The sequence below is a fragment of the Mus caroli genome, unplaced genomic scaffold, assembly GCF_978045245.1.
Source record: "Mus caroli unplaced genomic scaffold, Mus_caroli_1 scaffold_17, whole genome shotgun sequence".
Taxonomy (NCBI): Eukaryota; Metazoa; Chordata; class Mammalia; order Rodentia; family Muridae; genus Mus; species Mus caroli.
This window is the reverse complement of record NW_028227272.1, coordinates 52,155,257-52,299,435: the sequence shown is the minus strand read 5'-3', so window position 1 is coordinate 52,299,435 and position 144,179 is coordinate 52,155,257. Positions and strand designations below refer to the sequence as shown.

General features: G+C 37.7%; 1 protein-coding gene across 1 annotated transcript; it reads left to right on the top strand.

Moving 5' to 3' along the window:
- Positions 1-60,551: 60,551 nt before the first annotated feature.
- Zpld1 (zona pellucida like domain containing 1) lies at positions 60,552-101,513 on the top strand. The gene is made up of 10 exons (XM_021185355.2): positions 60,552-60,657; positions 77,505-77,725; positions 80,669-80,850; positions 82,697-82,769; positions 88,069-88,166; positions 89,588-89,668; positions 94,176-94,347; positions 95,524-95,632; positions 100,905-100,934; positions 101,326-101,513. The coding sequence occupies exons 1-10, from the start codon at positions 60,552-60,554 to the stop codon at positions 101,499-101,501; spliced, it is 1,248 nt and encodes a 415-aa protein (XP_021041014.1). The 3' UTR covers positions 101,502-101,513.
- The last annotated feature ends 42,666 nt before the right edge of the window (positions 101,514-144,179 follow it).

Below are 144,179 nucleotides of genomic sequence, written 5' to 3'. Positions count from 1 at the left end.
TAGCTACCCTGGGTTTTTTTGTTTTTCCATTTGAGTTTGAGAATTGCTCTGTCAAGGTCTGTAAAAAATTGTGTAGGAATTTTGATGGGAATTGCATTGAACCTATAGATTATTTTTGGTAAGATGGTTATTTTCAGTATGTTAATCCTATGGATGGGAGATCTTTCCATCTCCTGATATCTTCTTCAATTTCTTTCTTCAGATATTTGAAGTTCTTATCATATAGGTCTTTTGCTTGTTTGGTTAGAGTTACACTAAGATATTTTATATTGTTAGTGGTTATTGTGAAGGATGTTGTCTCCCTAATTTCTTTTTTTTTAAAATTTTTTATTAGATATTTTCTTCATTTATATTTTAAATGCTATCCCAAACGTCCCCTATACCCTTGCTTACCCTGCTCCTCTACCCACTCACTCCCACTTCTTGGCCCTGGCGTTCCCCTGTACTGGGGCATATAACGTTTGCAAGACCAAGAGGCCTCTCTTCTCAATGATGACTAATTAGGCCATCTTCTGCTACATATGCATCTAGAGACATGAGCTCTGGGGGACTGGTTAGTTCATATTGTTGTTACACCTATAGGGTTGCCTTCCACTCCTTGGGTACTTTCTCTAGCTCCTCCATTGGGGGACCTGTGTTCCATTCTATAGATGACTATGAGCATCCACTTCTGTATTTGCCAGGCATTGGCATGGCCTCACAAGAGACAGATATATCAGGGTCTTTTCAGCAAAATCTTGCTGGCATATGCAATAGTGTCTGTGTTTGGTGGTTGTATATGGGATGGACCCCTGGGTGGGGCAATCTCTGAATGGTCCATCCTTTTGTCTTAGATCCAAACTTTGTCTTTGTAACTCCTTCCATGGGTATTTTGTTCCCTATTCTAGGGAAGAATGAAGTATCCATGTGTTGGTCTTCCTTATTCTTGATTTTCTGGTGTTTTTCAAATTGTATCTTGCTTCCCTAATTTCTATCTCAGCCCATTTATTATTTGTATAAAGGAGGGCTATTGATTTTCTGAGTTAATTTTGTATTTACCTACTTTGCTGTAGGTATTTTCAGCTGAGGAGTTCTCTTGCAGAACTTTTGGGTTTGCTTATGTATACTGTCATATCATCTATGAATAGCAATACTTTAGCTTCTTATTTTTCAATTAATATCCTTTTGATCTCCTTATGTTGTCTTATTGCTCTAGCTAGATGATAGATATTTTACTGATCATTTTTCTTCAGGAAACTTTAATTATTCCTGAAACATTTTGTACTTTTAAAAAATTTTAATCTTTGGCATATCAGTGCTTTACATTATCCGTATCTACTCTTCTGTGACTATATCAGTAAGTGATCAATTAGACCTCTTTAATTACACAGTGTTATATTCTCTGCCTCTTTTGTATTTTATTTTGTTTTTGTGTCCCTTTCCACTAATATTTTAAATGATTTAGTCCAAAACTGTTTTTTTTTTTAAACTTTCTATTTCTGGTACTATTTCTCTTCAACTGATATCATTAATATTATAATAGGGTAAGATTCTATCTCACTCATACTCTTCCTCTTTCTGCTCTCTAAGTATACAATTGCCATTATTTTAACCTTCTCATTTACTCTCTGTGTATATTTCTTCTAGAATAATATTTTTTAATATTCATATATATTATACTTCAGTTGTCCCTAGAAAATTTAATCTTACTGTGCTGATTATCCATACTTCAAATTAAAGCAACAAAATAATGGATGATACATTTAAAAAGTACAAATAAGCAGCTTGAAAGTTTATTTTTAAAGAAATTGAGAGTAGTGGGCATCAAGATAGAAGTACATTAGATGCCAGTGTGAGATCGCCATGATGGAGCGTGTCATGTTGTTCAATTAACAGATGATATTAAAGCCATGGAAGAGTATTCAGTTAAGACTAGGGTGTGTGGGGCTGGTGATCTGCAGATGAAGGTTGGGTTATACATTCCAAAACAGACTTAGGGAAGAGAAATGAGTCCTAGGGTTCTAGAGCATGCTAGGTGAATGCAATTCATAGTGCTTAGTATATCTATCTATCTATCTCTATTTCTATCTCTTTCTCTCTCTCTCTTTCTTTATCTATATCTATATTTTTAAAACAGCGATAAAACAGAATATGAGGGTTCTCAACACATTAAATGATATTTGAAGAAATGCTAATACCTCGATTATTTCTCTAGATGTTGTTATACATGTACTTAATTACATCACATTGTAGCCTACAGTAGGCATAATTATTACTTGACAATTAAAAATAAGATAAATAGGAACTAGAAAGGTGGTTCTGTAGGGAATGTGCTTGCTATTTGATCATGAGGACTGGAATTGGGTTCCTGAGCTTCCATTTCAAAATCCAATCATGGTCAGACCTGTGACCTTAATGCTGGGGAATCAGTGACAGGCAAATTTCTATTGCTTGCAGGCCTGCCAACCTAGCCTAACCAATGAACTCCAGACCAATCTCAGATAAGGTGGTCAGTACCTGATGAAAGACATTAGAAGCTCTTACCTAATCTTCCTGTATTAATATAGATCTTTCTCTCTTGGGATTTAGAACTCCAGCTTCCCCCTATATGTTTTCCACTGTACTTTTTTGTTGTTGTTGCTTCTTTTCCAGGTCCCATCACATCTGTTCATCTCTCTCTTTCATTATTTGTGTGGGCACAAGTTACACACGCAAATACCCAGTTGGCTCAAGCAGGAAATTAAGGATGAGTATGTCTGTAATGCTAGCATCTTGGAAGTAGAGAAAAGAGCATCAGCAGTTTAAGGTCATTGTCAAATGCTTAATGAGCTGAAGGGCAGCCTGAGGTATGTAAGATAATATCCTGTTTTTTTGTTTTTGTTTTGTTTTTTTTTTTTTTAAGGAAAGTAAAAATTGAGCTAGCACCCTCATAATGGAGAGGATAAGTTTCAGTTGTTATGAGTTATTCTTTTGTCAGTAATTTAGTGAAATTTCTTTGAGGCAAAGATGATCAACATATATAGTTAACCTGTCATTTTAACCTAGAGGTCTTCTTAGTATGAAAAGTACAAGAGAGTTAAATTTAGTCCTATTACTTACATTGGTCTCTTTGAAAATCTTAAATGAACACAGGCTTTAAATTAAACCATGTACTCTCTATTCACAAGTAACCTCATGTTACACCACAATTTAAATATTGCATTCCCCATCTTTTAAAAGAAGTTCTACTGCAGGATCCCTGAATCATCCAGAAGGCAGTCATTCTGCCTTTGTTTTATAGTACCATGAAAGCATACTTCATGTTTCATCTCATTTGGACACTAGATATAAATTTTAAGGCCGAATATTGAGACATAACTCAGAGGAAGTGGTGCTGTGTGGTTCTAGGTTAATGTGATTCATTTATGTAGCTTTCTGGTCTATAACTTCATTCAGGTGTGGGACTGAGTTATAATATATGACCCAAGGATCAGATGTTAGAGTATTCTCATATGGTCACTTTTAATATCGTTTTCCTTGCCAGCCAGTTAGATAATGCAGCAGAGTGTTAATGATTATAATCTCAGATAAGATCCTCAATGTGGTGGTCATTTTCTGATGCTGACTGATGGCATAGTGACTGAGAAGTCTTTTCTGTGAATAAATGATGACAGATGATAGTATACTGGGCATTGAAGAAAGGTCAAGCTATTTTAGGCTATGGAAAGGCACTGATGTTATGGTTTGGTCATCAGGCCAACAGGAATATTTAACTTGTCATGCTCTCCTTGTGATATTGGGAAGTTTATCAGATATGGCCTGATGGAGACTGGGAACTTACGGCTCTGACATTTAAGTGTAGCTTTTCCCAACTATTGGTATAAATATATATATATCACCCATAAGGCCATGTGCTCTTTATACAACAATAATTTTAAGCCTGAGCAAGTAGCCACCCCAAAACAACATGGTTTTACTTATGGTAAGCAACTTCAAAGCATTCAACCACATTTTTCCCCACATTAATTTCCATCCCTAAATAGCTTCTCATATTTGAAAGTTTGTTAGTATAATCATGTTATCAATGGTTATCTAAAACCATCATATACTCACCCCATATCTATACTCACAGTCTGTTGAGAAATGTGGGTTTTAAAATCACCAACAACATATGCTAAGATTTTTAGAGCAAAGAGTAGATTTTTAAGGTTGAAGGTTTTCATTTAAAAATTGAATATAATGCAGATGCCTCTGGGAAGGCTATCAGCTTCTGCATTCAGGAGGAAAAGAACCAATCAGCTCAGAAGACAGGAAATGCATGGTTAGCTGTAGGCTTATCTTTTTCCAAACCCCCTTTAATAAGCATTTTTAAATGCTTCAACCTCCCTTATAGCCCACTGACCAAAGTTAGGAGAGGAAGATGGCTAATAGAACAAGGGACAATGGACCTATTTAGAAGTAATTCTTTGGGGTGATCCCAATCTTTGTTGTTAGCAGTTTGGTCCATTAGCAAAACACCAAACATGAATTAGCAGCAACAGTTTGATCAAGAAGAAACAGCAAGGTTCCACCAATCAGTATAAGTTCACCAAAATGTCAAGAAGCAGCCAGAACACCACCAGAAGTTCTCGAGTGATTTTCTTTCTATAAAGTCATGACAAGCAAAGACCAGCATCGTCCGATATCTGTTGGGTTATCCTTCTACCCTTTCCAAACATCATGTGTCCTCTCAAGTGTCTACTCCAGCAAAACATCACATGCCCTTTCACCAGGCAGCTTCCAGAGAAATACATGCATCTGTTCTCAGCAAAACAATCACTCCCATGTCTACTTCAGTAAAACATCCTTGCATAAGACAATTTCAAGAAAAACATCATATGATACAACTGAGTCTCCAACAAAACCAGAAATTCTCACTTCAATTAACTACCCTGTGTTTTCATGATGAATTCAGACTTCTACACACTTGATAAGGTTGTGCTGTTTGAAGGGATATCAGGGATAGGTAGCCCACCAGAGCTTGTTTCCTTTCCACACACTGCTTAACTGACTACGCATAGCCACATTTCTCAATCAGTAGCCCGAATACAACTGATTATTGAAATATTACAGTCTGAAACATTTGAAAGGTACGTTTAGGCTCCTGAAATGGGAAAGCATCTCTATAGTAAGCTACCCACCCCCAATTTAGGAAGGAAGTTCTTTCCCTTTTGAAGAGAAAGATACATGTAATACACGCTTTTCCTTTGACACACTGATAGGTATTCACTTCCTTAGCTCATTTTAGACAGGCTGTTGAGCTCAAATTTTATGAGGTATGTGTGTGTGTGTATAAGTATCTATTTGTATGTTTCTGTCTGTCTGTCTGTCTGTCTGTCTGTCTGTCTGTCTGTATAAGTATCTATTTGTATGTTTCTGTCTGTCTGTATGTCTGTCTGTATGCTGGAGTTTGTGTCTCTGTGTGTATGTATTTGAGCTTCTCTCTCTCTCTCTCTCTCTCTCTCTCTCTCTCTCTCTCTCTCTCTTTGTGAGAGTATGTGAGTAAGAAGATTATGGAGTTATTTTCAAATTTTAAATCATATGACTATGCACATTGCAGAAAGTTTTATAAAGTATGTCAAAGGATTCTTTTTTTTGATTTTTAATATTTTTATTACATATTTTCCTCAATTACATTTCCAATGCTATCCCAAAAGTCCCCCATAGCGCCCCCCACTTCCCTACCCACCCATTCCCATTCTTTTGGCCCTGGCATTCCCCTATATTGGGGCATATAAAGTTTGCAAGTCCAATGGGCCTCTCTTTCCATTGATGGCCGACTAGGCCATCTTTCGATACATATGCAGCTAGAGACAAGAGCTCCGGGGTTCTGGTTAGTACATCCAAAGGATTCTTTAAGACTAGACTACATGGGTTTATTTTAATTGCTGATCCATGTTAAAACCTTTTTCACTCCAAAAGCTATATCCAAACAACCATAATAATGTCATCTCCCTTCTACTCCCCACTGTGACTCTTCTACTGAGATGTGATGTGGAATGGCTATGTTCCTTTTCTTGGTATCTGATACGGATTATCATATGTAGCAGAGGATGGCCCAATTGATCATCAATGGGAGGAGAGGCCCTTGGTCCTGTGAAGGCTCTATGCCCCAGTGTAGGGGAATGCCAGGACCAGGAAGTAGGAGTGGATGGGTTGGTGAGCAGGGAGGCAGGGGGAGGGGATAGGTGTTTATCAGAGGGAAAAATATGAAAGGGGATAACTGGTAATAAGAACACATGCTCCACTATGTTCATAGCAGCCTTATTTATAATAGCCAGAGCCTGGAAAGAACCCAGATGTCCCTCAACAAAAGAATGGATACAGAAAATGTGGTACATTTACACAATGGAGTACTACTCAGCTATTAAAAACAATGAATTTATGAAATTCTTGGACAAATGGATGTATCTGGAGGATATCATCCTTAGTGAGGTAACCCAATCACAAAAGAAGTCATTAGCTATGCGCTCACTGATAAGTGGATATTAGCCCAGAGACATAGAATGCCCAAGATACAATTTGCAAAACACAAGAAAATCAAGAAGAGGGAAGACCAACTAGTAGATAGTTCATTCCTCCTTAGAAAAGGGAACAAAATACCCATGAAAGAAGTTACAGAGACAAAGTTTGGAGCTAAGACGAAAGGATGAACTATCCAGAGACTATCCCAACCAGGGATCCATCCCATAATCAGCCACCAAACCCAGACATTATTGTACAAGCCAGCAAAATTTTGCTGAAGGGACCCTGGTATAGCTGTTATGTATGATACTATGCCAGTACCTGGATGCTCACAGTCATCTATAAGATGGAACACAGGGCCCCTAGTGGAGAAGCTAGAGGAAGCACCCAAGGAGCTGAAGGGTGGAACCCTATAAGTGGAACAACAATATGAACTAACCAGTACCCCCAGAGCTCATGTCTCTAGCTGTATATGTAGCAGAAGATGGCCTAGTTGGTCATCACTGGGAAGAGAGGCCCCTTGGTCTTGCAAACTTTATATGCCCCAGTACAGTGGAATGCCAGGGCCAAGATGTGGGAGTGGGTTGGTAGAGGAGCAGGGCGGGGGGAGGGTATAGGGAACTTTCGGGATAGCATTTGAAATGTAAATAAAGAAAATATCCAATAAAAAAGGATCATCACTATAGCAGACTGATGTGATATAGGACTTGAGGCTTGTATAAAATGTGCTGAGGCTTCTGCTCTGGCAGCTCATCCTCCAAACATGGTAGTGTTCTAAAGAACATGCTGAGAGGAACGTGGAGCACACAGCAAAAGTGTGGGGCGTGAGCACCAGCTGGTGCTTTGTTAACAGCCCTGGGAGTGAGCCATCTGGACAGGCTGCTTTTGAGTCCCAGCTGAACCACCCCAGCTCATTGCTGTATGAGCTAACAATGGGCTGTTACACAGATTTGTGAGCAAAATGCATGTTTGCTTTTGTCTTTTAACTTCTAGAGAGCTTTGTCAGGTTTCAAAGGTTAACAGTGTTAGGGGGTCAGATTTAAGCTAATAGGGATTTAAATTTGATAGTGTCTTCCTTTCCTGTCAGTGGAGTAGGAAAACTATGGTCTGCCGGATAAGTCAGTCCATCATAAGCCTTGCTTTCTAGGGCTCAGAGATCAACATGGATATTTGTCTTGTTGCGGTTGTTTTGTTTTGCTTGTGAGAAGGGGTGTCATGGATGCCAGGGTGGCCTTAGACTTGCTATCGAGTTGGGAAGGCTCTCGGGCTTCAGGTTTCCCTGTTTCTGCATCCTGATTCCTGCAGCAAGTTTGTCCAGCTTGGCTATTTTCTACTACACTGGCGATCGAACCAAGGCCTCAGAGCATGTTAGGTAACCACTCTAAACATTTGAGTTACATACTAGGTACTGAGACATTAATTTTCTAACGAATTATTGAAAAGCAAAATGTAAACAAGCAACGGAGACTTTTATTGACCTTTTCACGGGTAGAGTTAATAGGTAAACTATGGGTAAAGGATGCTGCTTTCTGCTCTAAAGTGATGCTTTCTACAAACCCACCTTCTCTTAGGTACTTCATAGGAATTTAGAGTTTTGCACTAGAAGAAAAGTTGAATGACAATGAGAACTCTTAGAAACATATTATGATAGACAATTTTCTGAAAACATCTCTTTGAAGTCTGGAAATATAAATGATGCATTCACTTTCTTCAAATTGCATATATCTGGTACATTGATACTATCTTATCTAAGGCTAAGATAACATGGACTTAAGGAAAATTTTCTATTATGTACTATGATTGTGCATTGCAGCTTAAGGTTTCTGGCTGCTTTTTTATTTTACTCTGTCATCTATCTATCTATCTATCTATCTATCTATCTATCTATCTATCTATCTATGTATCTGTCTATCATCTATCTACAATCCATTGGTCTAATGGGGGCAGACTCTGCATGTCAATGGAGGTCAGAGATAGCTTGCGTGTCAGTTGTCACTTTCTGCCATATGGATTCTGGGGATCAAAATCAGTTTATCATTTTGACTGTAGGTACCCTGCCAACCAAGCCATCTAGCCAGTCCAAGAAAGTAGAGTTTCCTAAGCTTGGAACAGTACTAGAGAATGTGAAAATGGCATGAAAAAGTTTAACACCCTTTTCCTCAGGTGAGTGAACTGATTAAATTGTAAGACCCTATGCTAAACTCAAGGACCAGGCCAGAAGTGTATTTGAAAGTGGTCCTTCTCCATGACTTTACTGTGCCATAAAAACACAACAAACAGCCCTTTGAAAATCCAAGGTCTCAAGATTTTTCTTCCAGCAAGCATCTCGTTTCATCTTATCTGTACTGTCTTCAGTTTCAGAGTCAGCAATCACTAATATCTAAACTTCACCAGTGTAATAAAAAACAAACACTGAAACATTGTGCCGGGCACTGACAGGCATTTGGATGGTTGACTCCGGATTATTATTCTGCACTGAACCAGCAGTTGAGAGTAGAGTTGTCAAGGCGAGCAGGAGAGGGGGAGTCAGTGGAGAGAGCCATTTAGCTGTGCCTGTTACATCTATTTTGTGGATTTGTGTGTCTGACTGAGTGTGGATAGGAAGTGCCTGTGTGTGAAGGTGTACACACTTGTGTATGAGGGTGCTCACGCATGCCTGTGCTGTGTGTGCTTGTGTGTGAAATTCTGAGTCCGTCCTTGTGTGCTGTTTCTCAGGGGCTGTCCACTTTGTTCTTTTGAGAGAAGGTTCTTTACTGGCCTAGACTTTGGCAAGTAAGATAGGCTAACTGGCCATCAGTCCTCAGGGATCTGTGTGTAGCGTTTCTTCTTTCTCAGCATTGGGATTACAACCATCTTCAGATGCCTCACTTTTTAAAAGCTGGTTATAGGGATGAAATATAGGTCTTCCTGTTAGTGATGTAAGAACTGTACAAGCTGAGTTATTTCACTGTTGCTCTTTTTTTAACTTTTGATAAAATCACACATAATTAAAATATGTAGACTTTTGGTTCTATAAAAATTTTAATTAGACATATCTTTCCCACTTAGTCTATTATCCATTTGGCAACAATGAAAATCATAAATATCAAAGAAAAGAAATAACTTTCATAATCAGTGTGCCTTGCAGTACTGTTCTTTTCTGAGGTTTTTTTAAAGAGCAAACAGCATGGTGTAGACTTTGTAAGGCTACATTTAAGTCCTTGATAGGTTGGAAATTGCTGTGGAGCTTAAATTTTTGAAATAGGTTTTCAGCACCAGGTAGAATTGATGTAATGACTTAAAGAAGGAAAACATGTAACAACCTTTCAAAGAGTCAACATAATTGTTACAAATTGAAAAACCTTTTAGAACTCCCATCCATTCTGTAAGAACTGTGTTGTTTTCCATTATGTTTTTATAGAGCTTCTGTAGTGTTGGTGCATAACAATGTATGTCTGCAGAAACTACTTATGGAAGTTAGAGGTAGAAAAGACCTGTGAGGGCATCTACTTCATCTACAGACCATCAATAATAGATGCAAGGCAGGACAATAATGTAACATTAAGGTTACACATTCAAACACAGAAGACAGGAAATGAGAAAAAAATCCCAGATCTCACAATAATATCAAGCACTCATGGTGCACAGATAAAATATATTTATAGCTAATTGTACTGTTAAGTGTTGTACTTCAGAATGAAGTGCATAAAATATAAACGAGCTATGATTCCCTTGAAACACTTCCATTTCCTGGCTATTTTGTTTAAATTGGTAACATTAAAAATTTCATTGACATAGGTTTTTATTTTTTTATTTCTTCCCTAAAATACCTTGTCTTGATCACTGATGTTATTAACAGTGTCAGAGACTTCCCTTGGCTTCTGTATAGCTTTCTGGAGAAGTTATTTCAAGACAGGACTGGTAAGATTGGCTTGAATCACAGCCTGATCATCAGGCTGTAATCACCTTGGTCTCTGAGCATGGCTTGCTGATATGATTCCACTCTTTCATTGAAACACAGTGCTATCTTCTTTAAATGGTCTTTATGTTGCTAAATTTTACAAAGTAGAAATTGAAAGGGTAGATGGTATAGTGATATGACCACATCAGATAAATTTTTATTTGAAAAAGATTGCAGAGGGGGCAGATTCTTCCTTTAAAATACTGCTTTTAGTAAGTGCAGTAAGAAAGACAGGAATTGAGAGATACAAAAGAGAAGGGGTTCCCAGAGCAGGCCTGAAAGCTTTCCCAAATAAAAAGCCTTGGTTTCCTTTCTGCCAAACTGTGAATGGTGGATGACAAGACAGCTTAGCCAATTAGAACTGACAGTACCTTAGTACATCAAGGTTCTGCCCTGTGAACCTAGTCCCAGGCAAACCAATCAGGTTGGCTCTCATTTGCACAGTAGGAGTTGCTAAACAAAAACTTGCTAACAGTCAATTCTGCTGATACCTTCACTTTGATTGTGTTATTTTTAGTCACTAAATTTGGGATGATCTATTAAAATAGTAATGGGGAAGAATGACACACCTGTACACAAAACCAACAATGTCATGTTATTTTGTTTGTCTAGGTGACACCACCTATTGTAAGATACAGATATAGTTTTATAAGGCAATCTCTTTTACAAAATACAAAAATTTGTTTCAGAAGTTAACAACGGTTTATGCTAAAGCAAGTCTATATGCCCATCTCATTCAAAAATGTATTCAAACCAGGAGCCTGCTTCCTTAACAGTCAAAGTCCAGTGTTTCTTCAGATATTCTTTAGAGTATCTGCAATTAGAGTTGAATCTTGGCATTCTTTTCATAATATATGCTCATGACTTCCTTCCAGGTAGATATTGCTAATTGTGTTGTTTGTATTTCCTACTTGTTAATTCATAGCTCCATTCTTCTCTTAATTGAATTACATGTTGCTGGAAGTTTAATAGCTTCTCTTGAAAACCTAGTAGAGGCATTTGTCAGGCAGCTGTTGGAGCCTGGTGGCAGTCTTTCATGATGCCTGAATCAGCTAGGCTATGCTTCACTACCTTTAAAAGTCTGATGATTTATGGGGAAACATTGGCGATGTCTTCTGCTGCTAATTGTATTATCTGGACATGGCAGTCTTGGGTATATGCAGTCTCCCTCATAAGCCTCAGTGTAATGTGTTTTGGAAACATTTAAGTGACAATTAGAGATCCATATTTCAGAGTAAATTAAATTGTATGTGATGCTACCAATGCAAAGAACTCAAATGAGCTAGAGAACAGACACATTTTATGCAGAATAATTCTATATCCATGGGACCAAAACAATAACAACAAAACCCCAAAACAGGATAAAACTGGACTGTGTCTTATTCCTCTGCTTGTCAGATTAAAAGACAGCTTTGTATTAATGAAAAGAAATAATTGATTTTTGAGAGAAAAAAACTGTGAAAAGATTTATCATTGATGTGAAGAGAATATAATAACAATGAGGATAAAAGCTGATACAGCACAGTTCGGTTGAGAACACAGAGACTGGGAAAAGGCAATAAATGCCTCCAGGACTAGAGCAGTGTAGTAAGTGGGAGATTCAGAGTTGATGGTGTTGATTGAAGCATGTATTTCTCACTACTTCAATCCTCCATGCTTCCCACCACTGAATTCCCTCCATGCTTCCCACCACTGCATCTCCTCCATGCTTCCCACCACTGAATTCCCTCCATGCTTCCCATCACTGCATCCCCTCCATGCTTCCCACCACTGCATCTCCTCCATGCTTCCTACCACCGCATCTCCTCCATGCTTCCCACCACTGCATCCCCTCCATGCTTCCCACCACTGAATTCCCTCCATGCTTCCCACCACTGAATTCCCTCCATGCTTCCCACCACTGCATCACCTCCATGCTTCCCACCACTGCATCACCTCCATGCTTCCCACAACTGCATCACCTCCATGCTTCCCACCACTGCATCACATCCATGAGTCATACTCAACTTTTTACGGTCTGTTAAGTTTTTATGGTCACTGTTTTAGCAGCCTCTAATTCTATGCCTGCTAAGTTTTTTGAGCACAGCAGGTAAAAGAATGAGCTCCAAGTCACCACTGATTATTGCTGAGTATAATACTTCCAAGTAAAAACATTTACTTGCCCTATAATGGGGTAAAGTGAGTGATGATTGCTCTTTAGAAATGTTTCTTGTGCTGTTGCCTTAATGCAAACAGATCACATTCACAGTCAGGAAGGATGTGTTTATTTGAATACACCCACATGAATTTTATACACACATACACGTGCAGATTCAGCAGCAGCAGCATTTAATGCCATTTAAAAAACAGCTTTGATTTTTTTTTTAAAAAGTTGAAGATTAGTAAAAATAAATCTCAAAGAGAGAGAAAAAAAGGAATGTGAGGGAATCACTATTTTCTCTATTCTCTGACCTTTGGTATATTATTTAGCTAGTGGGTTTCAGTGAGCTTTAATATTTGAAAAAGGTCATGTGAATTGCTGGATTCACGTATTGTATTTGAATAATGTAAGCAGCAGAAGTCTAGAGAATTAGTCTGCTTAGACTAGGAAGAGTGATTTGCAGCTCGGCCTCATTTCTTCCTTTGATTTGTTGTTTGACCTGAGGTGAGCCCTCTCCTCCGTGCTTGTCAATGGTGATAATGAGATCTTTTCTTTCACAATCTAATATAGATACTGTGAAGAACACAATAATCTTCAAGCTGGCCTTTCCCCTTCATACACATCTGCTTAAAATTGTTTTTAGTGCTATAGATTGAACTCAAGGTTTCCTGTAGGTTGAGGGGTCTCGTGCTGAAATACTTCCAAAGATATGTCTTCCTGAAACACAGCTTTAAACTCCTGTCTTCCTGTGTAAAACTCCCTAAATCTTCCTTGTGAAAGTCATTGGTGACTCTTCAATATGCTGGACACTGTCCCGTGAATTTTTAATATCAACGGTTAATATTCATTCCACTGTATGCCTAGATACTAGCAACCACAAGCTCTTAATTATGGCAAAACTATAATACTTAAAAACAAAAATGTGAATGTCTGGTCTTTATTTTTTGGTGTTTCTCTCTCCTTTTTTGCTGTCATACACAAACACACATGTGCAGGCATGCACACGCACACGCACACACACACTTCAATTTAGAACATGATATTTATACTTACTCTATATTCTCTGAGGAATACATGACAGGACATTTAAACTAGAACAGCCAGCATTTTATCTCAGAATGTTTTTCCCAAATAATTTACTTAGCCACATTAAAAGGTATTTGTTTTCTTTTATGTATATGGGAGCTTTACCTGCATGCATGTCTGTGCAACATGTATCTCTGGTCCCTGTAGAAGCCAGAAGAGGGCATCAGATGCCCTGTAGATTGTGTAATCAGTGGTTGTGAGCCATGATGTTATGCTGGGAATTAAACCGGCGTCCTCTGTAAGAGCAACACTCTTAGCCATTGAGCCAGCTCTCTACCTTTGACATTCATTTTAATTTATGTTCTTATCTTATTTAATCCCTTTTCATATATAATATATTTTGATTATGTTTTTTTCTTCTTCCAGCTCCTCCAAGCCCTGTCATCTTTGCAGTTACCATTTTAAATCTATTTCTTGGCTTGCTACAATAACCATTGTTCTCGAATCCCTGGTCCATTGGTACTCCTCTGCAGTTTCTTGTTCCCTAAGTATGACTTAAAGTAGAAGTTGCCACATCTATTTACAATACTGTTCTTGATCTCATTATCTTTAGGATACAATGGTAAGCTCTACCATGACATTTAGATATAATAGGTCCTGTACCCAGTTTTCCATTCCTTTTGTTTGTTTTTTGGTAGGGTTCACGTTGTAGTATGGGCTGACTCTCCTCTTGTCTTAACCTCCTGATTTCTGGGATTACAGGTGTGAACTCAACACTCAACTGTTCCTAGTTCCCATTCTCCCATCCTAGCTCCTCATTCATTTACCTCAGTCATTGGTGGCCTTTTGTTCCTTTAGTGCACACAATGTGGAATATGTGCTGCTGTTTTCATTCAGCACTTTCTACCACGAGCTCTTCATATTTATGGCCACTTCCTAGCATTTATGTACCAGATGTTAGTGTGCTAGCTACAGAACAGTATATAATAGACTTACATTATTCATTTATTTTTTTTCATGTCTGGTGGGTATTTATCATGTAGGTGTGCTAGAATCCAGTTAATATGTCTTCTGCAAGTAGGCATTTACTACTCGCTCATCCTCCTGCAATTGCAAAGACAAAAAACAAACCAAACAAAGAGCAAACAACTTGCAACATAAACGACTGCACACATATTAATGTGCTTAAGGTTAGTTGCATATAGTAGTGACTTCTTGAACTGAAATTATCAGACCAAGGAACATGGAACTTCTTATTTTCTCTATATATTGTTAAGCCACAGAGCTGAGTGTTTTATTGATCAATTTTGTTATTCAACAGTTCCATCCATATGTATAAAGTATTCTGGTTACCCTTTCTTCCCCACTATAGGGAGCAACAATTTGGAGAATAATTTGCTAAGAGATTTTTTTTTTTAGAGTCTTTGCTAAGGTATCCACAATATGTTGTTTTATGGAGGTTAGCAATCCTTGAGAAGTGGTTGCCATAAATGGCTATCCTTGATGCTTCTTCTCAGCAGGTGTCAGATAGGAAATGTTATTCTGAACATAGCCTCTCACATTTCCTGTTGCAAATAAAGGATGAACCATAAGCTTAGCAGAAATGGAATAAAACAACATTTGACTCCTCCACACACTGGAGTGCCTCAGCTGTGTTTTTGCTAGCATGGAAGGATTATAGAGCATTACCCTTTGCCCTGTCCATGCTCAGGTGTGTCAGCTCCCAGCTCAGTCTTTCTAGAAGTTTCTCCTGGATATACACCACAAAAGCTGATCTTTCCATTTCTCTCTCTCTCTCTCTCTCTCTCTCTCTCTCTCTCTCTCTCTCTCTCTCTCTCTCTCTCTCTCTCTTTTTAAAGTTCCTGGCTGTAATTCTTATTTGGTCCTTAAAATATGATATGTCTTTATCATTTGTCATATACCTCTATCATGTGTCTGATTGCCCTCACTTGATCGTGTGGGTGAAAGGAAGCTATTTCCCACTCTTTCTCTCATTTCTTAACCTAACCCAACAACTCAGAGATTAATTAATGCAAACAGTAAAACTTGTCATGGTACTGAGTTTCCATTTCAGTTGAGAGGATTTGGATATCTTGTTGATCTTCAAACTGTTCTTTTTTACCTACAATATTCTGGCATGGAGGTAGTGACCCAGAGTAGAGACTGACATCTCTTGTGGACAATTTCTATCCCATATGAATTTCATACGCCTATGAGCCTGTGACCTTGGTTTCCTTGGATGTTTTCTAAACAACTGAACTCAAGACTAAATATTTTTTGGGCAAATTTTTCATTAGTATCCACTGCTAAGCTGACTCTAAGAAGAAAACAAACTATAGCCCCTCAAGGAAAAAATATAAAAAAATTGCCAGTAAGAGAAAATTGAGGTTATATGTCCAGTCTCTTTGGCATCTCAGCTACAGTGTTCTTCCTCTGTAATGAGCTTATATATATATATATATATATATATATATATATATATATATATATATATATTTCCTAGCAGTTTTTATAGATGTTTTCAAATCCTGCATAGCAACATTTGACAGGCCTGCACAATTATGTGAAGGAGGCTTTTATTCTGATGTCTTCTGAATGTTTTGTATATTATAGGCATGTAATTCATTTGACTGACGGGTTATCTTCACAAGGCATCTGAGAAGGCTCCATGCACTTTTTGTTTCTGCGTCTGGGATCAGAGCATTGAATGTGTCTAACTGTCTTAGAAGTGGGACATTAGAAACCTAAGTATCATGAGAAATGACAGGAGAAAAATCCAGCTGATTTTGCTCAAATCTTAAATTAGATTTGGCCTTTGATGCCAATAATTGCTGCCTTCTATTTTTGCTATGAAAAGAGAAATATCATGTAGAGTGCTTAACACAGACTTGGCCTTGCTATGTTGTTGTTATGAGTGGTTAGGGTTATTTGAATTCTCAAGCTGTTTCTGCTTAATATTTGGCACAGGATATGTGGTAAGAAGAGATGAAAAGTGAAGGGGAGATTAAAAACAAGCATTAAGCTAATTTAGGCTTCACAACCTTTTTGTTTTTGTCTCATTTTAGGTTTGAAAGTTTAGACTTTTCAAAAGCAATTCTTTCCAGAGTCAAATGTAACAAACTGAAGTCACATTACTCTCTTAAAATGGTTGCATGTAAAGACATCTTTTTCCAGAGATCTGATTGGTTCTCTGAACTGCCCTTAAGCTAGTATCTTATTTTAGAAGTAATATGTTATAATATATGATCATACATATATCATACATATATACATAAATAAGTAAATACACATATTATACATATTAAGAATACATAAACATATATTCTTCAAATTTCAATATGCTGGTGGGAGTACAAGCTTGTACAGCCACTTTGGAAATCAATTTGGCATTTTCTCAGAAAACTGGGAATAGTTCTACCTCAAGACCCAGCTATATCACTCCTGGGAACATATCCAAAAGATGCTCCACTATACCACAGGGACATTTACTCAATTATGCTCATAGGAGCTTTAATCATAATAGCTAGAAATTAGAAACAACATAGATGTCCCTCAACTGGAGGATGGATACAGAAAATATGGTTCATTTACACAATGGACTACTATTCAGCTATTAAAAACAAGGACATCATGGTTTTTTTCAGGAAAATGGATATAACTTGAAAATATCATCCTGAGAGGGGTAATCCAGAACTGAGAGTACATGCATGGTATGAAATTACTTAGAGGTAGATATTAACCATAAAATACAGAATAACCATGCTATACTCAAACAGACCCAAAGAAGCTAAGCAAAAAGGAGGGACCAAGAGAAGATGCTTGAATCTCACTTTGAAGGGGGAATAAAATAGTCATAGGAGGCAGATGGAGGGAGGAAACTGGGTGAGAGAAGGGATGGGGAGGAGAATGGGGGAGTTCAGGACCAGGTATAGGGAGAGACAGGGAAGAAAGTCACATGGCCCATGAAAGTGAATGGATATCTGCAGTAGATGGGAGTTGGGGTGGGGTACATCTGGCAGAGGTGCCAGAGACCTGGTATAGGGGAGGTTCCCATGAATATATGTGGGTGGCCTTAGCTGAGAGTCAGAGCATTGGGGTTAAAAAACCTGAAGAGTCCACCTGCTGTTGTCAGGAAGGAAGACCAGTGGAGTGACAGAGACACACACCCATCCACAAAAACTTTCAATTCCAAATTTATCCTGCTTACAAGGAATGATGAAGAGTGATGGGGGATAGAGCAGACATTGAAGGAATGGCCAACTTGAGACCTATCCCATGGGCAAACACCAATCTCTGACACTATTAGTGACACTCTCATATGCTTGCAGATAGGAGTGTAGCATGGCTGTCTTCTGAGATGTTCCATCCAGCAGCCGACTCAGACATATGCAGAGACCCACAGCCAAACATTGAATGGAGCCTGGAGACTCTGATGGAAAAGTTGGGGGAGGGATTGAGGGCCCTCAATGGGATACGAACTCCACGGGAAAACCAACAGAGTCAACTAATCTGGACCCTTGGGGGCTCTCAGAGACTAAACCACCAACTAAATAGCATACAAGGGCTGGACCTAGGCTCCCCCACCCCCACACATATGCAGGTCAGTCTTCATGTGGGTCCTGAACAACTGGAGCTGGAGTTATCCCTAATGCCTGTCTGTGGAATCTGTTCCCCTAATTTGGCTGTTTTGTCTGGCCTCAGTGGGTGAAGAGGGACTAGCCTTGAAGAGACTTGATGTGATAGTATGAAGAGATACCCAGGGGTGGGGAGGGGCCCTCTACTCTCTCAAGAGAAGAAGGGGGGAGGAATTGTAGACTATAGGAGTGGGGAGCGACTGTAGGAGAGGGGAACAGAAGAGTAGGCAGATATCAGGATGTAAAGTGAACTTAAAAAAACACCCTCAATATACCATTACATTTATTGACTTTTAATCAGTGCCTTTTAAATAGGCCTAAGTACAAAGTCTTTGATGATACTCCTGTCTTGCAAGCATTTATTACCTCTTAAAATATTCTTATTTTCTATTTGTCTACTAGAAAGTTCTTCTGATCCTTTATTTCTTTCATTCACAGATTCATGAGATATTTATTGAACACTAACACTCTGTCATGCAATATGAAACATTCCTCCTTATAAAACAATTTCATCTTGGAATTGGATGTGTGTTGGAAGTGAGTATTTAATGCTCTGCAGGCATTCTTAGAGAGACTAAAGGGTTGACACACTAGTATTTTAGCTGGGGTATTTGCAAAACTAAATGGAGTATTCTTAATCTAGGAGTCATGAAAATAGTAGATTATACCTGCCGCAGATCCTCTGGGCCCCTTTGTCTGCGTGGAACTGGTCTCTAGTCGCGGGTGGGCAAAGCGTTGGATGGAATGATAGAGAAATGCACACAGGAGAGGTTGTGTAGAATCTGAATGTAATTTTTCAAATTGAGCATCAAACTTTTTATACAGAAGAAAATAGGGAAGTTGGGTGACACACCAGCAAGGTACAAAGAGGTTACTGGATTCTTACACAAAACAGAGGAATACAAATACAGAAGGTCTGACAGGAACCATCTGGGATAGAATTCATTGTTAACTACTGGGATCAAAAAGAGCTCCACCTAAGATCCACTTAATCTTAGAAGCCAGGGTCAAGGGATTTGTGCCCTTGCCATAGTTCATATTTTAGTCTACTGTATAGTTCACCTTCCCCCTAGGCCATTATAAATACGTGTATATGGGTGTAACTCAGCTATCTATAGTTCTAAGTATCTACTCTGGTTCCTCCTTAGGTCTCAAACTTCCTTCTTCCTAGATGATGGTAAATTCCTGTGTAGGGCAGTGACTTAGTTTTTATTCAAAGTGATAGTGTAATACCAGAGGCAATTCTGAATGTCACTGAATAGGCAACATTCTTACTGAATTCATAGCTCATGGTCTGCTCAAGGACTTTCTAGGATGTTGGAACACTGGTGAAGGCTTAGCTATGTCAGAATTCAATCTTAAAAGACACTTATAATAAGATAATACTAAAAGAGAGCACGTGGATCCATACACCAGAATAACACAGGAATAGAATATGAGTATATGGGTTAAAGAGAATGCCAGATTCCAGGAGCGAGTTTCCGTGAAACTCTCTGCCTCGTGAGTGGCTTCCAGGCATCACCCTGTCAAGCTGACTCAACCCGAATGCGTGGCATATACCAATGTTAAGTCAGTAATGATGTGGACCACATTGCCCTTCTTTAGTTAGTGTGAGGTAAAGAAAACTTACTCTATGCAGAGCTATTTGGTTTTATTGCCTTTTTTTGAGGGGCTTACATAATATTTGATGATGGAGAGGACATCTTTAATTATTCTCTATGCAAATAAAGATTCAGAGGTTAAACAATGTCAGTCCATTCCTTCAGGTAGGGCTATATGAATGAAATGTTTTCAGTCTGGACTGATGAATGTCAAAGATATGAGTAGATTTTAATGAATCTTACCGTAATCAGCACTATGACTATGGGATGATCTTACCACCCAAACAATTGGCCTTTAGAAAACCTTTTATTATGAGAAACTTAAGAAACATATAACATGTAAATAAAATAGTATAATTAACTATCTACGTGCCTATCATCCAGCTTATAAAATGATAAAGATTCTAACATTATTATTCCAGCTTTGAATCTACCAACTCCCTCCCCTAATTTATTGTTGATGTTTACATTTCTATTTTGAGATATAATTTACCAGAAGATGCAAATCCTAACTGTATAATTTTGATAGATTTCAACAGCAACTCTACAATGATATGTAGTGGAATTTGTATGGCTGTGGAGAGCATGTATTCTGTAAGTACCCACTTAGGAGAAAGGGCAGAACTCCTCTTACTGCTTAGGTTACTGGGTCTCAAATATGGACTCAAAAGGGCATCATGTGGATGAGCCTTTGGTTTCAAGCTACTAGCAAAGATTTTTTTATTTCATTTTTTATTAGGTATTTTTTTCATTTACATTTCTAATAATATCCCAAAAGTCCCCCCATAACCTGCCCTCCACTACCGCACCCCCCACTCCCACTTCTTGGCCCTGGTGTTCCCCTGTACTGAGGCATATAAAATTTGCAAGACCAATGGGCCTCTCTTTCCAATGATGGCCGACTAGGCCATTTTCTGATACATATGCAGCTAGAAAAAGGAGCTCTAGGGGGGTACTGGTTAGTTCATATTGTTGTTCCACCTATAGGGTTGCAGACACCTTTAGCTCCTTGGGTACTTTCCCTAGCTCCTCCATTGGGGGCCCTGTGATCCATCCAATAGCTGACTGTGAGCATCTACTTCTGTGTTTGCTAGGCCCCGGCATAGCCTTAGAAGAGACAGCTATATCTGGGTCCTTTCAGCAAAATCTTGCTAGTGTATACAATGGTGTCATCATTTGGAGGCTGATTATGGGATGGATCCCTGGATATGGCAGCCTCTAGATGGTCCATCCTTTTGTCTCAGCTCCAAACTTTGTCTCTGTAACTCCTTCCATGGGTGTTTTGTTTCCAATTCTAAGAAGGGGCAAAGTGTCCACACTTTGGTCTTCGTTCTTCTTCAGTTTCATGTGTTTTGCAAATTGTATCTTGTATCTTGGGTATTCCAAGTTTTTAGGCTAATATCCCCATATCAGTGAGTACATATCATGTGAGTTCTTTTGTGATTGGGTTACCTCACTGAGGATGATGCCCTCCAGGTCCATCCATTTGCCTAGGAATTTCATAGATTCATTCTTTTAAATAGCTGAGTAGTACTCCATTGTGTAAATGTACCACATTTTCTGTATCCATTCCTCTGTTGAGGGACATCTGGGTTCTTTCCAGCTTCTGGCTATTATAAATAAGGCTGCTATAAACATAGTGGAGCATGTGTCCTTCTTACCAGTTGGAACATCTTCTGGATATATGCCTGGGAAAGGTATTGCTGGATCCTCCGGTAGTACTATGTCCAATTTTCTGAGGAACCATCAGACAGATTTCCAGAGTGGTTGTACAACCTTGCAATCCCAACGACAATGGAGGAGTGTTCCTCTTTCTCCACATCCTCGCCAGCATCTGCTGTCACCTGAATTTTTGATCTTAGCCATTCTCACTGGTGTGAGGTGGAATCTCAGGGTTGCTTTGATTTGCATTTCCCTGATGATTAAGGATGCTGAACATTATTTCAGGTGCTTCTGTGCCATTCGGTATTCCTCAGGTGAGAATTCTTTGTTTAGCTCTGAGTGCCACATTTTAATGCGGTTATTTGATTTTCTGGGGTCTAGCTTCTTGTGCTCTTTGTATATATTGGATATTAGTCCCCTATCTGATTGAGGATAGGTAAAGTTCCTTTCCCAATATGTTGGTGGCCTTTGGGTCTTATTGATGGTGTCTTTTGCCTTACAGAAGCTTTGCAATTTTACGAGGTCCCATTTGTCTATTCTCGATCTTACAGCACAAGCCATTGCTGTACTATTCAGGAATTTTTCTTCTGTGCCTATATCTTCCAGGCTTTTCCCTACTTTCTCCTGTATAAATTTCAGTGTCTCTGGTTTTATGTGGAGTTCCTTAATCCACTTAGATTTGACCTTAGTACAAGGAAATAGGAATGGATCAATTCTCATTCTTCTACATGGTAACTGCCAGTTGTGCCAGCACCATTTGTTGAAAATGCTGTCTTTTTTTCCACTGGATGGTTTTAGTTCCCTTGTCAAAGATCAAGTGACCATAGGTGTCTGGGTTCATTTCTGGGTCTTCAATTTGATTCCATTGGTCTACTTTTCTGTCGCAATACCAGTACCATGCAGTTTTTATCACAATTGCTCTGTAGTACAGCTTTAGGTCAGACATGGTGATTCCCCCAGAGGTTCTTTTATCATGAGAAGAGTTGTTGTTATTCTAGGTTTTTTGTTATTTTAGATGAATTTACAGATTGCCCTTTCTAATTCAATGAAGAATTGAGTTGGAATTTTGATGGGGATTGCATTGAATCTGTAGAGTGCTTTTGGCAAGATAGCCATTTTTAATATATTGATCCTGCCCATCCATGAGCATGGGAGATCTTTCCATCTTCTGAGATCTTCTTTAATTTCTTTCTTCAGAGACTTGAAGTTCTTATCCTACAGATCTTTCACTTCCTTAGTTAGAGTCACGCCAAGGTATTTTATATTATTTGTGACTATTTTGAAGGGTGTTGTTTCCCTAATTTCTTTCTCAGCCTGTTTATCCTTTGTGTAGAGAAAGGCCATTGACTTGTTTGAGTCAATTTTATATCGAGCTACTTCACTGAAGCTGTTTATTAGGTTTAGAAGTTCTCTGGTGGAATTTTTAGGGTCACTTATATATACTATCATATCATCTGCAAAAAGTGATATTTTGACTTCTTCCTTTCCAATTTGTATCCCCTTGATCTTTTATTGTTGTTGGATTGTTCTGGCTAGGACTTCAAATACTATGTTGAATAGGTATGGAGAAAGTGGGCATAGTATAGTGTCCTGAGTTCGTGCCTTGCCAGCAAGAACACACTCGGACAAGCGGATTCTTCTGCAGCAAAGCATTATTGCTTCATTAGGAGGAAGACCCTGAACACTTGAAAATGGTGCTGCTTATATACACCTTGGAGTGGCATGTCAGCACCTGATTGGTTGCTTGCCCATCACCTCATTGCTACTCCCCGGGATGGGCAGTGACTTGGCACGAATTCACTCTTGCACCTGCGCACATTGCTTGTTTACCAGTTAGGCAAAGTGGAAGCCAGCTCCATCTTGTAATGGAGATTGCTCACGGCTCTCCACAGTATAGTCCGTGATTTTAATGGGATTGCTTCCAGCTTCTCACCATTTATTTTGATGTTGGCTTCTGGTTTGCTGTAGATTGCTTTTTATCATGTTTAGGTATGGGTCTTGAAATCCTGATCTTTCTAAGACTTTTTTCATGAATGGGTGTTGGATTTTGTCAACTGCTTTCTCCGCATCTAATGAGATGGTCATGTGGTTTTTGTCTTTGAGTTTGTTTATATAATGGATTACGTTGATGGATTTCTGTATATTAAACCATCCCTGCATCCCTGGCATAAAACCTACTTGGTCAGGATGGATGATTGCTTTAATGTGTTCTTGGATTCGGTTAGCGAGAATTTTATTGAGTATTTTTGCATCGATATTCATAAGGGAAATTGGTCTGAAGTTCTCTATCTTTGTTGGATCTTTCTGTAGTTTAGTTATCATCTTAATTGTGGCTTCATAGAATGAGTTGGGTAGAGTTCCCTCTACTTCTATTTTGTGGAATAGTTTGTGCAGAACTGGAATTAGATCTTTGAAGGTCTGGTAGAACTCTGCACTAAACCCATCTGGTCCTGGGCTTTTTTTTTGGCTGGGAGACTATTAATGACTGCTTCTATTTCTTTAGGGGATATGGGACTGTTTAGATCATTAACTTGATCCTGATTTGTCGGGAGGAATTTCTTTTCTGGTCCAGTCTATTTGGAGTTCTGTAGGCTTTTTGTATGTTCATGGGCATGTCTTTCTTTAGGTTTGGGAAATTTTCTTCTATAATTTTGTTGGAGATATTTGCTCACCTTTTAAGTTGAAAATCTTCATTCTCATCTACTCCTATTATCTGTAGGTTTGTCTTCTCATTGTATCCTGGATTTCCCTAATGTTTTGAGTTAGGATATTTTTGCATTTTCCATTTTCTTTGATTGTTGTGCTGATGTTCTCTATGGAATCTTCTGCACCTGAGATTTTCTCTTCCATCTCTTGTATTCTGTTGCTGATCCTTGCATCTAAGGTTCCATATTTCTTTCCCAGGGTTTCTATCTCCAGCATTGCCTCACTTTGGGTTTTCTTTATTGTGTCTACTTCCCTTTTTAGGTCTTGAATGGTTTTATTCAGTTCCATCACCTGTTTGGTCATGTTTTCCTGCAATTCTTTAAGAGATTTCTGTGCTTCCTCTTTAAGGTCTTCTACCTGTTTAGCAGTGTTCTCCTGTATTTCTTTAAGTGAGTTATTAAAGTCCTTCTTGATGTCCTCTACCATCATCATGAGATATGCTTTTAAATCTGGGTCTAGCTTTTCGGTTGTGTTGGGGTGCCCAGGACTAGGTGGGGTGGGAGTGCTGCGTTCTGATGATGGTGAGTGGTCTTGATTTCTGTTAGTAGGATTCTTACATTTGCCTTTTGCCATCTGGTAATCTCTGGAGTTAGTTGTTACAGTTGTCTCTGTTCAGAGATTGTTCCTCTTGTGATTCTGTTAGCCTCTATCAGACGACATGGGAGACTAGCTCTCTCCTGAGTTTCAGTGGTCAGAGAACTCTCTGCTGGCAAGCTCTCCTCTTGCAGGGAAGGTGCACAGATATCTGGTGTTTGGACCTGCCTCCTGGTAGATGATGAAGGCCTGAAACAGAGCCTGTCCCAGAAGCTGTGTTGCCTTGGACTGTCCCAGAAGCTGTTAGCTTCTGTAGTCCACACTCTCACCTGTGCAGACTAGTTTTGGGGGGATCCGAGAATCAAGATGAATTCCCCTGGTGCTCAGGCAAAGCCCTCCTGAGTGGGGCGGACACCTCTTCTCTGGCAGAGAAGGTGCCCAGATGTCTGGAGCCTGAAATGGGGTCTGCCTCAGAAAATGTCCTCTAGGGACCTTCAGGATGTCCACTGACTCTGTGCCCAAGGTGACCCGGTGCTGGCGCCGACCGGAAAGGATTTGTTACCCTGGTCAGTCCAGTTTTCTGCTTCCCTAATGCTGTCTCAGTTTCTGGGTGATTGGATCAGAACAGAAGTTGTGTTCCACTCACTGGTGGTCCTAAGATCGCGTGGAGAGTCCTCTAGGGAACTTGGGTGTGTCTGCTGACTCGGCACCCAAGGTGACCTGGTGCTGGAGCTGCCTGGAATGGCAGCAAAGATTTTAATATTCATCCCAGCTATAGCTTCTGTGAAAACTTTTCTGGTGAATGTTTCTTCAACGTATTTAAAAAAGAGACATAATTCATTATGGGTTGGAAGAGAGGGAAGAGGAGGAATATAAAATTCCTTGCCAACCCTCAGCATCTTTCCTTTGTTGAAAACCTGTCTCAAATGAAATGAAATCCTGTAATGTCAGGATTTTCCCTAAGTGAGGAAACATGCTTATCATGTGATTTCAAGTAATTCAGTTTTGAGCTTTAATTTAGGGTCTTATTAATATTATTATCTTCTTATAACTTCCTTATGATAATCATGTGGCTATCTATCTAGTTGCCCTGTTGCATATTTGGAGGTATTGTTGAAGATACTTTGGTGGGGTGATGGTTGGATTCCTTGGAAGAATCTCTGAGGCATATTGTCAGCTGTGAGCGGCAGACAGAATGTCTTTCCTATGTGTCCTTATGTTGGTTTTCCTTAGCCTAAGTAGTTCCTAATACAGATTACTACCGAGTCACAAGACCTTAACTCACAAGATTTCTTTCCAGGGATGGCATGGGAAATTACAAACCAGCACACACATATAAAAAATGAAGCTAAAGCTCTTTACTGTTGCCAGTATATTATTACTTATTCATAGTCAGTGGTAATTTGTGAGGATGATCATTATAATTCTGCAGGAAATGGTCTGCCTTCCTGTGTTGCTCTTGAATAATCAAAATCCTGAGCTTTGGTAAGGGTGCTCCTCATTTACAAGGTTAATTCCTCCAATAACAGCATCTATACCCTCACATACAATTCACAGCTGAGAATTTATTGCACAGGCCAGAAACTCATTGGCTATGCAGTGTAAATAACCTTATCAAGAATGCAGAGAGAGGATCTGCGTTACTGTTCTGTTGGGTCAGAAGGGTAAACACAACAGGAAAATGAGGCTTTTGCCACTAAGTACTCCAACTGATTTATTTTACTGTGCCTTTTTCATTTTGAGCCTTATCCCCTGCAAATGTTTGGATATTCTGCCCTCACCTATGTATTTGTTTAGCAATTTTTAAGTTCTAGCGGGTGTGGGAACTGTCCCAGAGGATAATTATAATAGCTGTGGCTGTGGCTGTGTGTGAACCTGCTAAAACTGAGATGAACACTTCAGGTGAGAGTGAATTGAGACTGAATCTGCTTTGCATTTGTGTGTTTGTTTAGTTTCAATACTGGATGAGATGAAGAATGTCTCCCTAACAGTATAAAGAAAAATCAGTTGATCTAGGTGGAAGCTGTGGGAGTTGGTCAGAGCCAGGTTTGGGCAGGTTATTCTAACTCTTCAGCAGAATTCCATGGTTGGTATTTTCTATTTAACTTTACATGGATCAGAAGAAGAAAGTTGTGTGCAAATACTTAGTTCCCCATTGGTCATGCACTACCTTTTTTAATTAACATGGTCAGATGTGCTGGGCACAGAGCACATCCCCAGAGATTGGCCTTTAAGAATGAACTTCATGATTACATGCAAATAATGAAGCCAGGTAGCCACCTCTGGCTTTCTGTCCCAGAAATCAATTCTGTTCTCGACTTGAGGCCACTGACCTTTTTGTATGCCATCTGCAAGCCTGGCCTTTTCTGTCCAAAGAGGGACTTGCCCCACCACCTATCCTTTGGCACTCTCTACTCCATGTCACCATTTTTCCCCCAGAGAACCTTAACTGTCATACAAGGGAATTCATAGCAAGTTGGAACCCAAATATTATAAAATATGTATTTGCCGGTTAACTTCAAAAAAGTACACATTCAACCTTTAGATTCTATGGAGTTTCTCTCTCTCTTCCTCAATTCCTTCCTCTCCACCCCCCCTGTGTGTGTGCTTGTGTGTGTGTGTATGTATGTATGTGTGCTTGTGTATGATATCCTGTGTATACACATGTGTTTTGGGGGCCATTACGCTATGCGTGTGAGTATGGAGGTCAGAGATTGACATCAGGCACATTTCTTAATTGTTTTCCACCACACTTATTGAGTGAGGGCATCTCAGTAAACCTAGTTCACACTAGTTTTGCTAGAAGGGCTGTCTAGCAAGCCTGTAGGGTGTGCCTATCCTCCCTTCATGCCACACCTCTTCGCCTCAATACTGGGATTATAGACGTACCACTGGGCCATGCTTTGACATGGGTTCTGCACATCCAAACTCAAGTCTTTATGTTTCCACAATGAGCACTTTACCCAATGAGCCATCTCCTTAGGACCAATTTCATGAACTTTGAGTCTGTAGTCTAAATTGACAAATGGCTGATAATCCTGATAGAAATCAGTGCATATCTTTTCTTTTCTCCTATCTTTTTATTATTTATTTATTTTTTTAAATAGATATTCAGTTTATTTACATTTCAAATGTTACCCCCTTTCCTGGTTTCCCCTCTGAATACCTCCTATCCCCTCCCCATCTCCCTGCTCACCAACCTACCCACACCTGCCTCCTGGCCCTGGCATTGCCCTATACTGGGGCATAGAACCTTTACAAGACCAAGGTATTCTCCTCCCATTGATGACCAACTAGGCCATTCTCTGCTATATATGCAGCTAGAGACATGAGTCCCACCATGTGATTTCTTTGATTAGTGGTTTAGTCCCAGGGAGCTCTGGGGGGTACTGATTAGTTCATATTGTTCTTCCTCCTATGAGGCTGCAAACCCCTTCAGTTCCGTGGGTTCCTTCTCTAGCTCCTTCACTGGGGACCCTGTGCTCCGTCAAATGGATGGCTGTGAGCATCCACTTCTATATTTGCCAGACACTGGCAAAGTCTCTCAGGAGACAGCTTTATTAGGCTCCTGTCAGCAAAATGGAAGACCCAGCAATACCACTCCTGGGCATTTACCCAGAAGATGCTCCAGCTTGTAATAAGGACACATGCACCACTATGTTCATAGCAGCCTCATTTATAATAGCCAAGAGCTGTAAAGAACCCAGATGTCCCTCAACAGAGGAATGGATACAGAAAATGCAGTACATTTACACAATGGAGTACTACATAGCTATTAAAAACAATGAATTTATATGAAATTCTTGACAAATGGATGGATCTAGAGGATATCATCCTGAGTGAGCTAACCCAATCACAAAAGAACACACATGATATGCATTCACTGATACGTGGATATTAGCCCAGAAACTCATAATACCTAAGATACAATTTACAAAACACATGAAACTCAAGAAGAAGGAAGACTAAAGTGTGGATACTTCGATCCTTCTTAGAAGGGGGAACAAAATACCCGTGGAAGGAGTTACAGAGCCAAAGTGTGGATCAGAGACTGAAGGAATGGTCATCCAGAGACTGCCCCACCTGGGGATCCTTCCCATATACAACCACCAAACTCAGACACTATTGCAGAGTCCATTTTTTTTTTCAAATAAGAGATATTTGTTTGGGAAGTTTAATGATTTTTAAGAAAACTCAGTTTTTCTGTTTTTAGCTGACCTTTAGAAACAAATGCTCATAGACTATTTTGTGCTCTTTCTTTCGTGAATTTACCAACAGAGAAGGCTAGAGGACCTTACATGTTAAGTAGGGCAACCTGTTCTGCCAAGTGTGGTAGAGATACACCATAATTCCCCATTCTTTATTTAGTGTGCAAGTATAACATGCGATTCTCCATCTTCATTCTTTTTTCACTTATTTTTTATGGTCCAGGTTTTGGACTTCTGAATATATGGGTGTACATTTTGGCCTTACTGGGACTGTGATGTATCTTATCTCTGTCATATTTATATTCCACTCTTTCGTATAAGCCTCATTCCACACTGTGTTTCTTCAGCAGCAATGTATCTCTGCATAACCTTTAGAATGGGCACTTATTTAAACCCAAGTAGGTTGGTTTTGGTTACTTTACATTTAGAAGTTCATCTATATTGTTTACTTTACCCTTAAATTCCATGAAATTGAGATATTTTAATAATGTAACCTTTAAAACTGTTATTTTCACTCATTCTTACATGTAAATGATTTTCATATCATCAACATTATTGAAAATACCATTTAAATGTCATACATTTACCTAATCTATTTATTTAATCTATCTGTTCTCTAACTCATGACCACAATTCAGTAGATATCTTAGTGGGATCTTTAGGAGTACATTTATCAATCATTCAATTATTCAGTGTTTCTTTTATTTATATAATGGGGTGAGACGTTTTGCATCTATGTTCATAGGGAAATTAGTCTGTAATTTTTCTTTTTTTGTTGGCTCCTTATATGGTTTGAGTGTCAGGGTAACTGCCATGTCATTAAAGAAATAGCATAATGTTTCTTCTCTATTTCATTGAATAATTTGAGGAGTATTGGCATTAAGTCTTCTTTGAAAGTCTGTTATATTTTTGTGCTAAAGTGATCTGGGCCCTGGGCTCCTTTGTTGAGAGACTTTTAATTACTGCTTCTATTTCACAAGGGGCTATAGGGCTGTTTAAATTGCTTATCTGATCTCCATTTAACTTTGGCAAGTGGTATGTATTGAGAAAATTATCATTTAGTTTAGATTTTTTATGGGAGTTAAAATATTATTCTAATACTTGTGTTAAACATTAGTTTTGATTTTATTATTTTTAATTAGATATTTTCTTTATTTACATTTCAAATGTTTTCCCCTTTCCTGTTTTCCCCTCTGAAACTCCCCTATTCTGTCCCCCTCCCCCTGCTCACCAACCCACCCAATCCCACTTCCTGGCCCTGACTTTTCCTTATATTGGGACACAGAACCTTCACAAGACCAAGGGCTTCTTTTCTCATTGATGATCAACTAGGCCATCCTCAGCTACATATGAAGCCAGAGCCATGAGTCCAACCATGTGTTTTCTTTGGTTGGTGGTTTAGTCCTAGGGAGCTCTGGGGGTACTAGTTAATTCATATTTTTGTTCCTCCTATGGGGCTGCAAACCCCTTCAGCTCCTTGGGTACTTTCTCTAGTTTCTTCATTAGGGACCCTATGCTCCATTCAATGGACAGCTGTGAGCATCCACTTCTGTATTTGTCAGGTACTGGCAGAGCCTCTCAGGAGACAGCTCTGTCAGGATCCTGTCAGCAAGCTCTTGTTGGCCTCCACAATAGTGTCTGGGTTTGGTGGTTGTATATGGGATGGATCCCCAGGTGGGGCAGTCTCTGGATGGTCATTCCTTCAGTCTCTGCTCCACAATTTGTCTCTGTAACTCCTTCCATGGGTATTTTGTTCTCCCTTCTAAGAAGGATTTGAAGTATCCACACTTTAGTCTTCCTTCTTCTTTCTTGAGTTTCATGTGTTTTGCAAATTGTATCTTAGGTATTCCGAGCTTCTGGGCTAATATCCACTTATCAGTGAGTGCATATCATATGTGTTCTTTTATGATTGGGTTACCTCAGTAAGGATGATACCCTCCAGATCCATCCATTTGTCTAAGAATTTCATAAATTCATTGTTTTTAATAGCTGTTTAGTACTCCATTGTGTAAATGTACCACATTTTCTGTATCCATTCTTCTGGACATCTGGGTTGTTTTCAGCTTCTGGCGATTATACATAAGGCTGCTATGAACATAGTTGAGCATGTGTTCTTATTACAAGTTGTCGCATCTTCTGGGTATATGCCCAGGAGTGGTATTTCTGGATCTTCTAGTAATACTGTGTCCAAATTTCTGAGGAACCACGAAACTGATTTCCAGAGTGATTGTACCAGCTTGCAATCCCACCAGCAATGGAGGCGTTTTCCTCTTTCTCCACATTCTTGCCAGCAACTGCTCTCACCTGAGGTTTTTATCTTAGTCATTCTGACTGGTGTGAGATGGAATCTCAGGGTTGTTCTGATTTGCATTTCCCTGATGACTAAGGATATTGAACATTTTTTTAGGTGCTTCTCAGCCATTTGGTATTCCTCAGTTGAGAATTCTTTGTATAGCTCTGTACCATTTTTTAAAATAGGATTATTTGGTTCTCTGGAGTCTAACTTCTTGAGTTCTTTGTATATATTGGGTATTAGCCTTCTATCAGATTTAGGATTGGTAAAGATATTTTCCTTATTTTAGATTTTACAATTTTGAGGACAAGTTTTAAACTTATTTTCTTAGGTTCCTCTGGATTAATTCATAGCTCCATTCTTCTCTTAATTGAATTACATGTTGCTGGAAGTTTAATAGCTTCTCTTGAAAACCTATAGAGGCATTTGCCAGGCAGCTGTTGGAGCCTGGTATCTGTCTTTCATGATGCCTGAATCAGTTATGCTATGCTTGACTACATTTAAAAGTCTGAAGATTTATTGTGAAACATTGGGGATGTCTTCTGCTGCTAATTGCATTATCTGGGCATGGCAGTCTTGGGTATATGCAGTCTCCCTCATAAGCCTCATGTAATGTGTTTTGGAAAAATTTAAGTGACAATTAGAGATCCATATTTCAGAGTAAATTAAATTGCATGTGATGCTACCAGTGCAAAGAACTCAAATGAGCTAGATAACAGACACATTTTATGCAGAATAGTTCTATATCCAAGGTATCATTGAGTAGAGTGTTGTTCAGTTTCCACGTGAATGTTGGCTTTCTATTATTTATGCTGTTATTGAAGATCAGCCTTAGTCCGTGGTGATCTAATAGGATGCATGGGGAAATTTCAATATTTTTGTATCTGTTGAGGCCTGTTTTGTCACTGATTATATGGTCAATTTTGGAGAAGGTGCCATGAGGTGCTGACAAGAAGGTATATTCTTTTGTTTTAGAATAAAATGTTCTGTAGATATCTGTTAAATCCATTTGGTTCATAACTTCTGTTAGTTTCACTGTTTAGTTGCTCTGTTTAGTTTCTGTTTCCAGGATCTGTCCATTGGTGAGAGTAGGGTGTTCAAGTCTCCCACTATTATTGTGTGCGGTAATATGTGTGGTTTGAGTTTTACTGAAGTTTCTTTAATGAATGTGGATGCCCTTGCGTTTGGAGCATAGCTGTTCAGAATTGAGAGTTCATCTTGGTAGGTTTTATGTTTGATAAGTATGAAGTGCCCCTCCTTGTCTTTTTGGGTAACTTTGGGTTGAAAGTCAATTTTATTAGATATTAGAATGGCTACTCCAGCTTGTTTCTTGGGACCATTTGCTTCGAAAATTGTTTTTGAGACTTTTACTCTGAGGTAGTGTCTGTCTTTGTCCCTGAGGTGGGCTTCCTGTTTGCAGCAAAATGTTGAGTCCTGTTTATGTAGCCAGTCTGTTAGTTTATGTCTTTTATTGAGGAATTGAGTCCATTGATTTTAAGAGATATTAAGGAAAAGCAATTGTTGCTTTCTGTTATCGTTGTTGTTAGAGTTGGGATTCTGTTCTTTTGGCTATCTTTTTTAAAGTTTGTTGAAGGATTACTTTCTTGCTTTTTCTAGGGTATAGTTTCCCTCCTTGTGTTGGAGTTTTCCATTTATTATCCTTTGAAGGGCTGGATTCATGGAAAGATATTTGAATTTAGTTTTTTCATGAAATACTTTGGTTTCTCCATCTCTGGTAATTGAGAGTTTTGCTGGGTATAGTAGCCTGGGATGACATTTGTGTTCTCTTAGTGTGTGTATAACATCTTCTGAATTTGATAATCTCTGATGAGAATCTGGTGTAATTCTAATAGGTCTGCCTTTATATCTTACTTGACCCTTTTCCCCTACTGCTTGTAATATTCTATCTTTATCTAGTGCATCTGTTGTCCTGATTATTATATGTCGGGAGGAATTTCTTTTCTGGTACAGTCTATTTGCAGTTCTGTAGGCTTCTAGTATGTTCCCGGGCATCTCTTTTATTAGATTAGGGAAGTTTTCTTCCATAATTTTGTTGAAGATATTTACTGGCCCTTTAAGTTGAAAATCTTCATTCTCATCTACTTCTATTATCTGTAGGTTTGGTCTTCTCATTGTGTCCTGTATTTCCTGGATGTTTTGATTTAGCATCTTTTTGCATTTTGCATTTTCTTTGATTCTTGGGTTTATGGTTTTTATGGATTCTTCTACACCTGAGATTCTCTCTTCCATCTCTTGTAGTCTGTTTGTGATGCTCACATCTATGTGTCCTGATTTCTTTTCCAGGATTTCTATCTCAAGAATTGTCTCCCTTTGGGTTTTCTTTATTGTTTCTACTTCCATTTTTAGATCTTTGATGGTTTTGTTCAATTCCTTCTCCTGTTTGGTTGTGTTTTCCTGTAATTCTTTAAGGTATTTTTGTGTTTTCTCTTTAAGGACTTCTACCTGTTTAGCAGTGTTTTCCTGTATTTCTTTCAGTGAGATATTAATGTCCTTCTTAAAATCCTCTACCAGCATCATGAGATATGATTTTAAATCGGAATCTTTCTTTTTGGGTATGTTGGAATATCCAGGACTCTCTGTGGTGGGGGTACTGGGTTCTGATGCTGCTGAGTGGTCTTGGTTTCTGTTAGTAAGACTCTTATGTTTGTCTTTTGCCATCTGGTAATCTCTGGTTTTAGATAGTCTACCTGTGTCTGACTGGAGCTTGTTCCTACTGTGTATCTGTTAGCCTCTGTCAGCACTCCTGGTAGACCAGCTCTCTCCTGAGTCCTGAGGGTCTGAGAACTTCCCATAGTCCTGCTCTCCTCTGGCTGGGGAGGTGCACAGAGGACTGAGAATAAGCTCTGCCTCCTGGCTGAGGATGATGGCCCGAAGGGACCCTGTCCAAGAAGCTCTGTTGCTTCTGAGGCCCGTGTGCTCTCCTGCATGGACTGGCCTCCGAGAGACCCTGGATAGAAAATGGTGATCTTACCTGAGTCCTGGGGTAAGAGCCCCATTTATTTTCTAATGTAACACTTAGTGGTATGAATTTGCCTCTTGGAACTGCCTCCATTGTGTCTGATGGGTTTGGGTATGTTCTATGTGTATTTTCATCTCATTATTAAAAGTTTTTATTTTCTTTACTAATTTCTGTCCTCATTTCTGACTCAACTTTTAGTGAACTGCTCAGTTTCTATGAATTTGTATGTATTCCATTGTTTTGGCTGTTGTTGATATTCAGCTTTAATCCATGGTGGTCAGAGAGCATGCAGGGCGGGCCTGCCTGCCTGCCTGCCTGCCTGCCTGCCTGCTGCCTGCCTGCCTGCCTGCCTGCCTGCCTGCTGCCTGACTTTCTTTCTTTCTTTCTTTCTTTCTTTCTTTCTTTCTTTCTTTCTTTCTTTCTTTCTTTCTTTCTTTCTCTCTCTCTCTCTCTCTCTCTCTCTCTCTCTCTCTCTCTTTCTTGTTTTTGTTTTTTCATTTTTTTTAAAAATTTTATCTCTTGAGAATTTGTATCTGAGTATGTGGTCAGTTTTGGAGAAAGTTCTATGAGTTGTTGAGAAGAAGGTAAATTCTTTTGTGTTTGGGTGAAACGTTCTATAAATATCTGCCATGTCCAATTAGTTTATAATCTCAGCTTCAGCAACTCTTTGTTTAATTTTTGCCTGGATGATCTGCCTATTCCTAAGTGTGGCATACTGAAGTCTCCCCTATCAATGTGTGAGGGTTAATTGTGATTTATGCTGTAGTTGTGTTGCTTTTATAAACTTGGATACTCTTGTGCTTTGCTCATGGATGTTAAGAATTGTAATATCTTCTTAGTGGATTTTCCCTTGATGACAAGTACGTATTTTCCTTCCCAATATCTTCTGATTAGTTTTTGTTTGAAGTGTGTTTTGTCAGATATTTAAAATTTAGCTACATCAGATTGCTTATTTGCTCCATTAGCTTAGAATTTCTTTTTCCATCCTTTTATCTTGACTTTTTCTTTATCTTGTTAAAGTGTGTTTTTCGGATGCAGCAGAAAGATGGATCCTGTTTTCTCATCCATTCTATCAGTCTGTGTATTTTTACTGGGGAATTATGACCGACCATTGATATTGAGAGATATCAATGACCAATGATTGTTGATTCATATTATTTTGCTGTTGTGTGTGTGTGTGTGTGTTTCCCATCTTGGAATTGTTCTGGCCTAAATTATTATTATTTGTGTTTTCTTGGGTGTTGTTAACTTCTTTAGGTTGAAGATTTTCTCCCAGTGTTTTCTGTAATTTGTATTTGTAGATAGAAATTTTAAATTTAGTGTTATCATAGAATATCTTATTTCCACATTTCCTGGATGTTGAGTGACTTTTGTTTAGAGTTAGCATTTTCTTTGACTAAGGTATATGTTTTCTTTGTTGTGTTTGCAATGTCTGTGATCCTCTTTCTTTCTCTTGTGTTCTGTTGGTGACACTTGCTCTGAGGGTCCAACTTTAGACCTAGTTTTTATTTCTAGATTTCTCTCAGTTTGGGTTGCTTTATTGGTATTTCCTCTTTCAAGTTTTGAATGTCTACCCCAACTCATTTTTTTCTTCTATTGTTTGTATTTTCATAGATATTTTAAAGGAATTCATTAATTTCTTCTTTAAGAATCTCTAACACTTGATGCCCTGTCTTTCTACTGGATGTGGATCTTACAAGTTCCCTCTCCCCACAGTAGGGCATTCATCTAAGGTTCCTCTCTTTGAGTCCTGAGAGTCTCTCACCTCTGAGGTCTCTGGTATATTCTAGAGAGCCCCCCCCCATCTACTGAATTTGTCTATTTCCATTCTTTCTGTTGGCCCTCAGAACTTCAGTCCTGTTTCTCTCTGGCCCCATCCCACAGTCAAAAACTCTAATTCAGGATTGTTCTTGTCTGAAAGAAGTACAGGGTCAAAAATGGAGAAGAGCCTGAGGAAAAGGAGATCTAGTGACAGGACCAAAGTGGGATCCAGCTCAGGGAGAGGTTCCCAGGCCTGACACTATTACTGATGCTGTGGTGTGCTTACAAATAGGTGCCTATCATGACAGCCTTCCAAAAGGTCCAAAAAGCAGCCGAAAGAATCAGATGCATATATTTACACCCAACCAATGGACAGAAGCTGGGGATACCTGTGGTTGAATTAGGGAAAAGCTGGAAGAAGCTGAGGAGGAGGGTATCCCTATAGGAAGATCAGCAATCTTAACAAACCTGGACCCCTGGGATCTCTAAGATACTGAGCCACCATCCAGGCAACATACACTAGCTGGTACAAGGTCCCTAACACATATACAGCAGAAGATTGCCAGGTCTGGACTCAGTCAGAGAAGATGCACCTAACCCTCGAGAGACTTGGGGCCCTGGGAGTCAGGAGTTCTGGTGGGGTGGAGATGGGGTAGGGGGACATCCTCTTGGAGATGGAGGGAGGAGGTTTGGGATGTGGAACAGTTGGAGGGTGGACCAGGAGGGGGATGAAGTCTGGACTGTAAAACAGATTAAAGTATAAAAAAATAGAAAGAAGATCAAAAGGGATCTGTAACATATTCATAAACACCATTTTAAGGTCTTTGCCTCATGCTTTACTATGTTGCAATGCTCAAGGCTTACTTTAGTAGGGCTTCTGGGCTGTAGTAGAGACTTGTCCTGATTGTCCTTGATTATGATTTTTATCCTGGAGTGTAGGCAAGAAACTGGGAAAATTATAATTCTAGGTGTTGATATCTACTCTTTGTTGGGTGGGTGTTCTGTTTCTTGGTTTCTGTTGCTTTCTCTGGATCTTGGGATGGTGTGGTGGCTGTGTGTTACTTGGTAGAAAGCTCTTCAGGGATCCTGCTAGATGTGATCACTGTGGGCTCCCAGTAGGTGTGTTTCTGGGGATCAGACTTGGGAATTGCATTTGAAGGGGGAAGGAAAGAGAAGGTGAAGCTCTGTAGTTTTCCTATATGCTTTCCTGATCAAGTGATAGTTTATATTTTTTACTTAGATAATTATTTAATTGTTTAGTGTGGAGCTGAGCATCTGTGTTTGGGCAAATGCATGCATTGATTCACCTTTGGTTTTTCTTCTATGTAGCATTATTAAATATCCTATAACCATAATTTTACATTTCTCATCAAAACTGGAAATGTGTAATTTCACCAAAAACATCATTTTTCCAAGAAATTGAAGAGATTCTAAAAAACATGCATATGTCTTTAAGAGATTTCTAGCTACTCCTATCATCTATCTAGTAAAACCCCAGGCAAGTTACATCACTTGCTTTCTTTCTAAAGCCCTTAGGATGCTGATGGCACAAGTGAAATGGCCTTTCAGCAACCCAACCCTGGAATTCAGAAATGGTGAAGTCAAGAAGCCACTTAAAGTTTAATTCCCTCTTTATTAAGAATTCTTTTGAGAAAACAAAATTGCTTCTTGGCACCTAAAAGCATGAGAGAAATCTGTTGACTGGAAATTGGCCCAGGGACTTTAGCCCTGAATAGATTCTTTGTCCATTAAAGGGTCTCTGTGAATGTCCTGTTCAAAAAGAAGGACTGGGATGGGAAGACTGGACATATAAGGCCCAACAGATTACCATCATATTTTAAATATAATAAAATTAAATTTCCACAATACTTATCAGACTATGTAGAAACCAATGTATTGTCATAATAATTGTTTATATAAATCTAAAAATCCCATTCACAATGTAATTTTCAAAGGATTCCTGAGATATCTACATGCTTTCAAAGCCTTCTTTTAAAGCTCTTTCCATCTCTGTTTATAAACATCATAAGCAAAACAAATGCTTTGAGTTCCAAACAACAAAGTATAAAAATTGTTTAATATGGACAAAGTAACTCTTTGCCAAAAAGTTGGGAGCTAGAGGCAAATAGCATTGAATGTGTTCAAAGCTGTGGGTATCTAGAAGAAAGCTTTTGCACGTCAAAATTAGCAGATGGTCTTATTCCCTTTGGAGTTCACAGGCTCAACTGAATTCCTGACCTGGAATTACTTATTCAAAGAGGTTGGCCTCTTCTAATGGTTTAAGTTGCTGTGTAACAGTAAACTGTGTCATTCCATTTGAGTGTTGAAATTTGTCTAGTATGATTCAAAATTTATTTATGCTTGGACAATGCAGTTAATCATATTCACATTTGACTATTGCCCAAAAGTCAATTCTTTTTTTTTTTTTTTTTTTTTTTTTTTTTTTTTTTTTGGTTTTTCGAGACAGGGTTTCTCTGTATAGCCCTGGCTGTCCTGGAACTCACTTTGTAGACCAGGCTGGCCTCGAACTCAGAAATCCGCCTGCCTCTGCCTCCCGAGTGCTGGGATTAAAGGCGTGCGCCACCACGCCCGGCTCCAAAAGTCAATTCTTACGCACATTTAACTTTTAAAACTGGGACTTGTGAAACAAGTATGAATTTACGCTCTGCCCTTGAGCTGAAGCAAAGCAGACAGGGAATTTATGGAAGACTATACAAGGATTCCAAAGATTTTTCAGCTCGAATAATGACTTGGCTCAAATAAAATAATTCCTCCACTTTGGGCACAGAAAATTGAAAATTAGAAATTGTCTTTAAATTATAGGCGAGAAGGTAGTAATAGCATTTATAAAAATAGCTTGCTCTAAAAGTATAGTTATGAAGACTGATCCAATAGGATATAACTACTGTACACTCAATCTGTCTATTATCTGTATTTTACCACTATCATCTACCAAGAGAATTAAAAGGAAAACAGCTGATTCAACTGTGAAGAACAGAAAATTCAAAGCCAAGAACACTAACCCTGTTATCTAGCCAAATTAACACTTAAAATTAAGCATCACACTTGTTTTATAAGTCATCTTAGAGAGACAATAAGTTTTAGTAGAGACACCTTCTGACTCTGAACTCTACGTTTATTATATCGTCAGTAGTAGTGAGATGATACTGGAGAGAATTTGAGCTTACCATAAGAAGGACTGTTGAAGGACTTAAGATTATGAAGAAGGAGCAATTTGGACACAAGGCAATGAGTGTATTTGTTGATTTATACAGTATGTCACACTATCCCATGTATATGGAGAGAGAGAGAGAGAGAGAGAGAGAGAGAGAGAGAGAGAGAGAGAGAGAGAGAGAGAGAGAGAGAGAGAGAGAGTGATGCTCAGGGGAGACTGACCTAACTAGATAGGGTATACTGTTATGAAAATGTGCTTTCAAGGCAATCCTATGACTTTAAAGTCTAAAGCATTGAAGACAATGTAAATGAGTATTATTTAGCTAACAAGCTGTAATATAGTGCTCAGAGTAGAAACATGTATGACTTTTGCTAAAGTAAGAGCAAAATTATCTGTCCTTCTGTGCTTATTACCTTTAGATTTTAGCACGAGTAAACAGATAACTGAATAAATAAACCCTGAGTAAATGAACAGAATACTCTTGTTATGGAGTGCACTATAAGCTATAAAATTGAAATGAAAATACAGGTTGGCATTGTTTTTTCACTTTTTTTTAACAGTAAAATTTCTGAGTGTGTTTATTTGTAGGCTTGGATAGTAATCAGACAGATCTTATGATATTCATAGACTCTCACTTTAAGTAAATCAATTTGAAAAAATAATAATTTGTTGTTCTAAGGTACATATTATGCATTTAATTGCTTTATTACAACTTAAAGATATATAATAGCTTATCTTTGTTAAAATCTTCATAAAACAAGTGTGTTCTAAGAAAGACCTTTTATAGATAATTGTCTCTATGAAATATTTTAAATAAATGCCTATTCTAAAAAATTATGTAGTGTTTTTCATATATGAATACACACACACACACACACACACACACACACACACACACACACACACAGACCTAAGCACATTATTCTCATTGCTATAAACTTGACCACATGGAAGTAAGCTAAAAGGAAGAGAAGAAATTGAAAAGATGACAGAGATAATTGAATAACTTTATTCTATTCATGAAAAATGCTTGAGATTCTTTCCCACTTACTTTGCATGTTCATCTATACATTCTGTAGGTCAATACTTTGTAATCTGGAAGCTCTACGCTGATTAATTTTGCTCTTTATCTTTTATCCTCTGTTCTGTTAATAGTTTCATTTTAATATTCTTCTAGAAGTATAAAATGTAGCTATAATATTATGACCAACCCATTAGACAACTGATACCAAACATTTCCTATTTTGACTTATTTTCCCTTCAAATTGTCACATATTTTACATGATTCAATGCAATACATGAAAGTTTGATGTTGGACCAATGGATATTCAGATTAATGAATGTATAAATGACACCAAAGTTCCAGTTTTCAGCTCAAGAGAGCACCATTATTAGCTAATGGGGTAGTACTCTTCTAAAAGAACATAGACTTTAGCAACAAATTATTCTGGATTTTTTTTCCTGGTGAGATAGTGACATGGTCTTGCCAGACTTTAGAAAATAGAAATTCAAAAGCTTACTCCAGGCTAACTATGTACAGATGACTAAACTTCATGAGGTAGGAGTATAAAACCTGATGGGTTTGAATATAAGGTTTGATCAGCTTTTTCTTGGGTAATTGGATTTCTGGAAATTTTGGGTAACACACTCTTTCATAAATCCTTGTGCAGGTGTGTAGCTACGGCAGCCCTCAGGCAAGCTTTCCTTCATTAGGGAAACTCTGTATTCTCCACTGGGGCATGTTTCCTACTCCCCTTGAGATGGATCCATATCTCGGTTAACTGGGAAGCTCACATTGAAAATGTACATTACCTTCCAGCCCTTATAATACTTGATGACTCCTCTTCTAAGGAAGAAATCACACCCAGTTTGACTCTAGGGTTCAGGATAAATGTCCACACTTCCCCCACAAGTACTAAAATATGATAAGATTATGATTTTAGCTTAGAAGTTGCTTAGAACCCTTGGTTTAAAAGGCACATTGTTGCCTTATTATGACAAAAGAAATATGATTAGAACATTTTTCCTAACATAATCTAGTTTGTGGCTTTCAACAAAGAGTCACTGGAAATACAAACCACAATTCCAGCACTTTTATTGGCAAATAGGGCAATATTGGCGAGTGGATACAGTAATTGCTTTATAATAGCCATCAGCACTTCAATTTACAATTATTTTAAGTCTAATGGTTTAGATCAGGCATTTCCAGAAATAAGTATGCTGAAGTAATCCAAGAAACAAGGAAATGCCTTGCAAATATAAGGGTGATTTAAAAGCTTTCTTAAAATTATTCAATATCAGTTACCTAATAAAGCTAGTTCCTGGAATTGACCATGTGTAAATACTCAACTGCCAAGAAATAATAGTACTGAAAATACTGAAGCCACCACAGACTCTTCATAGAAAGTGTCTAGCATATAGCAAGTTATACATGCAAGGGTAGTGTCTAAAAATACCCTAAAGAGCAAACAGTAGCTGAAGTGTTATGCCAAAAAAAAAAAAAGAGAAACAATACATCGGTCTTTCCACTGCTGCTTTAAAGTTATGAACTCAACAGTTTTTAAGTAACACTTTATTCTTTTGAAATACAATAAATACAGTATGATTACAGTTTTATATCTGCTTCTTAACTAATTTACAGATTTGCACTTTTATGCTGATCTAGATGGAGAGAGCAGTTTGAGATGGGTGCATGTGTGTGCTGAGAACTTGGGAGGATAGCTGCAAGTTCTGAGGCTGGCTTGGATGACGAAGTGAGATTCTGTTTCAAAGACACAAATATAGGCTAACATATTCTTTTAGATTTCTTAATTTAGAAGTAATTTTTAGATTGTTTATTGAGCTGAAAAATCATTTGTTCTTGTGCATGAAATATATTTAGACACAGTTTCAACTGTAGCTAAATGTGTTTTTATAATTTATCTATAATGCATAGGCTAAACTCCTCTGAGACAGAGCTAAGTCAGGAGTTCATATGTTATAACAAACTTTGTGAGCATCTGCGAAACCCATGAGAAGTGCCATTTCTGAACTCTGCATATAATAAGAACACTATTAGGTTATGCTCATAGGATATCCATATACTAAGTGAAGATTAAAAAATAAAAAGACCTGGGCCTGAGTGGGTTGGTTGTAGGTGTAGGGTCTTTGATGATCATGGCAATTAATGGAAGGGAGAAAGAGGAAAAAAGGAAATGGTGGAGGATACATTGAATGTAAAACTATACTATTATGAAAAATGTCCTTATGTAACACAGTACAATGAAATAATAATAATACAATAAAATTTTAAAAATATACTTTATGGCTGTTGGACTGGATATTTTATCCTAGATGAAAACTAAAGTGTGTGTGTTTGTAAGTTGCTGCATGTGATTGAGTTTGGGCCCATTTTAGAGCACAAAGGAATTCTGAACATGATCCTGAAAATTTTATTGCACAAAGATATCAAGCTACAAGTTGGTTACTTTTCTTTGTTATACAGTGGCTGTTAATTGTAGAGCTTAAATATATCCCAATTCTTTATGCTGAAAAGACACTTATTCTAAATGAACAAAGGACACAAATCTCTTCTAAGTATGCCCTCACAATTCCAATATACATAACCAGTTTACTCTCATGGACTGTGCCATGGAGTGAGGGCTTTGCACTCTCTTTTTCTAGCTGAAGTAACTTACTCATTGAAGGTGTAGCCAAATGGCCTTTAAAGAATGGTAGGGATGAGCCTGTTAATTGAGGAGTCTTGCTAACCAGAGTGTCTTCTTGCTTTAAATTCAACCTTTTTTTAAGAACTGGTATGCACTGACACCTTCTGATTATAAATCATTCAGTCCTTTTCTGGACAGGTTAACTGCTCAACTTTCTGCTTCTAGGGCTATCAGATGCTGATGATTATTAGATATGAGTAAAATTATCCTCTGCTAGAAGCATATGCCTATTATCAGAAAGCACAATTACTCAGTCATTTAGCCCAAAAATTTAGCCTGTAAGACATTTCTTTCATTAGGGGCTTAGAGTTTACATGTGCCTAGCCTTTTCTTCTCTTAGAGTTTTGAGAGATAAGTGACATTGTTGTGAACCACAGTTTCAAAGGAAAAAGGTAATAAATAATGTCAGCTACTGTATCTGATCTGTTTTATCTTTTCCTTGCTGAAAGCCTCTAATGGAATTATTGTCTTTTTAGCCAACCAACTTACATAGTATGTGGGTAGTGGTATTCAATATTTATGAAATGCTTGTTTCTCACAGGACTAAAGCAACCGATTCTCATGCTAGAGATGAGGGAATTTATCAATTGCTACTTGAACCTGTTGCATTTTCATCTTAAGACTTAAAACTGTGGCGGTCATGGCTGGTGTATGTTCAAAGTAAAGCCTGAAACATCTCTGGTAACATCTGACTCAAAGGCCTTACTGTACACACAGATGTGCCCGAGCTTTCCAAAATGAACAAAGATGCTTCTCCTGTCAGTATGATCACAACGACACTAGGGTTGCTGTTAGTTTTTCTATGGTTTTAATAAATTACAAAATTTCAAAGAAGCTTATGTATTTGGTATTTGTTTTCCATTGCTAAAATCCAGGTCTTGGTATATGTTAGGAAAGCTCTCTACCACCGAGATATATGTTCAGCCCTTTAAGGAAGTTTACATTAATAGAATTTGAAAAATCAATAGATTTCTATACCTCTTGTTGACTCATGTAGAAGAATATTAAGCTTGCTTAGAGATTTGACACCCCTTTGTAAAACAGAGCCTGAATTTGCTTGGTGTGGCAAATAGCAAATTCTCAACGTTAAATAAGATGTAGAAGGCATTGTGAGTAGCCCTGGGATATTATTTTTCATTGGTTACATTAGATTTAAAATCACTTACTGTTTAGGAAAAGCATTTGATTTTGAGGATTGGCTAGAAATCTTAAAGAGACCGAACTTTTGAGTTTCAATCCCATTTCACAATAGCCATAGGCAACTTGACTATAACATGGAGGTAACTGAGTACTTAAAGGTTGTTAATGTTCTCTGAGTCAATTGTATAAAATGAAGTGTTATTCAGGTATAGGCTGGTAGCATTACTGGCTGAACATTGTGCCTTTGAAGGAGAGGCATTATTAAGTATAAATGAAATGCTATAAATCAACACAACGGGCTTCCCCCTCCTATACAGTTATCCCCAAGAATAACAGCACACAAAGTAAGGCTTTGCTGTGGCTTCTTTGAAGTGCCTTGAAAGGCATCCCCAAGGCATGAGTCCCAGCTTCCCACTTCTCTTTCCAATGAGAAGTCATAGGAGCTATTTGAATGGAATGCTTATTTGACTTCTAGCTGGGTGCAAGGCTCCCAAGGCTTGTGGGAGTAGGAGTTGTTTAGAAGCCCCTAAACAAAAGCAGAGATTATACAGATGCTTGTGTATCTGTCTTCTTCTTCACAATTGGGTCCTGTTTAATTTGTTTGCATTGACATTCTTTTAGTCATTATTCCCTGTATCAAACCAGCTTTCACAATGATACTCCATATCCCATTTTCATCACTACATGAAATGTAGCATTGAAAGGGCCAGGCATCTTTCATGAAGCACAACAGGACATTGACAGTTGAGCAGATTAGTTCCTGATTCAATCCTAGGGCTTCTTATTCTATGATTTTTTTTTTCTTCTAGACCTGCAGGCTTTCCCTCATGAAGCTGACCAAGGCTCTCTTCACACATACCACACAAGACTCCTGTACAGTGTAAAATGGAAGATCAAAAGCAGGTATAGGAAAATAGGAGCATGCAAGTGAGGTGAGGACTGAAAGACGCTCAGGTTTCATGTTGGTGATGATTAGCCTTGCAAAATCTCAGATCCGTGGAAGCATTTTTTTGCTTGTCTAAAAACCCTGCTTTTTCTTTTTTTTTGAAAGGACTTTTCATAATGAGCAACTCTTCTCTCATTTGAAGGTTGGAATCTTTTCTGAAAAAGTTTGGTAGGCATTTGAACACTGTCACATGCAGTGAACGAGGCACATGGAGGACAGCTGACTCTACAGAACCAGGGACTTGGGTAAGTGCCCAGCGCTGAAGCCACTCAGAGTGGCTGCTAAGGCTGCCCTTGAGTAAGCATGGAAGACTCGTTTTAATTTAATTATATTTTCGTAACTCTCACAAGACAACCATTAGTAAAACCCTAGACAGTGTTTTTGGTTCTGGAGATATGTAAACGTATTTGCCTGGGAAACGTAAAAATTGTTCTGCATGTCAGAAAATTAGATTTTTGAGGACTGTAAACCTTTGTGATTATTTTTCTGAGATTTAAAGAAAAGACCAACTCTTTGAACAGCTTTTTAAAGCTTGAGGTCCTAAGTTGTGTAGGGTTTCCATACCATCATCTTTTTGGTATAAGCTCAAGTCTCTGTTCACTCCCAGACTGACATAGCCCAGACACAATCTGGTAGTGAAAGCAAACAGACAATTTATATTGCTGATTTCTAATCAAGGCTCCATTGCACCAGAGAAGCTGGCTGGATATGGGTGGCAACATCTCTAGTTACAAAGATGATATGATAATTGAAAATAATTGTAGCTTGATTTTTCTCTAGCGGAAAATAATTTTAAGTCTCAGCTTGATCTTGTTAAGTATTGACCTGGAATCTCATATGACCTGTGGGAACTCATCCATGACTGATGGACTACCATTGATTTCCATTTCTTAGGAGTTCTCTTCCTTTCCCAGGGTTCTTTCCATTTTCCACTTGCCAAAACTAGTTACTTTCTTGGTTTAAAGTGGAGGTCTTAATTCTTAGGTCCTCGTATTTGAGATGATCATCCTTTTAGTTCTTTGTTTCTCTTGATTAGTTTCATGTAATTTACTCTACAGGTTAAAGCAAAAACAATTCTTAATTACAATGAACACAAAGGCATCAAATATATTTAAACTTCTAGGATTTTCCTTCATATATACAGGAAAATCTGGCCTAATTTTCTTTCCCATCCCTGGTCTTTCCTAGTTCAACATAATTCAAAATTCTTACATGAGTCACAGTATGTAGTTACAAATTTTTTATCCCCCAAGCAATTTTTATTTACAGTGATAATACTTAGCAAAACATAAAAATTTGAAAATACACTATATGTAATTTTGTTTTAGAATTTTTTTTCAAGAAGCATCCTTAATATATAGCCATCATTCTTAATAGTTGCCTAGTACTGTAACAAAAGCAGGTTAGATATTCCAGTAAATTATACCCTTGAAGACATTTGAAGCTTAGTATTTTCCTTTCGAAAGATGCCTTATAATACACAAATAATAATAACTGAATTTCAACACTAGAAATTTGTATTTTAAAGGGAAATTTTGATCAGGTGAATCAAGGGAAGATGTTTGGACTATAATCTATTATGTTCTGGTATCAAACCTTAAATTTCCAAAGATTCTCATGTTTCTGTAACACTTTCAATGGTCTGGGCAACATTAGGATCATTAGAATAGATTGATAATACCTTCTGTTGTCTAAAAACCTATAAAAAGCAAGTAGTACTTGCTTGCAAGAAACTCCCATTGTTGACTAATTTACCAGATTTATGCATTGTCTTTCTGGATTTAAGCTGAGAAGTAAACTAGCTCAAAACTATAAATTGGGGTTGATTTGTTTGTGGTGTTTTGTTTTTACTGCAAAAATGGTTGAGCTGGGAAGTAGATATTGTAACCTTGCCAAGATGCAGCAAAAGAAAGCCTTAAGCTGAAGTTTTACCAACTTAGGGTGATTCTTCATTGTTATTAGCTGTCTAAGGTGATCTCAAGTGGGAAATTATATAGCATGGCAACTTCCATTTCTTCAGTGACGAGGAACAGAGGTACCTTAGTCAGTATCTCATCAACTCTGTCAGCTCAAGACTACTCTTCCAAATGCTGAAGGCAAATTAAGCCGAGGCTAATGACCAGTGGCCTTCACCAAGCCTCACAAAAATTAATAGCAAAGAAATAGAAATATATTTATTGAATTAAATTTTCTTAGAAATATATTGTATCCTAAAGTCTAGATTTAAAACTTATGTGTACAGAGTCATCTACTCATTGTTTTTTATCATCTCAGTCAAGTCCAACATATTAAAGCCAGATAGGAAATGTTTCATAGTTTGTAAATATCTGTCTCTACTACCCTTATTGGTCACTATAACTCAAAGATAACCATAGAAACCAGTGTATGCAAATAAGCTGTGTTCCAGTAACAGTGTATTATAAACACAATGCATTTGAATTTTATGATTTTTATGTAGCTTTATATTTTTAAATGAAATGTTATTGTTTTACTTCTTTTAAACATTTAAAACTCTGGAAATTACTCAGGTCACAGATCTTATAAAATGTAGGTTATGGGCAAAATTTGGTCACAGTTGAGTGAGTCTTTGGTTTAAAAATTAATTGTCTAGAACTTACAAATGATATACTAATATGATGAATTGCAAAATATAAAATTATGCAGGGATGTCTTTAAAATGTTTTAAAAAAATGACACTTAAAAATGGAACCTAATAAGAGAACCCCAAAACTGCCAAGCCCCAAGGACATCTACGCTGAAACTAGATTTCTGGGATCAGTTAGTGATTTCTGTCACCATGTGTGTAAAATGTTACCCAGACTCTAATATCTAAGAGACATTTTTATTTTTACTTTCTCTAAATGAGAGCTGAGAAAAGATGCAAAAAAAAAAAAAAAATCACTGGCTTTATTGTTTCCAAAGTTAAGAGTCTATAGAGTAAGGCGGACGTGAAGCTTTTGCTGGCGTTACCCTCATTAAATGTAAAATTGCTTCATTCAACAGAGAAGAATGATTGCCACTTGGTATTTTATTTTAGGATGTAAGTTTGTTAAATGTACTTATTTTAGACATATCCAGTCATATCCCCACCCGTGTCTCAGCTAAGCACTTTATCATTGTGCCACAGGACAGAAATATTTATGTTTCAGGAACTGCACTTTCATGCTAAATCATCTTTCATTAGATAGAAAATATTAAGTTGTTCAAAACAAATCATGGCCAACTTTTCTATTTCAAATGTAAGTTATAGAAAATTACACATGGTAAGTTATAACAATTTTGTAACTTTAGGTAGTGTATTCTTTGATGGATTTTTAAATTATTTATTGAATTTATTTATATTTAAAACTCATGTGTATTTGTGCTCATAGATTTAAATTCTGACATACAGAAAAAACTCTAAACGGAAATTTATTTTGAATAAACTTTAAAATTGCAGTGCAATTATATGTTTCTATTTTCTAAAATCCTTGGATTTTCAAGTCCACCAAAATAAATGACATCATTATTAAAAGCAAGAAAGACTTAGTAAGAAATTGTGGTATTTATATTTAGGGTTCTTTCAGCTAATAAATATTGATATTATTTATGAGGCACAGAAAATACTAGCTGAAGAAATTTTTTAAGTGAATCAATTAATCAAGTACAGACCCTAAATATACTAGTTGAGTATTTTTTAAAAATGAGGTTAATTTATCAACTAAATTTGAGTAGTTTTAATTCATGAGTTTTACATAGACATAATTTTAAATCAATTTGCACACCACAAATCCTATTTCTCTTTCCTTTTTTGTATTAAAGACATATTATCTCAATATAAATCACTTCTAGTTATTGGTGAGATGATTGGGTTTTAATTTGATTAATGTTTAGATGAAATTGAAAATTTTAATTCCATTAGTCATGGAATAACTAAACACTAAAGTACTGTCTTGACAAGGACTAAGTGTTGATTCATTCAATTTTTCACATTTTCTTTGATTAAAAGATAATCATTCATTAACAAACAGTTTTTGAGAGTCTGTAGCTGATCTTGCCCTCTGCTAGATTCTAACTCACAAAGATGAAAGCATGTTTTCATTCTTAAGTAACTTACAGATTTATTAGAAGTGAAAACAAAGGTCAGCACACAAGGGTGACTTTTGTCAGGAGGAGATGGTTGGTAATGAATGACTGGAGAGCTTTTGAGGGTTAAAGCTTGAGTAGGGGAGTGAACCTAGCAGACTATGGCTTAAAGCCAAGGTCTCTGTTTAACATACCGCAGCAAAGAAACGCCAATAACACCGACTTCAGGAGATTGTGAGCCCAGTGCGGCACAGTTTCAGGGCTACTATTATACAACGGGACACAAGCTTCTCCAGGAACACAGAGAAAAACACGATCGGCTTTAGAATGAGAGGGGGATGCACTAGTGGAGAAATGTCTCGAAAGAAGTATTAGCTGTAAAAAAGACTCTTGAAAAGCAGAATAGAAGGAGAGATTCATGTGGAGTGAGCTGGTAGTATCTGTTTTCCTGACTTCAGACAGAGGAACCAAAATGAGCTAGGATAAAGATATGCAAAATAACTTCTTATCTTGGGCAGCTGTAAGAATCTTTGAGTAGACGGATAGGTGGAGGGAAACAGAAATCTGGATTTGCTCAAGTAAGAACTGATTTATTTAGCCATATCACAGAGTCACAGAATTGGAGCTTTTTTTCTGAACAATGTCAGAAAGACAGATGTCAGTGACAAACTTGACATCATCAGGCAGAGGACAATAGACTTTATGAGCCTTAGGGATCTGAAGGAAACAAAATCATTTAGTATTTATGTTGGAAAGAATCCCCGGGTGAAAATTCTCTATACTGTTCCGTTATAAATATCATTTTGATTCAACAGCTTTTACTTTTTGTCAGAAGTATACCAAAGATGTGAAAATTGATTCCTAGTATTTTCATTGGTGCGTTTGCTGCTGATTGGTTGATTCCGGCAGGCAAGAGCTGCAGAGTTGAGGTGATAGAGAACACTGTCCTTCCTTCCTTCCTTCCTTCCTTCCTTCCTTCCTTCCTTCCTTCCTTCCTTCCTTCCTTCCTTCCTTCCTTCCTTCCTTCCTTCCTTCCTTTCTTTCTTTCTTTCTTTCTTTCTTTCTTTCTTTCTTTCTTTCTTTCTTTCTTTCTTTCTTTCTTTCTTTCTTTCTTTCTTTCTATTAGATATTTTCTTCATTTACATTTCAAATGCTATCCTGAAGGTCCCCTATACCCTCCCCCCTGCCCTGCTCCCCTACCCACCCATTCCCACTTCTTGGCCCTAGCGTTCCTCTGTACTGGGGTTCAGAGTCTAACTATGTGGGTAAAAATAAAGCTTATTTACCAACAAAACAAAACAGAAAACTGGTTAACACAGTCTGCTCTTTCAGAGGACCTGGGTTCTGTGGGGCAGTGGCACTGTGCCAGGAAACTTGATCAGGTTGAGTAAGTTCAGAAACATCGGTCCTCATCTGAGGACGGTAGGAGTTTCCTTGCTCCCTACCAGATTCTTGGCCTGGAACACATGACCACAGTCCCCACATAGGGATGTGACCAATGGTCATGTAGCTCAGAACAGAGTTCGACATGCTAAGGAGGTATCTAGATGGGCCCCAAGGGTTTAGCCAATGAGCTCCCCTTCCTGGCCATTCCTTCTTGCAAAAGGAATTTAATCTCTGGTCCACCCTGGGGAAGTTGTATGCACCCGTTTTCCACAACGAACAATCAATAAACAGTTTGGAACCAAAAACTGTCTCTTTCATCAAGAACTGCCTTGGGGAGCATGGAGGAAGCCTTTGTATATAGAGTCATGATGGCTGAGTCTCCCACAGAAGGCCTCTCCTTGTTCTTTGACAATCGAGGATGAGCTAAGCTGGAGTTTGCCCTCCCTCTGGTCCTGGTGTTTTCTTAGTAGGACCGAGGCCCCCCACCATTCCCAACTCCTCCATGTGGTTTCCAGCGGTGTGTTTCTCACTCAGACTGAAGCCCACATCTTAAGCTGTGTTTTCCCATCCGGTGAGCATTGTATTGGTACTTCCTGCACATCCAGCGCCTGACGCAGGGTAAATGCAGTCTAGTGTTCCATGTAGTGTTCTTCGGCTCAGCAGAGTTCCTTCCCACACCCCAGAGGCAAGGCTGAACCGGAACCATAGGGTTCAATTTCCAGAACCGACATGGTGGTTAATGGCCATCTATAAATCCAGTTCCTGGGAACCCAATGCCTTCTTTTCATCTCTATGAGCACTCATGCACTATACATATGCATAATGCAGGAAAAATGTTAATGTACATAAAAATAAAAAGAAATCTAAAAAACCCTCAAATAATTCAAAATAGAGAAAGAGAATCTCGATTCTAGAGAAACCTATTCCTCTATTTCAGTGGTTCTCAACCCTGAAAGCTTGCTAGGACCACTGAGAGAGAGATACAGAAAACTTTATTTCTTAAAATTATTCTTGAATTTAAAAAAATGTATGTTTGTGTGTGTGTATGTGTGTGTGTGCACGTATACATGCGTGCATGCCTGTGTATGTAACATGCACATTTAGAGGCCACAGGAACATGTCCAGTTTGTTCATGTATCATCTTTTTGCTTATTTTTAAAATTAGTTTATTATTTAACAATTTCTTACATTTATAAAATACATTCTGAATACATTCATCCCTCCATCTTGTTTTACCCTTTTCTCTCTCCCCCTTATTTTTGATAATGAATGAATCTGAAGTTCATCATTTGGGTTCGACTGGTCATTGAGTTTCTGGATTTTGCCTGTCTCTGAACCCCTAGTCCTGGGATTAAAGCCATAAGCATCCATGCCTTGTTGTATAGGGGGTCAGGAGATTTGAACTCAGGTCCTCTTGCTTTCACAGGAAGTGCTCTTACTCACCAAGTCGTCTCTCCAGGCTCTCTCTCTCTCTCTCTCTCTCTCTCTCTCTCTCTCTCTCTCTCTCACACACACACACACACACACACAGAATAAATGTAATGAAAACGTTAAATTGCAGGGGCTCTGAGTCCAACACTTAAGCACAGTGGATCTCAGTTTCTTTCCTGCTCACCATTTCATCACACGTATGTTTCAGTGCTGCTCATCATTTCATCCCATGTATGTTATGGTGCTGCTCGCAAACAACTAAATTCGGAATTTTAGAAGTACTTTGGTAACTGATTCTTACTTCTCATCATTCAGATTGTTCATAGAAAACCTGCATTAGTCATTTGCCATCAATTGATATGACTAACAGGTCAAGGTGGTTTGTTTGGCCCCCTGGCAATATTCAAAGGGAGGTCACAAAATGTATTATCTCCCCTGAAACAACAAGTAATATAAGAACCCAGGAACAATAATGAGCACAGGACTAAATATGCATTTTAGGCAAAATAAAATATGAGTACAAATTACCAGTGGCCTATTTTATTTTGTGAATATTGTTTCCTGAAGCCATTCAAGAAAAAAAAAAAAAACACCAAAATCGTCATAGGAGACATTAAATAAATATATGCAGCCAATGGCAACACACTTTCTTATATAATTTAAACTTTACAATTATATTATATTATGTTATATTGTTTTGTTATGTTATGCTATATTATATTAATGAGAGGACTAATGCATTCTTTAGCACTATGGAGTGCCTTTCTTAGGATGAAAACATGAAGATAGAATCTTCTGTGTGTAGCATCTACATCAACTTTCAGGGTAGGAGGAAGCAGGGCACCAGAGCCTTCGGATATAGTGAAGTCTGAGTTTGTGTAATGGGCATAGGTGGTTTCTTTCTGCAGCTGCTAAAGCCTCCTAGGTTTATAGTCTCCTTTTAGATTGAGAGCATTCTGTAGCAATCATATGTCATACTTGAGGTAATGGACATAAGTTAATCGTGTAACTCTGCCAAACCACACTGATAATTAGTACAGAAGAGAGGAAGAATCCAAACCCAATGTTAGGTTTTATACAATTTTTCTTTTGTAATTGTGACATATATATCACATTCCTGGAAATAGATAATGTACCACGAAATACCATTTTGGAAGCTAGGAGAAAGCTATTAGATGCCTAGACTACATTTTATGATAGTGAGACTTTTTTTTTTTAAAGAAGGAATCTTTCATTGCACCTAAGTTATGTACTCTAAGTTGATATCTGGAGTTAACACATAATGGTGAAACTAAAATATTTTCCTTTTGATCTCAAACTTCCTAAGAGCATAAACAAATACTGTGTACATTAATGCCTGTCACACCATACTGGCATTTATTCTCAACAATCAACCACAATTACCACAAACTACATAAATAGTCTTTCTATTATTCTAGTTACTGGGTTCATTACTATGTAAATATGGACACAATTCAAGCTGATTCACTTTCCTTGCATTTAATTTCAATGTAACTCTCACATACAATAACATCTAGTGTAAAATTTTAATAGTATTTTTACTAATGTGTGTGTGTGTGCACGTGCATGAATGTGTATATGCACATGAGAATGCACACACATATGTATGTGCTACCAGTTGGTATGGGGATGTCAGAGGACAAATTTTTAAAAATTGTGTTTTCTTATACCATGCTGGTCTTGGGATCAAACTCAGGTTGTCAGGTTTGGAGGCAAGTGCCTTTGCCTGGTCAGTCATCTTGCCAGAACAATATTCGTGTTATGTGAGACACACATTGATATATTGGAAAATACATCCCAAGAATTTAAGGATTAATAGTCAACAAAATATATAAATCCCCAAATTATCCTTCCAGATCTTAAGGTTCAATTTTACTTCTAGAATTTTACAGTCATTGATAAGCATTAATTTTCAAAGTGAGCATTTTCAGTCTTGATCTGACTCTCAGCTGTTTCCTTCAATATAAGAGTGGATTCCTTAAGTCAGCCCTTCCTAAGGTTCCCAGCTAAACTACATTATTCCATCAGACTTCCCTGAAGGATCTTCTATGCTTCTTTTCCAGCATAATAAAACATATTTGCAAGCGTCTTTTCACACATGTGATTATTAATATGATAGTGACCCACTCTTAAGTCTATAAACTCTGTGAATGTAAGCACCATGCCTACTTTGCTCACCACTGCGCCTAAGGAACTCTGGGTGTTAAACTTAAATAAAAATACTTGATAATTACTTGTAATAGGAAAAGAGTGAACGAATTGGCATAAAAATTTAAAATGGTGAAAACTTCTTATAAAGTCTTGTTCACCAAGACAAGGATACTTTACGTCAAAATGCTTGCTGACAGGAGCCTGATAGAGCTGTCTCCTGAGAGGCTCTGTCAGAGTTTGACCAATACAGTTGCAGATTCTTGCAGCCAACCATCAGACTGAGCACAGGGACCACAATGGAGGAGTTAGTGGAAGGACTGAAGGAGCTGAATGGGTTTGCAACCCCATAAGAAGAACAACAATATCTACCAATCAGACCCTCCAGAACTCCCAAGGACTAAACCACCAACCAAAGAGTACACACAGAGGGACCGAAGGCTACAGCTGCATATGAAGCAGAGGATGGCCTTATCTGGCATCAATGGAGGGGAGGCCCTTGGTCCTGTGAAGGCTTGATGCCCTAGCATAGGGGAATGCCAGGGCACTGAGGTGGGAAAGGGTGGGTGGGTGGGGGAGAACCCTCATTCAAGCAGGGGAAAGGGGTATGGAATAGGGGTTTGTGGAGTGGAAACTGAGAAGGGGGATAACATTTGAAATGTAAATAAATAAAATAACCAATAAAAATATATATGCATAACTGTATTAACTAAGGCATGCAGTTATATTTCAATCATTTCAAACCATTGGCATTAATATATTTTTTATTATCGAGAAATTAGTTATAGGCAGCTGGAACAACTCATCATAGTATCCTTGTTGTATCCTTGCTGACCCTTTGTTGTATCCTCCAATAAATATTTTGTAGATCATCTCTATTAAGAAAGAAATATTTTCATTCTGTAATAGTCATACTAATAGTCAATTTTCTGATTAGAGGGAAGTGATTCTTTATGCTAATAAATGCAAATTATCATTTTATTATTAATTGGTTATGATTATATTCCACGTAAGATGAGAAACGTCAGTATACTAGCATGGCTTCAAAGCTCATTCAGAATGATAAAATATACAAATATATTACAAAAGAACTTGATGAATTATAAAGGAAAAAAAAAGCTTTTAAAGTGATTTAATCCAATCTGTCAATTCGCTTACTCCCCTCAAACTAAGGTACAGAATAAATGTTCTAAGCCAGATACTGTGCATTAGTTAATCCCTGGATGACTCGAGGAAACCCTGAACAGATAGACAAATGAAGGAGATTGCAGAAAGAAATAAGTGATCACTCCCACTGTGCCAGGTAATACTGGCAGAGGTTTTTTCTCATAGGAGCAGCCTTTAGCTTTCATATTTCCTTGTGGCGTATACATCAGCAGATGCAGATCCATAACATTTTGCAATGTGCTCTTGATGGCAACACAGGTTTCCCTTTTTATCTGAGGTGTGATTCAGAGACTACATGGTGAGTTTTATTCTTTGTTTAGCAAGACAAGGACACTTTATGTTAAAGAATATATATGTGCCTAATAACGGATGTTTCAGCTGAAGGTTTTATATTTTCATTTTCCGTTTCATGTATATGTTGCCTCTAGTGTCCAAGCATAATAGAAATAAACAATATAGAGCTTGAGTCTAGACACTCTGTCAAAACCATCTTTCTTTATTAAAAAATTATGGTCTCCAGTACTCCAGCACTTTAAAAACCATGATTTTGGAGTGTGGGCCAAGGCATTCTTTTTTTTTTTTTTTTCCTTAGTGGGAAGACTGCAGCAGCAGGATTCATAACTCAATGAGACAGTAGCTTCCCTGGAAAGCATCAGTGCTTCTTTGCCTAGGTCCTAATGCTTTCTTCTGAGAAGGAAATGGACCTTCATTCCTTTACCTTCAACTTTGGCATAGGTTGAAATACACACATTTATCTCATATCTTTCCCTGGAAACTTTGGTTTCCAGCGGTTTCAAAGCTGCTTCAACTGTTTAAGATGCTCCCCGTGGGGGAGGCCATCATATATGTTGCAGAAACTTTGGAATGTGTCTCTGCCAGCCAGACACTGCATACCTGTTGGGAAGCTAGAGTGAAGAAGTAGGGCAGGAGAGATGTACTGGACATCAGTGATGCTGAAGAATAAACTGCAGAATCTTGTGAATCATGTATGTGTGTGTGTGTGGAGCGTGTGTGAGTTTGTGTGTGTATATGTTTGTGTATGCATGTATGTGTGTGCATTAGTGTGTGTCTCTGTGTGTGTGTGCATTTCAAACTCTCATATTCAGCTTAGTGAAAAAGCTCCAAATTTGGACGGATTATTCATTTGAGGAAATTGTATGAAGTCCATACAATTTAGAAAGCATGGGCTTTAAATAAGCTATTGTACCCATTTGTCTTTGCAAAAGTTATTTCTTACGTACAGAGAAATTTATTTCCAGGCATGTTCAATCCCTTCACCACCCTATGCCCAGTTGCTGGGGCTCAGGGGAGGTGGTGGTGGTTCCCCCTCCCCCACAGGTCTCAGGGGTGTTGGTGGTGGTACAGACTCCTCCCATGTTATAGGGGTGATGATACTTAATATTTCTAGGCACTACTTAGTATTCGCATTTTCATGCCAAAAAAAAGGTGATACAGCTTTTTAAGATGTCTGAGAATAATTTATGCACTAAAAAGTTTTCTTTCTTTTTAATTTGGGTATACTTAGATAGAAAAAAAAAGAAGTATTAGTTAGATAGAAGAGCCGACTGTTTGTAAATTAGAGCTGTTCTTATGGACCAATGTTATGTCTCTGACGGCATCACATTCTCTTTCAGCACTGTCCCCACCTCCTCATTGCTTGCTCTTCATCTATTGTTAACCCCATAGCATTTATCACATACATATTGTATATTGTACTTATAGATTGTTTTTTATTTCTTTTACTAAAATATAAGTCCTATGCAAGCTTTTTCCTCTTGCTGTCTCATGCTTCTCTTATAGTGCTGGTTACATGAAAACAGCCAATAATTATTTGATAAATTGATAAAAGAAAAATACGACACTGATTAAGGGTACTTTGTGAGTACTGCATTCTCATTTGGTTTGGTGCTATGTGCATCGTGTTTTGGATTAGTATGTCACAAAATGACTGTGGTAGCTTCTAGAGTCTGAGAATAAATCCCACTACAAGCTGGATGTTTTGCCCTGAGCTGGTTTCATAACAATTCAAATTCTTTATTTTCTTTCCCCCAAGAATAAAGAGAATAAATTGCACATTTGGTTAAACCAAATGTATGTATGAAGTGCTTAAAACATTCTGGTATACAGTCAGCCCTTATAATCCATTTGTGCTTTCATTAAGTCAATTTGCAAAAAGAATAATATTCTTCATGCTATCACTGAGTAAATGAAATAGAGTTATGGAAATTATGTAGATATTAAGAAATGTTTTTCCTCAATCATCAGATTCATTTTGCTCAGGGCATATATAAGCATACATTATTAATATAATTTAATTTTTGTACAGTAGCAGGACATTAATTATATTTATTGAACAAACCCAAATGAAGTCAAACTGTAGTGCAAACATTGCAAAGGTCAAGCTGAATTCTGAATTGTCGACTGCCATTTCCTAAGTCTGTGACCCTGTGTAACTCAATTAAAGTCTTGTGCATGGGGAAAGCCAAGTCTCTGCTACTTGCTGAATATTAAGCACAACTCTGTTTACAACATACCAAGTTGAAAGAAAAATAAGTTTTAAACTATGATAATATAATGTGTTTATGTAAAATGTTCTGTAAAATGGTGTTTATGAAAGAATTGTATTGATGTATACAAAGTTAAATGAGAAGCATTTTTTTTTAATTTTTCATTTCAAATTTAATCCTAAGTAAGAAAATTAGAAAACATACCTACGAAGAACTTTCTATTTTGAAAGAAAATTTGTGTATTGATATGTGGGAAAACAATTCATTCAACATAAGGCTTCCTTTGTGTTGTTAATACCTATTAGTACAGTGTCAGAAATGTCAGGGCGCTTTTGTTAAGTTGACTTTTACAAGTTCTTTCTCTTTTCCTTCGTCTTGTTTTGGAAACAAAGTTTTATTATGTAGCCAGCCTTGAATTCATGATGATTTTGCCTCTTTAGTGTCCCGATTTCTAGGATTATACATGTACAGTACCACAGGTTTTAGCTATTATGACTAAAGCAGTGTGTGGTGACCCTGAACTGTGATCTCAAAGCTTTCTGTGTGTTCAGAATCTAGAGATAATAAGCTCTTAAGATTAGCATCTTGGTTTTGAAATGACAAATCTGACAAATGGCTAAGAAGAACCTGAATCCATATTTGCTAACATAAAAAGTAAGTGTGTTTTCTCTTAGAGTAAGCTGCCTCTACTGCTGCCTCCTTGGTCTCTTTTGGGCAATCTCAGATTTGATGTGTAGTTGAAAGGCAAACATTTTACTACTGTCCTTGGTAGACTGGTCCAATTAGCTGGAGTATTCATCCACTTTTGAAAACACAGACTGTCTCATATTATATTTTTTTCCATAGTGAGAAAAGGGAGCGTCCCTCAAAAAGCACATATCTGTTTTCAAACTTGTATCAGTAGGACAAAATTTACTAATCCGCAGAAGGGAAGACCTGTTAAATATTACAAACTCTGAAAATGCAAAGGAAACAGCCAATGATTCTGAAGAGAAATGAGAATGACACCTGACTTACTCAGTTAACTGTTGAGACTCACATAGCTCATGCAGCAGGCTTGCTATCAGAAAACACTGCAAACAGAACTGTGAGAATGGAATCGCATTTTCTTCACTAGTTTTTATGTCAACTAAACTCCTCAATATTCTGTTTCCCTCTTTTGTACGTAAAGTAATGATCACAACCTCATCTACTCATTAAAGGAAGATAAATGAGAAGGTACAGGTGGAAATCTGCCCCACCCATGTGTAGAGTGCATACTTGGGAGGTTGGGTTTTGCTTCTGCAAATAAAAATAATCTAACCAGATAAAATTTCTGGCTATGGACCGATCAGCCACACCACTTTTGTAAGGGGTGAAGTGAGGTGGAAAAAATAGTGTAGACTTAAGAGTTTCCAGTATTTGAGGGGCTTAATAGGGTCCATAGTAGTATGGGTGTGGCAATACAGCATTCCATCCAGTCTGCCCTGCTTCTTTTTCCTAGCCATCTTCCAGAGCCTACAAAAGAAGTGCTTGTTCTGTTCTATTTTAAGTGTCTTGAGGACCTAGACTGTGGTAATGTATATGTGGCCAGCAAAACCCAGGGTGTGGGGCAGCTATTCCTGTGAGTCCTTTGTTTATAGCGAATAACAAGGAATTAGAAGACTTGTTCTCAGAGACGTCATGAGGAGGCATTGTGACTGAGATGTGGTAACACCAGAGGAAGGATGCTTCTGTTGAGTTATTTGTTCAGTCTATTTTTGAGAGTAAAATCATACCTTCCTTTCCCACATCCTCACCAAACTGACTCTGTTCACCATAAACTTTTTCTTCTAAAACGATGTTTCAAAAGAGAGGCGGTTTCCTTCCTTTTATTGAAGACTTTGTAAATCATACAAGGCAGATCTTTAAAGGCAGTTCAAACATCGTTTTTACCCCCCCAAAGCCCAAGCTTTTAAAATGCACTTGATTGAGTAAACATTTATGCTTTCATTTTTTTGTGTGCCTTTTATGTGTAGTCACAAACCACTAACTGAAATGATGTTTTTTTTTTCCCTCCCTCGGCTCCCCCCACCTTTTCAGTGTACAAACTATACTGTGGGAATAAATTGAACATTTCTGGAAGCCATTTTAACTTCATCAGGCCAATAAAAGCTCATCCAAGAAAACATTATTGAACATTCAGTCAATGCCCATTTATTTTTCAAACCCACATTGGCATCTTACAGAACAACTTCCTTTACTTTATCCCAGGAATTCAGTGTTTTTGTGCAAAGCTATTAGTCTTCATATCCCATTAAGAAACAGGCATTTATTGGAACATCTACAGTGTTACTCAGGCGCATACAGCTTTCCTAGTTTTTTGCTTGATTTCTCTGTTTCCCAAGAAAGTATTCCACAAACCATTGATTCTTGAGACAATGTCACAGTCTAGAACTGCTTTGTGGAAAGAAAACAAAAACTTCTGATGTTATTTGGTCATTGATAATATTCTCGGAATAGTACACTGAATGCTTGAATATACTAGACCGTTTGTGCACTGATATCAGACATGAACTGCTGCCTCTAAATTTGCTCATTTATTTAGCTGCACGGTGTGAACTGGATAGATACTGGGTTGAGTTCATCCTATTTACAACACTTTTTTTTCTTTTTCATGCTTCATATGGTTTAGAAACAGTTCTTCTAGTACAAAGACATAACATTTTTTTTTTTTTACCATTATCAAACCAAGGTCAAGGAAATGAAATAATCTGGTATAAAAAGAAATCTGTTCTCACATTCTGTGATTACTTTTTATGGACCCCAGGCTTTGACTGTCTAGCCATACATTGCTTATCTGACAAAAGGCGAAATCTGCTTCAGTCTTTTCAGCAAGAAAGGATGATGCTGGTGATGTGTACATGCTCGTTATCCTTCCTTAGGTTTTGCCATGGAACGAATATGGTTGCTGTTCCTTCTAGCGATTAGAGTGATTCCAGGGTCTGCTCAGTTCAACAGTTACAACTGTGATGCCAACCTCCACAGCAGATTTCCTGGTGAGTCTGACCTTCATCTACTGTCTAATTACTTCTGGAAAGAACAGTTATATGTGAATAGTCAATCATCTAAATACATATAGAAAATGAGGTCTGTCCCTTTATATTGTAGATATTAGCAAATGGAAGATGAGATGAAGACACATTTTTTATGGAATTTTAATTTATATTCCTAGTAACATACAGAATTGTCAGCAAAGTTAATAATATCATAATAACTGTCCACAAATGTAAAAAAATATTGGCCAGTGGGCAATCAATTTTGAGTCTAATTGCCTTCAAAATATTTACCTAATCGATGACTTTTTTAGCTTGATTATTTCAGACTTTTAAAACTGATTTACATGAGCATATATTTATGTGGGAGTCATACTTAATGAAATAACCATGAAATATTGTGTGATACTTCTAAAATACTGCACAGGTCAACTTTTGAAAGAATTTCACAAAAACCTATCAATATAGCAGTTGGGAAATTTTGCCATATTAGTGGGTAAATCTTACAGGTCAGTAAAGCAACACATAATAAGGATGTAATCTATATCTAATGTAAGTATCATGATGCATTTGCTAGGGTTGCACCATCTGCAATCCATATTTAAAAAGTTAAGATCAGAGAATCAGAAAATGGTTTTTCAAGTCCGTCATGTGAACTTCAAGATTCTGCCTTCTTCATCCTTGCCAAACTCCCATTTTTTGGAAGATATGAGAGCAATAAACTGGAATAGAGCAGTCAGTGGATGGTTTCATTTGTTGAAGTGATAGTTTTGCATCAGAATCAAGCCTGGAGTGTGGCCAAATGGTTTCATAAACTCAGATCTATTGTCTGGGCTCTTCTTCTCTGAGGCAAAATCATTGTGGCAGATGCTCAAAGGTGAACCTGAAGCGTGTGTGAAGGTGAAGCTTTAATAGCATTGAGTGTCACAAAGGAATTCTCTTTAAAAATTGTCTTTAGAGTGGGTAACTTCAAGCATACCCATAAGTACGATTATTTAAAAAATACACACCCTCAAATTGGTCATACAGATTGATTTACTATGCACATTTTTAATTTTTGGTCCATCTCTCCTTTCCACTCCTATTTCTGAACTATTTAAAAGTAAATTTACTTTTTTCTGCTTTGGTATGCATATCTAATAGAAATAACTTTAAAAATCATCAAACTTTATGCACATAACTAACACACTTATTAATTCCTTGATATGCTTTAATACCCAGCCAAGTTGCCTCTAATTTGGTCATTTGTTCTAACTATAGAATCTATAGGATCCTGACACTCTGATTTCCACTGAGTATAAGTCAGAGGTGCTGTCAACATGCTCTTCTTGCATATCCTGAGAACTAATTAAAGCTGTACTTTTGAGTAAATTATGTTCAGTTGTTTTGTCAAGAATGTTCTCTGTAATATTATGTAAGGGAAATGTTCTTACTTTATTTTGTAGGCAGAAAAGAGACACTGAATCCTTTTTAACATGTTTTTTGACAGGTGTTATATGGTCTGTTTTGTTTCATGAAGACATGTTTGAAAAAGAGTGAAGTTAGAAAAGACTATGGGCAGAGAGAAAGATTATGAAGCTCCTGGCAGTTGGGGTAATAGAAGGAGATATCTTTGTTAAGAGAAATGTTTGTGTTGGACTCAGTGGAGCATGGGATTGATTTGATTTGGGAGAGAAAGGGAAGGCTGGACAGTGTTTTGCCTGCAAGCAACTGGTGTTGATGCTGTTAACTAATGTGGAAAATAAAAAAAAAAAACACTGTGTGATTTAAAAGGAAAGTTGGGATCTGGAAATAATGGGTTAGGGAACTTTCTGGAGAATGGAAAGTGGTATTGTCTTTCTCCTAGCAGGAAGTTCAGACCCAGGTCTGAGTGAGGGCTGTCACAAGTGAAGGCAGCTCTATCAGAACTGAATCTCTGCTTCGAGTGTGAACAGGAAATGGGGCGAGCATAAATATGGCTTGTAAAAAAAAAGGCTACTGTTAAGATTATAGATTATCTTTACGATGAAGGAAAAACAAGAGTAGCCTAAGACAGAAATAGAAGAAAGTGTTTTTGGATGCTGAGCCCTGAGCTTTCACAGTGAAAAATCCTCAGAGACCGGAAATATGAAGAAGGAAATCGCTAACGTAATGGAGAAAGAATATAGAATGTTATAGGCAAGGGTGCAACGCTGTGAGTGTAAGAACTGCTTTTATTTGTTTATTTAGGAGAGAAGGAAAAAAATAAAGACACAAACCGAGAAGGGCAGAGGTACTGATTGTTTTCCCCAAATCAGGCCTTGAGAGGTAGCCTTTGTGAGACCTGAGAGACCTCAGGGCTTGGGAGGGTAATTTGGACATGCCTACCTGGGTAGGTAAGGGAGCTGGCTCACTTCTTCAATAGATTGTTCAGCAGAGACAATCTGGATGATGTAATTCTGTGTGCCTCCTCCTCTCCCTCCTCCTCCTTCTCCTCCCGCTCCTCCTCCTCCTCCTCCTCCTCCTCCTCATTTCTTCTTCCATGCTTATATATTTTCTCTTTTAATTTTTTTTATAAAGTAATTTTCATACATTGTATTCTGATCATGGTTGTCTCCCACCCCGCAACTCCTCTCAGATCCTTCCCACAGTCCCACTCGCTCAACGCCACACCCTTTCTTTTCCTCTAAGTGGCATAAAACATGTTGATTGGCCATAAAATAATTAGGACACCAAGAGATTTTATTTATTCTGTGCTATAAAATGAAGAACTAAGTTAAAACATTCATCTATGATGGTTAATAACAAAACTCGTTTGAGTAGATGTGGAATCCATTACCTCACTCGAAGTACTAAAATCTGTATTTACACAAGACAAATGAATCTAATGTAGGTTTATGATTAATAACTGACTGTGAGATTTTGCTTTCTTCCAGAGTCCATTATTCCATTAAAAAGGACAATCATTCCATTAAAAAGGATTGAGAAACTGTTACTGAAAACAGAATCTCCTGGTCTAAAACTCCCGCATGCCTCTATCGTAAAGAAGAAAACACTAATCTCAGCATGTCATGTGTACCATGTCGAAGGCATGCAGAGTGCAAAGACTAAAGGATTTCTGCACTTTTAACCTAGCCAAGTAACAGCCATAGCATATGTTTTTAGGACAAACAACTGCCGTTTGCGTAAGACTGTGACAGTGCTGCTAGTAATGTATCCTAACTTTACCTGGTCATGCTAACAAGGTCATGGGTGACAGATACCAGAGATTTCCAAATGTACATACTTTTTTTTTTTTTGAAAATTTGTATTAGATATTTTCTTTATTCACATTTCAATGTTATCTCCTTACCCAGTCTCCCCTGTGCCCCCTCGGAACCCTCTATCCCATCCCCCTTCCCTGCTTCTATGAGGGTGTTCCACCCACTCCTGCTTCCCCATCCTGGCATTCCCCTACACTGGGGCATTGAGCCTTCACAGGAACAAGGGCCTCTCCTCCCATTGATGTCTGACCTCTATACAGTCACCCACATACACCTATTGTTAAAACTGAAAATTTGTATTAAAGGAAAAAAAACCCTCCTAAAACCCAAATAAAGCAGAAGTCTCAGGAGAGGCTTTAGGTTTTACGAGTATTACTTCATATTCTTTCTTGGTTTGCAGGTTGTTTGCAAAAAGAACAGAGTGAGCAAATAAAGCCTAAAAGTTAATTGCTCATTGCCCTTTGGCTTTAGTTTCTGAATCAGAGCTTTTCTTGGGGTCATTAGGAGTTCCAGGATCTACTCCAATCCTCAGCACTGTGATGGAATGGCAATGAGTCTGGCAAGAGAGAGAGGACCATCTAAATGCAAAGCAATGTTAATAACGATGGGAATTATCATCTTGCCCTATCTGACCTCTGGTGTTTCAGGACACTGGTGTTATTTTCTCTAATTTCCATGGCATTTATTCTTGGGTGGAGATAACCACCATGGTCCTAACTTGTTTAAATTTAAAGAAATACCACCTAATTTTAAAAGTAGTGATTGCTTTGCTGCCCTTGCTAGTGACAAGGAGCAGACTTATGAGCCACCAAGAGATGCTACTTGCACACTACTCGGACTAAACTCATAGATTACTTTCAGAGACTAAAGGCTATTCTTGGACAGGCTAAGCCTACAGACAGATGAAAGCACTGTCCTTTGAGATTGAGGGATACCTTTTAGAACCAGCCTTTGATTTAGAAGGGAGGAGAGGAGAAAGGTTAGACAAAATGTATAGCCTGTGAGGAAGTTTTTAATGATAAAAGTACAACCAAAGAGACCACTGGGGACTAGAACACTTACGTTCTGAAACTGTCATAGTGTAAAACTAAACTCTGGGCAAGTTGATGTTTTATAACTTTTGATTTGACATTTTATTAAAATAGCACTAATAATAATAACATGTTTCATTTTTTTTTTTTGTTTTTTGGTTTTTGAGACAGGGTTTCTCTGTGTAGCCCTGGCTGTCCTGGCACTCACTCTGTAGACCAGGCTGGCCTCGAACTCAGAAATCCGCCTGCCTCTGCCTCCCGAGTGCTGGGATTAAAGGCATACGCCACCATGCCCGGCTGTTTCATATATTATTAAGTATATCTCTTTTTTATTTCTCACAACAAACAAGTAAAGTCATTTTTAAATGTCATTTTGTAATAGAAAAACAGAATTATATTTTGTCTATATTTGTCAGGGTTCACTAGAGTTACAGAAATTATGGAATGTGTCTATATATTAAGGGAATTTATTGTAACGATTTACAGTCTGTGGTCCAACTAACCCAACAATGCACAGCTGTGAATGGGAAGTCCAAAATCTAGTAGTTACTCAGTCCCATGAGGCTAGTTGTCTCACCTGGTCTTCTCTATACGATGGAATCCTGAAACAGTAGCTTCTAACAGATGTGCTGGTAAGTAAGTGCAAGCAGGCCAAGAAGTCTTCCTTTTTCCAATGTCCTTATATCGGCCTCCAGCAGATAGTGTGTCTCAGATTTAAGGTGTGTACCATGACACCTGGATTGAAACTTATTTTGTCCTAGAGATTTACTTGCCTAAGTCTCCTGGGATTAAAAGCATCTTTATCTTGCCTGGGCCTAAGCTTTTCTTTGCTACTATGCCTCAAGATCTCCATGCTAAGTTCCAGGACAGAAGCCTGTGTCTTCCAACCTCAAGATCTAGATCACAGGAATGTTCTCCAATTCTGGATTGTAGTTCATTCCAGATGTAGTCAAGTTGACAACCAGGAATGGCCATACTTCAGGTTAACAGTCAACAGTGATATAAAAGCTAGCACTCTTTCTATCATATGTTCAAGCACCTGGCCTCCAATGACCTTTGGATAGCAAGATCAAAAGATGATGTCAGGAGGAAGAATCACATATAAAATATTGCTTTATTAAAGAAGAAAAATGTCGGGCATGGTGGCACACACCTTTAATCCCAACACTCGGGAGTCAGAGGCAGGTGGGTTTCTGAGTTCGAGGCCAGCCTGGTGTACAGAGTGAGTTCCAGGACAGGGAGAGCTACACAGAGAAACCCTGTCTCGAAAATAAATAAATAAATAAATAAATAAAATAAAAAAGCTACATAGTGAGTATATTTGTTTAACCTTTTCAAGATTTGGTTGATACTGAAACATTTTTCTTGTAATATCTATCAAATATTTCAACAAACCTGAGTGTCCTGCAGTAAATAAAATGAAGAATCACTCGTTCAGTTAGTATTGAGTTCATTTTGTGTTTGGCTTTGCTTAGTTGTTGTGTTGTTCCATTTTTGAGGATCAGGGAGTAGAATAATGATTTCAGGGACTGTGGCTTGTTCTCTGTGAAGATAAAGAAAGCCAATTCTCCTGTCTTCCTACTTGGGGCAGCATTTTGGTCTCTTGTTTTTCAAGAGGATGCTTGCTTCCTGCTTTGTACCTGTGATCATAATTATTAAACCGATGAGGCTGAAGAACTGGGCCAGGCATTGAATACCAGTCACAGTCTTATTAATTGACAGTGATATAGCATCGTGGAGGAGTTAGCAATTAGTCAGCAAGAGCAGCAACTGAATAATTCAGGGTCCACTCCTCTTTAATAGCAAGCTTATTTACTACATGAGAATTGCATTTCCATTGTAAAAGTAAAACTTGTATCACCCTCTCCTTTTTTTTTTCCTTCCTTAAAACATTTATCAGACTCCTCTGGTTACAAAGTACAGCAGCCAATGTGATTATAAGTCTTCAAGTTTGCCTCAGACGCCACATGAATATCTGAAAGCCCAGAAAACAGCAGCTTGTATTTGCTAACGAGAAACAGATGTTGCCATGAAAAAATAAGGTGGCGAGAAACCTGTTCAATATAGAGAGGAAACTTGAATCCCTAATCCACTTTAAATTCTTCATCAGCTGCTGGTATTTTGCGTAGATGAAATATCAATACCCCTTAAGGACTTCTTGCTGTTTTAGTACCAAAGCCTCATTCTTGTATTAAAAACTTTGTGAAAGGAAATATAACTTTCAAAAGGAGTTAAAGAAACACACTGTGATGGTTTGTATATCCTTGGATCAGGGAGTGGCACCATCTGAAGATTTGGCCGCGTTGGAATAGGTATGACCTGGTTGGAATGGGTGTGTCACTGTGGGTGTGGGTATAAGATCCTCACCCTAGTTGCCTGGAAGTCAGTCTTCCACTAGCAGCCTTTGGATGAAGACATAGAACTCTCAGCTCCTCCTGTGCCATGCCTGCCTGGATACTGCCATGCTCCCACCTTGATGATAATGGACAGAACCTCTGAACCTGTAAGCCAGCCCCAATTAAATGTTGTTTTTTATAAGACTTGCCTTGGTCATGGTGTCTGTTCACAGCAGTAAAACCCTAACTAAGACAGAAGTTGGTACCAGAAGTTGGTACTGGGAGTGGGGTATTGCTGTGATAGGCCTGACCATGCTTTTATTTGAAAGAATGTGGATTTTGGGACTTTGGATTTGGAAAGCAGTGGAATGCTTTAAATGGGGCGTAATGGGTCATCCTAGTAGGAATATAGAAGACTTTGTTGCTGGGAATGATTTGAACTGTGTTGACCTGGCCCAAGAGATTTCAAAGGAGAAGAATTTCAGAATGTGGCATAAAGACTGGTTTTGTGGTATTTTGGTGAAGAATGTGGCTACTTTTTGCTCTTGTCTGAAAAGTTTACCTGAGGCTAAGGTCAAGAGACTTAGATTAATTGCATTAGTTGCATTGACAAAAGAAGTTTCAAAAAAGCCCAGCAGAGACTTTGTTCTCTGGTTAAGTCTTATGAAGAGAAGTATGAACAAGCATAGCAAGCTTAGAAAGGAAAAATATAAAATATATGGTTTGAGTATTAAAGGAGTACCAGGAAGTGAAATGGAGCAAAATCTCGTGTTCTAGGAGATAACAGATTAAGGGAGTGGGACCTCGGGGCAAGATTCTACCCAGCTTAATTAGATCCAGGCATGGTGGTACACACCTTTAATCCCATGAGACAGGCATGCTGATCTCTACATTCAAGGTCAATCTACAGAGCAAGAATCAGGATAGCCAAGCTTAGGCAGTGAAGGATTTAGAAAACATAAAGCTAGTGATAATGTGATAGTACAAGGGAATCATGTTCTAGTTCCTGTAAGCAGCAGAACTCGACAGCTTCAGCCATGTGGCTCTGGCTCTAGAGTTAAGAATGGGAGGAACCACTGGGAAAATTGATGCTGGTTAGCTGGAGCTAAGGAATTAGCAGTGATTAAGAAGAGACCAGCATTACTGAGGTGAAATCTTCTGGAAATTGTTTTCTGGGAGCACAAAGAAGCTGTGTTCCAGAGATACCCAAGGTTGTTCTTCATACTGCGGCTGGACTTGGTAATGTGTAAGAGTCACTCAGGTGGTACTGCTTGTGAAGGAATGAAGGGATCATGGAGAGAAGCTGAGGCTTAGCATTGTGAGAGGCCAGGGAAGGCCATTGGAGAAGTTGAAGCCTCAGCTGTAGTTGATGGCCCAGGACTGAAGGGGTCATGCAAAGAATTTGAGGCTTGGCACCCTGAAGAGAGCCTATGAGAGGCTTTTGGTGAAGCCTAGTTGGAGTGGAACACCCCAGTGTATTGGAGATGTCAGTACCATGGGATGATCACCAAGAACAGCAGCCGTAGTGGAGTGGATCATCCTGAGCATAGAGTGCTACAGAGCACAGAGAAGGAAAAGTGATGCCAGCCCTTAGGAGGAGTCCAAAAGATCAAGTGGAATCCCAGACACTGAAACAAGAAGCTGTAACATTGAAATTGCCTGGGAGACTCAAAGATGTTAAAGATGCCAGAGCCATGGGATACATGCTGAGGAAAGCTGCTAACAGGAAGTTGAACCAGCCCAGGAGAAAGCAGTTTGTTGCAGTCAAAAAAACATGAACAAGGAGTGGAGATCTGAAGACCGCTTTGACATCAGCCATGGAGATGCAGTTTGGAGTTTGCCCAGCTGGTTTCCTGCCTTGCTTTGGGGATTACAGTTAATTAAGTTGAATGAATCTCAGAAGAGACCTTGAACTTTGGACTTTAAACATTGTTGCAACCGCTATAGACTATGAGGACTTTGAAAGTTGGACTAAATGCATTTTGCATTATGCTATGTTTAAGTATGGCCCCCATAGACTCATGTTTTTGAACAAGTCTATGGGGACTAGGGAGTAGAATGTGATGGTTTGTATATCCTTGGATCAGGGAGTGGCACCATCTGAAGATTTGGCCGCGTTGGAATAGGTATGACCTGGTTGGAATGGGTGTGTCACTGTGGGTGTGGGTATAAGATCCTCACCCTAGTTGCCTGGAAGTCAGTCTTCCACTAGCAGCCTTTGGATGAAGACATAGAACTCTCAGCTCCTCCTGTGCCATGCCTGCCTGGATACTGCCATGCTCCCACCTTGATGATAATGGACAGAACCTCTGAACCTGTAAGCCAGCCCCAATTAAATGTTGTTTTTTATAAGACTTGCCTTGGTCATGGTGTCTGTTCACAGCAGTAAAACCCTAACTAAGACACACACACATCTGTTCTCTAGGTAATGACAAGGAGCTGGGATTTGTAAGCTAGGGATAGTATGAAAACCTACCACTTTTATTTTAGAATAGAAGAAACAGAAACACTATATAAATTATTGTTAAAACCTATGATGATGGCACAAGTTAGTATTGTAATATTTATTGCAGTCCAGGTCAGTAATTTCCAGGTGAGATTTTCTATAAGATGTTAATGAGCTCTTCTTTGTGCTGAAAGCATTCCTTCTTCTTCAGTCAACTGGCTTTCATTTATGCTGTCAACTTTGCAGCAGTAATTTTTTTAGCACATGCATATCAGCCTGTGAATATATATGTGATTGTGTTCACATGATCCTTGCATCTGAAGTATATAGCACCCCTATTTGCTTGCAGTTGACTATCCACTTGTGGCACATCTCTAACCCTTCCAGAGTTCCCTGTGGGCAGGGAGTTTTAATGAGTTTCCTTGATACTTCTCCTCAATCCCTCGACCACAATGTACTGTCTTTGCTAAAAGCATCACTTTTGGAAACACCACTCCACTAGGCACAACTGTGTTTTAAGGCAGGATATTTTGCTATACTTTGTATATTTGGTATAAAGATGAGAAAGGGAGACTGGCCCTTTTTTAAGTTCTGTCACGTGGGTTGTTACTGCTGTTAGATTTCATTCAGATGCAAAACGAGATATATCATTGGACTAAGAAAAAATTATGTACGCATGTGCACACACACGTGTAGTATCTGTGTAGATACTCACAGACACACACACAGACACACACAGATACACACACTTCCTCTTACTGCTTTTATATTTGGACCTTCCCTCTTGTACACTTGTGCATCCTACCAATACATGTTCGGTGGGCATCCTTAGTTTTCCCAGATGAAATCATCCTAAGAGCTTCTGCCCAGTGAAAATAATTAGCCGTATCTTAGCAACTGAATTGACTGAGAGACTCCACATGAGCATCTCCGGGAGCCTGAGAGAGATGTGAGAGGTGCAGGCATCTCTTACACCCACGTGAAGCAGTGCCTGCATTTTAATGAGTTTCCTTGATAATTCACTTTTTTTCCATAAAGTGCAAGAGGTGACACTTAGAGAGCTCATGATGGTCTTGCTGGCTTTATGTATGGACGCCATCATGAGAGAGCCATCTCATTCCACAACTTGGCTGTGTGACACTTGCTGCTATTAGTGATGACAGGCTTCAGCAAATACGTAAATGGGAAGAGAAAATGATATTAAAACTATTAGAAGGAGGGAAAGTTAACAAGTTATCAAGACTAACTTAAATAAATAAATAAATAATACATACACAAATATCAAAGCCCCCTAATTTTCATACTGTTTAACTTGTTCAGTTTGATGTCAGATAATAGCTACTAATAAGGTAAGTGATGTTCACTGTAAACTCTGAAGACAGAGATATTCTCAAGTAGTTGGCAAAGACAGAAATGTGATACAGGCAGTCAAGGTGGATCTAACGGATGCCATATATTTTTTTTGTGAAACGTAGAACCTATATGAAATAGTTGGAAACTGTTGTTAGATTATTTCTCTTTTTGACTTGAATGTTCTCCTGAGTAACAGTATAGCCCACTGTTAATAAAGAAAGCATTTTCTCTGATAATAACTGTACCCTTCTTTTTTACTAACTAAATGAGGGTTATTTGTGAAAGAAATACAGCAAATATATAAGTAAATAGTTGCTAGTATTTCTAGGCATGCTGAGAAAAACTAGAACCTTTGATAAGTTTATAATATAATGGAAAAAGAAAATATCCACTCACATATAATATAAAAGTGATTTTATAAACCCATCCTTAAAACATTATGGAACAGGGCACATAAGAATCAGAGAAACTAGGTAGTATACCAAAGGACAACATTGATGCTGCTTTGTCTGTTGTTAGATTATTTCTCTTTTTGACTTGAATGTTCTTCTGAGTAACAGTATAGCTTACTGTTAATAAAGAAAGCAGTTTATAGTCCAGTTAGCACTTTTGTTCTTTCCCATCTGATAATAACTGTACTCTTCTTTTTGACTACCTATTTTCTGTTTTGTCTTGAGTATCCCATACAGACCCTAGCCTCCCAAGAACTAGTTCTATCCTCTTTAACTTCCCCTTAATCTGTTACCTCCCAGAATAATTCACTCATCAATGAAGCTATCACCCCCACTTTAAAAAAAAAGCCCAATTGTCATTGACACCCACAGCTCTTTATTCCCTCACCTAATCAATTTCTTCTATACCCCAGACAGTCTCTTTCCAAACACGTCAACTGGACAAAGACCAGTGGACAATGATGTTCAGAGTGCTTCCATGTCACCAGGCCATGTTGTAAGTGACTCTTTCCCCCTCCCCCATTTTCTTCTTTATTCAACCACAATCCACAAGCTTCTTCAAATATTGGAGCACCATCACCCTGATCCCTAATAAGTACAAGACAGATGTACTTTTGAACCTTTTATTGACACAAGGTAGCATTCAGTTTGGACACAATAAAGTTCAATAGCCTCTGGTCTAGAACAAAAGAGATGGTGCTGATTTTTAGGATCAACTCTAGGGTATTCTACAACTGAAAACATAGTAAAGACTCACTTCTAGAACGTCTCTTGAGATGTTTATTTGAACCACTGCTCTGCGGTAATCAGTACATACTTGCAGTCATATTTCAAGATATTGTTATCATAGTATCAGAAGATACAAGCATATAGATGGTGTGATTAATTCCACTGATCCATGTTCTTATAATTGAATAATATAGTTTGAGAACATTAAGCTTTCTGAATGGCACTAAAAGGTGGTGTAGTTCTCCAAGCTAAAAAATGATTAAAGTGAGCTGAGAAGGAGTCAGGCTGTCACAGGCTAAGAATTTACGGCTTCGATTGTGATTGTATGCTGCTGGATTAACACAAAATGACTATGGAATTGTTGAGAGAAAGAACACAGGCAGCTCTACTAATTCAATATATAAATGATGTCCTACAAACATGTGGCTAGGAAGTGGGGTCTGGAGACAAAAGTGCAATTACATTTTCAGGGAATGGTATTGTTTCAGGGAATGGTATTTTACTCATGGGAAAGAGGTTGTATTATATCTTTATTTATGTATATAGACTGAGCTCCATCATGTCTTTAAAGTTATTAAATTTATTCATATGGTAAGTATACTCTATGAACTCCCAATCAGGATACATGTATATGTACACACACACACACAGATATATATATATATATATATATATATATATATATATATATATATATATACACACACACACACACATATATATATTCATACTTTTACATTTATACATTTACACTTTTCAGGACTTCAACAAGTCTGTTTCAGGCTAAGGCTTGGCCACAATGATAGGTGAAAAGTATATGCAACATTTTTTTAACCAGTGTTATTTATTAATATATTTCAATATTTTAATGAGAAGTTTAGCTTGTCAGAGATCTCAATGAAAAACATTGGCCTGTTGTACACAGACTATGTAAGCAGGTCTGTGGCTGAAATGCACTCAGCTTATTTAAACAGATTAGAAGTCATCTCCTAGGGACAGTCCCTGTTTTGCGCTTGTCATTAACTCACAATCATTGGGTTAATACTCAAGTATCATGCCAGTCACTGGCAGTCAAAGCTTCCAAGTTTAGTTATTGAAAACAAATATTATTTACTAGCTGGGGATATCTTTCCTTTGATAGCAACTATCCTTTGGCAACTTAAAGTATCTTTTTCCCCTGTCTCAAAGCTTCCCAAAGGTAGAGTTGAGCTGAATAGATGTCTTTAGTATCTACAACTAGAATAAATTAAAAAAAAAAAAAAAAGAAAAGAAAAAAGAAAAAAAATGTGTTTCTCTGAGGGACAGTGAAAAAGTCTTTAGAAAACAGAGAGAGAATGGATTTCAACAGATCTCCTTTTTTTCCTCTGTAAAAGTCCTTTAATTTGTCACCATATCTTCAAGTGGGATCAGCTTGTAGAGAATTCAGCTCCACTGCAGGGTTACAAGACTTTGGCAGTAAAGCAGAAAATGGAAACAAGCTTAAGTTGTTACTTCTGGGCACAGAAACCATTTCCATCTGCTAAGGTGGATTCTAAGCAGCAATTAATCCTCTCAAACAGAGGTGCTGAAGTTGAAGTCTCTGGCTGGCTTAAGTCAAGGAAAGGAAACCTGCCTCTTTGGACATGTATATCAATGTGCAGTTCTTTTTAGTGTCTCTAGCTGCATATGTGTCAGAAGATGGCCTAGTCAGCCATCAGTGGAAAGAGAGGCCCATTGGTCTTGCAAACTTTATATGTCCCAGTACAGGGGAACGCCACGGCCAAGAAATGGGAGTGGGGGTAGGGGAGTGGGAGGGGAGGGTATGGGGGACTTTTGGGGTAGCATTGGAAATGTAAATGAAGAAAATACCTAATTAAAATTAAAAAAAAGAAAAAAAGTAATAAGAACAATTCTAAGAGAATAAATAATTGCATGTTAACAAACAAGACCAGTTAAATAAAATAAAATCTTAATACAAAAAAAATAATATATAAAATAACGTAACCATACCTGTACATTGAGCATAAATCAAACTCAGAACTCATGAATAGTTAAATATTTGACTTACCTTTTAGGTAGACATTTTGTTGTAGTAAAGAGATGGACCATTTTATATGTAAATGTTGCCCAGATCTTAATTGTGCTTGCCATATGGCCTCATTTCCTGATATTTGTTTTGCTTTCTATTTTATAATCATGATGAAAATGGAACTGCCCACATTCCAAACACTCAGAATTTATTTCTTTACTCACACAATCTCTCTGGCTTTATACATGTTTCATTCTTTTATTTTACATGACTACTAAGCTCAATGCTATCTTCTCCAGGAAGCTATTCTTAGTGAGCTCATATAGGTTACTTTGTCTTTCTTTGTCACCCCTCACCCACCCTGTCCAATATTTCTGTGAATCATATTACTGTGCCTGCTTTCCTGAATAAATTGATATAAACTGGACTACTGCTTTTAAAATGCTCAACGCAGTCTATTGCTCCAGTGTGTCATACAATTAATTAAATACTCTCTGGAGTGCCTTAGTGAATATAATAGGTTTGGTACCTTCTGGGACATACAGTTTATTGAACAAATATTTAATGCTGTATGACAGCAAAAGCTAAAGTGGCATATTTCGTATTTGTGATCAGGGAAATCTTTGAGAAAAGAAATATATTTGAGGTCTGAAAGGTGAGTCATGGCTACTCAGGTAAAGTGTGGGTATGAGAAGAGGCAGTACCCCTTGTTGAGTATTAAAGCGTATCTGATGAGATGGGCCAGTCTTAAGGATGCTCTTTGAAATCTTGACATTTTTGACCTGGGATACATTTGTACAACTCCCTGTTAGATCACTCGTTATAACTCCTTCAAACATTCTTTATGCTCTTGTGACAGAAACCTTCTGTCCCAGGAGGTAAACACATTGTGGCATCTATCAATCAGTCTAATCCTTTAAAACAAATGGACACCATTTTGTTTAATGAATGTGGTGAGCAGGCATGGTACAAGAGGAGAATGCAGAGTGAGGCGGGTAAAAGAAGACAGAGAATCTTGCAGATCTACTTGCTGTATGAACCTGGGCCTAAATGAAAGAACTAACATTTTACGTTGTAAATAAGAAGTCTTGAAAAACAACAACAATAACAACAACAACAACAACAACAACAAAACCAAGAAAAGAGAGAGAGGAAGAAAGAAAGAAAGAAAGAAAGAAAGAAAGAAAGAAAGAAAGAAAGACAGACAAACAAACAAAAAGTTGATATAGTTGAATTAATAGTGCACCAAATGAAGAGGGGCAAAGTAGCTTATAGATACTCAATAAATACTTGATAAATATTCAAAAAATGAAATATTTTATTCTAAGGAAGAGGAACATTTAAAAATTATGGTTGCATTTAAATGGTTAATGTTGTTTTAGCCCTATTCTCTAGTTTAAGTGTATTTATTATCTTCTATGGTGGCAAAGCATATCTTCATTAATTTTAGTTTTCCATCCATGAATGGATTATTAGGATTTTGTCATACACCTAGCCCTTTCTTTTGCCCACAAAAAGTTTTTTGGTTATTCCACATAATTGAAATGAATTTGAAATTATTATCAAATATGCAAACTTCCATATTGACTTATTTACTTTTGCAAAACATAGTTTATTTTACTAGTAAAAAAAAGTATAGAGAATCATATTTCCAAAAATATCTACTACTGACATTGTTAAGATTGTGTTACTTAAGCAAATTCTTTGCTGAATATCTTGAATGAGATTGCATAATTCTTAGATGAACATTCTTTATCACATCTCAAAACTATTTTATTTGGTTTAGTTTTGTTTTCTTTTTAAATGATCAATGTAATTTATCCAAGTGGTACAGTCAGCTTTGTCTGTCTCCCCATTTTGTAAATTTGATGCCTGGTTTGACTCTTCATCTTACTAAGAGTCCAATATTAAAAGTGGTGAATGCATGGTACTCATACCCTAGTGCGAATATAGCAAAGGACCCAGAAAATGATTGAAAACAATGGACACACACTGCCCCACAAGGTAAATTAAAGCTATTGGTAATTGTCCCGCAGTTCTGAAGGCCAGAGACTCAACATCAGAGTGCGTTCCTTTCAAGAGTCTGCAAAGCAATCTTTCATGTTTCTCTGTAGCTTGATGATGGTGTTCAGACAGTCTGTGTGCACCATGGCTTCCAGACCCATCATTCCACTCTTCATCATTCCACTCTCTGCCATCAGCTCATGTTCTTCCTCCATCCTCTAACTGCATCTGCCCATCTTCAGCTGGAGCTCACTTTACCCAGTGACCTCATCGTCACTCAACTAATTAAATTTGTAGCAATCCCATTTTCTAATAAAGTCTGGAGCATGAGAGGTTGGAACTTTGCTATATTGTTTCCTGGGATGGGACACAACCCAGCAAAAGTAAAATCTGCTGCTAGGAATTGCTTATCCGTTGAACTCTCCTTTTTCTATGCACTTTCTTTATTATTTGTAGAAAAACTGCTAGAGATATGAAAACTCTCTCTCTCTTTGTGTGTGTGTGTGTGTGTATGTGTGTGTGTATGTATGCACGTGGGCATGTACATGTGTGTGTGTGAAAGTTTATGCATATTCTCATGTCTAGAATGTTTCCTGATAAATCACAGAGGCACGAAGAACCATGCAAATTATATTTTGCCTCTCTATGCCCAACTAATGCATGCAATATCACTGGCACCTTTCTCTTAAAGCAAGTTATGCATTTTGTACACAGTATCAGCACACTGTATTTTGTTTCCTTTTTCTAATATTATTTACTGTACATTAAGTAAAATGAGGTTATTCCAGGTGGCTTTTGTTTCCATGTCCTGGATAGGATGAGACACCAAACGTGCTGAATAATTTGGTGGAGGGCAAGGTTTTAACTTCTCCCTTTCTCTTGTGAAAACACATGGTTTGTACCACTTCACTCTAGACAGGAAATCTGAATAATTCAGCTATTCTGGTTCTAAATTTTCTCAGTAACCTGATTTCAGCACTCAGTTCTTCTGTCATTCAGCAGGGGAAAGCTGGCATGCGTATCCCTCGAACAGCAGGCTCAAGGAAACAGAGGTGACACAAAATGTGTCAAAAAAAACCCTGTTCCATACTAAATCAATGACTACTACCCTTAATAACATGCACACTGGATAATGACTAGAAATGAGTTACACAAAGGAGATGATAAATAAAGGAGCAAACACTTAAGTCATTCACCTGCTCTCTACTGTGCTTTTATGACTTACTTCAGCTTTTATGTGTTTTTTTTTTTTTTTTTTTTTTTGCTTCAGCGGAAAGAGACATCAGTGTCTACTGTGGAGTGCAGGCCATTACGATGAAGATTAATTTTTGCACGGTCCTTTTCTCGGGATATTCAGAAACAGATCTGGCACTGAATGGAAGACATGGGGATTCCCACTGCAGGGGCTTCATCAATAACAACACCTTTCCAGCAGTGGTCATTTTCATCATTAATCTCAGCACCTTGGAGGGTTGTGGAAACAATTTAGTGGTAAGATTTCTATGAAATCCTGTGCTATACCTGAGGTCATAAATAAACAAGCTCCCGTTTCATGAAATAATCAGGAGCCCAATCTATCTTCAGGAAACAAAATTCCAATAAAGCCAAACAAATCATTTTCCTTTGCCTGTTTAAAGGTTGAACTCCCAAATATACAATTCTGTCTTCTGATAATGGTTCTGTTGATAGGAGCTGGGCTGGAGAGATGCATGTGCTCTGCTATGGTCCTCTAAGCAGTGTTCTGTTAGATTGACATTGATGGACATCTCTAACAACGAGCCATATTCTTCATGCTTCTATGGGTACCTCAGATCATAAGAATGTTTTTGTTCCTTTGCTGTGATCTAGATCTTATCACCGCATTCAGTAAGAAAGATTGAAGATAGAATGGGAAACCTGAACTCGTTTTTCATGTTTACCCTTGACTGGTAGCCATCACTATTCTGTAAAAGAAAGCTGTATCTTGTGGGAAGTTCTTCATGGTGTAGGACTGTCCATTGCATTTAAAAAAGTGCTTATTCTATCCAGTTTTAACCATAGTATTCTGAAAGTGTCCCTTTCCAGTTATTTTGACAACCAAAGCAGTGCTTTGAACATTTTTACTCTGACTGAAAATTCATAATTAATATCATTCACCATTTTATGAGTTCACTCACCAAAAATAGGAGTATAGAAAAAATTGACACTCAAGTGAATAAAATTAATTGAAATTAAAAATATCTGGTGGAAGCATTAATTATGTTACATTTTACCTAGTACTATGTTTTATTGAGCTTGCTCAAATATCATCTTATCAATAAATCTTAATGAAAGTGGTATAATACACACAATTGCTTAATGCATTAAATGAAGAAAAAATTGGCTTTCAGTCTTTAAAAAAATTATTTCTAGGGATGAAAAAGAAAGGCTTGATTATTCTCTGGGCATGGTTAATAAGATTTGGTGGAGGCCAGAAGAAAGGAAAGAGATTTATTTGAATCTCCTTTATCTTATCCCAAAGGGCAGTTAGAATATTGTGCCCATGACCATTTCTAAGCCTGCAGACTGTGTATTGTTTACTCTTTTTATTAAAAACGTTTATTCATCTCTCTGAGTTGTGTTCACAGAGGTTATGAAGCAGGCTTAAGGGAGAAGGTGGTTAGCTGATTATTGTATGTTTTGTTTTCTAGTGGTGAGAGCTCAGGTAGAGACCGGCAGAATCTCCATTTCTCCCATCATATTTCAAAGCCTCACTTTCATAGATTGAAGCCACTGTTGCCTTATTTGATAGACTATAACTATGAAGGAAAGACAGGGGAAATACTATTCTGCACATGTGTGCTTTTCACATTTAGAAAGCTGGTGAATTGGGGTTGGGGATTTAGCTCAATGGTAGAGCGATTGCTTGGCAAGCAAAAGGCCCTGAGTTTGGTCCTCAGTTCCCAGCTCTGGGGAAGCAGGGCAAATCTGGTGGACTTAAAAAGTGTTGAAGGAAGGGAAGACTTTCTTAATTTTTGTATTTTACTTTGGATGTCACTAGCTTTGGAGCCTCCTTGGAGGACATTCTTACATGAGAAAAAGTAAAGAGTTTACTGTCTCACTGGGTTAGTTTTAAAATAAATGTTCTCTTCCTACTTATTTTTGCCTCATACACAAGCTAGATATTTGCCTTAGCCCTACCCATATACCGTTAGGCTCCTGCATAGACTTTATTCTATCATTGAATATCTAATATTACTTATCTCATAAATATCTCCTCAGAGAATTCATGGAATGCTGTGTGATATTTGGCATGGTGAGAGAGCAACTGTGTCCCTCCTAAGTTTCATGAAAATCATAAACATAATTTCTATGATGATTGGGCTTCAATTTTAGTAGGATTTATGAATACAAGGAAAGCTTAGAGTATAGGAAAACGTAAGTGTAACATTCCCAAGAATTCCTGGGAGTTCATGGTCTCCTTGAAATTTGTCTGAGAATGGGAATTCCATGATCCTCCAAAGAAAACCACTGGAAAGTCTAATCCGTAGTAAATTTAGCACTTGTGCTTATTTGTTCAAAATTATGTGTAAGACGCATGACATGGTGCTGTATTGAAGACACAAATGTAAGACCTAAGTGGGTCCGGTCCACCTGGCATTCTGAGGATGGCAACCATGTGCTACAGAGAATTAACACATGTGAGTAAGTTGGAGGCTTTCTGGGGAAGGTGCAGTGTTATAAACGGGTAACAGGTACTGATGAGATGAAAAGTAGAGAACTGGCTGAAGCAAACTCAAAGGCCAGAACAAGGTGAGCTCTGGTGCAGGAGTATTGTATCCAGTGTGGAAGTCTAAATCGGCTGGTGAGATGCTTCAGCAGATGGAGACTGGAGATCTGCATTTTAGTGAAAGAACCACAGAAAGGTTGAAGGAAAGATCCAGCTACACAACGTTGTCCCCTGAACCCCACATGTGTGTCAAAGCCTTCATGCCACATGCACATGATAACAGCAGCAACAGCCCTAGCAACAGCAACAGCCCTAGCAACAGCAACAGCCCTAGCAACAGCAACAACCATAGCAACAGCAACAACAACAATAGTAACAATGAAATAGTCTGGAGCTACAAAACTAATGTACCAAACAGAGTAAAAACAAATCTTTTACGTTACCAAACACATTGGAATTTATCAATGAGGCTTTTTAAAGATTTTCAACTTCTGTATATATTATTTTTCCTTTCTTCTGAAATAAATAGGAGTAAAGTGTCTTTGGCATACCTAAAGTTCCATTGAGTTTAAAAGACATATTGTCACTTATACATTTTATAAGATATGTATAATTTCAAACCTATAGGAGGTTACAACTAAACAAAAAATGAGAAATGGTTTGTCATAATGTGTTATTTGCATAAAAATGTATATATTTGCATATACAAACACTTAATCATTGAACTTGATCTGCTGTTCTAATAGGTGTCCACAGTTCCTGGTGTTGGTGCTTCTGGAAATGCTACCGCAGTACAGATAGGAAATATTTCCGGATATATTGATACTCCAGACCCGCCAACAGTTATCAGCTATCTTCCTGGGCTTCTTTACAAATTTAGTTGTAGTTATCCATTGGAATACCTGGTTAATAACACCCAACTTGCTTCGTGAGTTAATGTTTATTCTTTTTATTCCTCATATTGCCTTTCTGCTTATTTCTTATTTTTGATGGACTTGTAGTCAGACTAAAATAATGTAGTGGAGCACAACATTGACTCAACTATTTATCATTTCTATCATCAATTTATCATCTATCTATTATCTTTCTATCTATCTATCTATCTATCTATCTATCTATCTATCTATCTATCTATCTATCATTGATCCATCTATTATCTATCATTGATCCATCTATCTATCTATCTATCTATCTATCTATCTATCTATCTATCTATCTATCTATCTATCTTCTATCTATCTATCTATCTATCATCTATCTATCTATCTATCTATCATCTATCTATCATTGATCCATCTATTATCTATCTATCATCTATCTATCTTCTATCTATCTATCTATCTATCTATCTATCTATCTATCTATCTATCTATCTATCTATCTATCATCTGTTACCTATCTCTCTGTCTTCCATCAGTCAATATATCTATACCTATTTACCATTGTCTATCTTCTTTCTATCAAATAATCTATATTATCTCTCTATCATCTATCTATCCTCTGCCTGACTTTATCTATCTATTTATCTATCTATCTATCTATCTATCTATCTATCTATCTATCTATCTATAATCTATATTCTATTTATCAACCAACGAACCAACCACCCAACCAATCATTCTATATCTATCATCTATGTATCATCATATATCATATCATATATCATATCATATCTATCTATCTATCTATCTATCTATCTATCTATCTATCTATCTATCATCAATGATCTATCTATATATTTATGATCTATCTATTTAGCATTGTTCTTAACTCTTTTGCACAAAAGCTATAGGTGCTTATGAGGTTCTGAAGTGTTGTAGTGTCTCCAATGCATAAGGCACCTGATCACTGTACTGCTGGGTCCTGCTTGACCCAACAGTCACCTTCCCTGTTGGGTTCTCTAGCTCCAGACTCTGAATTCCTATGAGTATTTGGAGAAGGGAGAAGAACAGCATGACACAGGACCAAGGAATTCTAGACAAAGACTGAAGCTATGGAATATATCCTTGTCCTTGTTTATCATTATCAAAAATACACACATGAAATGCATCATGTCCACAATAATCACCTAAATTGGTCAACCATTTTTGACAAAATGGAATAACTGAATAAAAGTTTTTCCATTTTGACGTTTTGTATTATAAGGTCCTAGTTATTGTTTAAGCTTAGTACATGAGCATACTTTTATTTTCTTAAGGTTAAAAGTAGAGATGTTTTTCATAGCACATTGATGGTATCTACCTCAGTCAAAGGCAGAGCTTAAGTGTGGAAAGGCCCCAAGGATAAAGATGTAGGAAGAACCATTCTTCATTCCATCCTCACCTGGCATGTCTAAGGAATCTCTTCACTTAATTAATCAATGCTTATTAAACCTCAATTATTTACCATATACTGTTTGTTCTAGTATGAACCAAGGTGAGCAAAATGTCTGACTTCATAGAACTTGTAAAATTGATGAAATTCCATTTGCCTCAAATTTGAGTTCTTAAGAAATTAGTTTTCCTGCGAAAAATCCTTATATATGAAATGGCAAATAAAAAGATGATTTTATCAATAAAAGGGATTATAAATGACAGTCTGTCTTCATTTGATTTCCCTTGCTTTTTTCATAACTTGCCACATTGGTGATTTAAACACTATACCTATTGCAAACCTAGTTAAAAGTATGTCAAGTTAACTCAAGAGTTTATTGTCTAAAATCTAACATCTCGGTATAAATAAAACTTTTAATTTAAAATCTCATTCGTGTTTTCCCTCTTGGAAATCGGTTTTAGGTCCTCAGCTGCTATTTCTGTGAGAGAGAACAATGGGACATTTGTCAGTACTTTGAACTTGCTCCTTTATAACGTAAGTTGATGGGTGAAAGACGTTATTTTCCCTTTCTCTGTTGCGAGGAGTCATTTATGTGAATGGCATTTCTATAAAAACCTACTGAAAGTCACATTATCCCTGCTGCAGTTTGGTAACATTTATCCATCTTGTTTTCATTTTCATATATCTTAGTTATAAAGGTGTGCTGCAAGCTCCATTAAATTTTCTAAAAGTTGATAAATGATTGAAATTTCCTACCATAAATGTGATTCTGTAATAGTTATACCAAGAATTCATCTTTCATCTTCTCTCTCTCTCTCTCTCTCTCTCTCTGAGTGTGTGTGTGTGTGTGTGTGTGTTCCTAATCAGGGTTAAGATTTGGGAAAGTACTGTGCTTGTGAGACAAGGATACACACAGTTCAAATGATACATCTCTCGAAGACATCATTGGTGATGAATGTGTTAATATTTTGAACATGGGTTCTGGCTGGTGACAGTTCTGTCACATCTGAAATAATTTGTACTGATGACATAGCATTGTCTAAACTTTTGTCATGTAAATATCGAGAGTGGCAGCAACACGTGAAAAATACATGGGTTTCTATTTATAAGTGTAACATTAATCCCCCAAATGATATTTTCATGTTGATTAAAATTTTTATTCATACATTTTAAATGCCTAATTTAAATATCAATTTTTCAATCTATCAACCAACATTTTTGTAAATTATGAATCTGATTTTTGCATTATTATTCATGTCATCATGGCACCGAGTTATAATTCATGCAACTGATTTAAAAGTCAGCGCTTTATCCGTTGAATATAATGAGCTATAAATATTGTAGTAGGACATTTTGCAAAGGCATTTAAAAAAATCTTGTTTATAAGTTTTGTAGTTTGACACCACAGAGTTCTAAACAACACATTAAAATATGTGGCACTAAAGATTGCCTTTCTGTCATTTGTAAACTTTTTTCCTGAAAATTAACTTGGTTCTATATATTTAGCAACTACATACAGACTTTTTATTCAGAAGATAACCATATATTTATAATTTTTGTGTTCAATAGTTAGGAAAGTATCCTTAAATTGGAGAATTATTTCTGTTGAGTTCTGTATGTACATTCTTTGAAGAAGAATTGAGGTTGACCATGTTAGAGTCATCAAATCTAACTGAATGAGAGATGAAGATTTTCATTATTAACAGAGTGAAAAAATACATCCGTATGAGCCAGGCATGGTGGTGCAAACCTTTAATCCCCGCACAGGGAGGCAGAGGCAGAAGCAGGCAGATCTCTGTGAGTTTGAGGCCAGCTTTGTAAAGCGAGTCCAGGTCAGCCAGGGAGAAACCCTGTCTTGGAAAATCAACCAATCAACAAATCCATCAACCAAAATCCATATACCACTCAATGGTATCTTTATTTTCTGTGAAATTAAACTATTTTTTCCACTGGAAGGGCATAAAAATCAAACATTTGAGAGAGGACAACCTTCATGTTAAACTATCTTTATTACTAGAAATAATGTGACAGTCCCATGGCCCAGGCATATTCTTACAGAGTTTTTATTGATGCCAAATAAAAGCTTATAACTTAATAATCTTCATATTTCATTTCTATAGAGAAGGTATTCATTTTTATAATACTGTAATTGAAAAAGGGTCAAAAGTTGAATTTTCATCACCAATTGTCACTAAAATATTAATAATTGAATTAAAATAAAAATTAAAATGTAAAAATTCCTTACCAATTACATTTTAAATTTTAATAATTTCTAAAAAATAGTTTTTTATGTGTCTCTGTGTATGGTGTATGCATGTATATTTGTGATGCATATGTGTGTGTAGAAGTTAATATGGAAACCCTAAGTTATTGGCAATTATCAATAGTCTTGCCCCATATTTTTTTTCCTGCTTTATTTACTAAGTCACGAACTTTCAGTTAAACTCAGAGCTTGTCAATAGGGCTAGTCTGGTTAGCTAGCTTGTTCAAGGAATCCCTTGTCTGTGCTTCCTGAATGCTAAAGTTACAGTTATGATACCATGTTTATCTGACATTTATGTGTCTTTGGAGGGTATGAATCCTGTTCGTCATGCTGTGCAGTAAGACACTGAAGCAGTGATCCTTCTTCATAGAAAAGGTTTTAAGTTTTCTTTAAAGTTAACAGATTTACGATTTTTAAAGCAAAATTTAGTTTTATAGACAATTTGATTAAAAAAAATAGAACATTCCAACACATCTCTACACCCCTGTAAACATTTCATCTCTTATTATATCTTTTACTAGTATTGTTTATTAGTCAAAAAATGAACTAGTGTAGAGACATTTCTATAAGCTAAGGGTGATCGTTATGTTTAATTTGCCTGTCTTATTGTATCCTTTATGTCTTGAAAATCATAGGACATGCATCATTAATTGTGCTCATGTGTAAATATCATTGTCCCAAACTAGTCGAACGTCATATTATTTTGCTATATAACAAGACATTAAAAATTAGCAATTTATATTAGAAAAGTAAATGTTGGAATCCTCTCATTAATTAATTCCAAGCCACATTTTTATTCATTTGGGATAATACTATTTAGTCACTCAAATGTAATTGTATTGTAGTATTTAAATTTTTTTTGTTTTGTTTTTTTTTTTGTTTTGTTTTTTTTTTTTGTTTTTCAAGACAGGGTTTCTCTGTGTAGCCCCTGGCTGTCCTGGCACTCACTTTGTAGACCAGGCTGGCCTTGAACTCAGAAATCTGCCTGCCTCTAGCTCTGGAATGCTGGGATTAAAGGCGTGTGCCACCAAGCCCCGCTTAGTATTTAAATTTTAATGTCATTTACAATCATTAGGAGTCATACTTCCTCTAGAGAAGTATATATATCCATTTTTCATGCCTAACTCTAAACTCTTTTCTCTGCTTTGATGTTAGTACAGAAACAGTTGCATACTGTCTGGATACAGCTTTCTTCCTTCTGTCATGTTTATGTATAATAGGACATAGTCTATGTGCTTGAGAAAGTTATATTTATTAAAAAGGTAACTTTTATTGAAGATGAAGTTTCTATGCATTAGATTTATTTTAACTGGAATTGTGGCCTTCTCTTTGTGTAATAAGAAAGTAACTGTTTATCCCGGTAAAATAGAAAGCAAGATGCCTTTTATATTTAAATTGTACCTAACTGTTAGTGTTTGATGAGTGGCTGAATAAATAGGGGCATGTAAACAGTGATGAGAAAAATCTGATGACTCATGAGCAAACCACAAAGGGGTTGTATGTCATTTGCAAATGTTTTATGATCTTACTTATTGTGAAGAAAGTCAGCATTCTTGGGGATAACATTAATGTAAACATAAGACGCAAGAGCAAGATGGATAATGGATTGAAATATCCTTGAAGATGTTGGAAAAGAAATCCAGAAACATTATGAATAAATATACCATCTTTCTGTTGTGGATATAGAAGCCATTACTATTTATTACATAAGTGTAGACAATAATTAGCAGCACAGAGGCTTGCATTTCCCCAAATGTGTCATGCAGTCTCTCATGTATCTGTCTGTCTCAAAAATGGAATGTTCCCTCATGGATGCAATTCTTTTTTTTTTTTTTTTTTGATTAGATTTTTTTCTTTATTTACATTTCAAATGTTATACCGCTTCCTAGTTTTCCCTCTAAAAATCCCCTATCCCCTCCTCTCTCCCCCTGCTCACCAACCCACCCATTTCCATTGCTGGTCCTGGCATTCCCCTATACTGGGGCATAGAACCTTCACAGGACCAATGGCCTCTCCTCCCATTGATGACCTACTAGGCCATCCTCTGCTACATATATAGCTAGAGCCACATGTTCCACCATGTGCTTTCTTTGATTGGTGGTATAGCTCCAAGGAGCTCTGGGGGTTACTGGTTAGTTCATATTGATGTCCCTATGGGGCTTCAGTCCCCTTCAGCTCCCTGGGTATTTCTCTGGCTCCTTCATTGTGGACCTTGTGCTCCATCCAATGGATGCTTGTGAACATCTACTTCTGTATTTGCCAGGCACTGGCAGAGCCTTGCAGGAGACAGCTATATCAGGCTCCTGTCAGCAGGCTCTTGTTGGCATCTGCCTAGTGACTGGGTTTGGTGGTTGTTTATGGGGTAGATCCCCGGATCCAATTCTTTTAAATGTCATATATCCAAACTCTACTGTTTTAATTTTAAAAATTCTAAATATGCTGCTTTTTCCCAACCAGATAAAAGGGATATGCTCCATATCCTTTGGTGACTATAATTTCACAGTGAATGGCAAAAATAATTTTGCTGTAAAACAGCAAATATTTTGCATTATTAATTTTAGGGAAACTAATTTTTTTAAGTTAAATGATTTAACTACGATTTTGAGGAATTTTTCCTTTGACATTTTATATTTTTCTTTATTTCTCTTTATTATCACCTTATAGATACAACTTTTTTTATTAGATATTTTCTTTATTTACATTTCAAATGTAAATCAGTAACCCCCCAGAGCTCCTTGGAACTAAACCACCAATCAAAGAAAACACATGTTGGGACATGTGGCTCTAGCTGTATATGTAGATGAGGAAAGGAGGTACAATAAATACAATGTTTGAATTTCTACTTGGTACTTTACTGTAATGTAAGGGGGCTGATAGGTATAATTTATTTAGAATTATTCTAAAATTTTTAAGGAAAAGGAAATTTTGTACAAGTCTTTTATCACAGAAACTTTGACAACTCAGAAATTATGTTGGTCTCGCCTCTGTCTTTGTCTCTGTCTGTCTCTGTCTCTGTCTGTCTGTCTCTTTCGATCTCAATCCCTCTCTGTCTCTCTCTTCTTCCCTGCTCTGGCTTTAAGTTAAATTTTGATAATTTTGGGTTATCAGGTGAGAAGTGATTCTAGATAAATGAATGATTTCACAAAGTGAGCACCTGGCACTCCAACAGTGAAAAGCTTCAATTGAAGCATATTTAATTAAAGAAAACTTAAATCAGAGACTAATAAAAGTAAATGGAGTCCTAATTTAAATCAACACAATATTGGGAGTTGAATACTAAACAAACTAATACTATTAACTATTTAATATAATTTACATGTAGTAAATATTAACCATCATATGTGATTCAATCATGCAAACAAGACGATGCATGCACCAAAATCAACTTTTTGTATTCATCTTCATTTGGAGAATTTTTGCCAACATGAGGGTGAAATAAATCCCTTCGGAGTCAATTATGTAAATATATACTGATTTGAACAATCTTTGTTTCTTTAACAGTTTTAAGTATTAAAGTTTCTATTGATAGAAAGGTAATGACATGTGGATTATTTATTATTTCATCATTAGGATTCAACCTACAGGGAGCAATTAATTATCCCGAGTATAGGATTACCCTTGAAAACCAAAGTGTTTGCAGCTGTGCAAGCTACTAATCTGGATGGCAGGTAATTGTGCACCCTTACCTTGATTAGCTAAATTACTGAGCTTTCCCCAGTCATAATGTTAGCTTCTGAAGTCTTGCTTGAAATATATGGTCATTGCCACACCATTAAGTCATACTAATAAAAATAAACAAGAAATGATAAGGGATAAGGGAATGCTACTCATTTTGTGTCATTAGTTGTGAAATAGCAAGGCTTTCCATAAACAAACAGGAGTAGTGACTGAAAGAGGCCATGTGGAAATCTTCTGGGAAGCCAGAATGTCCTATATTTCTTCATCAGAAAGATAGCTAATTCAATGTCATTTGATATACCTGTGATTTTTTTTTTATTGGCTCTGAGGGTGTTTTTAAAATTCATAAAATAACTGTCATAGTAAGAATCTGTACTAAAATTATGTAAAACAGTTTTTAGAAAGAATCCTGAAAGTAAATAAATAAATTAATTAATTAAAAATAAATAAAACCCAACGTTTGTATTTTTGATTCTGCCTAGAACATCCACTTCAACTTTCTAGGGGGAATCAAAAAAACCTCAAAAACATCCTCAGAAGTGAAAAGGATTATAACATGACATTGTTTAAATTAATAACAAAACCAAAGCAAACAAAAAAAAATAAACCCACAAAAACAAAACAAAACAAAAAAAACCCAACCCCTCTATGAGAACTTAAATGCTGAAAATTTTAATTCAGCCCTTTAAAACTATGTAACTATAAAACTATGGGGTGTAGATTATGTTTTAAATTTGAGACTCCCTAGGAGATTTGTATACTGTAGAAGTGGGGTGTGACTTCACATTCTCCCTGTCCCTCTAACCATGGATTATGCAGCATGCAACTGTTTAAAATCATTTTACCAACCGTAGGAATTTCTTTTCATATTATTCACATTCATTTCCTGTGGTAATGCAATGCAGTGGGATGATGAAAGTCATAAATCTTACTCTAATATAACCCTATAGAAGAAAGCTACATATCCTCATGGCTTCTACTAACCAAATGCTATCAGGAAATCCCACTCCTATCCCCATTGAGTCAATTCATATACCAAACACATTATCTATGCCATGATGATTATATTTTTATGGTATTAGAGTAACTTCCTTAAACAGTATGATTCATACTGAAACGTATCTGGGTAGCAATGTAATTCACTCTGCAGTTTTGTTTCTTCAGCCTTTGACCATCCACCTGTCTTATCTCCTGCTTTTTGTGACATTCATCTCCATTCCACTTGACAATTGTTGCAGAATTCTAAATACATAGTTTTTAGAGAAATTTTTAATAAACAAGAAACTTTTGTAAATAGCAAGTAGTGAAAATATAATCCAAATGTTAAGAACTGGATTATGACTTCCTTTGGATCGATTGCCAACACTGTAGGAGGACTCTGACACCAGATCATGTTTGTTTCTCTCTGCAGATGGAATGTTTTAATGGATTATTGCTACACAACCCCGTCTGGGAATCCAAATGATGATACTCGGTATGATCTCTTCCTTAGGTAAGTGTCTAAGTCTTGCTCTGAAACAAAAGACCTCATTATAGAAAATTAAAATTTAATATACAGGTCAGACAAACCATTTATAGAGCCCTTTAAACTTTAAAAGTTCAAGTTTACAATTTGAACTTTTCAACTGCATACAAAAGTTAAAACCAGTTTGCAACACAAAGTATTGATAAGTCTATTGTAGAAGGAGAAGTATAACAAGTTTCATCTACTAACAATGTTTTCTTCATGTTTAGGAAATACAGGATATTCCCCAGCCTTATATGTACTGAAGACAGTAAGGTTATTGCTCTCAATAAAAGAGAGCAACGGGATGGTATTGTTTATTGGCAGCTATACTATATTATCATATGTCAAAAGGACAGTAAAACTAAAGTAATGGTTAGAAAATTTAGATTCAAAAGCACTTTTGTTCATTTATCAGTATTTAATATGAAAGTATAATATAGCCTGCTACTCTTTTTTTTTTTTTTACCAGAGCCAATAACTTCAACTTGGTTCCCCAATAGACAGTGATAGAGTGAATGCAATCTATGTCTAAGGATAGGAGACATTGATCATAAAGCCATTCAATCATTCCAGCTCCCTTTCAGCATTTTTATCTGACAGCAGAACAGACTTGAGAGATAAGCAATGTCTTCTAATCACACTTGTAAAGTGCACTTGGCTCAGATCATTGCAGTTATTGACACATGATGGGTGAAGCATAATGGGAAACCAAAGAATGTGCTTTATTGGCTAATCAAGGTTAAGATGGTGCTCAGAGGATAAGGCCGAAGGATCACTTTTAATGTATTAGATTGCTGGAAACATTCATCTCAGCTAGGTTTTGGAGAGAGAGAAAAAAAAGTCAGTGTATATGAACAGGCTTAAAGGAGTTCATGTTGTTTGATTTGACCCTTCCAAATGTAAACGTGTATTTTTCAGTATTTGTGATTTTGTAGTCTATTAGTTTTAGTAAAACCATAAAGCACAGGAGTAAACTGTATACACAGCAATAAAAAATTGTAGCAGTGAATGGCAGAGAACCAATTAGTCAATGAGTTCACATAGGTGCAGCTATCATGTGGTGAGTTGGTAAATGGAAATTATTTTATAATTTTGCCCTTTCATCCTCTTGATACTTTCATTCCTGAAAATTAGAAATGTAAGAATATTAAGAAGTAAAGCTTAAGAATCGACATACATAACTTTGTATATAGTGAGACGCACTTATATAAAAAGTCACTATAAGCCACAAGGTTCACTGTGGGTATTTTTAAGTGGAAAGATTATGTATCATTTTGGTTTGACATTTGTTTACCAACATTTCTATAATCATCACAAATGAATCATATTAAATGTGATCATGAAACCTATGGGATAAATATGGTATAGGGTAACAACTTCTGAATTATTTCAGGTTTTCTATTGGAAAGTTTAGAGTGTAAAAGAGAGCTGCTGCTGCCTTATTTATAATAGCCAGAAGCTGGAAGGAACTCAGATGTCCTTCAACAGAAGAATGAATGCAGAAAATGGGGTACATTTACACAGTGGAGTACTACTCAGCCATGAAAAACAGTGACTTCATGAAATTCTTAGGCAAATGGATGGATCTAGAAAATATCATCCTGAGTGAGATAACCAAGTCACAAAAGAACACACATGGTATGCACTCACTGATAAATGGGTATTATCCCAAAAGCTCGGAATACCCAAGATACAATTAATAGACCACATGAAGCTCAAGAAGAAGGGAGACTGAAATGTGGATGCTTAGAAGTAGTAACAAAATACTCATAGGAGGTAGAGGGTGAGAGGGACTTGAGAGGAAGAGAGGAAAGGAAGTGGGAAACGAAAAAAGAAAAGGCATTTACCATTCTACTTCACTTTATGAACCTCTGAAAGTAACAAGTCCAACTAAATATCAATACTTGACAGAAACCATATCAAAGAAACCCTTTTTTTCAATGTTGCAAAGCACTAAAATAAACAAATTATTGAACATGTCAGAAAAATAGTTTTAAATACAAATTCATCACAAATATCATAGAATACATGACATTTATTACTGAGTATCTCAATACTAATTTTGAAATTACTAAGAGGAAACTCAGTAGAACTTCAGTAGATCAAATGGTTAGGACCCAGGAAAATAAAATAGAAAAATAGAAAAAAAAGCAATGAAAATGGGAAAGGTGACCTGGAGAAATTTAAGGTGGAAATAGATGTCACTAGAATATATTCACATGAATAGAGCTATGGAATAATAGAGCATTACACATGTAAGACAAAAGTAGCCAATGTAAATGAAAAGAAACAACAAAGGCAATAAAGGAGACTGGTGTAGAAGTGACAGATAAAAAAATAGGTAAATGGATTAAAATGTATTTATGGATGTCTACTTTCATTGTGTGTACACACTATATAAAATATATAAATTATATTACCCTGAAATCCTGACTTAAGGTCTAAAATAATAGAACATTGTTTAAAAATGTAATTTAAGAATACTTTCCTAAACTGAAAAAAATTTCATCACATCAACTTACTGAAAATATGTGCAAGGTAAAATTTAATGTTTCCTAAAGTGGAAACTAGTGAAAACTGAGAAAGACATAGTCACAATTGTAACAAAAGTTGGAGACTTTATCCCTCAGGAAACTTAACTGAGATTAGAAAATTAGAATATGTCTCAAACAATAAGTTGGAGTGTGATTGAGGAAGGCACCTGATCCCAGCCTCTGGACCCTGTGGACATGTACATTCAAACACATACTTACACATGCATGCACATACAAGCACATATACACATCTATACACATACTTACACACACATTCACACACACAAGCACACATCTATAGACATAATTAAACACACATCCACAAGCACGTATCACTCTCACACAAGCACAAACATATACACACAAATAGATACACGTATACAAAAGTGTATGCACACATACACAATGGTACATATATTTATACACACACACATATACATACATATATATGTACATATATATATACACACACACTATAATAATGTCCTAAAACAGAATGACTTTGTCACTTGGATATTCATAAAATGCAGAACTACCACTTGGGTTCCAAAGGAAATGCACTAATAAATTTAAAATACATTAGGGAAAAGATTATTTGAAAAAATGTCACAGGCTAATGTGGTAAAGAAAAATGTATGACTGATACCTAGAAAATGCAAACTATGAGGTAGGGAGTAAGATGCAGAGTATGTGGTCCATTAGATCTCACAGAAATAGTTCTATAATGTTAGCAAAGGATGTGGTGGCCTGCTAGAAACAAAATATTGAATGGTAAGTTTAGAAGTAGATCTCAGAACATGAGATTGCAGTATAGTACAGCGCTCCAATGGGAGGGGATGAACAGGGATTTAAAAGAAAAGAAAATCTCAAAACAATGAATAATTGTAAGAAAACTCTCAGTTTTATACTTCCCTCAATACAGCATAGTAAACCCCAAGTTGATTATTAATTTAAAATACATAAAATTCAGTTTTAGAAGTAGCAGAATAAAATATATAAACTACTTCTAAAACTTATGGATAACAACTTGCAATATATGTATCAAATCAGGAACCATTCTCCCTACTACATGAAAATCTTATGTGAATCAGAAAGGGGAAGGCCACAGTTGAACTTGGCAAAGGAGGTACAGTTTACAGTGTATGTTGAAAGATAAACAAACGCATTTATAGTATGTACAGTACACATTAAAATTATGTTGGAATATTTCCTTATTATGGTCAATTAAGCAGAAAACAATCCAATAATATATGTATATATTGATATGCATATGTGTATATATGTATATATATGAAACCACATTCATAGAAGATAATGTGGTAAATATATTAAATTATCATAGAGATATGTGTAATATTTTATACAGGTTTAATATTCATTAGTTTTTTCATTACAAGGAATGATCAAAGAAATCAATTGTACTTAAACAAGGAATTGACTAAGAAAATTCTAGCTTTTGTGTGTACTGGAACATTCTACTGTTGTTTAAAAATAATGAAAGGGATTTGTAGAATGAAATGGTTCATGTAAAATGCACTAAAATAACATTTTCTTGTATGAATATATCCTTATTTTAAAATATCCTGGAAGGATACAAAATATGTACAATAATTTTTCCCTGTAGGGTTTAGAGGTGAGTGTGGTGTGGAGATGGGAGGGTGGTTTCATGATGTTTATTTTATATTACTTGGACCTTTGAGTCCTGGAGTAGTATGGCGCTCCTAAACTTGATGTTACCCTGTGGTCAGAAACTGCTTTGTTTACATTTTACGATCTATTTACACTCGTCATAAGTACTTGATTTGCTTGTACCCTTCCCATTCTTCATCTGCGAAAATGCATGTTTCTAGCTTATAATGTAATGAGGGTGCCCTTTGTGTCACGCAACTTGATCCACAAGTCCCAGGTAGTTGGTACTTTCCAATGATGCCCTGTTTTTTGATTCCCCCCAAATGTAGCTGTGACAAAGATCCTCAGACCACTGTCATTGAAAATGGCAGAAGCCAGCGGGGCCGGTTTTCATTTGAAGTCTTCCGTTTTGTGAAACACAAGAATCAAAAAATGTCCACTGTGTTCCTGCACTGCCTCACGAAACTCTGCAGAGCTGATGACTGTCCTCTTCTCATGCCAGTATGTCTATAAGCCATTTTACTTTGTCTCTGAATTACTCTAAAGCTGAAAGACTATTAGATCTCAGGAAAGTTATAGGTCAGGGTGAACCATGAGTTGATTTGTTCATTCAGTAAGGATTTATTGATTGTTTATTTTGTGCCAAGCTGGGCAAGAAGTGGCAAAGCTGTCATGGATTTGGATTCCATTGGCTGATCTGTTAGGATCATGAAAGAATGGTCAAGAAACAAAACAAAAGCAATAATAGCAAAGGCAGATGAGTAGGTGGGTTGTAGTAAGTGGAGTGATTGTCCTTTGAGAACGGAGAGGACAACTGGTGGGATAGGCAGAGGAGATGACCTGGCTGGTGACTTTGAGGATGAACTTCCAGCAGGGTAAAGACCAAGTGTGAGACAGTCCATACCAAGGATGCTCAGAAGTTACAGATACAGGTAATGGGGTAGGAGGAGCAGAAAGTGGAGGGAAACATGAGGAGGGTTGGGCTAGTTCTAGAAGATAGATTAGTGCCAGATGTTTCAGGAATACTTGCAATCAAAATGTAAAGTCTCTGGAAGATCTGGATCAAATGGGATGCAGCCATCACCAAACTGTAGATATAGTGAGTAGGGAATTTAAGAAACTCACAACTTTTTTATTTATACACGCTTCCCAGCATTACATTAATATTCACCAGAGAACAAACATAAGTAGTTTTTCAAATTTAGATTAGCTTTAATGTTTATATTTATCCCCAATATATGTGTAAATATGAAGTTATTTCTTCCACTCATTGATTCGTTTGGTCTAAACTCACTGGATCAGACGGAGGCAAAAGCAGAGTCCACATTATTTTGGTTCTGTGCTGACCAACATTGTAGGGAAAAATTTATTAAAGGCTTGAGAGAAATAAAAGTGGCAGAGTTTGATAAACACAGCTCGTTTTCAGGAGAGCTGTTGAGCTATGTAAACTAATGAGGCAGTGCACAATTACAGCGGGGAGGAAATAAGAAATGTGGTCCAAGCTAGGAGAAGAAACACCGTAGAATTTAGATGCAAAGTAATTAAATAAATGCACAGAAGGAAATGAATAAAATTAAACATGTGGTATGTCTTCCAAAAGAATCTGCTTTCCAAATGGCCATAAAGAAACAATTTTGTGCTGGGGTGGAATTTCATTTGTTTTTATTAACACCTCAGATTTGTGGCAACAGAAAAAGGAGAGATGCTCAGAGCTGGACAACGTGGGCCCCGCAGAGCACTTCTGGAAATGCGGTCCTCTCTGCAGGACCGATCATCACCCGGAGCGGTAAGAAGGCACCCCCCCCCCTTTGTATGTAGTCAGAGAGGGAGGCAAAAATGGTGGACTACTTGGCCTCTAAGAAGTGTTCCGTGTTTCTAAACAGCACTTCTTAGCGCTGAGACCAGTGAACAATTTTAATATCGCAGTTTCCTATTTACCCTGTGTTTATACAAGAGGCTGTGCTGTCTTCTGTATATTTCCTCGTTATACACACACACACACACACACACACACACACACACACACACTTCTAAATAAAAAGAATATCTTTTTAGAAAAGCAACCTTTTTTCCCCCTAAAATTACATTCTCTTGTGCTCTGGAAACCCTTTCTTAAACTACTGCCATGACTTCTTTTGTGAACTCCCTGTTTTTGTCAATCATCCTATTAAACATTGTTGAGTTGCCCGGGCTTAGTACCATTGCTTCCTCCTCTACCACGTGATACACATCCACAAGCACACGTTTATATGTGCATCTGAACACCATGTCAGTACACAAACACTCTTAGGGACACAAACACTTTTTCACATGTTTGATCACAAAAAACACACAGATGAGACAAAGGATGTGGATTTAATTCCATATGAATCTAGACGCTTCCAGAATTGATTGGATAAAAACAGAGATGTGGTAAATGTCACTGAAACTGAACCTGGACACCCTCGACTCTAGGTCTAGCTTTTATCCTAAAATGCCATATGACTATTAATTACTGTATTTTGCTGGAGATATGTTTCCTCATGTTTAGTGTGTAGAGTTTTTAAAGATAGGTTTAAAGATATTTTATAGTCTAGTTGCAAATGTCTTCAAAAATTAAAAAGAACAATTTTGGTTTGGTTTATATGATAATAATGTTCTCTAAATTTTATTTTAGCTGTAAGGCTGATATTATCTTTCAATTAAATTGTCTTTATCTTTTTGCCAATGTCACCCATTTAATAGAAGGAAAATAAAACCAGTTTTCCTGAAATACATAATTAAGTAAAAAGTTTCTTTTAGCTTAACAGTGCTTGAAATTGAGTTAATATCGTGTTTGTATAAGCATACTATTATTGAAAAGGAAGCTGACAGGACCTTTAAATAATGCAGAAGATTATTAACTGTGAGATTTCAAGCTTAGTCTTTCCTCTCTGAGGATTTGTCTGAATGGTTTGAAGATGACTATTTTGTGGTTTGTTAAAGGCCCATGTCGTTTATTCTATCTAGTTATAAAAAATTGCTGACAGAATTACACTGGATAGAAATCTAGCTCTTATTTCTAATAATTAGGAATGATTCAGGGTAGGCAAAACAGAACTATTTTTATTTTTATGGAATATATGTACATATAATTTCCTACTAGACATGAACTTTGAGAGAGGCTTCTGTGTCCATCCTGGATGGATGCTTAACAAATTAGTAACCTCGTCTCCTTCTTACCTGAACCGCCCACATTTAAACATTATAAATTTTAAATATTTTGTTACTGTGAGATAATTTTCAAAAGAGAACAGTTAAGAGCCTCAAACCCTAAAGCTAGCTATCCAGGTTTCTTGATTCCACCAGTCCCGCGTCTTACTCCCTAAAATATCTCATCTTTTAAAAACCCTTTTTATGTTGCGAGTGAGATTCTCTCAGTGTGTAGCACATATGTGTGAGGCCAGAGGAGAACATTGATGCCCCTGGATTTGGAGTAACAGGTGGTCATGAACTGCTTGATATAAGTAATGGGAACCTAACTCAGATACTATGGGAGACTAGCAAGGACCCTTCATTGATGTGCTATCTTCCACATTTATTTATCCTGAGAGCACAAAATACCTAGCAGACTGCTTCTCTTGTCATGCTCAGAGTTCCTCTTTTCCGGTTTGTGAACTGTTTCTACATCAAGCATGTCCAGAATCTGACATGTGAGAAGTTAGCTTTCTCCACTGGCAAAACCTGAAAGAATCATCTTCAGATCCTTGTGACAATTTTTGGGTCCTTCTGTCTTGCTCTTCCTGATTTCATTTTGCTATTACTCTGATTAATAGCATAAGGTTAGTCTCTGCAATGGCCTTATTGCTTACAGTTTGATATACCAACATTGGAATGCTCCAAGAACCATGTAGTCTTAAAAGTTCCACAAGAATCTAGAAGTCAAGCCATGTCTACACTTAGACAAATCCCATGCAAACTTAATGTTCAGCTTCATGACCAGAGTTATCCTTTTTCCTTTGGCTCACTAGAGTTTTTGCTTGAGTCTTCTAAAAGTTATCCCTCCAGGTACGATGATGGGTTTTCTATAGGGAAGTCCATTTCAGCCTTGGTTTGCCTCCTATAAAGTCCTGATCCTTAGAAGTTTTGCTTAATTTACTAAGTGAGCCAGCCAATTTTTGCTGGGGAAATAATCTGGCTTGTCACCTCTACTTAGTTGAAAAACCTTAGGAGCTTCTTTGGTTTTGCTTTTTAATGAAATCAAATCTGCTTTGGGTATTTTTGCACTCAAAACTATCCCTTTTGTTAGGTCATTTGTAAAAATGTCCATATATTTTGAAATGTAAAATCCTTAAAGTTTCTGCAGTGATCTTACTAAAAGCTTCCAAATGTTAACATTTCTAATGCAGACAATTGGCTGTAGTGAACAGTTCTGGTACAAATTCTGGAAAACCATAACACTTAATTGTTTTGCTAACATAAGTTGCTATGAATAACTCAAAGCTTGAACTATTGTTCAAGTAGTATCATTAAGTTTTGGGGTAGTTAATAATTCATAAGAGCACACTTATTTAGTCTCTACATAGAACAGGGACTCTGCTAGAAACTAACCCACAAAGTTGCCCCTTAAGGGATGTGGAGTTCAGAGCTACACTATTAACACACATTATACAATGAGGAATTTTAGAAGTTTAGTGCTTTTCTAAATGTAAAATATAGAGTTCATTAGGCAACATAAGTAATTACACACTTTTTGAGTTTACCAGAGATAAGGAAAATATTTATTCTGCATATATCTTCCCAGTGAGAACTGTTTACATATTTTCACTTAGTACAGATTTTTAGATGGGGTGTGAGGAGGAATACATCATTGCAATGTGTACGCCATTTCTGGCTTGCACAGCTGTGGTACTGCTACTATTGCCTCTGCCCTGTGAATCCTCCGACAGTTAAATATTCTTTGCACATCTCACTGAGCTTAATATTCAAACTTATCTAATTCCTTCAGCCTTCATGCCTTTCTTTTGGCACATATGCACACATCAAGACCAATAGGACTGGAGGGAACACAGAAGCCCATGGTGACTTAACACTCCCAGAAAATATCTGCCTCCTCTTTGGGGCTACACATTGATTTTTATTACAACAACACAGTAAATTAAAGATATAAAAAAACAACAAACAGAAAGCCAATCCTGTACAAAAGATGTCATTCAAAGGAAATTTCAAACTACATCCTAACAGTACATGATTTGAATGCAGCTATCTGACAGTTGTACAATGCTTTTATCTTCTCTGTTCTAGAAGCTAGTTAGTGCTCCCATTTGACATGAGAGGTTTGGCCCTAACACATAAGAACATTTTGTCCATAGCAAAGTGTTCATGGGGGTATCCAGAATATTGTTTTTTCTGTATTGTGTGGTAGGGGGAATGCAGAAATTTTGATTCTTTTAGCCTCAGGATGAAGAAAATAGTGTGTGTGTGTGTGTGTGTGTGTGTGTGTGTGTGTGTGTGTGTGTGTGCATGTGTGTGTGTGTGTGTGTGTGTTTTGGAGGAGTCCATTTTTACTTAGCATCTCTGTTTCATTCTGGACACTTCATAGGAAGGAGCTATTTACTCAAAGCAATCAAAAAGGAATTAAATGCACACCAGAAAGGACATATAAAAAGGACTCCAGCTTATCTTATAAACAGGACATGAAAGTCTTTTCGATGAATTGCCACAGTCCATTCATCTCCTTTATTTCCATGAGAAAGGAAATAACTATATAGAGATGTTAGGTGAAGGTTAGAATGTTCCTGTGAGTGTCATTTTTCTTTTTCTATTTTCTTTTTTGTCCTAATACAATGCAGTGCACATTGTAAAACAGCCTCTGAATGAGTACCAATGTACATTGTAAAGCATCCCCAAAATGAATGTTTGTGCACATTGTAAAGAGTTCTCTGAGTGAATGACATATTAGCTTTGAAATCTCTATTTCAGGACATGATAACAGAACTATATTTTTTGCTATGAATCAAGTATCTGAAAGAAAACAGAATCAGATATATTAAAAATTTCCCTGGGGCAAGTCTATAAATAATTTTGTTTATGAAGATTAATATCTCAACTATGAAATATTTTCTATATTTGGTCAATTTATGTTATTTTAGAAAAAAGACAGAACTGGAGTTATGATGTTAGCACATGTTCACATTGCCATAGAGGCAATGACAGATGGAAATTTCTTCACTTGTAAGATGGTTGTAGCAATAATATCTAAGCCACATGGCTAACATGCAGGTTAAATATGGCAACCCATGAAATAGCACTCTATGGTCACAATGGTGTTCCACAGTGTATTAAATGTAAAAAAGTGTTTAATCATAAATAATCAACTATGCGTATCTTATTATTTAAGCAACAAACACATGTACACACTAACATGAATATGAAATACTCTAGTTGGAGGTTAATTTCAATATGATTGCAAATTGGGCAGTAAGATTGGGGGAACTCAGTATACATGCTCATTGCTGCTATGGTGTTCACCATGGAAAAGTGAAAGTCAACAGCCCCAACCTTCCACTTGGCCAAGAGAACTGTCACTCAAGCTCAGGGATCCACTTGGCCCTTTGTTCAGTTACTAGGTGTGAATTTATCTTCTTGGATCTCAGAATGATGTTTTTGGAGATTATGTTAGGCAAATGGGCAACACTTAAAATAGAGTGACATTAAATAATGAACATTTCTCTGTAGCAGAATAACACATGGCAGGTTATAGACCCATAACAAAATGTAATAGCTGTTAACAATTAGTGCCCTCACCAACCTGGCAGAGAGAAAATGATGAAACAATGTTGGCAGGAAAGAATACAGTATAATATGGTTTGTGATCATATTTGTAGACTTAAGGATGAAATTCCATACAGGAGGAGTAGAAAACTGGAAAACAGAAAGGTTTATGGGCTTTCATTCATGAATACTCCATGGATCTCGGGTGAGGGGTTGGTAAAGAAAATTAAGAGGGATGGAGTTTATTAACGTATAGAGTTGGAACACACAAAAGCAAATGTGTGCATAGACATTTTCACTTCTCTTTTTCTATTATCTCTCCTCAGATGAGACTCCAACCAACAATTCACAGCTTGGTAAGATAATTAGCAAATAAAAGTGCTATGTTTCAGGATGTTTTGGTGATTGGTTATGAAACTGTAGCTGACCAGGATATTGAGTTCTAGTTTCCCAATTGTCTAGGTTTTAAATAACAGTTCACAGAGAATTTTAAACCATACGTGATGTGTTGGTCAATTTTTATAAAACCTTTAGCTTTTATTTTGGTTTATTTCATTACTGGGATATCAAACTTCTGATCCATACAAAATTTTGGGTCTTTGATTGACTTGTAGTTAATACATTATAGCATGTTCCAGTGTGCTGCTGTGAAATACTGGTGAGGGATATTCTATAGGAGCCAAGTGGAAAGGCTGTGAGTAAAGTGTGTCTTGAAGACTGTTATAAGAGTGTATGTGCTTCTTACAGGTTCCTTGAGTGTGCCTCCCTTTCAGCTGAATGCCGTCACCAGCTCTCTGATATCAGGAATGGTCATTCTGGGAGTCCTGTGCTTCTCTCTCCTCTTGTGCTCACTGGCCCTTCTACACCGAAAGGGATCTACCAGCTTGGTATTGAATGGTGTAAGAAATCCTGTCTTTGAGTGACAGTGACTGGTCCTGCTCCAGGAGGAAGGTGTCACTGACCATTTTGTGTGACTGTGGTCAGCAGTCCATCTGAGTTCAATGACAGCCACACTTGATATTTTTTAGGTTAGGTTGATTTCTTGTTGTAGCTCATGAGTGTTAACCTAGGGAAAGACTTTTGATAGTATTGCTACTGCCTCCTATGTAAGTGGCCAACCCCACTTTCTTATCATCAAAGGGCACATTGACAGTAAATAAAAATATTCAGGACTTAGACCTTAAAAGGTCAGTCATTTTTCACTTCATTTGTAATTTCTGTTGATGGTTGGTATTAGGGGTCAATCTAGCCACAGAGGAAAACAAAAAGAATTTGTTCCATTTTTCTGTAAACAGCAAAGCTCAATGCAATGGTTCTAAATTACTGTATCTTGTCCAAAAATGAAAGTTACCTTTAAAAAAAAAATTCCAGGTAATTCCAGCTTAAAGCTACATTTTAAAGGGACATTTGTGAGTTACCTACTACTTCTACTGACCTACTGTGTCATGGGTTGATTTTTAATCCTGATGACATTTGTTTAAAAAGGAAACACCAAACAAAACTACAAATATGCTTGGAAAATCTATTCACATAACAAATAGTTAAAGTGGTTTTTAATGTTCAAAGGATGCCTTGTGTGTTAGGAAATTATTCGTTTGGCTAGCAATGGCTGTAAAGCTTCATCCTGGTACATATGGGGCCATCAGCACAGGGTAACTCACCTGCCAGTTAAACACTCAGCTTCCATGTAGTCAAGGCCACTGTGGGAAGGTTGTTGCTAATTCACAAGTCATTACGTGAGCAGCAGACATTGTCAGCACCATATAAGCATGATGCTCCCATTCGGGTTCCCCAGGAGGCCAGTATTCTTTTTATCCTAGAACAAAGAGGAAATACAGAGTAAGTGTTGTTTGTAGAACATTTTAGGAGCCAACATGAAAAAGATGTTCCTTTGTTCAAAACTTCTTATGAGAGGTAGGGAAATGAATGGTCCAAAGGGGCTTTCTTTATAAGACATCACTTCTTTAGATGCTATAATCACTACACAATGAACAGTAGCTTCACCTAGTACTAAACTCTGAGAGCATTGAATGCCTTAACAGCTTTGCCAAAAAAAATTAATAATGTTTAAACCAATTTTTAAACAAGTCACGTTCAACACAAAAGCAAAAAAAAATTGTCTTCAAATTATTTTCACAACTGAACAAGTAAAAGAACTCAGTGACATATATCAAAGTCAGGTGTGTGCAGCTCCTGGGAGTGCTGCATTCACTGTAGAAATTTGATGTCATGACACTGTTATCCATTATTCAGGACAGATTTTAATATGCCATATGTTAATCAATGTGCAATTTTAGATTTGCTTCAAGAGGAGTAGGTACACTGCCAATTAATATAATAATTAAATCAATCACCGAGTTTAAAGACCACCCTTTCTCCAATTTGCTTGAATATTTCAGAAGCAAGTGTTTATATTACAATAATTAAAAATATAATTATCTCAACTCTTCTATTTCAAGGTGGGTGGCATGAAGTGAAAAAAAGAACCTGAAGGAAAAGAATCCTGGATCATTTCTTTAATATTAAACAAAAATTAAGCCACTTAAAAAGTCAATCTCCCCTTTCATTCTGCCCTCCTTCTGTGGTAACATGATTAACTGATCATCACACCGTATGACTTTCTGGGTACGTGGACGGTACTGAAATACTGTGGCGAGCCTATCTCAGACTCCTTGGATTAGTAATAGTTCAAGCTTAAGTTCTGTGACTAGTGCAGTCGATCACTGAAGCTGGCTTGTCTGTTTGAATTCTTTGCCTTTGGATGGCTATCGCTTCAGGTTTTGTCCCTTAAATGCTACACTTCATTCATGGAACTGAATAATCAACAAACCCTATGCTTCATTTCACAGAACAGAAGATGCAACACAAACCGTTTTTGAAACACCTCAAAGCCTCATCTTTTCTTTCACTGCCCTTTTGTCATGAGCAAGAGAAGCAAAGCTATAAGCAGGTTTGCTTCATTCGGCTTTGCCCTGTAATACTCAAATTGTAGGTTCTGTTTTAGATCCTCTGAGTTTTTTTCCCCCTTTTTGGTTTTTGTAGTAGGAAGACCTTACAAATATGTGCAAATGTCTTTTCAGTTTTAATACCTCAAACTGTTTTATTGCGCTTCAGGGGTAAGGTCTGATGACATGTACAAAATTAATAAAATAATTTGAAATGAATATTTTGAAAATATTAGCTTGTTTTATTTAAGACTGCATTTCTTCTTCCCGCTCCGTGTATCCTATTCTTTTCTGGAATTCTGCGAATGAACCACTGCGAATGAACCAGTAAACATCAGCAAGGAAGGTGGGTGGTTCTGTAAATGGATAAAGTCTGTCCTAGATACACTGAGCTTGCTAGCCATGGAGCTGATTTGGGGTCTTCACTGATGGTCCTTCACCTGGAACTTGAGTTCTGACTAAGTTGGACTTCCATACTTTAGTGGGTGTAGTAAAAGTGAAGGACCTCGGCTTCTGTGTAGTTACAGATAGGACAGGTTCTGAGGTCATCCTCCCGCCCCCCCAACTCCACAAACACACACACACACGCACACGCACACACGCACACACACACACACACACACACACACACATACACACACACACAGGGAAGGTGAGGTGAGGTGAGAAGAATCAAGGTATTGAAGAGAGCCTCTTTTCAGGTCTAAGTGAGAATGGAGTTTTACTGGGCATGGCCCAGAACCCTTAAGTACAGGGAGTTAGTTCAGTGAGCATCATTGCTGCAAGGTTTTTGTGGGGAGCCGTGGAGCCTATAACATCACTTTGTGCATCCTCAGGCAGTGAAACATCAGAAGCAAGAAGACAGCAGAAGTCATGGGTAATACCTGCTGTCAACATACACGAAGTATAGTTTTTAGAATTTTCTTTTTTTTCCTTTCTTTTTTTTTAATTTTTAATATTTTTTTATTACATATTTTCCTCAATTACATTTCCAATGCTATCCCAAAAGTCCCCCATAGCGCCCCCCACTTCCCTACCCACCCATTCCCATTCTTTTGGCCCTGGCATTCCCCTATATTGGGGCATATAAAGTTTGCAAGTCCAATGGGCCTCTCTTTCCAGTGATGGCCGACTAGGCCATCTTTCGATACATATGCAGCTAGAGACAAGAGCTCCGGGGTACTGGTTAGTACATCATGTTGTTCCAACTATAGGGTTGCAGATCCCTTTAGCTCCTTGGGTACTTTCTCTAGCTTCTCCATTGGGAGCCCTGTGATACATCCAATAGCTGACTGTGAGCATCCACTCCTGTGTTTGCTAGGCCCCAGCATCGTCTCACAAGAGATAACTATATTTGGGTACTTTCAGCAAAATCTTGCTATTGTATGCAATGGTGTCAGCGTTTAGAAGCTGATTATGGGATGGATCCCTGGATACAGCAGTCTCTAAATGGTCCATCCTTTCATCACAGCTCCGAACTTTGTCTGTGTAACTCCTTCCCTGGGTGTTTTGTTCCCAATTCTAAGAAGGGGCACAGTGTCCACACTTTGGTCTTCATGTTAACAACCAGTTGGGCCAGCACCATTTGTTGAATATGCTGTCTTTCTTCCACTGGATGGTTTTAGCTCCCTTGTGGAAGATCAAGTGACCATAAGTGTGTGGGTTCATTTCTGGGTCTTCAATTCTATTCCATTGGTCTATTTGTCTGTCACTATACCAGTACCATGCAGTTTTTATCACAATTGCTTTAGGTCCGGCATGGTGATTCCACCAGAGGTTCTTTTATCCTTGAAAAGAGTTTTTGCTATCCTAGGTTTTTTGTTATTCCAGATGAATTTGCAGATTGCACTTTCTAATTCTTGAAGAATTGAGTTGGAATTTTGATGGGGATTGCCTTGAATCTGTAGATTGCTTTGGGCAAGATAGCCATTTTTACAATGTTGATCCTGCCAATCCATGAGCATGGGAGATCTTTCCATCTTCTGAGATGTTCTAGAATTTCTTTCTTCAGAGACTTGAAGTTTTTATTATACAGATCTTTCACTTCCTTAGTTAGAGTCACGCCAAGATATTTTATATTATTTGTGACTATTGAGAAGGGTGTTGTTTCCCTAATTTCTTTCTCAGCCTGTTTATTCTTTGTGTAGAGAAAGGCCATTGATTTGTTTGAGTTAATTTTATATCCAGCTACTTCACCGAAGCTGTTTATCAGGCTTAGGAGTTCTCTGGTGGAATTTTTAGGGTCACTTATATACTATCATATCATCTGCAAAAAGTGATATTTTGACTTCATCTTTTCCAATTTGTATCCCTTTGATCTCCTTTTGTTGTCAAATTGCTCTGGCTAGGACTTCAAGTACAATGTTGAATAGGTATGGAGAAAGTGGACAGCCTTGTCTAGTCCCTGATTTTAGAGGGATTGCTTCAAGCTTCTCACCATTTACTTTGATGTTGGCTACTGGTTTGCTGTAGATTGCTTTTATCATGGTTAGGTATGGGCCTTGAATTCCTGATCTTTCCAAGACTTTTATCATGAATGGGTGTTGGATCTTGTCAAATGCTTTTTCCGCATCTAACGAGATGACCATGTGGTTTTTGTCTTTGAGTTTGTTTATATACATTACGTTGATGGATTTCCGTATATTGAACCATCCCTGCATCCCTGGGATGAAACCTACTTGGTCAGGATGGATGATTGTTTTGATGTGTTCTTGGATTCGGTTAGCAAGAACTTTATTGAGGATTTTTGCATCAATATTCATAAGGGATATTGGTCTGAAGTTTTCTATCTTTGTTGGGTCTTTTTGTGGTTTAGGTATCAGAGTAATTGTGGCTTCATAGAATGAGTTGGGTAGAGTACCTTCTGTTTCTATTTTGTGGAATAGTTTGTGAAGAACTGGGATTAGATCTTCTTTGAAGGTCTGATAGAACTCTGCACTAAACCCATCTGGTCCTGGGCTTTTTTTAGTTGGGAGACTATTAATGACTGCTTCTATTTCTTTGGGGGATATAGGGCTGTTTAGATCCTTAACCTAATCTTGATTCAACTTTGGTACCTGGTATCTGTCTAGGAACTTCTCCATTTCATCCAGGTTCTCCAGTTTTGTTGAGTATAGCCTTTGGTAGAAGGATCTGATGGTGTTTTGGATGTCTTCAGGATCTGTTGTTATGTCTCCTTTTTCATTTCTGATTTTGTTAATTAGGATGCTTTCCCTGTGCCCTCTAGTGAGTCTGGCTAAGGGTTTATCTATCTTGTTGATTTTCTCAAAGAACCAGCTCCTTGATTGGTTGATTCTTTGAATAGTTTTTCTTGTTTCCACTTGGTTGATTTCACCCCTGAGTTTGATTATTTCCTGCCGTCTACTCCTCTTGGGTGAATTTGCTTCCTTTTGTTCTAGTGCTTTTAGGTGTGTTGTCAAGCTGCTAATGTGTGCTCTCTCTAGTTTCCTTTTGGAGGCACTCAGAGCTATGAGTTTTCCTCTTAGAAATGCTTTCATTGCGTCCCATAAGTTTGGGTATGTTGTGGCTTCATTTTCATTGAACTCTAAAAAGTCCTTAATTTCTTTCTTTATTCCTTCCTTGACCAAGGTATCATTGAGAAGAGTGTTGTTCAGTTTCCACGTGAAGGTTGGCTTTCTATTATTTATTTTGTTATTGAAGGTCAGCCTTAGTCCATGGTGATCTGATAGGATGCATGGGACAATTTCAATATTTTTGTATCTGTTGAGGCCTGTTTTGTGACCAATTATGTGGTCAATTTTGGAGAAGGTACCATGAGGTGCTGAGAAGAAGTTATATCCTTTTGTTTTAGGATAGAATGTTCTGTAGATATCTGCCAGATCCATTTGATTCATAATTTCTGTTAGTTTCACTGTGTCCCTGTTTAGTTTCTGTTTCCATGATCTGTCCATTGGTGAAAGTGGTGTGTTGAAGTCTCCCACTATTATTGTATGAGTTGCAATGTGTGCTTTGAGATTTACTAAAGTTTCTTTAATGAATGTGGCTGCCTTTGTATTTGGAGCTAGATATTCAGGATTGATAGTTCCTCTTGGAGGATTTTACCTTTGATGAGTATGAAGTGTCCCTCCCTGTCTTTTTTAATGACTTTGGGTTGGAAGTCAATCTTATCAGATATTAGAATGGCTACTCCAGCTTGTTTCTTCATACCATTTGCTTGGAAAATTGTTTTCCAGCCTTTCATTCTGAGGTAGTGTCTATCTTTTTCTCTGAGATGAGTTTCCTGTAAGCAGCAAAATGTTGGGTCTTGTTTGTGTAGCCAGTTTGTTAGTCTATGTCTTTTTATCGGGGAGTTGAGTCCATTGATATTAAGAGATATTAAGGAAAAGAAATTGTTGTTTCCTGTTATTTTTGTTGTTAAAGTTGGCATTCTGTTCTTGTGGCTGTCTTCTTTTAGGTTTGTTGAGGGATTACCTTCTTGTTGTTTCTAGGGTGTGGTTCCTGTCCTTGTATTGTTTTTTTTCTGTTATTATCCTTTGAAGGGCTGGATTCCTGGAGAGATAATGTGTGAATTTGGTTTTGTCGTGGAATACTTTGGTTTCTCCATCTATGTTAATTGAGAGTTTGGCTGGGTATAGTAGCCTGGGCTGGAATTTTTGTTCTTTTAGTGTCTGTATAACATCTGTCCAGGATCTTCTGGCTTTCATAGTCTCTGGTGAAAAATCTGGTGTAATTCTGATAGGCTTGCCTTTATATGTTACTTGGCCTTTTTCTCTTACTGCTTTTAGTATTCTATCTTTATTTAGAGCATTTGTTGTTCTGATTATTATGTGTCGGGAGGTATTTCTTTTCTGGTCCAGCCTATTTGGAATTCTGTAGGCTTCTTGTATGTTCATGGGCATCTCTTTCTTTAGATTTTGGAAGTTTTCTTCTATAATTTTGTTGAAGATGTTTGCTGGTCCTTTGAGTTGAAAATCTTCATTCTCATCCACTCCTATTATCTGTAGGTTTGGTCTTCTCATTGTGTCCTGTATTTCCTGGATGTTTTGAGTTAGGATCTTTTTGCATTTTCCATTTTCCTTGATTGTTGTGCCGATGTTCTCTATGGAATCTTCTGCACCTGAGATTCTCTCTTCCATCTCTTGTATTCTGTTGCTGATGCTCGCATCTATGGTTCCAGATTTCTTTCCTAGGGTTTCTATCTCCAGTGTTGCCTCATTTTGGGTTTTCTTTATTGTGTCTACTTCCCTTTTTAGGTCTAGTATGGTTTTGTTCATTTCCATCATCTGATTGGATGTGTTTTCCTGTTTCTCTTTAAGGACTTCTACCAGTTTGGTTGTGTTTTCCTGTTTTTCTTTAAGGACTTGTAACTCTTTAGCCATGTTCTCCTGTAGTTCTTTAAAGTCCTTCTTGATGTCCTCTACCATCATCATGAGATATGCTTTTAAATCCAGGTCTAGCTTTTCAGGTGTGTTGGGGTGCCCTGGACTGGGTGAAGTGGGAGTGCTGGGTCCTGATGATGGTGAGTGGTCTTGGTTTCTGTTAGTAAGATTCTTACGTTTACCTCTCGCCATCTGGTAATCTCTGGAGTTGTTATAGTTGTCTCTGTTCAGAGGTTGTTCTTCTGGTGATTCTGAGTATCGTCTGTCAGCAGACCTGGGAGACAGGCTCTCTCCTCTGAGTTTCAGTGGTTAGAGCACTCCCTGCTGACAAGCTTTCCTCTTAAAGGGAAGGTGTACAGATATCTGGCGTTTGGACCTCCTCCTGGCCGAAGAAGAAGGCCGAAAACAGGACCTTTCCCAGATGCTGTGTTGCTTTGGCAGGTCACAGAAGCTGTCAGCTTCTGTGGTGCACACTCTCAGCTGTGCAGACTAAGTTCCTAAATTCGGTGGAGTCCTGGATCCAAGATGTGCTCCCTGCTCCTGAGGCAGAGGGCTCCTGTGCAGGGCAGACCACTGTCTTCCAGCTGGGAGGGTGCCGGATGTCTGCGTCCCCCAAAGGGTGCTGCCTCAGTGGCTCTGTGGCTCCTGCCTGTCCCAGAAGCTGTCTGCCTCTGTGGTCCTCACTCTCACCTGTGCAGTCTAAGTTCAGTGGAGTCCCGGAGCCAAGATGGCGCTCCCTGCGGGGCGGTCCTCTGTTCTCCAGCTGGGAGGGTGCCGGATGTCTGTGGCCCCAAAAGGGTGCTGCCTCAGAGGCTCTGTGGCTCCCACCTGTCCCAGAAGCTGTCTGCCTCTGTGGTCCTCACTCTCACCTGTGCAGTCTAAGTTCGGCAGAGTCCCGGAGCCAAGATCCTGTTTTTCTTTAAGGACTTCTACCTGTTTGATTGTGTTATCCTGTTTTTCTTTAAGGACTTCTACTTGTTTGATTGTGTTATCCTGTTTTTCTTTAAGGACTTGTAACTCTTTAGCGATGTTCTCCTGTAATTCTTTAAGTGAGTTATTAAAGTCCTTCTTGATGTCCTCTACCATCATCATGAGATATGCTTTTAGATCCGTGTCTAGCTTTTCTGGTGTGTTGGGGTGCCCTGGACTGGGTGAAGTGGGAGTGCTGGGTTCTGATGATGGTGAGTGGTCTTGGTTTCTGTTAGTAAGATTATTATGTTTACCTTTTGCCATCTGGTAATCTCTGGGGTTAGTTGTTATCGTTGTCACAGTTTAAAGATTGGAGCAGACTCTGTGTTCCACTCACTCGAAGTCTCAAAATCCTGTGGCGGGTGTCCTGGGTAGCTGGCAGGTGTCAGCTGACCCTGCACTCTAGCTACCCAGGTGCTGGTCCAGCCGGAAGAGGCCTGTGGCCCTACTCAGGCCGGTTTTCTGCTTCCCTAACTAATGTAGTCTCAGGTCCCGCGCACAATTGGATTGGAGCAGAAGCTGTGTTCCACTCACCAGAAGTCTTAAGATCCTGTGGCGGGTGTTGTGGGTAGCTGGCTAGTGTCAGCCGACCCTGTGCCCTAGCTACTCCAGTGCTGTTCTGACTGGAAGAGGCTTGTGGCCCTACTCAGTCCGGATTTCTGCCTCCCCAACCAAAGCAGTCTCAGGTCCCGCGTAATTGGACTGGAGCAGAAGCTGTGTTCCACTCACCAGAAGTCTCAAAATCCTGTGGCGGGTGTCCTGGGTAGCTGGCGGGTGTCAGCCGACCCTGTGCTCTAGCTATCCCGGTGCTGGTCTGGCTTGAAGAGGCCTGTGGCCCTACTCAGGCCGGTTTTCTGCTTCCCTAACTAATGCAGTTTCAGGTCTCGCGCGCAATTGGATTGGAGCAGAAGCTGTGTTCCACTCACCAGAAGTCTTAAGATCCTGTGGCAGGTGTTGTGGGTAGCTGGCGAGTGTCAGCCAACCCTGCGCCCTAGCTATCCTGGTGCTGTTCTGACCGGAAGAGCCTTGTGGCCCTACTCAGTCCGGATTTCTCGTTTTTTGAATTTTCATATTACTTGGCATGAGAGAATTATGAGAGAACCTGAACACATACTTTCATTCCATGTTTCTATGTAAAAGAAGAAGCTGGCCATAGAGCTATTGCTTTTGACAACAAGACTGTTTGATTATCTGCAACTGGGGTGACCTTTAACACAAACAGGAAAAAAAAACTTTAAGACTTAAAGTTCTTTATATCAGGAAAAGGACTTTAAGACTTGGTTACTAAACAAAATGCATAGATAAGTTGAAATATTTCTCAGAATTCTATGTGAAATTACTAACATATATAGGCAATATATAATGAACTACACAACTAGTGATCATATACAAAATATAAATATGCTATCTGTCTATGGATCTATCTATCTATCTATCTATCTATCTTTTGGAAAGTAATATAATACTTAAAAAGGAATGGCGTCACAGAATTGTGGAGTCTGTACAAGCCTAAGGTCTGCTGTAGGGAAGGTGATTTCCAGGAAAACTAATGGTGTGTATATAGCTGCAATCAGAGAGCATAATCCACACCCAGGAAGAACTAATGTCTCCCTTGAAGTCAACGGCAAGATAAAAACAATGTCAAAGCTTGAAAGGCAGCAAGAAAGGAGATTTTTCTCTTGCTTTTTGTTCTAGTCAGGCTCTGAACTGATTGGATGTATCATATTGGTTAACAACAATAGTTCCTACTAAGTCTGGGCTGTTAGGGAATGAATGCATAAAAATGTGAGAAAATTTGATAGTGCTGTCAAAGTAGTTTGAAATATTTATTATCTACATATAAGGGATCATGAATAAAGGACCATATTTTATAATTACTAAATAATATGGATCAAATGCAAGGAAAACTGGCACAGAAGTAGGAGGGCAGTGGTGAATTATGAAAAATTTCATTATCCCTGCAGGATGAGGATAAATAGGATAAAGGAGGTATGGTCTAGCATTAACTCAGGGCCCATGTTATATGTGGCTTTGAGAGTCCTAGTATGAAAAGAGAAATGACATTAGGTGTGGCAATAGGTCAGGGCAATAAAGAACATCAGACACAGTAGCAGACATAACTGGGGACAAATCTAACAGGACAAGGCTGGGCACAAGGAGGAGAGGCAATGTGTTAGACAAAACCAGTTCCGGGAGGAGACAGAACTAGAATAGTTAATAGCTGTTACCCTTAAGCAACATGATGCAGTTCACTTCTTGCACTGGCTCAAGGTAAATGGAAACCAGATAAAACACTATGTTTTTGTGTTTGTGAGAATGCATTGGCTGACAGCTTTTGTGTGAACCGTATTGGTCTGCAATTCAAGTAACACAAGAGAAATAAAACAGCCTTGACTAATACACTTTTCTGAAACAGCCAGGAATGACTTAGTTTGGGTTAGCAGATAGGACTTTGTTCATTTGTACTCGACACAACAGAGACGACTGCTAAGCCGCCTTCACTTTTAAACCCCTGTGAAGTGAAATTGAGAATTATGATTATTATCTTCAGTTCCCCTTTGCTTCAAGAATCTGGATATTCCCTTCTTATCTACATTAGCAACATAACTACCTCAATTTTCCCTTTCATTTTCTATGAAGAAGAAAACAGTGTTGCCTTGGTGTTTCGCTACAGTCAAAAGCAGTGGGGTTCAGTTCCATTATGGGCAAATCTGTGTTAGCATTGCACAAAAAAGAATTTATTACTTAGTCATGTTGCTTGTTAGGCTATTCAACTTAACACTGTAAATTCTTGGTGGGTGATGGCTTGAAAATTGCTTCAGTTCTGAATCTAGGGTGTGTGAGTTGTGGGGCCATTTCTCCCTTCCTACAGAGTTTTGTGCCTGTTCTTTTAAACGTGCGAACAAGGGACTCACATGAATAGTTACCTTGGGGGGGGGGCTGCTTTGGCAATTATTTATTTCTTTGGAATTAGAATTCACTTATTTAAAAGCTGTTATTTGCTACCAAGGAGGTGTAATAGACATAGAATAATTTAACTTGTTGTTTTTGAAAGAAATTGAGCCCATGTAAAACTTAAAGAGATGAAGCCTGATTTTTTTTTTTTTTTTTTTGGTATCTCACCTCAGCTTCTGAACACAATGTGGGGCAAGTTGATTCACTCTCTCATTAGAGAGTTCTTTAAATTTTTAATTATTTGCAGTTTTTCAATATGTATTATATATACATATAATGACACTATCTCTCATTTTTCCAAATTAATCTTACTTGCATTTTGTCATAAATGATTTGTGTCTCTTCAGTCTAACACAATCTCATATAAAACTCATTTAAAATCTCATAACAAAATGGTTAAGTATAGAATGATGTGGTTATTTAATTACTGCAGAGATTCTTTCCTTGGCTAAAACAGTGTGCACACAGTTGACATTGCACTCATAATTCTACCTTTGAGGAAACCTGCCTCCACCCAATGGGTGTGGACTCATCTCTCTAGGCTGGTATTTCTGCCAATCTAGATGATGTCTCCCTAACCTTGTTTCCATTTTCTTTGTATCAGATTCAATATGTTGAAAAAAATCAATATAGTTTTTGATATGTGTGTGATTTGAATTAGAAAATAGAGCTTGTGGTTTGAGGTAAAAAAATTAACTACATAGCATAGAGATTCCTATAATGCTACACCTATATGCGTTCCTTACAGAGCTGAAAACTTACAGAAAAATTTATACTTCAGGGTTTCTATTATCCAAGAACAGTACATATGCATATTTTGGTTTAATTGGATAGAACATATAGAAAGTGGTGTTTTCATAAGTTCGAGGCCACCTTATTTCCCTTTCTGTTTAATTTTTCCATCTGGTATCCAGAAGGAATCTCTCTTTAAGTCTGGCAACTGTCCCTATCAATCATTGTTTACAACATTTGGATACTTTTGAGACAATGAATTGCATCCTGCCTAATTTCTTTAGTGCCTTGAGTTCTAACAATAGTATCATGTGATTAAAATCTCTTTATTTTGATACGAATGGCCTCCCCCTAAGGAGAGGAGCCTGGTTGTGTAGCTCTTGGCTGACTCTGACTGGCTTTCTGGTTTAATATTGTCAGGTTGTAAACACAGCTTTTGTCTTTACAAATGTGCACTTACAGTTCTGATTTTCACAGTAGCCACATTTTTCACCTTAAAGAAAATCTAGAAGATGTTTAAACTAGGTTTTCTTTCTTATAGATTGCCAAAGAACATTTACCTTGAAATCTCAAATTTCCTGAGTTTCTAACCTTAAGAGAGAAAAGAGCTAAGAATGGGTTACCTTAATTTCTTGAGAGCTTCTTTTATTGGTTATTTTATTTATTTACATTTCAAATGTTACCCCCTTCCCAGGTTCCCCTCCAAAAGCCTCCTATCCCCTCTTCCCTCCCCCTGTCTCTATGAGGGTGTTCCCCCCACCCATCCACCCACTCCTGCCTCAGCGCCCTAGCATTCCCCTATCCTGGGTCATCAAGCCTCCCCAGGACCAAGGAGCTCCCTTCCCAGTGATGCCAGATAAGGCAGTCCTTGCTACATAGCCAGATGGAGCCATGGGTCTGCCCTGTTTACTCTTTGGTTGGTGGTTTAGTCCTGGGAGCTTTGGAGAGTATGGTTGGTTGATATTGTTGTTCTTCCTATGAGGTTGCAAACCTCTTTAACTCATACAATCCTTGTCCTGACTTTCGCATTAGGGTCCCCGCGCTCACTCCAAGGTCTGGCTGTGTACATCCGCATCTGTATTGGTCAGGCTCTGGCAGTGCCTCTCAGAGGACAGTTATTCTGGGCTCCTGTCAGTCAGCAATAGTGTCTGGGTTTGATGTCTGCAGATGAGATGGATCCCTACGTGGGTGGGTGGGGCAGTCTCTGGATGGCCTTTCCTTCCCACTCTTTGTCCCTGCATTTCCTTTTGACAGGAAGAATTCTGGATTAATATTTTGGGGGGCCGTGCCTATCCACTGGATATCTTGGTGGTTAGAAACAAAGCCTTTAGAAGCTTTGGAACAAAACAAAACAAAACAAAACAAAACAAAACAAAACAAAACAAAACAAAACAAGATCAGCCCCACCCAAAAATCATTTTGAAATTTAAATACTAGATTATATCCTCCAACTTAAAAAGTGCTTTTTAAACGTAAAATATTTACATTAAAATTATAGGCTTTTGATCTGAGTGCCTTTCTAACTGTATAGAACTTATTGACTTGGAAGGGTTTAGGTATGGTTAATTTGTTATATGAGGGTTTTATTTATTTGCAAGTTTTTTATTAATAAAGTTTATAAAATTAAAAATAAAACTAAATCCCCAAATAATATCTTTGGTACTCTATGGCGATGACAGTGAAATAGCCTCATGAAATGCAAGTATGACCTTACATTTTATGCACTTGATTTTAGAAAAATTATGAACCACAAAATGATCACTTAGCTTTCTCCATTGCATGAGTGATATCTTTAAGCATATCTGTAATAAAGAGGAATAGAAACCAGAAGAGAATATTTATCATTTACAGAAGCCTCTATATAGTATTTCTCATAATGACGATTTCATGATATAAATATTGCTTGCGAGTAATTTAAAGTACTTTTTTATTTGCAGACATTTGAAGGATTCCCTGCCTTCCCAGTTTGATTCATCAGTTAATGCACCTTCCGAGTTAAGGATTAAGTATTTCCCTTTCAAATTCTCATTCATTACTTGGGACAAATGTTCTTTCTTATCTATGCCAATACTTGTGGAAGATCAGGATCAATAGCTTCTTGTTGATTAATGTGGTTTTATAGCTACCATATCATTAATAGATAACAAATCAAATCACCTGAAATTGGGTATATTATGCAAGTAGCCTTATAATTACTTATAGATACTACTACTTCTATTGTGTATTGGATGGCGATGCTGGTTTTATTTTATTATATAACAGGTATACTTGTACTGTCTAGAATTGCATTGTATTGCACATACTAGTTACAAAACTCAGTAGCTTAAATAAGATAAAAAAATGTGATGTGACAGCCAGGACTGGAACAGCAGTCTACTTCTCATAGCCCTCAGGTTGAGCTTCATTTTGTCTTGCTGCTTTGGGCCTGCAGCCCTTGTTCTATGATTCAAAATAGAGAAAAGTTAAAAAAAAAAAAGTCATGAGGCCTGTATAGGTTAAGCAAGAGTTTCGGCAGCTCTTGCAGAGTACTTTCATTACACACTGAACAAACTTAGTCATCTAGTCAATTGTACCAGCAAGGGAATCTGGGATATGTAGTCTTATTGAACATGTATAAAGAACCAGGCTACCAGAGTACTCGATTTAGATGTGATATCATTTAACCATGCCTTGAAAATGTTAGATAAGCTGCTTTATGTACAATGAAGTTTGTTATTGCATTAGTAACAAAAATATGAAGTGATATATGTTCTCAAGTACAGAAATTTTAGCTGTAGCTGAGATGTATTATGGTAGTTTTATGTGATATAATGATATAAAAACACAAAATTAGTTATGGAAGACTTTTTATCAAGCTAGAAAACTCTTATGCAGTGAAATAAAATAAAAAATAAAATAAAAACTGGAAACAGACACAAGCACAATAGATTCTCAAATAGAAAAGGGCAAGAGTGAAGCCGATAGAAATAACCATAATCAAATAAAAATTATTATTATTTTTTTTATTTTGGATTTTCAAGACAGGGTTTCTCTGTATGGCCCTGGCTTTCCTGGAACTCACTTTGTAGACCAGGCTGGTCTTGAACTCAGAAATCCACCTGCCTCTGCCTCCTGAGTGCTGGGATTAAAGGCATGTGCCACCACCACCCGGCAAAATTATTTGTTTTAATACTGCATCTTATATGTTTCTTTGACTAAGTATCTGGGTCATTGAAACTGGAAACCATTTTTAGTTAGCATATAATTGAGAAGCTTGGGGAATGTATTTGTCGGTATTCTTGTCACCAGCCTACCATTTCTTAACTTCATTTAGGCTTATCTACTAGAAAACAAAAGATTTGTATCTAAAAGTGTATCAACAAAGAAATCAAATTTCTGAACATTTGTTTCCTCTGAGAGGTAGTTAAGATTCAGTGGCTTTGCTCATTCCTGAGCAATTTAACAATTTGCTCAACACATAAATGATCTTCAGTGTGCTTCAGATCACACCACGGCAGCATACTAAACAGATGTGGGAACTCTGACTTGTTTGGACAGCAATGTAAGAGATATCTGACTCACTGTTTTACATCTGTGTGTTTGTTATCCCTGTATCACATGCATTCTGGTCACACAACCGTGAACACTTAGAAAAATGAGTTAAACTCTGGGAAATGGTTGAAAGGCACCATCAGCATCATGTCAGCAATGAAAATGATGTTTGCCCATACTCTCAGGAGCCATTGGCTGGGAGGTTTGGAATCATCATCCATACATTCTTCTTCACAACAACAACAATAACAATAACAACAATGACAACGACAAGGACAAGAACAACAACAACATCCATTCTGATGATTGTAATTTTTATTTGTTTTCAAAAAAATCTGTTTCCCTTGTCCTTTAAAGCTGAGAGTAGCTGCGTGTAATGAATATTGCTTGTATGAAAGGCTATTTCCAGAATAAATACACCACCACTTTCTGCTGTTTTCTGAGGAGAATGACACAGGAACAGGATACCAGAACTCTTCAGAGTATAACGACACTTCAGCATGATCTGTTTCTTGAAGTAAACCTGTAACTATTTCCTATGCACTTTCCCCTCACTTCATCTTCATATCAATAATAATAATTGCATTGCCAATTTTCCATATATTCTCCATGACCTCTTAGGCATTTCTCTAAGACACCCAATCTAGGACTCCATTATAGACACAGCTATAGTACCACTCCACAGTAAATGTAAACACCATCTCGCCAAGCTGAAGAGAAAGGTAGCGATTATATTAGCTTCTTCGTTAACTTCTCTTCAGATAGGGATCTGATTCCCTCAAAATGGCATCCAACAAAAGTAGCTTTAGTTGTATCCCGCAGGGTTACAGTAAAGCTGGGAGGACAGCATGGTTTTCTAAACTGTCAACTGTACAGAACCAAAAATCGATCACATTTTGCCTCAGTTCAGAATCAGCATTTTTCCCCCCTTACAATGGGATAAGAGAATAACAGAGCCAAGGATAGCACAGCAATGTGTTTATCTATGGCTCTTTAGTCAAAATTACTTTTTCCAATATCTAAGCTCTGTGCTGACTCTAAATGGAAGGCAGGAAGCCAAGAGTGATGTGCCGCTTTAAATGTAGATGGGGGATAAGATGAGGAGACTAAAATGTAAAAACCACACTAGGACAGATTCATTCCGCTCTCACATTTAAATAATGTTCACATTAAATAATTGTTCCAAAGGAACTGTCAGAGTGAAACAGTCAGTCATCGCTTTGCCTATCTCAGTTCTGACAGCTTTAAAAGACTCAAGCTCACAGTGAAGCTATGAAAATTATTATTTTTTTTTTTAAAAAAGCTATTTGCAAAACATGAGCAAAATTTTATTTCTGCCTGATTATTGACAGGTAAATGAACAACTTCTATAATCTTGAAGAAGGGAAGCCTCTTAGATTATATTGGTTTATGTAGGATGTGCCCCAGGAATTTAAAATTAGTAGAATGTATGCATAATTTACAAAGCTGTGGACAATATTGTTCTCAACGTTCGTCTCAGTTGACATTGGTGTCTGTGTTTCCTGAGCTCAGAAAAAAAAAATGTGGAACTCACTATGGAATGCATACCCTTTGCAAATCATGCTTGGAACTTTCTAGAGGCCTTTACACACTTGAAATCAAGAAACTGAATGCTTGTTTAAGGAGCATGTTGTTGACTTCTGATAGATGGTATCATATAATCAATAATATCTGTCTGAAGAAGAGGAAGGTGAATAGAAATAAAGGAACTTTAGGGCCTGGCAGAGCATTGTGACTCATAGTTGTCATCCCAACTCTTGGTTTACACGAGGACAGCTGCAAGCTTGGGGATAGCAAGTTGTAGGATATCCAAGGACACATGGAGAGTCTGTGTTTCAAACGAAACATATTCTTTCTTGAACAACAGTCCTAATAATCCCAAAGTGTGTGTTCATGACTGGCGCCCTTTACTACTATCAGAGTATTGGTCAGAAATACAAAAAAAAAAAAAAAAAGAAAAAAGAAATAAAAATAGAATCAACTAGAAAAAAATTGTTTGTATTTGTAGTATTCAGGATTATATATGTATATTGTAAAATGACAAAATCAGATTAAATACTGTGTTATACTCAGTTAAAAAAAAAAAGAAATACAACTCAGAAATCCCATAGTCTCTGATTAATGCAATCAATTCTCTTAGCCTCTAAGAAAGGCAGTCACTTTTGGTGTCAAATTCATATACTAAGGTATTGTCAAAGTTTCTTTTTTTTCAATTTTTTATTAGGTATTTTCTTCATTTACATTTCAAATGCTATCCTGAAAGTCCCCTATACCCTTCCCCCACCCTGCTCCCCTACCTGCCCACTCCCACTTCTTGGCCCTGGCATTCCCCTGTACTGAGGCATATAAAGATTGCAAGACCAAGGGGCCTCTCTTCCCAATGATGGCCGACTAGGCCATCTTCTGCTACATATGCAGCTAGAGACACTAGCTCCGGGGGTACTGGTTAGTTCATATTGTTGTTCCACCTATAGGGTTGCAGAGCCCTTCAGCTCCTTGGTTACTTTCTCTAGGTCTTCCAATGAGGGCCCTGTGTTCCATCCAATAGATGACTGTAAGCCTCCACTTCTGTATTTGCCAGGCACTGGCATAGCTCAAACTGTTTGGAACATGCTTAGTACAGTCATGTCTATCATCTTACCATGTAGAACAAACATGCCTCAAAGTGTTCCTGCCTACATGTCATCCTTTCACGTATCTGTTCCTTGTCATTGAGAGAAGCATGCTTCTCTATCTTACATCCTGGCACTATAACCTTAAACTTAAAATGCTCAGGGAATGCCCTAGGCAGATGTCCTGGGGAAGGTGCCTGTCTGTAAAGTACTTTTCTACATGAGTACATATAGACTTCTTAATGGGAATTCCTTGGCTTTATTTCCTTTGTGAGGGGAGAGCATTGCTTTGAAAATAACTCCCTGTGTGACACAAGCAATGGTTCGCTTTCTGCTCCTATTTTTTGGCCATGTTTATTTTGCCTTTATACTCACCAAAATGTGAACCAACTGCACTCATTCACAATTCTATTATCTTCCTGAACTTGTGCACTTTCTAAAATAAGGGTGACATTAACTCCAGACATTTAAAGGAGACCACCATAAGTAATCTGTGTATCCCCAACAAGCCAGAAAGTTACTACCTACTGTCCAAAACTGGAACTAAGTCTTCATTATGAAATCCATCTACTTATTTTGCACAGCATTTTCATCTTATTGATAACAATAACCTGTGACCTCTGGCACAAAGGCTGTTTCAGTTGACCTGGTAGGATAAGAGTGTTCTCTTGGGGCTCAATGTCTATTATTGTAAGCCACAATACACACTTTGGGTTAAAGGAATCAACTTTTTGGATTGAAAATTCCACTGATCAAAGCACAAATACTTGGATTCCTCTGTTCTCTGCCACATGGCTTAGAGACACAAATTTCTGCCAACAACAGAAATTTGTAGTTGTCTAGGCTGCATAGTTTGGCTTCTAGCAATATTTTATATGAGAGATAAAGGTAGCCAGTTTAAGACCTAGCACACAGTCGATAACAACCTTACACTTCCTGATCTCCTCTTACTATTGCACCCACTCTGTGTCACTATTGTCACTTCTTAATTTATTCTATGTGGTGTTGCAGAGAGTTCTAAGACCATGCATGTGGTGTCAGCTTAGCACAGTTTAAATTCTGACTGAGGCACATTGAATGATTTACTTGTGTATATACCAAGTGAGAAAATACAATTGTATTTCTACTACTTAACTTTGCAAGCTCTCCTAAGACATTAGTAGTGCAAGTTGATTATCTGGAAACCAGAACATTGCAAAAGTGTAAGGAAGATGAATTCCCATTGGTGCCTTCATCCCTCAACTCTGTTCTTACTTCACTTTTCTTCCCTACTTTATTTGTGCTCTTGAACGTTGTCCATTGGTAGAAAAAAAATCACTCTATAATTTATTCATTCAACAAGTATTTGTGCAGACCTACTGTGTGAGAGGACTTGGGCACAGAAAAACCATTTGCTTTGTTGATCAAAAACACAGATTTTCAATTATAACTTACAAATGCTCAACATCAGTTTCTTAATCTATACAATAGAATGATAGTTCCTTCAGGGGATATGTTAGGGTTCAATAAATAAGATAAGGTAATGAACCTGATTTCGCATGCAGAAGTGACAAGTTTCAAGCCAGACCCACAAAGTAGAGGGGCCTAATGGTCCCTCCTTTCCATATGCACCCAACACTGCTTTGTGCATTTGTCTGGCAGCCTTTGCACTCTTAATGGAATGAGGTAAGAGGAAGGAACAAATAACCTCCCAAACAAGAAAATGGATTAGAAAGAGCAGGCTCACAAGGTGTAAAGATTTTCAAGTATTTAAACCAACATTTTCAAGTATTTAAACCAGCACTTCAAAGTGCTGATTATCATCACCCAAGTTATTTGCTAGGAGGAACATTTATAAACCTCCAAGACTGCTGCGGTCTGAAGGTTGGTGTCAACAGGTTTACCTGTTAAAATTTACCTGTTGAAGTTTAATTTTGAAATTAATATTATTGGGGCTTGAGTGAACAATGTCTCTTCCCCGCCCCTTGCCACTGTAGACTCATCTTTCAAAACTTGGTCTCCAGATGCTAGTGCTATTTGGGAAGATGTTGGAACCTTTAAGAGGTAGAGACTTCTTGAAAGAAGTTCAACACTGGAGACCAGGTTTGTTTGGTTTTGTCAAGTTATTTTATCATAGCAACAGAAAAAAATCAATTTAAATTTGAGTAGTGAGATTTTCCCAGGTGGTTTTAGAAGCAACTCCTTGATTTTCATCAGTGTGTTGCCAGAATTAGAAGATTCTTCTTGTCTTGTCTTGTCTTGTCTTGTCTTGTCTTGTCTTGTCTTGTCTTGTCTTGTCTTGTCTTGTCTTGTCTTATACTAAGGATTATATACTAGGGTTCCTATCACTCTAAGCAGGCAGCATATGGCTTAGCTAAATTTTAAGCCTCCAAGCCAAGAAGATTTTCTCTCATAAGATCTTCATATTCATAGGGAGTTTGTTTGTCTTCCGAAAAGTGAGAACTAAGGTAGACAGAACTAAGGACAAACAGATCGGCTTTCTGCAGACAATGAATCTATAAGGGCTTAGATCTTTGAGGTCAGTCTCAAGAAATGTGAGAAATGTATGTTTTTTGTTTATATAACATACAACTTACTGCCTTATTTTATTTCTGTAGACTGAATAAGATAATATAAAGATTAAGTTCTGAAAATAAGAAGTTTGTTTTGATCATCAAGTTTGGACACTTGAGCTCCAATTTCTTGAGGATATGTCAGTCTGCCTCTGCTCTGAGCTGCCTAGCTGAAGGTTATTGCAAAGGCAGTGGTGAGAAAACAGATTTGATTATGTTTCAGGGTTCTCTCTATCAAAGCGAATGAGAGGGGCTTATGTGTGTTTATCTTGCTCTCTCTCTGGACCTGGGTCTCTTGGAATTACCTGGGCCTCTGCAGGTCCATCAAGCTGAACTTGTTCTTGCTATCACCTGTCATAACTTCATTTCTGATCCCTGACTTATCTACTTTTATGACAACCTGCCTAGCCTGTTAATCTGTCTCTGTATCTATCAGATGGTACCCACCTGGAATCATAAACTGCAGATGAAATGTGTTGCTAATGTTAGATCAAAAGCTCTTTTGAGTCACCCTTTTCATATTTGCTGTGGAGTTTATGCTAGTCTAGACTCCACCTCAGTCTGTGTAGGGTTAGGCTTGTGTGTCGTTATCCTGCCAGCGTGTGTGGGCTCCTCTACAGCCTGAATCTCCACTTCCTTTATGACACAGTCTGATGAGCATGCTCACAACGTCTATCTACTAGAACTAAGTGACTGAGACAGGGAACCTTTTGAAAAGAGTTTTTTTTTTCAAGCTTCTCTAGACATCAAGTTAAGATACCCTGGCCATTCAAATCATAAAATGTCTAAGAGGGCAAGCAAAAATATTGTTAATTAAATGTTTAATCTTTATTATAGCTAGCACATTAATTTTAGGTAGTTTAATTTATAGGATAATGCAGCTTTATTTATGTGCAGCATGTATACTTTATAGCATAGAGTACCCTCTTGTATAATCCATGTGTGTAAGATATTTATGCTCATTTTATTGGGCTCTAAGCATAATTTTACTATTAAATATATGGAAGAATTTTATAGTTGTTTTTTATAGCGTCATTGGCCGAAGCTAGACTTTTATGCCAAGTCTTGTGTCAAAAACAGGACTCTCAATTTTAACATGGCTTCTATGGGAAAATGCATAAATCCATTGTCTTTTATGAACATCTGCTTATCTGCATCTTTGAGGAAAGCTGAAGGGTAGAAGCAAGTGTTTCTTTTTACAAGCCTCTCCTCTTGTGTATATAGTTTTTTTTTTTGCAATAGTGATTTTTTTCTTGTAATTATGAATCCCCCTCCTTCTTGTTTTGCAAGACAGGATTTCTCTCTGCATCCCTGCCTGTCCTGGAACTTACTCTGTTGACCAGGGTGGCCTTGAATTCAGATTCCACCTGCCTCTGCCTCCTGAGTGCTGGGATTAAAGATGTGTGCCACCATCACCTGGTTCATTATGAATTTCTTAATATGAGCCAAATACACATTTCTCTGAGAATTGAACTCTTCAGGAAAGTACAGATCTTTAAAACGGGTGTGTATTTAATATATAAATGCATTATAACTCCTCAAAAATTCTCAGAAAATCATTTCAATTAGAAGAAAAACTGTTGACATACATACAAACTTGATTTTATCTTTATATAGTTTTTTTTTAATATAAACACAAGGATTTATTGTATTTGTGTGTGTGTGTGTGTGTGTGTGTGTGTGTGTGTGTGTGTATGTGTGTGTGTGCCTGAGTGTTTGCAGGAATAAACGTGTAGATGTTTTCATAGGCCAGAGGAAGGTGTGTGCTCGATTGGAGCTGGAGTTATAAGTGATTGTGATTCTAGGAACTGAACTTGGGTTCTCTGAACAGACAGCAAGCACTCTCAACCACTGAGTCCCATGGATTTGTTTTAACGGTTCTCTCATCAGTGTGGTGTATTCATTGCTGGGTTCAGAGATCTAGACGTTATTTGAACAGTGAGGGCTATAGAGTTATCATGGTGGCCTTCTGGAACATGACAGAGCCTGACTGAAATGCTGAAATGTATAATGGATCACACTCACGGTGACATCACACACCTTGCGGTCTGTATGAACAGTTCATACAGTTTTGCTAATGTACCGAAATAGTTGGAATGAGAAATACAAGATTGTTGCATGAAAGTTAAAACAGCTACCTTTACTTTAGCAAATCCCAATCTCTAAAATTCCAGTAGAGCCCTTGTTAATAACTTTATTAATTTTTGTACAGGTGTGAATTATTATCCTACTTATTTTGTTAAACAATTGTAGTATATATTAAAATATTAATTTTAATAAAAATAGTATAATTACATCTAGGCTATGTATCTTGTAACTAAATTTTCTGTGCTTGGATTGAGGGTTACATTTTGACCTACATGAACTTAAGTTAAACCAAGAAAAAAAAATGTAACTTGGTAATTTAGTAGTCACTTATTTGCTTTTAAATTACCAACTTACACTTTTTTTCAGGCTCTATATAATAACAAAATCTGGAATAACAACATCTCATAAAGAGAAAAGATCTAATTATCTTTGCTTATTATTTAAAGCTTTTAATTTTCTGTCCGTTTTTCTTTATCATTACACATGGTAAGTTGTACATCTTCACAAGTATCATTTTATTACTAATGAAAAGTCGTATAAATTTGGAAATGGTTTCATTTTATCCTGCAAGGCTAATTTCAACTGAGAGGAAGTGAAACACTTCACACGCACACAGCGAAACTCTTATAGCCCCATTCTGAGGTTGTCAAGGGCTCTGGTTTCAATCCTATTTGACCAATTTAAATTGCAATTTAAATGGTTGGATTCTACCATCAGATTTTAATCATCATCAATTTCATCAGATTGGGATTCCATAACCCTTTTGTAACAAATTCATTTTTCTGCTTAACCAAAGAGACAATATGCTTTAAACAGATATCTCCTCTGTTAGTGCTTCCCTGGGAGGGAAACAATTTTATCAGCCTTTCCTTTATTCCATTTGTTAACTCTTAGACAGAAAAATGATTTAAATAAAGTGACATCCATGTAAGGGTTAGACAAGAGGAAAGAGAGCAATGCAACATGGAGGTGTTCTTGTTATAAGACAAACATCTTCATTGTTTCTTTAAGGTTGTGCGTATGTGGCCTTTCCATTTGAATTAGCCTTCAAAAATTTGGCTGAAGTCCTTTCAGTCTTTATTTCCTTAGAGCTATTCTAATTACATCCTTTCTTGAAACTGTTATTCTATAACCAAATGCAGGGATAATGATGAGGTAAAGAAAAAGAATCTTCAGTAGTTAAGCTGAGGTCTCAGTAAAGATGGACATGATAAGAGCCTGTTGGCCAGATGCAGATGCACATGTATATCCACACAAAAGTGCAGTGTGAAGAAGGGGACAAAGGAGACCCTCATTCTCAGCCTGCTACCAGGCCATTTGGACACATCATTAATTACTTCATGCCACCACTTGCTGCACAGTGACCTTCTAAGTGGTCCCACTGGCCTGAGCATTAGTCCATGGCAGTCTATGCAGCAAAGTTAAAAGTCAGGTGACTGGAAACCTTTTCTTTGACTGTATTTAATGCCTTTGGTACAGATACTGCCACATTAAATGATTGATAGAAGGACAATGGTTTTTATCACTTAGGTGTTTGGAAGTTTGATATAACGGGGTCTGAAAGTGAAGTGACTCTACGTTGATGCTCTAGCACCTTGGCAAACGACTTCTCAGTATATGCACACCATAATAACTGAAACAGAAGGTGGCCAGAGATCTTCATGTTTCTTTAGGTGGCACCTACTGCCATTATCATAAATTCTGACAGCTCCTTGATTGTAGCTAGAGCAAACACCACTTCTCTTGAACTAAATAATGACTAATTTAGAGATAGTCAAATTAAAAATTTTGGAAGATCTGTGGATCTCCTGTTAGAACATGACGATATAACAGAGACACACATGTCTTTAGATAAACATGTGAAGATGTTCATGAAGAGACTGTTTTGCTGATCATCACCTACTAGGGTCATAGATGTCACTGCATGTGAAGATGTTCACCAGCTTCAGATTCAGCCAGGTCATGATTTTGCCAGTTACCAGGTGTGTGATTATGGGCATACTTCTTTACATCTTTCAAGATTCAGCTTTCTCACAGCAGAAGAAGTGCCATGGAAGTCGTGGAGAGGATTTGCTGAGGTCATTTGGTATACATCAGGTCTGCCAGTGTATCCTGGATATGTCATTGATGATCAAGCTGAACCACTAAGGAGGAATTTCTGACTAATTCCTCATTATTCATACCTAATAATAAACAGGCCGTTCAAGTTATTTTCTCCAGTGCAGTGGTTCTCAACTGTCCTAATGCTGTGCCTCTTCATAGAGTTCCTCACACTGTGGTGATCCCCAAGTATCAAATGATTTCATTTCTACTTTATAACTGTCATTTTCCAGTTTTTATTAATCACTATGTAAATATCTGATATATGATCCCTGTGAAAGGGTGGCCTAACCCCCAAAGGAATCATGGCCCGCAGGTTAGGAACCACTGCTCCAAGGCTCATATCTATTCCTTATTAAGTCAGGTCTTAGTCAAATGAGAAGATGTTTGAGATTATTTTTCAGATTTACATTTGATAAAATGTTCGTTATTTATAATACTCATTGAAAAGTACCAGAACTTGAGTAATTAATTGGCATCTCTACCTCTAGGCATTGTTAATCCCAGCCCATCTTTAAAAGCACTGTCAGACTTATCTGTTAGAGCTATTGCTTCATAGTACCCTTCTGTAAAAACAAAACATAGCAAACAAAACAACCTTAGGAGACACCCCCCCCCCCCCGAGTATGAACGATGTTGTTTATCTTTAGACCTCTTTCTTGTAATTATCTTTGTGTCTCATCACATTCCAGCCTTCCTGTCCCTCATTTAAATTGTGTCTTACTTTTCTTGCCTTGTGGCAGTAGTTAACCTTTTTTCGGTAAGTAAATGTCAACTGAGAAACTTCTCAGATCGTCCCCGTCTTCATTTCAATTATCCTTTGTAGTTCAACTTTAAATTTTGTTTTGTTCCTGTGCTCTATTCACCTTTCTTAAGCATCCCAGTCGCAGGTTTCTTTTCACCTGTTTTCTCTTTTTTAAAAATATATCCATGTGAGAGGAAGCGCCTAGCCTTGCAGAGACTTGAAGTGCTGTGGAGTGGGGGGAGAGCCAGGCTGGTCCCTACTTACTCAGAGGAGAAGGAGATGGGGATGCAGAAAGGATTGTGGGAAGGGGTGAGTGGGAGGGAAGAGTGAGCGGGCTGTAAAGCAAAGAAGTAAAAAATATTGTTTGGTAAGAAAGAAAGAAAAAATATATCTGTGTTATCTCCCTGTATTTTGTCAACATATACTGAGAGGCTTAGAGGGCGAATGGCTGGGTAATGATTTTTTTCCAGTCTCCATAGCACTATGTGCTGCATCATTCACAAAGGTAATAATGCAGGAGAAAAACAATACTCACTTTCTCTGTAATAAATTTGCTAAAACTGAGTTGCAGTAAGGAAATAAAAGGACAAAAGATAAAGAGCAGTTTGCTTTTAAAAAGTATTTCCAAATCCAAAGAGGGCAGAGGTTGGCTTTGCTCTGTCTTTTGAATATTCTTCTCTTAGCATGTGCATCCTTTTGATATTTAGCTAGAATTCACTAATATAAAATCTTGAGTGAAGACAGAGGGAGAAACAAAGTTTCTCTGTGTCAAGGTAGTCTCAAGTCTTTCTTCTGAAGTGTTTTATAAGACCTTTACTGAACCCCACTGTGGCTCAGGAGCACTTACAAAGGACACCCATGATGCTTTGATTTTTTTTCTCCCCATTGATAGGACCCTGTATTAACTTGATTTGAAAAGTTTGGTATTCAGAATAATGTGAAAATGGCATTTTTCATGACTATTTTCTTCATGTTTGCATCCTGTTTCTACCTCAATATTCCATCTCTTTAGTTGTAAATTGTTTTGATGGGGGAGATGTTGAACACTGGAGAATAGAGGTAGAAAATACCAGGCATTCGCCATCATCAAAAGCATGATCATTAGTGTTTTCCACATCCGTCAACTGGGCAGTGTGGTGTGGTCTAATTTAGGTGTCTATACTCTTCATCTATCCTTTCTGTAAGTGAAAGTTCACTGTGAAATATGTAGTGCAGAGGGCTATTTAGGGATCATACCATTGACGGCTGTAGACCCAATACTAGTATACGGAATGCCAAATCTATCATAAAATAATTGATGGGATAGTATTTCCTGTTTTAAAAATGTAAAAACTCAACCCAAATCATCTGACTTTTAAAATAAATGAATGAAATTTGCTAATAGCTAGTGGCGATGAGTCTCACACCAAGAAACTAGTCATCTTTACTGTGAGAAACTATAGTTTCAAGCACTCCTTATTTGATTCTTGCTTTAATCATAAAAGTAGTTTGAAGAAAAAATAGAGTGTATTCATTTTAAAGTTGGTAATTATGCTGAGCGAATCAAATACGTGTGCTCTTGGCTGATTGCCTGACTGACACACTAAATCAAAGCAGAATCATGGCAGGAACAAAGGTCCAGTATAACATTTTAATACCCTCTGCCTTCCAATTGGGTCCTTTGGCTTCCTAACGTGACCCTATGAAGATGATTTCATTCTCTTAGTAGTCCAGTCTTGCATGTGGTCAAGCAGAAGCATGCAGAGGATGCTTTAGTTTCTGTGATTTCACTCATTTACTTTTGTTTACAGGTGCATTAAGTTTGGTTTGCAAGGATATTCAAATTATTCAGGTTTTGCCTTTTCAAGCTTGCCACTTGATGCAACAGACCACCCATATCATAGCTACATTGGTATTTGTACTGCATCCACTGTTTCAGACAGATGCTGCCCGAAAAACCGCTGCTAGCTATAAAATGAATAAAATATCAATGCCAAGCTACAACATGCACAGCAGATGTAACCATTCTTTCCTGTAAACTCTGACCACCAACAGGAGCTATGTGAGAAATTGGCCATCAGCTCTTCCAGCCTGATAAACAGGGCTCTAATTAGCACACTGATAAATACTTCAACAACTTAGCAGACAGAGTAAGCATCCTGTCATCTAATTTACACAACCCTTTTCACATGCTCTGACAGGGAACGATAAACTGCTCTGCTGATACCACAAACTTATGAAAGAAATAATAACATCAACATAAATGTATTCACAAAATAATCATATTATGTTCTAATCCTGGCTCTTCCAACAAATGTTGAAAATGGATTGAGTGGATAGTTGCAATTTACCACTCTTGGTCTTATGTAGACATTGAGATTGCTTTACTAACATTTAAAGTATAATAGACAAATGCGTCTGTTGCTCTATTAGGTCTCCTCTAATTACTGAACTACCCTGGGCTTTTATAGATTTAAAATTAAGTCCATTTTAGATCAGATACCAACAAGTAGATTCTATTGACGAATTCCCATTTGTTCAGTTTCTTTCAAGTTGCACAAATTAAATGATTGGGTACACAGGTTTCTTCAGGCACTCTGAGGTTTGGATCTGAATTCAGAGCAGGCAGGAAGTATTTGAAAACTTCCAGCAGATGAGCAACTAGGTCTTGTGGAGAACGGGAAGTCACCAGGCATTTAAACTGCTCCAGTGGTCCAATAACAACATCCTTACAATTTCCCTCCAACTCAATTTCACTTTCTCTGTATAATTTGTTCTCTGCATCTGTTTCTACTACTTTTTATATCTTGGGCTATTTCCTGGTTTCTGATTATTCATAGGCATGATTTCTTTTTAGCAATCAACCCTTTTTCCTACTGCATGCATGAATTCTCTGGAACTTATACCTAAGTTCTCAGATATAGGACAGATAAACATGCTCCAGTATAAAGCATCCATAAAATAGATATTTAAGTTTTGTAAATATGTCATAGGCTTTGTATTGTAGGATTTGGGGTCCTTATACAATAATGCTTCCAGTGATACAAAGGGGTTTGAGCAACAAGTTCCAAATCACTGTCATATATGAATTGTAACTTAATTATTATATCTTTTATGAACAGTGGACTGTGTGTAGAAAATCTTAGAAGTCTGATGAATGACATCAAAGAAAGATATCTATTGAGAAAGAGGAGAAAAACAAGAACAGGCAGTTTTCACACATTTATGAAAGTAGTATTGGCACTTTATATATATAGAAATTGAACCAAATGCGACGTTCAAGGAAAAACATTTCTTTAGCTCTCAAAAGAACCAGGGTGTTAAAACTGTCCCTCCAAAACTCAGTGCATAATTCTTAAAATTAGCAATGTAGTGTGTGAGAAAAACTGAGATTGGAGTTCATCTTATTCTTCTGTCATGCCGTTCTGTTAGAAAAATCTTCTGTAGTGCTCTAGAGGGACTCAGATCTTTTATTTAGCACTGAAGTGAGCCAGTGTGTGGTCTGTCATCTCACAGTGCTCACTACCCTGTCCTGCTTTATGAGGAGCAAGTTTAAACATCCAAAAAAATCATTTCCCCAGCCCCAGATTCTATGCTTCTACAAAAGCACTCCAAGCAGCGCTTGTGCCCTCTCTGGTAGCCTACATTTCATGTAACCAATCAACAGATCACGGAAAGACCACCGATTTCACTCAAGATACTGACAAATGATTTAAACAGTGCCCCCTCCCCCAGAACTGAGCACTCAAAGTCATTCATACCTCCATTTTGTTTACATAATACTTAAAGATTTTCATAAGGCTATTTTACAATTTTTAAGGAATTTAATCTTAACATTAATTATAGTAGTAATTCAGGTCACAATTGCCACCCACAACTTCAGCGGAATGTAAGGGCCACATTTATGGGCCAGGTCTAAGGCAGAGATTAGCACATAGCTGTAAGCATATAGCCACTCCTCAGTCTTCATTAATATAGACATTATGATTTATGTGTTCTTGTTTACAATCTTATGATTTTATTTTCATAAGAAATATAACCAGTGCATAACCCTAAACAAACCATTTGCAATACAAGAAATTAGATGAGATTGCAGAATCCTGGAGTGTAATTAATGTCCACTCAGATACTCCATATTTTAAGGTAGCTGGCTTATGTGATAGAGTCTCCCAGGTTCACCCTAGTCCAAGCCTGTGACAATTCAGCTTTCTACTAGACTCTTGGTCCTTGAGAAAACAAATTAGTATTTCAATTTCATTTGGGGAATATAGTTTGAGAGTAAAGCTAGAACCTCTTTCTAGTTACTTGCTAACTCCTCAGATGAGGCAGAGAATGTGGAAATTTGTAGGTGGACAAAGGAGGAATACTAGAATTTTATGGCAAAAGTAAAATAAATATCCTTAATTTAAAAAAAGATAACAAAACCTTTCACATACCCAATGTCCACTCCATCCAGCATTTGAGTTTGAAGTGCTTTTTGGCATCACACTAAACTATCAACTGTAATTACTGGATCCAAACATGTTGTTGATATTCAGAGCCTTGCAATAATTCCTACATCTCAGCTTTGCTCCACTTACACTTGTATTTTCTGTAAGTTATGGCCAACAATCATCTAATATGTTTTGACTGTCAAACTTTTATGCAATTGGTAATGATCCTTCCAAAATGGTTTCTGTGGCCAATGAAGCTTTCACCCATAAACCATAGACCCAGGAAGGAACTAGGGAATAGCCAAGGCATTTTCTGTCTGCATTTGTATTCATTTGTATACAGACCCATAACTCCTAATGGTGCATCCTTTCATTCTCTAAATGTCACTCTTAAATGCTACAGTAATGCATATGGTTCTAAATAAAACTAGGACATTAAAAACCCTCTTGTCCTTGTCAGATCTTGGAATTTGATTACATTGACCACAGACAACTCAGAATAATAAAATAATTTTGGAAATTATCAAATCTAGGGTTTAACCCTGTTTCTACCTCTATTGTTAGCTGCACAGGAAGAGCATCATAACACACAATAAGCACAGCACTGCAGATTCAGCCTAAGTCAAGAAAGCAGTGTTTATCTGTAAAGGCACAGATAGTGATTGGTAGACCCCAGTTGTTTGGAATCTGGGAAGCAAGAAAGCAACTAGTCAGTTTTGATCACTTGGAATCTCAAAGACACTACTATTTAACTAGGGCTCATGATAGGACCTCAGTTTGGGTTTGGGGAAGACTGAATTTAGATGTCAGGATTTTTCAAAGTGAATCTCAGAATACACTTTGAGTGGATTGGGTTATGGTTGTTATAGAAACACTAGAAACAATGAGATAAGACATAAAGTCCTTATTAGATGTTAGGTGCTTTATCAACATTTCTGTACACTAACTCACTGTGTTATTACAGCAGTTATGTAGCTGAATAAAGATACTAGATTTTTCAAACCAGGCAGTGGGGGCAAAGGCTTTTTGACTATTTGTCTATGAAGAAATAGTACCTAGTTAGGTTGGATGTCTGTTACAGATAAGATTCAGAAGATGTCATTCATGGGGATCAGGAGAGTGGTGTAGACCCAGATAAGACCCAAGAGAAACTATACTTCTCTTGACATTGAAAGAGTTTGACTTGCTATTCAGCCAAGTCCTCTGGGTAAGCAGTCTTCTTTCTATTAATTGTTTGATTATCTAATTGTTGTTATGACATTGTCATACAGGAGGGGCTCTCCAAGGAACTTTGAGATGAAGAAATTCTAATTGCCCTACCTGTTCTGAGAGTTATATTATAAAGTCAATAAACAGAGGAGAGATAAGCAGGAAATTGCCAAAGAGCCTGAGTTGTTCCCAGGCCTGCAAGATTTGATAGCAACTCAATGAAATGTGTGAACACATATTTTTATAAATAAAAATCAAACAAATCTATTAAAAGAGCATTAACAGCCTCAAGGACAAGGGGAGTTTAGGAGGCAAATAGAGACCTGGCCTATGCTGGTATAGTTTGGTGAATGAAGGAAACCTGATAACAATGATAGCCAATGCATCTCTTTACCAAGACCATCTCTATGGGACAACGGTGGTGTCAATCGAATGTCAAAAATTTTAGCTGTTTATCACACCGAAACCTTTGGATTAACGTTGTATTTCCCATACATTTTGTCTTCAGAGAGGAAATGTTCTGACTAGAATTGAGGAAATTAAATCAAGCAGATTTTACACTAAAATTAATCAGCTGTAACAGGTTTTATTTTCCAGTTTGTGAGTTTAGTTTATGTGAATCTATCTCAGAGACAGCTTGCTCTGAATGCTGTCATACAAGAGTACATCTCTTCAAGGCTAAAGTCCAGATGCTATCCTTGGAAATTTTGAACTGATATTATCTTATAAAGCATCTTGAGAAGAGAAAAAACTGGCCAGTTAAGGAGAACCATTTCCCTCTGCAGTACTCTGCCTTCTGGATATTCATTTTACAAAAAGGTGTTGAGTAGCCACCAAGTATCTGGCATTGTGTTTTGTACTATGATGCAGGTGAAGATGCAGCTCTGGCTCTTGAAGAGCTTATCATGCAGTGAATTGACAAACACAGAATACTCCTTTTCAGCCTAACTTCTACCTGGCTGAGGGTGGAGCCGTTTCAGAAGTTTACTTGGGGAGTATACTGTAATGCTGTGGGAAGGGTAGCTAAAGAGAAAGAAATATCTCTGTGTTCACAACAACATCTTGGAAGCTGGGTTTGGGCTGCGAGGAGAGTATATGAGGTATCATAGGATTTAGGTTTTACCTTTGCCTGCTCCCTTCATCCTGAATTTTGAGACCTTGCCAGGATTCTTGGACAGAATTACTCTTACTTGTAATTGAACATCTTTTTATCTGTTCTTTATCAAAACTGTCATAGCTCTCCTTTTACATATGATCTGGTCAAAACAGATATACAGATTTTTCTATTCTACCCTAGAGAAGATAATATTTAAATGCTACCAACACTTTATTATAATTTTTCAGTGTGAAAATATGTATATATACATATAAAATATTTCCTTTAGTTATCCCATTTATTCACCAATTCATCTTTTTACAATCTGTGTTGAAAGATTGCTGTGCAAGGCTCACCAGAACTATTTTAAGTGCTTTATCCTAGAAATAAAGATAAGCTTTGTATTACAGTTGCAAGCAGATATCCATGCAAACTTACTTGGGAAAACTTGAGGCAGCAGGGATCCTGTGGACCTAGTAGTATTGAGATAGATCTCTAAAGAAAAAAAAATGTGTGTTTTTTACAGGTGGAAAGAGAAAAGATCAAGGTAAAACAAGCCGCGGTTGTGAGGTAGAGGGAAGGATGCTCACCTTTCAATGTTCAGGGCTGTGACTTTGGAAAGGTCTCTCTCTCTCTCTCTCTCTCTCTCTCTCTCTCTCTCTCTTTCTCTCTCTCTCTCATTTGTTATTTTATTTATGAACATTTCAAATGTTATGCCCCTTCCCAGTTTTCCCTCTGAAAACAGTCCATCTCATCCCCCTCCCCTGCTTCTATGAGGGCGCTCCCCTTCTCACCCACCTACTTCCACCTCACCGCCCTGGTATTCTCCTACACTGGGGGATCTAGTCTCCATAGGACCAAGGGCCTCCGTTTATGCCAGATAAGGCAATTCTCTACTAAACATGCAGTTGGAGCCATGGTTCCCTCCATGTATGTTCTTTGGTTGGTGGTTTAATCCCTGCGAACTCTAGGGGTCTTGTTGATTGCTATCATTGTTCTTCCTTCAGGGTAGAAATCCTCTTCAGGTCCTTCAGCCTTTTCTCTAATTCCTCCATTGGGGACCTGTGCTCAGTCTAATGGTTGGCTGCAAGCATCCTCCTCTGTATTTGTCAGGCTCTGGCAGAGCCTCTCAGGTAACAGCCATACCAGGCTCCTGTCAGCAAGCAATTCTTGACATCAGCAATAGTGCTTTGGTTTAGTGTCGGCAGATGAGATGGATCCCTAGGTGGAGCAATCTCTGGATGGCCTTTCCTTCAGTCTCTACTCCACTCTTTGTCCCTGCATTTCCTTTAGACAGGAACAATTCTGTGTTAATATTTTTAAGATGGGTGTGTGGCTCCATCTGTCAACCGGCGGCTGTGCCTAACCTCTGGATATGGTCTCTACATATCCTCTCTCCCCTTTGTTGGGTATTTCAGCTAATGTTATCCCTGTTAGGTCCTGGGAACATCTTGCTTTCCTGGCATCTGGGACATTTTAGCGGCTACCCCCAAATCCCCATCCCCCACTGCTATACACCTTTGTTCAATTTCTTTATCCTTTATATTTCTCCCCTGTCTCCTCCCACACCTGATCCTGCCCCCTTTCTCCTCTCCTCCCTTCGAGTTCCCTCCCTTCCTCTAATGCCCAAGATTATTTTGTTCCCCCTTCTTGGTAGGACTGAAGCATCCACACTTTGGTTTTCCTTCTTCTTGAGCTTCCTTTGGTCTGTGAGTTGTATTGTGGGTATTCTGAGCTTTTTGCCTAACATCCACTTATCAGTGAGCACATACCATGTATGGTCTTCTGTGACTGAGTTACCTCACTCAGGATGATATTTTTTTAGTTCCATTCATTTACTTGCAAATTTTATGACATCATTGTTTTTAATAGCTAAGCAGTCCTCTGTTGTGTAAATAAATGTATCACATTTTCTGTATCCATTCCTCTGTTGAGGGACATCCGAGTTGAAGAACAATAAGGCTTCTATAAACATAGAGGAACACATGTCCTTGTTATATGTTGGAGCATCTTTTGGATATATGCCCAGGAATGGTATTGCTGGGTCCTCAGGTAGTGCTATGTCCAATTTTCTAAGGAACTGCCAGGCTGATTTCCAGAGTGGTTGTACTAGCATGCAATCTCACTAGCAATGGAGGAGTGTTCCTCTTTCTCCATATCCTCACCAGCATCTGTTGTCACCTGAGTTTTTGACCTAAGCCATTCTGTGAGGTGGAATCTCAGGGCCATTTTGATTTGCATTTTCCTGATGACTAAGTATGTGCTTCTTGGCCATTTGAGATTCCTCAGTTGTGAATTCTTTGTTTAGCTCTGTACCCTGTGGATTGCTGTGTATATGCAGGTGAGGGTAGGCACATGGTAAGGCTAGAGACTGTGATTGGGCAGTGGGAAAAGAAGGTGGGCTGAGAGTTTTAGAGAAGAGTATAGAGAGACAGAGAGACAGAGAGGGAGATGGCGATGAGAAGACAAGATGGAACCATTAGGAGTGGAATAGGAACCAGAACCATGCAGTCCTGGGAGCCATAAGTATTGGGGATTTCTTAGATGATTAAACAAGGAGGGTGTCTTTGTCCCATCTAGGTGTGTAGCTTGTGCGTAGCTTAAATCAATTGAGTTTTAAGTTCTTTGTGTGAGTGTTTTGTGGGTTGTGAATTAATGATATAAATATGACTAATAAACTACAAGCCCCTAGAGTTAAGATTTTACCAGGTTTGTGACAGCTAACCACAGGGTGCTGAGAATGTGAACAAGATCTACCGCAAGAGAACAGCAAGTTGGGAACCATGGAGACACCGGGGGCAGGGAAATCGTCATATTAGAACATAGAGGGTGATAACATGGGTGCTTTTTTTTTTAATATTTCACGCAACAGGACCTCACTTTTAAATAGGGTTACTTGGTTTTTTGGAGTCTAACTTCTTGACTTCTTTGTATATATTGGATGTTAGCCCTCTATCAGATGTAAGGTTGGTAAAGATCTTTTCCCAATCTGTAGGCTGCCAGTTTGTCCTGACGACATTGTCCTTTAGGTTCCCATTTTCATTTTGATCTAAGTAGGACAAAAGTCTATTCATCTCCACAGTAGTTTGAGGATTATGTTCATTATTACATGTTAAATTCTTTGTGAACTTTAAGTGCTGTTCAAAGATGAGATTTTATTTACCCGTATCAAAGGAAAGAAAAATCTCAGAAAGGTCATGTGATGTGTTTTAGGAATTACAGATGTTTGATCTCTGAACTCTGATTTTTTTGTATTGGTCTTTCCTCATTGAGGAACTATAGAGAAAAGATATCTATCTATCTATCTATCTATCTATCTATCTATCTATCCATCATCTATCTGCCTGTCTGCTTGTCTGTCTGTCAGTCGGTCTATCAATCTATCATCTATCTATCTTTAATCATTAGGAAAATGAAAATACTATTTTCACTTATCAGTGTTACAGAGATGGCATGGTTTCTACATTGGATTATAATACAAAATGCAATGAGCTGTTGGAAGTAAGATCTCTTGTAAATGAGGTGATTGAGTACATGTCAGAGCAGAGACCATTGCTGATGAATCCTTCTTCTAAACGTACTAATGTTCTTTTTCTAGTGGGAAAGCAGGAAACTGTTGACAAAGTTATCAAAATGATGGTAGCTTGAGTGAGTGCATTACAATTTTATCTGTATTAAGTAAATTGCCTTTAAAAAAAAAGAAACAATTGTCTCTTAGTTTCTAAGAAATTCACTATTCTAGTACTTGGTTCTGGGTAATTACTATCAAGGCCATTGAAGGCTTTAGACTTGAATTTAATTATAATAAACAACATCAGCCCAATTTGACAGTGATTTTTATTTCAAAATTGAATTTCTAGCGCAAATATTGGAAAGAAGACTCTATAAAAATCCAAAGGCATACACAGGAGTTATGTCTTCATAATGTAAGCATACCCAGAAATTACAGTAAGGATATAAACACAAGCATTTTGGAACAGTCATTTGTGAATGATTGCGTGACACTTAATGCTTCTTCCTTTTGTTTTCCAGAAGCTGATTTTTACATTCTACTTAATCCATTTCGTTGACAGTTTGGGATGTTGCATGACACCTATAGAAGTATTTTCTTCAATATTGCCATTATGAGTAACATCTTGTTATATAAAAAATGACGCGAGCAATGCTGATTTGAACGGCTTCTGAGACAGCATCAGCATTGTTGACACCAGGCATTATGTATACGAACCCTAATCACTCTAGCAATGTGACACCTCAGTAAATCTGTGAGCATTAACATATAGTAGCATCAACTCGGCACTGTCTCATATTACAGTATATCTTCCCAGAAACACATTGACTCTGGAATAACACAGCTGAAGCATAAAGACATAGGATGTAGCTATCAGTCACTAACTTTGCTAAACTAATGATTCTAGTTTTCAATCTTAGCATTCATTTCTTTTTGTAATTTCTATTTCAAAAGTAGAACTATTATTATAAAGAGAAAATTTTTGCTATCATGACATAATACATGCAGACTTTTACATTAGAATATAATGTAAGACAAATTAGTTTAGTGGTAATTGCTTTCCATGAAAATTCGAGTGAAGAAAAATACTTTCAAGGCATTTCCAAAATTCCTTTGGAGGCATATCTAAAATACGAGTTGTCCATGGTTGTTTAGAAATGGGAAAACATTTACACCAACAACCTTAAAACAAGTTTGACACGTATATTGAAAGACATGTACTCATATCAGAATGGTAACAATAATAGGACAAAGAAGAATGGATTTTAATTGTGGTACCACAAAGGATTCATGAGTGTCTTGGTTCTTGAAACCAAATAAAAGCCAGTTGAGGGTTGGGGAGATAGCCTAGTGGTAGAATGCATGTTTAACATGCACAGGGGTACGGTTTCCATTTCTAGCAAACTAAACATGACAAATCCAAACAAAAAAGAAACAGAAAAGGAACTGGAGACATGTTCGTTTTATGCATATAGAGTTCATTTTTAAAAAAATGGAATCAAACAATATCCAGATCATTTATTTCTCACAATCCTGACAAAAGTCATTATTCAAGAATATTTTGTACACAAAGATAAGAAGAAACATACAGAACCAAATCCAGCAGTGGAATAGAATGCTATCACACTTTTTTTTTTTTTTTACTGTGAAGAATACATTTAACCAGTTTAAAAAACAGTAATACATGGCAATCCTTTATGAATCTTAGGTGGACGACAAAACAGGGAAATTATCACCCTGCATATGAATGACTTTTACATTATGCAGGTTTTATATTAGGCAACCCTAAATACGGAGGTAGAAGTCTGCATATTTTAAAGAGATTAATGTTGAAAAATAGGGACTTTATATAGTATTTCCAACTGGCACTTTTTTTTTCCTTTTTTCTTTTTCCTTTTTTGTTGCTGAGTGTTTTTTATTAGATATTTTCTTTATTGACATTTCAAATGACATCCCATATATATATTTGTTTTGACTTTACATAGTTTTTCCTACTGGCACTTTTAACCGTAGTCTCTGTACCTCACATTATCACATTATATATCATTACACTGGAAAATGTATCTGAGTGACAGTTTATAACATTCACACCCCATGAGCCGATTACTGTAGTGCTTTGCTGTTGGTAAGGATAGTTAATCATGCTTAAAAGTTAGATAATATGGCTCAACAGCTCTAGTTCACTAAAGACCATCAATGCCCACTGAGGTCTTTTAGACTACATAGCATAGAAGCAAACATGATTATTGGTTAAAAGTTTGTACAAATGGGACATCATAAAATTGCAAAGCTTCTGCAAACCAAAAGACACTGTCAATAAGACAAAAAGACCACCAACAGATTGGGAAAGGATCTTTACCTATCCTAAATCAGATAGGGGACTAATATCCAATATATATAAAGAACTCAAGAAGGTAGACTCCAGAAAATCAAATAACCCCATTAAAAATGGGGCTCAGAGCTAAACAAAGAATTCTCACCTTAGGAATACTGAATGGCTGAGAAGCACCTGAAAAAATGTTCAACATCCTTAATCATCAGGGAAATGCAAATCAAAACAACACTGAGATTCCACCTCACACCAGTCAGAATGGCTAAGATCAAAAATTCAGGTGGTGAGGGTGTGGAGAAAGAGGAACACTCCTCCATTGTTGGTGGGATTGCAAGCTTGTACAACCACTCTGGAGATCAGTCTGGTGGTTCCTCAGAAAATTGGATGCTCACAGTCAACTATTGGATGGATCACAGGGCCCCCAATGGAGGAGCTGGCGAAAGTACCCAAGGAGCTAAAGGGATCCACCTATAGGTGGAACAACATTATGAACTAACCAGTACCCCGGAGCTCTTGACTCTAGCTGCATATGTATCAAAAGATGGCCTAGTCGGCCATCACTGCAAAGAGAGGCCCATTGGACTTGCAAACTTTATATGCCCCAGTACAGGGGAATGCCAGGGCCAAAAAGTGGGAGTGGGTTGGTAGGGGAGTGGGTGGGAGGTTATGGGGGACTTTTGGGATAGCAATGGAAATGTAAATGAGGAAAATACCTAATAAAAATATATATATATGAAAGAAAATTGGACATAATACTACCGTAGGATTCCGCAATACCTCTCCTGGGCATATATCTAGAAGATTTTCCAACCAGTAAGAAGGACACATGCTCTACTATGTTCATAGCAACCTTATTTATAATAGCCAGAAGCTGGAAAGAACCCAGATGCCCCTCAACAGAGGAATGGATACATAAAATATGGTACATTTACACAATGGAGTACTACTCAGCTATTAAAAAGAATGAATTTATGAAATTCCTAGGCAAATGGATAGACCTGGAGGGCATCATCCTGAGTGAGGTAACACAATCACAAAAGAACACACACAATATGTACTCACTGATAAGTGGATATTAGCCCAGAAACTTAGAATACCCAAGATATAAGATACAATTTGCGAAACACATGAAACTCAAGACACTTTGCCCCTTCTTAGAATTGGGAACAAAATACCCATGGAAGGAGTTACAGAGACAAAGTTTTGAGTTGAGACGAAAGGACAGACCATCTAGAGACTGCCATATCCGGGGATCCATCCCATAATCAGCCCCCAAAAGCTGACACCATTGCATATACTAGCAAGATTTTGCATGTACTAGCAAGATTTTGCTGAAAGGACCCAGATATAGCTTTCTCTTGTGAGACTATGCCAGGGCCTAGCAAACACAGAAGTGGATGCTCACAGTCAGCTATTGGATGGATCACAGGGCCCCCAATGGAGGAGCTAGAGAAAGTACCCAAGGAGCTGGGGGGTCTGCAGCCCTATAGGTGGATCAACAATATGAACTAACTAGTGCCCCCCGGAGCTCCTGTCTCTAGCTGCATATGTATCAGAAGATGGCCTAGTCGGCCATCAGTGGAAAGATTGGCCCATTGGTCGTGTAAACTTTATATGTCTCAGTACAGGGGACCGCCAGGGCCAAGAAGTGGGAGTGGGTGGGTAGGGGAGGTGGTGGAGGAGCATGTGGTGGGTTTGGGGGATAGCATTGGAAATATAAATGAAATAAATACCGAATTAAAAAAAAGAAAAGGAAAAAAATCAGTTTCTGCACTGGAATTTATTCGTTTTTAATTTTAATTCTAGAGAACCCTTTTAATATGAATACTTTGTCTTATCATTATCATATTCATGCCTGAGAGTTCTTGGACCTTGGCATTTATGCCCAGTTTAATGTATTCTTGCCCATTTACAAATGGTAGCTCTTAGGCTTTTTCCTGGTGATGAGACTGTCTTCATGAAACCTCCTTCCTCTCAGCAATCTTCAGCTACTGAACAGTGATCCAGAGTGGTCCTCACATAAGCTCTCATGCTGTGTGTGTGTGCCTCCTTAGCCTTGACTGTATCACTATGTGCTGTAGAGGATTAGTACTGATGTTCTCTTCCACGTCATTTGTGTCTGGGGAGTAGTTTACATCAAGGTAATTATTACTGGTGCCTGAGCCACAGAGATGACTTTAAAGATGCCTCTGACATATAAATAGGTTCTAACTTGTTATGTTTCTTGAGTACCTGTCTTTAAAAAAAAACATATTTAATCTCTTTTTTACAGTCCATATTTTATCCCCCTCCCAGTCTACCCTCTAACTGTTTCACATCCCATACCTCCTCCCCCTAGCTGCACAAGCATGTCCCCACCCCCACTCCTTGCCCTTCCAGACCTCTCTACTCCCTGGGGCCTCCAGTCTCTTGAGGGTTAGGTGCATCTTATCTGCCTGAGTCCAGACCTGGCAGTCCTCTGCTGTATATGTGTTGGGGGCCTCATATCAGCTGGTGAATGATGCCTGGTTAGTGGCCCAGTGTCTGAGAGGTCTTGGAGGTCCAGGTTAGTTGAGACTGTTGGTCCTTCTTCCTATAGGGTCCCCCTTCTCCTTAGCTTTTTACAGCTTTTCCCAAATTCAACCACAGGAGCCAACAGCTTCTGTCCATTGGCTGAATGTAAATATCTGCATCTGACTCTTTCAGCTGCTCGTTGGATCTTTGGAGAACAGTAATAAGTTCCTTTTTGTTAGCACACTATAGCCTCAATAATAGTGTCAGGCCTTGGGGCCTACCCTTGAGCTGTATCCCAATTTGGGTCTGTCACTGGACCTCATTTTCCTCAGGCTCTTCTCCATTTTTGTCCCTGAAGTTCTTTCAGACAGGAACAATGCTGGGTCATAGTTTTTGACCCATTCCTCATTTTATGCCCTATTTTTCTGCTGGAGGTGGGCTCTACAACGTCTCTCTCCTCAGTATAGTACATTTCATCTAAGGTCCATCCCATTGATTCCTGAGAGTCTCTCATCTCCCAGGCCTCTGGTACATTCTAGAGGGTCCCTATCTCCTACCTTCCAAGGTTCCCTGTTTCCATTATTTCTGCTGGCCCTCAGAGCTTCAGTCCTGTTCCCCCCAATACCTGATCATGTTCCCCTCTTCCCCTCTCTGTCCCCTTTCTCACCTAGGTCCCTCCCTCCTTTCCTCCTTTTGTGATTGCTTTCTTCTCCCTCCCAAATGGGATTCAGGCATCCTGACTTGGTCCCTTCAGCTTGCTAACCTTTTTGAGTTTGGTTTATTGTATCCTATGTATTCTCTACTTTTTTTTGGATAATATCTACTTATTAGTGAGTACATACCATGCATGTCCTTTTGTGTCTGAGTTACTTTACTCAGAATGATATTTTCTAGTTCCATCCATTTACTTACAAATCTCATGATGTCCTCATTCTTAATAGCTGAATAGTACTTTATTGTGTTTCTGCATCCATTTTTCTGTGGTGGGACATCTGGATTGTTTCCAGCTTCTGGCTATCACAAATAAGGCTGCTATGAACATAGTGGAACACGTGCCCCTGTGGTATGGTGGGGCACATTTTGGGTATATGCCCAAGAATGATATTGCTGGATCTTCAGGTAGATCTATTTCCAATTTTCTAAGGAATATCCAGATTGATTTACAAAGTGATTATAACAGTTTGCAATCCCACCAGCAATGGAGGAGTGTTCTTCCTTGCCAACATGGAGCACATGTCTTTTATGTGGGAAGTCTGAAGAAGAGTCACAGAAATCCCAAGACATTGGCAAATTGTTGTAAATAATCTGATGAGATAGAGTGCTTTAATGTACTTTTAGGACAAAAATCACCTTTTAAGAGATCCGTGTTATGTTTTTCTTTTTTCTTTTTTTTTTTTTTTTTTTTTTTTTTGGTTTTTCGAGACAGGGTTTCTCTGTATAGCTCTGGCTGTCCTGGAACTCACTTTGTAGACCAGGCTGGTCTCGAACTCAGAAATCCGCCTGCCTCTGCCTCCCGAGTGCTGGGATTAAAGGCGTGCGCCACCACGCCCGGCTCCGTGTTATGTTTTTCAATTGTTAGCAGATAGCCATCAGTCAATATACTTAGGTGGTAATATACCAATGGGTGGTTTGCAATCTTCCTTGCTGTATTTTGAAGATAGTGTCTTCATTGAAGGTTCAGGATGAGTAGAACTTGGAATCTAGTCTTGAGGTAAAATTTGTTTGAATATTTCTGAATCTAATTGTGCAAAGCATGTGGGATAGTGTTTTGTTAAAGACAGCTCTTCTAAACAGAATCTGAGGCAGAATGAGCAGATCTTTCCAAACCGAGTCTCCAAGTATCATGCTGAAGTCACTGGACGGTGAGGCTGTGGACACGTGGTGCCTCTATCTTTATCCTGGTTGTTAGAGAAGCATCACATGAGGCTCCGCTTCCCAAATGAATAGTGACTTCACTCT

Excerpts from the sequence above, each read along its gene's own strand:
- Zpld1 (XM_021185355.2), top strand. The coding sequence starts at position 60,552 with ATGGAACGAATATGGTTGCTGTTCCTTCTAGCGATTAGAGTGATTCCA. Across the intron at positions 82,770-88,068 it reads TGAACTTGCTCCTTTATAAC|GATTCAACCTACAGGGAGCA; the intron begins GTAAGTTGATGG and ends TTTCATCATTAG. Across the intron at positions 89,669-94,175 it reads CGGTATGATCTCTTCCTTAG|CTGTGACAAAGATCCTCAGA; the intron begins GTAAGTGTCTAA and ends CCCCAAATGTAG.